The following is a 135,927-nucleotide window of genomic DNA, read 5'->3' on the forward strand; positions in this document are numbered from 1 at the left end:
AACCAACAGTGAGTATTGTCAGTGTGGTCTGGGCTCCGTGTTAACAAACACCGGGCCGTGCGGGCAGCCATCTGCGGGGGCAGGAGGGGGAGCGGGGCCTCTGCCTGGCGGGGCCGGGGCTGGGCCGGGGCCGGGCAGCGGGGCCGGGGCTCACACCCGCCCCCTAGGAAGCCGTTGGCGTCAGAGGCCGCTTGCCTTGGAGAAATGCCGCTTGAGTTTGTGTTTGAGCGCAGCTAGTGCATACCCCAGCAGGGGACAGTGAGGAAAGAACCTGCTTTTCTTTTCCGTGGGCAGCACACCCGTGGGCGTGCGGGCGTGCGGTTCCCGCCGATGGGTTTCTCTGTCGCTTCGGCCGTGGGTGAAGGAAGCCTGCGGACTCGGGGCAGGGGGGCCTGGTGGTCCCACCCTCTGGCCGGTGGGACGGCCGCGGGCCCCGGCCCCGGCCCCGCTCGGCCTGTGTGGGCCTTCTCTCCTCACCCCGCTCGCCCCCAGCCAGCGAGCCACCCGTCCCCGGGCACCGGGACCGACTGCCGGCTCCGCCTGCACCCCTGGCGCTCAGCCCGAGGCCTCCTGCCCCGTGAGAGCGGCAGGAGCGGGCACCGAGGGGCCCTGCTCGGCCACGAGCCGTGTCCGCAGCCGGCGCTCGGCCCGGGGCCTCGGTTGTTTCCCGATGTGGGAGGAGCCAGCTCCGGGGCCAGCACAGAGGCCCGGCCCCGTGCTGACGGACGTGCGTGCTCCGCTGCAGGGCCTCGGGCCGGGAGGGCCACAGGCTCGTCCCCCCCGGGCGCGGGCCCAGCACCCGGATGCGGGGACAGCCCCAGGCACAGATGCCACGGACGCTCCCCCCCGTGCGGTCCGACGGACCCTCTTTCACCAGGGAGGGCCGGAAACTGTAAACCGGGTCACCTGGATTCAAGTGCAGGCCGTGAGGAGTGCAGGGCCCCCTCGCACACTCCCACATGCACAGCCTCGCACGGGCACACACGCATATTCACACACTCACACACCCTCACACATCTACACCCCATGCTCACATACTCGCACACTTGCTCTCACACAGTCATTCACACACACACACATTCACCCACACGTACACACACACACACGTACACCCACACCCCACGCTCACATACTCGCACACTCACTCTCACACACTCATTTACACACACACTCACACATTCACACACGCGTGGTCATTTCAAGCTGCTGACCGGCTCACATGACGAATCACAGTCACTTCGAGGCCTAAATGCGGTCACCACAGCCCTCTGCCCGTAGCCCCTGCAGGCAGGCAGACCAGACGCACTCCGTGCGAAGGGGCCGAGGGGGTCTGCTCCACAAACGCTGGGCCTCCGGCCCTACCCTCGCTGCACCCCGAGGAGCTGCGCGGACCCCGGAGCGGGAGCCTCGCCCCGGTGACGGTGACGGTGACGGGGGCCTGAGGGCTCAGTTGTGACCGTGCAGCGAGGACGGGGCCTGGTGGCAGCAGAGCCGGCCCCTGCAGGGGGGCTCGGGGACCCGGGAGGCCAGGCCTCCGCTGGCTGCCCCTCAAGGGTCTGCAGGGGGCTGGGGTGGGCGCTCAGCGCCGGCCGGCGGGCGGCAGGGGTGTCTGGGAGCCCGGGGCACGCGGAGGCAATGCCGCCCTGGGCTTGAGCTGTGTTCCCAAGGCGGCTCCGGCCAGGCCGCCTGCCCTGAGGGTTACAGATGGCAAACGCCAGCCGGCACCGTGGTTCCTCTCTGAAGAGGAAAATGCCCGTGAGGCCGGGGCGGGGCTCCCCTCCCCCGGGGACGTGCAGGGCCAGCCACTCTGCTCTGCTCTGCGTGGGCGCAGGCGTGTGGGGGCGCCGGGACCCCTCGTGCAGGTGGCCGATGCTGGCGACCTCCCCGTGGCACCATCTGCCTCCGCCCGGAGCCTCTGCCGCTCCCCCTCTGGCTCTGGGGCGCCCTGCTCCCCCGGCAGCCGGGCCCAGAATAGCTGCCGCCCCAGATGGCGCGTTTGGCTGGGGGTCCCTCCGTCTTCCTCTCCTGCCTCGTGGAGCTGCAGCCTGTGGAGCCGCCAGCAGGCTGGGGGCTGTGCCCCAGGGGCTCCGTCCTGCCCCCCGCCTCTGCCCCACCTGGCCTGGCCAGGCCTCCCCCCCACCCCGTTTCATCTGCTCTTTGCCCCTAGTTGCCCCCGCACTCATTCATGTGCGAGGTTCGAGGGGGGCAGCGGTCTCCTGTCTAAGTGACACGAGAAGGGACAAGGGGGCCCGAGGTCCTTGCCAAAATCTCCGGTCACCTGGGCTTGACCGAAACAGGCTCAGCTTTCCCTGCAAGGCAGCAGGAGCCAGAGGCCTCGAGCTGGGCCGGCCGGCTGGCCGGGCAGCGGGGCTTCCCCACGCGGTGCCCACACCCTCCCGCTCGGCTGGCCGTCCTGTTGGCGGGAGCCCCCGCCCCGGGAGGGGGCCGGGGAAGCAGAGGAGACCGTGGCCTGTGAAGCCGAGTGTCTCTCAGCCGAGACGGTTGAGGACCACCTTCAGGCCCGGAGGGACCGTCCCCCTGCAGCCCTGCCGGGCCCCGCCTCGCCTCTCCTGCTGCCCCACTGGCCTCCCTCACTCAGATCGGCCTCCCCGAGGTCGTGGCCGTGGGGACCCGGCCTCCCAGCAGGGTCCCAACTGCAGCCCGGGCGCTGGGACTTCAGCGTGTCCTTTTAGGGGGCGCAGGTCACCCCGAGTGTATGTCTACCGAAGTCTGATCACCCTGTGGACACAGTTTGGGAGTCCGAGCTCGCTCAGTCCCCATCTGCACACACGACCTGTGGGGGTTCGCTTCTCCAGCAACCACTTCCAGTGCCAGTCCTGTTGTGTGTGTGTGTGTGTGTGTGTGTGTGTGTGAGCCTGGCGCTGGGCACGCGCGTGTGCAGGTGGGTGTGCTCGGAGGCCCGGCTGAGTGTGCCCCTGGCCTGTCCCTGGCAGCCGCGTCCCCAGCACCAGGATGCCCGAGGTCTCACCGAATGTTGTTTTGACACCCCGGGACGTGGGTGTGGGGGACGGTCCCCTCACTGTCCACAGGGAACAAGTGACACTGGCGCCCGCCCGCCCCTGAGGATGCAATTGGGACACAGATCCCCTTGTTCTTTGCCCAAACTGGTGTCTTTCGGTCCCGTCCACACGGGCTCTTTGGCCCCTGGGAGTCCGTTGTCGTCTGGGGCCTGTGCAGACCCGCCCCGTCCCGCTGTCCCCCCCGTCCGTCCTGGGAGGGGCTGGCGAGGTCGCCCGCAGCAGTGGTCCTGGCCACCCTGTGTCTGCTCCCCCGGCTGCCCCGGAGTGCTGGGGGCACTGAAACCGGCTGCTGCGACCCGGGTGCCAGGGGTCGGCATGCCGGGGGAGGTCCCGCCGGCGCACACCTGGGGAGCCTGGGGGAGTTGGCCGGGCCTGGGGGCACCCCGAGAATGGCACCATGGGGGGCGTCTGTCACCCGGGTCGGGCAGAGTGGCTCTTGCTGACACTGCAGAGTCCCGCCCCACCTGCCAGGCCGGAGCAGACCCTGCGGGGGTGGGGGTGGGGGGGGGAGGAAACCTTGTTGAGGCCACGCCCTCTCTCGGCCTCGGGACGTGCCTGGAGCTGGGAAGGGCACGTGCTCACGGCCGGCTCGCCTGCGGGGACTGAGGGGCTCCCGTCCCGGCTCTCGGCGTCTCTGCCGCCTCTCTGGGCGCACAGGGAGTGTGGGGGCGTCTCGGCGTGCGTCTGACGTTCAGAATAGCTCCTGGCTCGTGGTTCCTGCCTGTCCTCGGAGAACTTCCAGCAGCGGGGGGAGGCGCCCTCTCGTTTCTGGCGGCGGAAGCCGCCGGCGAGGGGAGGCAGGCCTGCTGCAGGAAGGAGCCTGGGCGTGTGAGCTGTGCTCACGGCCCAAGGACCGAGCTGGGCATCTGTGCCCATGGGCACACGCTATGCACACACACACACACACACACACACACAAACACAGAGACACGGAGCCCAACGAGGTCCTCGTCGGCCCCCCACGGCCCCTGGTGAGCGCCTACAGCCCCAGAGCGGCCAGGTGGGCCTCCCCCTCCCCCACCTGCTTGGAAGGCGCATGCGCTGACCCCAGCCCGAAAGTGCCTGCGGCTGCAAATGGAGCACCGACCGCCAGGATCTGCAGGGCGGGAGGGGGTGTGTGTGTCTGGTGCTCATGCCTTGCAATGCCAGGAGGTGAGAAAGGGGGTCCGTGTGTGCGGGGTCCACTTCACCTGGGGCCCCCTCAGTGGCTGCCCTGTCACCTGAAACGTCCCGGCCACACCCCTTTCCTCCTGTTGACACTGGGGTCACATGGATAGCAGCAGGGACCGTGGGCACCGGGCCACACAGCTGACCCCCCACCCAGGCCTCACCCTGGGCAGGGGGATGCCCCACTGCCTCACTGAGACAGGACCTGAGGTCCTGCTGGGCCGCCCAGGAGGACACCTCCCACACTGGGCACAGCCGGCCGGGCAGCCTGCCTGCCGAGATGCAGAGCTGATGCCGCCCGGGGGCGTGGAGATGAGCCGCTTGGGCCCCAGCGGCTCCGGGTGCTGGTGTCCTGGAAACCCCACGGAGACACGTTCCGCACGGCCACCCTGGGGCCACGCCACTGCCAGTGGCCGGTCCTGGGTCTCATTAGCTTTATTGTTTATTCCTATGGCAACAGCAACAGCCTCCGAAGATGAAACCCGGAACCCGGCGTCCAGGGTGAGGCCTCGCCCAGGCTGTGGGAGTTTTTCATCCCCATGGTTTATCGTTCCCACGTGTCCTCCGGACCCAGGGGGTGACGGGAGGGGGGGGAAGGGTCACGAGATCCCAGACGACCTGACTCAGCCCTTGGTGGATGCTGCCGGGGGCGGGGGGAGGGGGGCAGAGAGACTCTGGTTAGACGGTGAGACGGCCCCTGAGGGCTGACCCTGCACCTGGGAGGCAGAGCCTCGGGGTGTGGCCCTCACCTTCGCCCCGAAACCTCTCATTTCCTGACGGCTGCCAGCCCGCCCCACCGCCCCCTCCCCACAGGGCCCCCGGCGTCCTGGGTTTTGTCCCGGCTCTGCCCACAGTTCACCTCCCGCACCGGTGGCCCGGGCGGCACAGGGCAGCTGTGTCTGTTTTCACCCGTGACCGGACTTCCGCGGCTCCGGCCCCGGAGGTGGCAGCTGTTCCTTTGGCTTCCCCGAGGGACCCGCGGGACCGTCACCGGCGCTTGAAGACGGGCCATCAGTCCCGGAGCCGGAGCGGCCAGCAGCCGGCTGCCCCCAACCCCGGGACCCGGCAGGGCGTCCCCTCGCTGCTGCGGGTCGGCGCCGCGGCCGAGCCAGAATCAGGCCGGACGGAGTCAGGCGCAGGAGGAACAGCCTGCGTCCCCCGGGGAGTTGGAGGAAAGGGCTTTCTTCCGCCTGGCGGCGAGAGGAGAAACGTCATAAATGTCACATTGACGGTCAGTGAACTCCGATGCTTGTCTAAGTGATGTCTGTCAAGACCTGGAGTTTGAAAGTTAATAAAAACCGGCAAAAATAAGCTAATTAAAACGACGGTTCAAAAATGGTGTTTAAGGGTTAGCTGGTAAAACATACAGAAATACGGACAGTTTTATAAGGACCAGAACATTTAAAAAAGGTCCTCCCCTTAGGATGTGTTCATTGTTTTTAGGGGGGGAGGGAGAGAGGGAGAGAGAAGCATCGAGCTGCCGCCTCCTGTGTGCGCCCGGACTGGGGATCGAACCCACGACCTGTGGTGCGCGGGGTGGGGGAGGGGGACAACGCTCCAACCCACTGCGCCACCGGTCAGGGCCGATTTGCCTGAGATTGAAAAGCTGCACCAGTCTGTTCTGGTCGGTGTCGCCCGGTGCCTGCGGGCCTTGGACTCGGTGGCGTCTGTTTACAAAGCCAGCGGTTGCGGGGCTGGGGTCGGAGCTAACGAGGCCGCCCTTGTGCGTGTCTGCGAGTCTGCGTTCCCGTCACGTGGCCGCGGGGCCCCTCCCACCGCGTTTCTGCGGCTGCCCGCGGCTCTGCGCCTTTGCCGTCGCGCTGGTGTGTGGGGGAGGGGGGGTTCTGCTCCGCTCTCTGCTCCCCTCTCCCGGGCCGTCTTGTTCATCGACTCTCTTCCGTCCTCGCCCGATTCCGTTTCCCCACCTCTCGCTCCGGAGGGGCGGGCTCGCGCGTTCTTTGAGGCAGCGCCGCCGTGCGCTCGGGGTCCACGCGGGGAGCGGGGGGCCGCGTCCGAGCCTCAGCGGGTGAGCCCCGGACTCGGGGGCTGGCGCGCCCTCGGCCCCTCCCAACACACGTGCCGTTCGTTTCACTTTTCCCCGTTACCCGGCATTTTAGCTGATTCCGCCCGGGAGGCCTTTGGGTGCTTAATCCTCGGAATCAACACTCAGATTCCTCTTCAGTCCGCGCCGCCGGGGCCTGGCTTTGGTGTCACAGGAAAAGCGCACGAAACCCTGCTCGCTCCCGGTGCCCGCCGCGGCCACCTCCTGGAGATCCGCGAGGGGCGCGGCCCGCGGCTGCTCGCCCACGGCTGTCAGGCCTCGCGGACAGCTGCGGGGTTGCAGGGCGGGGGGCGCCGGGTGGTGGTGAATGCCGGCCACCCAAATGGTTTGGTTGGCCTTGCGGCGTTGGCTGTTACGTCCAGGCCGTTTCGGTTTATGATTTTCCACTAAACAAGCCTCAGACCAGCACGCGGGTCAGCGGGGGGGGGGCGGTGGGGGGGGTCCTCTGCGCTCCCTGGAACGACTCCCAGCCCGGAGCCAGCCCCCCCAACCACCTGACCCCCCGTTTGCACGGCGGCACAGCTTTTGCTCAAGTTCTCTCTTCACGGGAGAGCGGGGGTGGGTGGGGGCGGCCTCGAGGCGGTGGTCCCGCTCGGGTGGGAGACGCTGCTGGGGGTGGGGGGTGGGGGCAGAAGGCCCTCCGTCTGGTGCCTCGGTTTCCCCTTCGGGAGCCTCGCAGGCGGCGGGCAACAGCGGACACGTCCTCTCCGAACAGGATCCGCGCCCCCACGCACCGTCCGGGGCGGGTGTCCGTGTTCCTCACGCCAGGACCAGGCGTGTGCGTGCCCCACCGCGTCCGGCGCTCATGCGGTTTGGGGACAGCACGGGGGGGTGAGGGCTGCGTGTTGTGACCCTGGGGACAGGCCCCCTGCAGACCCCCCTTCAGGAAAGGACAGCGCCTGGGCTGGGGGTGGGGCCGGGACCGGGGGGGGGCGGGGGGGGGGGGTCTGCTCTGCTGCAGGCCTGGGCTTCCGGGGACCTCAGGTCCGGCAGGTCCTGGGGCCCTGGGCGCCCCTGAGGGCCAGTGCCCCCGGGTCAGACCGACAGACCCCACCCCGGGGGGGAGGTCAACGGTGGTCCCCGCGCCGCTGTGCTGCTGTGGCCTCGAGCTGAGACGAAGAAGGTGCTTTCCCAGTCAGTCCCACGTCTGGTGCGTCCCGGGCCTGCTCACGCTCTGCTCGCCCCCGCCCACCCCCCGCCCTCCCCCGAAGGTGCCGGAGCCACCCGGGTCGCAGGCAGGGCTGACATCGCTGCCGCGTGCTTGCTCCCCGGAATGCCTGTCCGTCACGCATCCGTGTTCTAGAAGCTTCCCCATCTGTGTCTCTCCCCGTCTGCCCGCCACGCTCCGCCCACACTCACTCTGGGGTGTACCTGTCCCACCCCCTTGGCTCCCGCAGACGGGAGCTTCCCCACGGCCAGGACCTCACGTGACCCGCGTGGGTCGCGGACACCGGTGCCATCTGCCCAGTAAACGCTCCGCGGTGCTTGCTCCGCTGAGCTGGGTCTGTCCCTCGGACGCCCCGTTCTGACGGGTGGTGGCTGGGCAGGAGGAGGGTGAGACTCCCTCTCACGCGACACCCGGCGGCCAGCCCCGGCTTCCCCGGGAGCCCCAGCCGGGCCGCCCAGAGCCAGGCCCCGTCTGCGAGTCACACCGTCGTTACACCACACGTCCCCGCACCCGCGTGGGGACGGCTGCCCCGCTGCTCACCGACGACGAGGACCTAGAATCTCCCCAAATTTGCTCGTGAATGTCCATGGTAACTGCAGCGTGCCCGGCACTCTGCTCTCGGCCAGCGTGAGGTGCTCACGAGGAGCTCACGTCCCCGTTAAAGATGGACGTCTCCTTCCAGGCCTCCTGGGGGCGGTGGAGGCTCCCGGTGAGTGAGGTGGCATCCGTGCCTCGGGGACGGGTCTGCTCAGTGTGCACATGCATGCGTGCGTGCACGTGAGTGCGTGCACGTGTGTGGTGTGTGATGCACAGGTACAGCCCCCCCCCCCCCCCCCAGCACTAATGACAAGTGACGAGTGCAGTGAACGGCAGCGGCCCCATCGGTTATGGAACAGGGTGGTTGTGGCACCGCCCGTCTCCCGGGAGGCAGAGAGGCGGGCAGACGGCCGGCCAGGTCCGCAGCCCGGCGGCGCGGCACCGCGGGGTCAGGGCTGAGCCCTGGAAGCGGGGGAGGAGGCAGACGCCCGTGGGAGGGAGGGGCTGGACTGTGAGGCGGGGGCACCAGCTCACGGCCCGCGTCTCCAGCTCGACCGAGCGAGCGTGTGGCCAGGGGGGCGACGTGCCCCGGCCTTCTCAGAACGCCCCGTTGTCCCGGGGTCCCAGGCAGCGAGGTATTTATCCTGAGTTTTGAAGGATTCATTGCTCTGTGATGACTGGTCCCGCTGCAGAGGGCCGGGCGAGCCGCAGGCACCACGCCGCCCTTCCCGGGGCTCGTCCCCGAGCGGGCGAGAGTGCAGTGAGCCGTCCGACTACGGCGGTGCATGGCTGCCTCCCAGCAGCGGCCCCTCGTGCACGGGGTCCGGGACCGCAGCAGTGGGGGAAGAGCCTGCCGGGAGGGCCGTGGCCGGCGCATCCAGGGACCAGCTACTCCACAGCAAAGGAGAGCAACTCGGACATGGAGCGGCGGCAGGCGGGGCGTCCGGAACGTGCTCTGGGGAGCGGGGCTGCACCGAGTGGATGGCCGCCACCCCCAGTTAGCGCTCCCCTTCGTTTCTGGGTCACGTGCACGTGTGGGGAGTGGGGTCCGGCCCGTGCACACGGGCCCCTCGGAGTCGGTGAGGTGACGCGGGGTTTGTGGGAGGTGGTAGGCCTTTTCCTTGGACAGTTCAGGTGAGCTGTTTCTGTTTTTTCTCCAATTCATGGGGTCGACGTAAACCTTTGAAAAGATTGCTTCCTAGAAGGTAAAACATTTGACATGATTGTTTATGTGACTGTAAGTTCAGTTTAAAAGCTGATATCGGCCCTGGTGGGTGTGGCTCAGTGGATTGAGCACCAGCCTGAGAACCAATGTGTCCCAGGTTCGATTTCCAGTCAGGGCACAGGCCTGGGTTGTAGGCTGGGTCCCCAGTAGGGGGCGCAGGAGAGGCAACCACACACTGATGTTTCTCTCCCTCTCTCCCTCCCTTCCCCTCTGTCTAAAAATGAATACATTAATAAATAAGTAAACATATGTATTATTAAAAAAATAAAAGCTCCTGGCTGGCGTAGCTCAGTGGATTGACCTCGGGCTGCGAACCAAAGAGTCGCAGGTTCCATTCCCAGCCAGGGTACATTCCTGGGTTGCAGGCCATGACCCCCAGCAACCGCACATTGATGTTTCTCTCTCTCTCCCTCTCTCTCTCTCTCCCTCCCTCTCTTCCCTCTCTAAAAATAAGTAAATAAAATCTTAAAAAAAAGCTGCCATTGAAAAGAATTTCTTTTTATCTTCAGTCACACGGACAGCCCAGAGTCGCTGATAGGAGGGGCGGCCAGCGCGTGGGGCCCGCCGGGCGGATGCTGCTGAGCGCTCGGGGCGCCCGTGGCCAGGCGCGTGGAAGGCCGCCTCAGGCCACAGCGGAGCCCCCGCCTGCGGCGTCTCCGCGAATCCCGGCGCTGCGCCGCTCCCCCGGGCTCCCCTGGGGACCTGCGCTGGGAAAACACCCCGGGGTGGGGGGTGGGGTGGTGCGGGGAGGCCGGAGGAGGCCGCTGTTCCCCGAGCGGGAGTGGGTGGGACCCTCTCCGTTTCGGGGAACGTGGGCTGCGCGGCGCGGCCCCGGGGTCCTGGCAGGAGGCTGAGCGCAGACGCACAGGAAGGAGCTATTTCGGGCGGATCCCCGGCACCCGGGCCAGATGGGACGTGGGGCGAGGAAGGGGGGCGGCGGGGAGGCGGAGCCTGCGGGTCCGGGAGTCTGGGCGCCGCCGGCTCGGGTTTCTGCGGCCGAACCGAGCGCCGCGGCGGACGGAGGGACCCGGTGGCCTGGAGCCGAGGCTCCCCTGCCCGCGGCGGCGGCGGCGGCGGCTTAGCGGCCGCGCGGCCGCACCTGCCGCCCTGGCTGGGGCCTGTCCCAGGTGCGTCCCCAGACCCCGCCCCCGGAGTGTGCGGCCGAGGCTTCAGGAGTTTGGTTTTCCTCCTAACCTCGCGCGGCCGGCCCAGCCTGGCACCTATATTTAACCAGTGTAATGAGATTTCTTTTCCAGTAATTCCTGAAACTGGTAATCTCTAATTGGGTCAGATTCTCTCCCCACAAGCCAGCGGCGCTATTTTTAGCACAAATCCTCCGGCTGAAGCTCCCTGCCGCTCCTCGCGCAGCTGTCAGAGCCGCGCCGCCGAGCGCTCCCCCGGCAGGCACCCCCCTTAGATTCCAGCTCACCTGGCGCGCGCGGGGTGAGCCCCCACTTCCGCCCGAGCCCCCTGCCCCCACCCCGCCTCCTGCCCCGTGGTTCGCACAAACCCACAGGATGCCGGGCAGCATCGGTCCCCTGTGCCCCCAGGGAATAAGCGAGGTCCTGGCGAGCCTGGGGACCGTGTCTTTGTCCCCACTGGGGACCGGCACCCGAGAGTGAGTAAAGCCCGTTGTTTCACGTGGGGTCAGAGAAGCCAGCCCTCGACCTGGTTCAGCCAGGGGGCCCTGCCCCCCCCCCCCCCACCCGCAGGGGGCGAGGCCCTGCCCGGGCTGGCTGCCTCTCCAAGGGCCGAGTGACCCCACCCTTCTCCCTGCTGGGCTGCACGCTCTGGCCGGCAGGGTGCCCCTCCCCCACCCCAGTGTTTCCTAAGGAGGCCCTGGGCCCTGAGCCCCAACGGAAATATAGGGGGCTCTGTCCTGCAGGGCCCGGGGCCGAGCTGGGAAGGGTGCTGGGTGTGCGCCTTCGTGTCCCCGGAGTCCACCCACCCAGCAGGTGGTCACGGGGACCCTGGCCAGGAGAGCCCCCCCCAACCCGTGTCCTTAAACGCCGGGAGAGGGAGTCAGGTCCACGGGGAGGAGAGCAAACACCCGGATGTCTGCCGGCTGCCGCTTCTCGGCCCCTGCTCCCAGCCTCTCTGCCTGGCAGGCCTCTCCCCGGCCGCTCCGGAAGGTTCCGCCCCTGCCCACGCCCGCAGGAGCACTGGACAGGAGGGTGGCCAGTCCTCGCCCACCCCCTACGCCCTCGAGTCTGGAGGGAGTCACCCTTAACTGCACCTTCCCCTGACAGCCCTGGTTTCGGTCACCCTGTCTGGTTGCTTTAACCCGGGCCCCCCAGTCCAGCCGACTCTGGAAATGGCCGCACAGTGTCCTCCGTCCTGAGACGCATCTCGGATGCGGCTCTAGGTCCAGTGGGAGGTGCTCTGTCCCCCCCACTCCCGGGCGGCACTCACCAGGCTCGGGGCCTGGACAGCGGCCCTCAGCCCTGCACCTCCCAGCACCCGGCCTTGCCCTCGAGGACACACCCAGCGAGCACACGGGGCCACCGCACCCTCGTGAGGTCGCCGTCACCCAGGGAAAACCAGGGACGGCGAAAACCTGCCCAGGAGGTGGCTCGGTGGCTGGCCCCCGTGACGGGCAGCACGGTTGGGACGGGGACAGCAGAGTCCCCAGTGAGCGCGACCTCCCGTGCTCAGGCCAGGCCAGAGCCGCTTCTGAACGAGGTGCGTGGCCCCAGCATCCAGGGCCGGGCACGGAGCGGCCCCTCGCAGGGACACCCAAGCACACCCGCCCAGAATCTAATTTCTGCTGAATTTGGCAGAAAAACCGCCACGCGGAGAACACAGGAAGGGAAGGCGCGTGCTCCGGCTTGGGGGGGAGGGGCGTGCGGCCGCGCCAGGGAGACGGCTCTCCCTGAGCCCTGGGCGGCGCGGGGGCCTCCCTCCCGCCGGCCCGAGGCTGGCGTCCCCTCCTCCTGAGGCCACTCGCTGTCCCGCCAGGTGACACAGAGGCCTCCTGGGGCCCCCAGCTCCCTGCAGGAGAGGGGGTGGCCCTGCCCAGCCGGCTCTGCGCCCCTGGTCTGGCACCACGGAGGCCTGACCTCAGGCTCTGACCTCCCTGCAGGCCGCAGCTGCCCGTGGTGGACACGTACCGACCTGAGGCCACTCTTCTTCCTGCCCGCGCCGTGCGGAGCAGCGGTGTGCGGAGGGGCCGAGAAAGGAACCCGGTCCCACTGGCCCTGCTCCGGGGCCCACGGGCACGCCGGCCGCCAGCCCAGTGGACCTTCCCCTGCTCGTCAGCTGCAGCCCCAGTTTCAGCCCCAGGACCCCCTTGCCCTGGGCTCCTGCTGTCTGGGCCCGGCCCCTCTGCCCTGGGAGTGGGGCGCCTTCCCAGCCCGGGGTCCGAGGCTGCGGCCACATGTGGCTGAGTGCGGTCCAGGGCCAGCCGTCCAGGCCCTGGGCCAGGGGACAGACGCAGCTCCTGTTCCCAGAGGCAGTCGGTGCCCTGTCCTCAGTGGGTCCCGTGACCCTCGTAAGTGGCGTCCACGCGTCGAGTTCCTGGGCCTGCACGCCCCAACCACGAGTCCAGCAGGGGAGGCCCGAGGGAGGCAGGGAAGGGGGTGCCTGTGGGCTGTGCAGAGGAGCGTATGCCCAGCACCCCGGGGACAGGAGCGAGCCGAGCCACCCTGCATGGCAACGGGCGTCAGGGGTTCTCCGTTTTGCCGGCTAATCGGGCCTGTCGCGTAGTGACTCGGTGGCCGAGAGTGCTGAGACAAAGTCAGCTCCACGGACGGACGGCGTTCCCTGTTGAACGTCAGCCGCCTCCTCCCCAGCAGCTGTTCCCACCACAGTCCGCCTCGCCCCGGGCAGTGGGGGGCGGGGCTCTGGCTGCCGCGCCGAGAGGCGTGGGCGGGAGCGCTGGCCTGGGAGCCCAGTCTCTGCCGGAGAGGGGGGACCCAGGAGCTCGCCCCACAGACGCCCACAGCAAGCACGCCGTCCGGCCGTGGGTGTCTGCAGGTGCCCAAGATTCCCGGTCAGCTCGGCGCGGGCTCCCGGCGCTCGCACGGGGCCCCTCGTCCTGAGAGAGCCCTGTGAACCAAACCGAGGCACAGAGAGGTTGAGGGGCCCGCCCACAGTCACACAGCAGGGAGGGGCGAGACTTGGGGTCCACACTGGGCTGTGACACGTCCCCCTGCTTTGGCCCGCCCACGACCCGGGGGACGCGTTGGTTGCTCTGCAGCCGGGGCCCTCCGCCGGTGTGGGGCTCAGACACAAAGATCCTCACCCGATGGCAGATAATGAACAGTCAGAGGCGTGCAGGGGCCACGGGGCCAGGGCTGCCGCCGGCACTTGCTGGACTGAGAGGAAAGGGGGCCTGTGGCCACAGGCACGTGACTGAGTGCCCGCCTGCCCCCCCCCCCCAGCAGGACCCACCAGGGCCATGGCCCCCCTCGGTCTGCTCAGCTCCGAGGGGGTGGCGGTCCTGGTGGTCCAGGTAGCCCTTTGCCATTGGTCAGTGTTCACCGTCTGTCACACGGATGCCATTTAGGACAGACCAGGTGCTGGGTACACAGGCCGCTGGGGCCACCTCGACAGAACGCCCAGGCACGTCTGCCCTGACAGTCCCGGAGGCCGGAGGTCCCGGACCCGGGTGGGCGGGGCCGCCCCGACTCAAGGCCCCAGGAAGGGCTGTCCCGGCTGCCTCAGTGTCACTCCCGTCTCCAGTGTCCTCCCTGGACGCCGGTCTGTCTGCCGATGTCCCCTACGTGTAGGGACACAGTCACATTGGAGGGGACCCGCCCTGCTCCAGTGTGGCCCCACCTTAACCCCGTCTGCAGCGACCTTATTTCCAAGCAAGGTCGCCTTCCGAGGTCCTGGGGATGAGGACCTCAGCCTGTGAATTTGGGGGGGCACAGTTCGACCCACGATGCCCGCAGGGGCCCGGGGTGTGCACACGTCACAGTGTCTCAGGTGACGTCCCCGATGCCCCTGCCTGCAGACGCCCTTGGGGCCTCCTACGTTCTACTGGCACCAGGGAGAGGGGACGACCACCTCATAGGGCAAGTCCTCCCCTTGGGCTGGGAGACCCCTTCCCGGGCCGGACCATGGGCTGGCGTGGGGGCACTGAGCTCCCACCAGGCTCTGGCTTGCCCCATCTCTGTGACTCACTCAGCACAAGCCCCCACGGCCTCTGCTTTTCCTCGGGGAGTGGAGGGGACCAGCCTTCTGTCCAGGATGCCAGGAGGGGCAAACGGACGACACGACATTGACCCGTGCGTCTAGGACGGCGCGGGTGGCCCAGGGTGCCAGGCTGTTTGGAAGGCAGGTGCCCGCCCGTCGGTGAGGTCGGGGCGGGCGCGGAGGGAGCTCCTGGTCTGAGGCCCGCCAGCCGCATCCCTCCGCCCCACGCCTCCAGTCTCCCGCGGCGTGACCGAGTTTCGGGTGCTACTCAGCTTCCCTTTTGCGAGACTGTGAGGACGCAAAGTAAAACCCGCGCCTGTGAACCGGAGAGCCCGCCCTTCACACTCGCCGCTGCAGGGGGGAAGCCCGGCAGATGCCGCTGCCATCTGGGGACCGGGTGGGAGGGGGCGTGGTGCCACGTTGTCGGCCGCAACAGGGGGCGGGGCCAGGCGATCGGGCACCGGTTCCGAGGGGGGATGGAGGCAGATGACCAGATGACCGGACGGCCGGGCGGAGTGGTGGGTGCTAGGGAGACGGGGGGCTGGGCGTGGGGAGGCGCGGAGGGACCCGGGGGCCCCTGTGCGCTCGCCGACGAGAGCTGCTGGGGACGGGGCGTGGCGGAAGTCCCGGCCTGGGCCGAGGCTGAGGCGCGGTCTCCACAGCTGTCCAAGCTGACCTGCGACCACGCTGGACGTTTTATGCAAACGGCAACTTCCCGTGGTGTCGCCAACACTGACTGCAGACGGAGGCCAAACACGCCTCCCATTCCGACGGTCGGACCCGCAGAGCAGCTCGTGGCGAGGCGGCCGTCACCTCCAGGGCCCCCTGGGGCCTGGGGCGCCCCTAAGGAGACCGATGCGGGGGCCACCCAGTGAAACCCGGGTGTCGGGAAGCGGAGTGGGGAGCATCTCCCGCGGGGGGCTGGCTTCCTGGGGCCGGGTTCTCGGGACCCCAGGTCCGTCTCTAAGGAGGAGCCTGGGCCTCTGCTGAGGGTCCTCACGCCTCTGCACCCTTCCACCCGCAGCACCACGCTGGGGTCCTGCCCCAGCGGTGGAGCAGCCCGGAGACAACACAGGCGAGTCTCAGGCGCACAGCCCTTCCCTCCCGTGTGAGCGGGTGTGAGTGGGGACCCCCGCGGGGTGAGCACACCGCCCTGCATGGGCTGGGTCTCCAGCAGCCCCTCGGTGCAAGCAGACTGCAGTGCCCTCTCCTTCCGTGCCCTGCCCACCCCGGAACCGGCCACATCGCTGCTTCCTAAACGCTTCGGCTCCAGGACCCTCCCCGCGCCCCCGCCCCCCTCCCGTTGGCCACCCAGGCGGCGCTGTCCCACACCCACGCCCGCTGGGCTCAGCTTCTTGGGACCTCAGGACCTAGCCACGCACCCACGCCCCGCACTGGCTGGCAGGGTTTGGAGGAGCCAGGGCAGGGCTTGTCCTCAGCCCGTCGCGGGGAGGGTCCCGCGTACGGGGGGATGGGGTGGCGAGGAGCACGGGGACCCCTAGGGCCCCCGCCCCGTGTTCTTGGTACTGCTTCTGCGTCTCGGGGGACCCTGGCCTCGGGCGCGGGCAGCGCCTCCGGCTCCGCGGGAGCTGAGGGACCTGGTCACACTGGTGGGAGGGGAGACACATTTGGCAGGATTAACACGCCGCGGGGAAGAGCGCGGGATGTCAGCATTCTTAACATCCCCAGAGACGGCCCCGTGAGCTGCTCTGCGTGCGGATGGGGAAACTGAGGCTCAGAGATGCGAAGCGGGAGACCAAGGTCACGCGGACCGTCCGGCGGTGGGGGACGCGGGTGGCGGGGTGGGGACACGCGTGGGCGGTGCGCGCCCAGCCAGGCGGCTCTGGGCTCGGCTGTCGCAGCGCGGTCGCGGGAGGATCGCGGCGGGGGCGCGGGCGGCACCAGTGCGCAGGCGCGGCGGGCTGGAGGGGACGCGCTCGGGGCGCGCGCGCGGGGCAGCCGGCGCCCCAAATCGGCCCGCCCGCCCCGGCGCCTCGCCGCCCGCCCGCCCGCCCCGGCGCCCCGGCCGGCGAGGGGCGCGCCCGCTGCATGGCGCTGAGATGGCGGGGGCGCCGCGCGGCCGAGGCGGCGGCGGAGGCGGAGGCGGCGGTGCAGGCGGTGGAGGCGGTGCAGGCGGTGCAGCCGAGCCTGGGGGCGCCGAGCGGGCGGCCGAGTCGGGCTGCCGGCGCGGGCTGCGGGCGTGCGACGAGGAGTTCGCGTGCCCCGAGCTGGAGGCGCTGTTCCGCGGCTACACGCTGCGGCTGGAGCAGGCGGCCACGCTGAAGGCGCTGGCCATGCTCAGCCTGCTGGCGGGCGCGCTGGCGCTGGCCGAGCTGCTGGGCGCGCCGGGGCCCGCGCCCGGCCTGGCCAAGGGCTCGCACCCCGTGCACTGCGTGCTCTTCCTGGCGCTGCTCGTGGTCACCAACGTCCGCTCGCTGCAGGTGCCGCAGCTGCAGCAGGTCGGCCAGCTGGCGCTGTTCTTCAGCCTCACCTTCGCGCTGCTCTGCTGCCCCTTCGCGCTCGGCGGCCCCGCCGGGCTCCACGCCGGGACGGCTGCGGGGCCGGCGGCCGCGGACCAGGGCGTCTGGCAGCTCCTCCTGGTCACCTTCGTGTCCTACGCCCTGCTGCCCGTGCGCAGCCTGCTGGCCGTTGGCTTCGGGCTTGTGGTGGCCGCCTCGCACTTGCTGGTCACAGCCACCTTGGTCCCCGCCAAGCGCCCACGTCTCTGGAGGACGGTAAGTGCCGCGGCGCGTTTCCCCTCCAGCCCGGGACACACCCGCCAGGGAGGGACTGGGGACGCTGGGAACCAGGCGCGCATCTACCTATAGGGCAGGTGGGGAACTGAAGCCCGGATCTTTTTTGGGGCGGAGGCGTTCAAGGTCACTCCGAGAGTTGGGGACACAGTGGGGCTGGCACCCTGGGCTGGGCTCTTTTCTGAGTTACAGCCCACAACGCACCCCTGGGTGTGGGACGTGGGGACGTGGGGACGGGAGGCGGGCGTGGAGAGGGCAGGATTGCCCCAAGGTCAGGCAGCTGGTGAGCGGCCAGGCGGGCGGGAGCCGGGTCCGCGGGTCTGGATGCACGGGTCGCGGCAGGAGGGGTGGACACTGGGCGCAGAGCGGTCCAGGCGGACAGGGCTCCTCTCCTGCGTGCGCCTGGGGCGTGCGCGGGCGCGCCAGGTTCTCGGAGTCCCCTCCTGGCACTGAGGCTCCCCCGGGGGGGGGGCGTGGGCGAGGAAGGGGAAGGGACTGTGGCCCCTTCCAATCGCCTGGGCGCCCTTTGGCGGACCCCTCTCGGGTCCAGAAGGACCCAGTTTGCCAAGGTCGCACGGAGCTCTGGTCTCTGCTGCCCCCCGCCTGCTGCTCCGCGGTCCTCCGGGGCTCCGGCCTCGCCTGCAACGCCGAACCTTGTCCCTGTCGCCGTCCGGGCTGGTGGGCGAGGCGGCGGCCAGGCCGCGCAGTCCCTTCCCCCGGGCTCCTCCTTGGCCGCGTGCGGCTCTCGGAGCTCCTCCAGCTTCTCCGTGGGGTACAGCCCCCCTTCTGCGTCTGCCTCGGGCTGCGTTTTGCCCAGAGGGTGGTGGGAACGCGAGGGGTGGGGGAGAGGAGGTGTCGGTGGGGGAGGAGGTGGGGGAAGGGGGTGCGGAGGGGGAGCTGGATGGGTAAGACACCTGGTGGGGGATGGGCACCAGGCAGTGGGGGCTGGGGCCAGGAGGGGGAGGCCCCCACCCCCGCGGTGGTGCCCTGGTCACTCCCCGGACCCACGAGGTCAGAGCAGCCACAGCACCCAGTGGGGAGGCCATTCTGGACCTGGGTTTCAGGGCCGGAGAGGGGGCGGGGCTGCGAGGGCTGGAGGAGCGGGGAGGACCCACAGCGGGGCTGGGGGAGAGGAAGAGGAGTGGGCAGTCGCTGGAGAGAAGGGAACACGGCCAGGGCTGCTGGCCCAGGGGAAGCGGGAGGGGGAAGGGAGGGCGCCAGGGGGTTGGGTGGGTTCGGAAGGAAGCCCCGTCCACAGGCCCCGCCCCCTTGCCTCCTGGGGGTGGCACCTGGCCTTGCTTGACCTTCTGGGAGGAGTCGCTCCGGCAGCTTTCCCTCCACCGCCCTTCTATCTGTAGCGTTCCCCGCCCCCCCCCCCAGCCAGCTCCCTCCCCCCTCGTGGCCCCCCAGCCCCCGACAGCCTCCCTTCCAGGGGCCGATGGGAGGCACAGAGGCTGGGTCGCTGCGGGGGAGGAGGGCCCGTCCCGAGTGTGGCCCCGGGGTGGGGTGCTGTGAAGGGCTTGCGGTCGGCCACCGTTTCCAGGAAAAACCGGCCTGTGCGGCCTCCAGAGCCCCTTTTGGGGAACCGAAGGTCCAAGGGGAGACGGACGGTGTGCCTCCCAGAGGTGGGGAGCCCCCGCGCTCCAGGGGAGGCCAGCCCTGCTCTTGGGGACCAGCCACCCGGGCCCACTGCTCCCCCGGCGCCCTCCCTGGCAGCGCGGGCCTTTCCCTGGCCGAGCTTGGCCCCCCCGACCCCCCAGTGAAGAGCGCCACAGATGCCTGGCTGGCTGGTGGCGAAGACGAGGACCTCGCGTGGGAAAATCTCCTGCCGCTGCTTTAGAGCGCGTCCGGGTCCACGGTGGACGCAGGCGGGGGCGGCAGGGGCCACCCACGGGGGGGGGGGGCGGGCGCGGAGAAACCCGAGGCGAGGGGAGTGGGCGACCGTCCTGAGGCCGGCGAAGAGGGCAGCTCCCACACGGCACCCTGCTTACCGGGCGGGGCCGGGGCTTGTCCCTGCCCCCGCCCCTCCCCACCGCCCGCAGTCCTCACCCTTGGAGAGCAGCCCTCTAGCATCCACACCCACTGGCAGGTGGCCTCTCCCTGCGTCACCCCCCTCACCCCTGCCGACGCCCCGACCTCGGGGCTGCGTGAGTGGAGGAGGCTGGGGAGCCGCAGGCGAGGAGGTGAGGTGCAGGGGAGCCCCTGGGTGTGTGAATACGGGCGCCGATCGGGGGAGACGCTCCCCTTGCCCGCTGGATGCGACCCCGGGGCAGGTCGTGGGCTCCCTCTCCAGGCCAGCGGCTTAGACAGTGCTCACCGGGCAGCAGGCACCCAGGGCCCACCTGGCTGGAGTGGAGGGAAGGTGGGGTGCAGGTGGGCGTGTGGCACGACAAGGTAGGGCTCCCGGCTGACCCGCCGCAGCTCGACTAGCGATTCCCCCCTCGACCACACTGTCCCGCCTCCCCCAGCCCGTGTGCCCCCTCCCTGGTCTGTCCCTCAGCCCCTGGGTCCCACCCCGACCGCAGTGGGGATGCCTGCCCTCCCCCATCCCTGCCCCCTGGGCCACCCGAGGTCTTGCTCTCTGGAAAGGCCAGGGCTGCCCGGCCCAGGATGGACCTTCGGCGTCCGGCTCCCCTGGGCCGCCTGGACCCCTCCCCGCTCCTCCACCCGGCCGTGCCCACCCCGAGGAGACGGCAGCTGAGAGCGCCAGGCAGGGGTCCCCGGGCACCGGGGTGCCGGGCAGGGACGGCACCTGGGAGGGGCCGCTGCTGCCTCGAGGGAGGACCGAGGGCCCACCTGTCGTATGTTCTGCGAGTGCACCACATGAAGCGGGGGCTGGGAGCCGGGACGGCGGTGTGTCTCCGGGGAAGGTGTGCGCCCTGCAGGGAGCGTGCCCCTCAGTGCCCGTGGGCACGGCAGCCCCGCTCCGCACAGGTCAAATACTGACTCTGCAGAACGGGCCTCGTCGTCTCCCCGAGCCGGCTCCCCAGCGCCTCCGGGAACGGCTGGTCTGACGTGTGTCCAAACGCGGCAGATGGCCCGTCGCAGCACGGAGCGCTCCCCTGGGCACGGGGCCCCGGGCCTCCGGCGCGGCCGCCGGCCTGGCCAGCAGCGGCAGGTTCCGGCCCCCCCAGGACTGCCCGGCCCCCGGCTCCAGCCCGTGCGGAGCGTCCAGCTGGGAGATGCGCCGGGTTGGAGGGACTGGGGGTGTCTGCAGCCGCGGGGAAGGTGGCCAGGGCCTCGTGGGGGTGTTCAGGGTCACGGTGGGCACTGTTTCTGGAGGACTTGCGGTCACTCCTGTGTGCCCGTCAGCAGGGGAGGAGAGCGCCCGGCCCTCTGTCCGGCCGGCAGAGGGGTTTGTGCGGCCGTCTGTCTCCAGGAGGCCTGCTTCCTCTCGCGTCCGCCCGAGGTGGGCGGGCCTGTGCCCCACTTGGGCAGGGTCCAGGCCGAGCTGGCTCTGTCCCCCACGCAGCAGGCCGCACACCGAGGGAGGGGTTGGGTGCGTCTGCCGAGCGGGCCCCTGCCCACCGGCCTTGCTCTCTCCCTCCAGCTCGGCGCCAACGCCCTGCTCTTCGTGGGCGTGAACGTGTATGGGGTGTGTGCCCGGGTGCTGGCCCAGCGCTCCCAGCGGAGGGCCTTCCTGCAGGCGCGCACCTGCATCGAGGACCGGCTGCGGCTGGAGGACGAGAACGAGAAGCAGGTGGGTGTGCCCCGCCTCGGCGGTCCCCTGGTCCCCTGGGGCCCTCTGCGTCCAAGGGCCGCCTTTCAGGGTTCCGAGTGCCCAGGGCGCTCTCTGGGCTGCTCTCGCCTGGGGCTCCACAGCAGAGCGTGGGGCAGCAGCGAGACCAGGAGCCGGGTCGCTCACGCCCCAGGCAGTCGCTGGGGGGCCCTGACCTGCGGGGCTGCCTCTGCCGACAGAGGGGCGGCCTGGGGGCTCCGTCGCAGGACAGCTGTGCCCCTGGGCGGCCTGGTCACTTGTCGCTGGCACTCAGGCCCACTCCTGCCACGCTGGCCCCCCCATTTCAGCTGGGTGGTGGGGGGGCGGCGCTCAGGGTGTGACAGGGCTGGGCCACCTCTGGGCGCGCTCCCGGTGGGAGACCAGGGTGCTCAGGTGGCCGTAGCAGGTGTTCTGCAGGGCAGGCCTGCACCTGTGTGGCCACCACTGGCCAGCAGGGTTTGCGGGAGGGGGACCGAGGGACCCGCCCCGAAGTTCGGACACCCAGCGTTGGGCCCCGCATGGGTCCCAGCGGCCAGGCCGTGTTGCTCGGGGACGGGATTCGGCATCTGGGGCCGGGATCACCCTGCGTGTCCCGGGCCCCCCGCGAGGAGGGGGTGTCTGCGGCAGTACCAGGGACGCCCCCTCGGTTCGGTTCGGGAGAGCCCTGCGGTTGAGGGGAGTCACGTGAGGAGGGAGTCCGGGCGCTGTGGCCGCAGACGCTGTGTCTGGATGGGCCTCTTGCCCTGGGCCCTGGTGGCAGACGGGCGCGGCCGCCCTCTGTGTCTCGCGGTGGAAATGCCACAGACGGACGGTGGGGAGTGCTGCCAACCGTCTCGCAGGGCAGCTGCGGGGCCAGGGGCCGGGGGAGGGCGGGCACGGCCTGTCTGTCCACCAGACACCCCACCTCTGGACGGGTCTCTGCTCCCCTTCGAAAAGGCTGCCGTGTGTGTCATCCGTGTCCCCGAGGCTGAGCCCTGGGACGGGGCCTCGGAGCGAGATGCTGGCGTGACCCTCCCCCCGAGTGTCCGGCTGCGGGACAGGGTCCTGGCAGGACAGACGAGCCGTCCCTTCTGGCCGGGCTCCCCCCGGGGGCTCTGGGTCGAAGGGCACCCCAGGGAAACCGTCCCGCATGCAGGCTGTGGAGGCCCGGGAGCCCCTCTCCGTTTGGGGACAGAGTGCCACGGTCGGCTCTCTGAGGTGGGCAGAGGCCGCGGCCCCGACGGGAGGAAAGGGCAGCAGCAGCCGTGAGGGCCTCAGGGAGGGGCAGCCGGGCCGGCCGCAGGCGAAGGCAGGTTAGCCACAGACAACGGGGCGATCAGACGCCAGACCACCTGAAAGCCGCGGCCCACGGACCGACTCCCAGAACGGGGTGGGGTGCCGTGGCCGGCTCTGGACGGAGGGAAGCCTGGAGCATGCTGGGACTCGGGGACTCGGGGGTGTGGGGGGCTGGGGGGGGGCAGAGAGCGAGTGGAGGCGGGCGAGCCCGACTCCCGGGAAACGGTGTCGTTCCGGGAACGACCAGGAGGCGGACCCGCGGGACTGGTGTTCTGGTCACAGCCCGAGTGGAGGCCGGGCCGGGCCACCCGGGGCTTCGTGGCCTTTTCTTCCCTGCGCTGGCCGGTCCAGGGCCGCGAGGACGGCGCTCCCCCGGGTGGTGTGAGCCAGAGCCTGGGGCCGGGCGTCCCTCCCTCGGACGAAGAAGCTCCCCCTCCCTCCTTCCCTGAGAGTTTCCACCACGAGTGGGTTTGCTGAGTGTCTTCTGGCAGCGACTGACGGCCGTGTGAGCGGCCTCGGTGCGCCGTCGGCGTGTCGTAGGACACTGATCGGTATTCCCGTCCAGAGCCAGGGCCTCAGGCGCTGCTGGAAGGCTAGCAGTCCTGCCTCAGGTCCCAGGGGTGGCGTCTGCGTCCTTCGGGGACATCGGTCCGCAGGTTTCTCGTTCCGTCCTCGGGTGACTCTGGCGTGAGGCAGTGCTGGCTTTACAGAATGGATTGGGGTGTGTTCCCTCGTCTGTTTTTTTTTTTAAGATTTTATTTATTTACTTTTAGAGAGGGAAGGGAGGGAGAAAGAGAGAGAGAGAGAGAAACATCCATGTGCGGTTGCTGGGGGCCGTGGCCTGCAACCCAGGCGTGTGCCCTGACTGGGGATCGAACCTGCGATGCTTTGGTTCCCAGCCTGCGCTCAACCCACTGAGCTACGCCAGCCAGGGCTCTCTCGTCTTCTGTGGGAGATTTAATGTGGAGTCGGTGTTGGTTAATTCTTCTTTAAGTGCTTGGTATGTGCGTCCAGTAGAACCGTGTGGCTCTGGAGAGTTCTTCCTTACGAGGTTTTAAATTAAGCGTTCTATTTCTTTAATAGATGCACGGCTACTCAGATATTTTGTTCACAGTGCTTGTTTCACATTGGGGGAATTGTCCTAATTCACGCTTTTAGAGAAATCGGTGTTTCTTCTGAGTTTACGCGTGAAGAGCTGTTACCGCTCCCTCCCTCCGGCCCACGGTGTCTGTGGGGTCCGCGGTACCTGTCACTTCCCTCCCAGTCCCCTGCGTTTGTGTCTCTCTGCCGGGTTTGCCGCAGGGTTGCCACTGAGGGGCCGCCAGAGGGGCGGAACGAGGAGGGGACTCTCCTGCATCCCCGCCGGGCTCTCCCTCCTCGGGAGGACGGCCTCACCGATTCCACCCGGGGTCTGAACTCCTTCCTGTGGGTTTCTTCCCAAAGCCGTGGAAGGGGGCGTGAGAAGCGGGGGAGGAGCGGGCCTCAGACCCCCTGGGCTGGACCACCAGGGCCGGCAGGGCGAGGCCGAGGCTGGGGGAGGAAGCTGTGGCCCCGGGAGGGTGGCAGAGTCCTGGTGGTGCCCCTGCGGAGCGGCCCGGGCCCTGCTCCTGTCCCCTGGGGAAAGAGCGTCAGATCCCCAGGGACCGGGGGAAACCAGAGGGTGAGGCTGGGAGACAAAGCCATGTTGCCGCCAAAGCCGCTCATCTCTGCACGAACAGGGCCCTTTCTGTCCCGGGGACGGGGCCCCTCGGTGGCCCCTCTCAGTGCGGGGCAGGGGCCGAGCGCAGGGCTGGCTGCCTGGGCCCCCTCCTGTGACCGGCAGCCTGGAGCAGCCGGGGCGCACGGGGTGCCGTGAGCGACGGGTGATCTGGAGGTGCCTGCCCCGCGCTCTGGGATCGGGTTCCCTGTGCAGCGACTGTCCGGGCCGGGGATTCCGGGGTCAAGGAGGGGCTGCAGGGCCGGCCCCTGTGCGGCCACGTGTGAGGAGGGCCACGGGCCTGGGCGGGTGCCTTGGGGATGGGCAGAGTGGGCCCCGTGGGGCACACCACACATTTCTCCCGTCCAGGAGCGGCTGCTCATGAGCCTCCTGCCCCGGAACGTTGCCATGGAGATGAAGGAGGACTTCCTGAAGCCCCCTGAGAGGATTTTCCACAAGATTTACATCCAGCGGCACGACAACGTGAGGTGGGGTGTGCCGGCCGGGGACCGTGGGCCTGGGAGCCGATGTGGTGTTGATGCGGGTGGGGGTGATGCAGGTGGGGGCGATGCAGGTGGGGGCGATGCAGGTGGGGGCGATGCAGGTGGCGTTGATGCAGGTGGGGGTGATGCAGGTGGGAGCTGATAGAGATAGAGGTGGTGGAGGTAGAGGTGATGCAGGTGGGGGCGATGCACGTGGGAGCTGATAGAGATAGAGGTGGTGGAGGTAGAGGTGATGCAGGTGGGGGCGACGGAGGAGGTGGGGTGATGGTAGGAGCGATGGCGATGGTGGGGCGTGGCTGAGGTGGTCAGAGGACCCTAGTCTGAGGGCAGGAGAGGCCCATGGGGTCTGGCAGCCCCAGGCGAGCACCTGCTTGGCGGGGAAGCAGGCCCCACGGGGCGGAGTGGTGGCTTCCCCAATGACGCCCGCCGCAGCCGCTGTCCAGACTCAGCACCTCTCCCCTGCGTTGCCGGGAGAGGTGGAGCTCAGTCCCTGGGCCGGGTGTGGGCGTGGCTTCGGGCCGGCAGGGTCCTGCGTCAGGCTCGTCGCTGGGCCTGGTGCAGGGGGGGCCAGGCCCGGGGTGGGCGCTCTGTTCCTCCGTTTGTCTGTCCGTGGCGGCCGTGGGCGGGGCTCGTCGTCCCCGTGTGACAGGTGAGGAACGGCCCTGGAGTGAGCCAGCTTGCCCCCCGCACACGCTCCTGTGTGCCTGCCTGTTTCTAGAGTCCGTTAGAGCATTTTATCCACCGACCGGTGTGCTTCCTTTCCACGTCCTTAGGACGGCTGAGTAGAGCGTGTCGGGAGCAACACCGTACCCGCCTGCCACTCAGGCACGGGGGGGCGGCTCTCCGGGGCGGGTCAGGGGCCAGGCCACCCTGCTCGCTGGGCCCCGGGACACGGACGGACGAGGAGACCTTGCTGGGTCTCTGTCCAGTGCCACAGATGGTGTCCCCCGAGCCCGTGCTTGCTCGTCGAGGGCCCAGCTGTCTCTATGCGCGGCCTGTGCGGCTCACTGCCAGGTGGCCGGGCTCAGCCCCACTGCCCCGCCCCTCGGGGAGGCCCGGAGCTGTCCTCCCAGAGAGGGGCTGCTGGAAGCTGGGGTGGGGGGTGCCCGGTGTGGGGCCAGCATCTGAGCCCAGGCGGGAGGGGCCTCCTGTGGACACTCAGTTCCATTTAACATAACCACACCCAGGGGGTCTGCCTGCATCACCACTCGGCTTTGTGGGGGAGGGGACTGCGGTCCAGTGAGAGTCCCTGGCCGCGAGTGGTGGGGCCGCGGGGACCAGGGTCCGCAGGGCTCTGCATGGCCGCAGCGTCTCCTGCCTCGGGGACCACCGGGAGTCCGCAGCGCCGCCTTCCCGCCTCAGTCTTCTCACCTGCACAATGGGAAGAAGAGAGCTTCGCTCTGCAGCCCGGGCTGAGGGACAAGCGGGGAGGGTGGCCTTGAGGTGGCCTGCCAGGGTGACTGCGGGCGGCGCAGGGCCGTCCTGCCCCGAGGCCGTCCTGCCTGAGGCCAGCGGGCCAGGTGGACAGGCAGTGCCCGTGTCTTGCAGCATCCTCTTCGCGGACATCGTGGGCTTCACGAGCCTGGCCTCGCAGTGCACGGCCCAGGAGCTGGTCAAGCTGCTCAACGAGCTCTTCGGCAAGTTCGACGAGCTGGCCACGGTAAGAGTGGCCCCCGAGCCCCCCCACTCCGGCCCTGGCCCCGGGTCTGGTGTCCCCCCTGCGCTGGCCCACCGCTCGCTGACTCGCTGCCGGGGGGGGGGGGGCGCTGGGTGTGGGGTCTGCAGATGGGGGGAGCACCACCCCCGCCCGGGCCCCTCCAGGGCGGCGGGACCACGGTCGGCTCAGCCCCGGGCTGCGGGCCGGCCGGACCTGCCCTCTGGCCCCCGCAGGGAAGCGGCTGGTCTTCACCCCTCAGCGTGAGGCTAGCGCTGCTCCGGCGTCTGGGGTGCTTTTCACCGCGTCGAGGGCATTTCCTCTCGTTCTCGGTTTGCGGAGTTTCCGCCGGAAACGGATGCTGGCTCTCGTCCAGCACTCAATCGTGTCCACGGTTCGCTGGGGAGGGTTTCCATGGGTGGTCCGCTGACTCGGGGAGCTGCACGAATGTGTGACGTGGGGACGACCTGGCGTCCCGGGATGAGCCGGACGCAGTCCTCTGACGGGCTGCTGGCCTCGATGCGCTGGATTTCAGTTGGAAACTCCCCGTGCACACCCCGGAGGCTGTTCTCCGGGGGCGTTCTCGGGCTGTCGGTGGCGGTGGTCAGGGCGGCGGAGGGGCTGGGGCCCTCCTGCCGCGGTTCCTAGGGGGTTCGTGCGGACCCGGGGCGGTGCCTGCCCTCGCGGGTGCTGGAGTTCGGCGGTGGGTGGGTCCGCCCGGGCCTGGGTCTAACGGGACGGTTTCTGCCTGCAGACCCAGGGTCTTCCAACAGGGCCCGCCAGGCTGTCTTTTCCCTCCTTCCGTGGGGAGCTGCGGGAGCTTCCCTCATTTCCCAGGAACCGGTCCGTCTTTCCTGAGCCGGCACAGCTGTGGGAATAAAGTCGCTCCCAGTGCTCCCCATCCCCCGAGACCCGCCGCCGCCGTGACCACGCCGTCGCTCCGGCTGCTGGGCTTGGGGACGTGTGTCTCCCGCACCTTCCTGGTCGTCCCGGGGACAAGTTTGTCGATGGGATCGATTTTCTTGAGGCCGTTTCCTTTGGTTCCATTGATTTCTCCATTCTGTTCTAATACATTCCTGTCTGGCTTGTTTCATTTTGCTTCTTTTGCTTATTCTGGTCTTGGGTTGCTCTTCTGGTTGTCGTTTCTTACGGCAGAAACGGAGGCCGTCGTTTTGAGATCGTTTTCCCTCTCCGGATATAACGCTCTGCTGCAAACTTCCCCAACACGCTGTGGTAGCAGAACCCCCAAGTCTCCCAGCTGTGCTTTTCCTTTTATTTTTTAAAGATTTCATTTACTTATTTTTAGAGACGGGAAGGGAGAGAGAAAGAGAGAGAGAGAAACATCAATGTGTGGTTGCTGGGGACCTGGCCTGCAACCCAGGCATGTGCCCTGACTGGGAATCGAACCTGTGACCCTTTGGTTCGCAGCCCATGCTCAATCCACTGAGCTCTGCCAGCCGGGCTGTGCTTTTACTTTTATTTGGCTCAAAATACTTCCTAATTTCTCTTTCAATTTTCTTAGACCCATGGGTTATCAAAGGCCTCTGTGTTTTTTACTTCAAATTTAAATCTCCCGTGGTCAGAAAACCTGCTTTTTTTGATTGGAATCCTCTTACATTTATGCGCCGAAGTTCAGTGCGGACCCTCCCCGTCGCTGGGGCGACTGTGAGGGAGCCGCAGGCCAGGATGCCCCGCCCCCTCCCTGACGCTTTTCCTGGGTTCCATCGTGCGTGTGCGGGTCGCCGTGCCGGGGTGCAGGCTCGGGAAGGCACGCCCACACCCTTCCCGGACGCCGCGGCGGTTAGACAAACACGAGGTGTTTGCCTTGGTCTCCAGAGCGGCGGGCGGGGCGTCTGTCCCTTATCTGGTGGCTGCGGACGTGCACAGGTTTCTGACCTTTCCCCCACTTACTGGCCCTGGTTTGGAGCCGTGTTTGCCCGCGTGTTCGGGAAGCCGGTCGCGTCCCTCTGCACCGACGGGGCAGCACCTGTCTGGGGCTCGGTCTCTCTCCACCGCCCGTGGGGGTCGGGCCTGCCTGGACGCCAGCTTTCTTCACGGGAAAGTGGACGAGATGGACACAAAGCACATGTCCGTCTGGCCAGTTCCCAGAGGCCGAGGGGCGGCGAGGAGAGTTCTCCAAGTGCCAGCTGCAGGAATGAGCCCCACCTCGGCTTGGCCTCAGGCGGTGGGCCACCTGGGCCTGCCCCACCCTGCCCCGCCCCTCAGGGTGACGGGCAACAGGAGGCTCCCTGGCCCTGGTCAGGACCCCGCCCTTCAGGGGCTGTTTCCGCGGGAACCTGTCGCTCTGTGGTGCGTCCTCAGCCCCAGGTGGCTGTTGTGCACAGGATGGGGTGCGTGGGACCCAGGACAGTGCGGGTGGTGCACGCACGGGGTGGGGTGGGGGGGCCGCCGCTCGTGTCCCCGGGCAGGCAGGAGGGTGGGCGGCAGCAGAGGCATCTACCAGCACGTCGCTGCCTGTCGCCCAGGGTCAGGGGCGCAGCACGTGGCTGGACGTCTGTTCGCCCTGTGGAGCGGCCCCCAAAGGCCGGTGCCCAGCTGACACCTTTCGTGGCCGCCGCACTGCTGTCCACTGTTCCTGCGTCCCCGCAGTGAGCCCGAGTTTCTGTGACGCCCCCCTGCCCAGCAGGAAAGGGGTGATTGACTGGAAAGTGGGCAGACGCTTGGGAGCCTAAGTGCCCGTCGTCGGTGTGGGGGTCCCTCGTAGACACCCCGCCCCGGCTGCCCGGAGACCGCTTCCTTAGCAGCTGGGCCTGCACGGGGCAACTCCAGCCCCCTGCACCTGCCGCCCCCTCAGGCGCCCCAGGTTCCAGAGCCGACCCGCCTTCCCAGAACTGGTCCACGTGTCGGCCTCTGGACCCCCACCTGCCGTTTCAGAGGTGCCTCAGAAGGGGCTGGGGCACCTTCGGGCTCTCCCTCCCGGGCCAGGGGCCGGCGGACGGGCCAGGCCTGCAGGAGGCTGTCTGCCTCAGAGGAGGGGCGGGGCCCCGGAGCCTGCAGACCACACCTGAGAGGCAGAGCACCAGGCCCGCCCGCCTGCCCACCCACCTGTCCTCCGGCCACCTGGCTGATGCTCCTGGTCACCCCTGCCCTCCTGCCCCTCCTGCCCCCCCTCCCAGCACATCCCTCCCCCAGCCTCCTCCCTCCTCTCTCTGCTGCGTCTGGGAAACAGCTGTTCAGGCTACACAAGCGCTGCCCCCGGAGACCCCCCTGCCCCCGGCGCCAAGTCCGGTACTTATAGGGAAGCTCTTGAACTAAAACGTGACCCCGGTGGAAAGCGTGTTGTTTGGTCTCTGAAGTCTGGAGGCAGACGCTGGGACACTCGAGACTCATAAACCCAGATGATGCAGTTCACCCCCCAGCCTGCTCGGGCCCGCGTGGGGCCAGGCCGGGGGGAGGCACGGCTCTGCTCTCAGCACAGCCTGACCCCCCGGGGGGGTGGGGGTGATTGCGGCTCTGTGTCCGCCGTCCGGGCTGGACCGCCCTGCCGAGTGGGGCTGCTGTGGCAAAGCCTGCACTGGAGCCTGGTGGGCCCCGGTATGTCGGGGTCATCGCCGGCCTGCAGCTCTCCTCCGGGGTGGGGGTTCCCTGGGCTCCGGGAGGGAGGGGTCCCGCAGCTGCCCCTCAGCTGCTCCCCAGGCCTGGTGAAGGCCGCCCGCCTGTGATGACAGGGAGAAGGCGCCCAAGGGGCCGCCCCTCGTGATGGACAGTGACGATGGGACAGGTCGGGGTGGGCACTCCGGATGTGCCGGGAGAGAGCCGGCTGCCGCCCGCTGGCCTGGAGCCTTGGGCGCACGTGGCCTGCAGGGGCCCGGCGCCGGCTGCGCAGGGGGGACACCTGCCCTGGCCATCTGGCCCCAGGCTCCCAGACACTGCCACAGGCCAGGCCAACCGCAGCGCAGCCGTCCCGGGGTGGCGTGAGAGGGAGAGCCACTGTAGCACCTGGTGACTGAGGGGCCACCTGTGGTCACAGGAGACCGGGCGGCAGGCCCCACCCTCCCTGCGGCCGGCTCCCCAAGCTGGGGAGCGCCTTTGGGGTCCAGGAGGAAGTAAACCGGTGGCTGGGCGTCCGAGGCCCCCCCCGATGGCAGAGCATCCACTCACCTGCCCCCCCCGTCCCCCGTCTGCGTGTGCCTGGGGTCCTCGAGCCGAGGGAGGTGCAGGGTGGGGGGGGCAGGTGTTGGGCGGTGGCCTGGGGCACCCCTTGGGACAGCAGTGGGGGTCGAGCCCCTGGGTCCTTCCAGCCGTGTGACCGGCAGAGGGGCACACGTGTGGCTGAGGCGTGTGGGAGGCTGTGGGAGCCGGAGCCGAGCGCTCACCCTGTTCCCCGGGGCGGGGGGGGGCACCCACAGATTCGAGGGCACTGGCGTCAGCTCGTCCGGGTGCCCACGGGGGCAGCTGGAGTGGGCGCTGCAGAACCGGGGGCGGAGCTCCGGCTCCCTGAGGCGGACTGGGGCCTCTAGACAGGCGGGCGGAGCAGGGGCAGACATGGGGGACGGCGGACGGATCGCAGAGGAACGCGGCAAAGGCCACGCTGCTCACCAGCAGTTGTTTTGAGAAATGTCACCGTTTTTCACCCAAGGTGTTACTTTTGTTAACACCTAGCGTGGCTGCTATTGTTGTCTTGGATACGCTTCCGCACGGCTGCGCTGCGAGGACTCTCCCGGCTGTGTCTGCTCAGGGGCAGGTCCCGCCGCTGTGACATTGGGGGGGGGGCGGGGAGAGGGGGGAGCTCCGAGCCGCCAGGCGCTGGGGGAGGGTGGGGCCGAGCAGCCGGGCTAGTGCTTTCCTGGGACAGGGCTCCGGCCACGCCCCAGGGACGGCTGAGCCCACCCCACGCCCCGGGCGGGCGGTGGGAGGCCTCTGACCTTCCCTCGCCGTCCCCAACCCGGCGGCCAGCGGCCAGCGGGGTCCTGAGATTCTTACCGTTGCAAAAGTGTGAGAGTGGGCTTCCTGCGGCACCCCCGGGTGGGGCAGGGGCGAGGTTGGGGTTCCGCCCGGCAGGGGAATCCCAGGGAGAGCTGCCCCCACGGCTGTGGACTTGGGCGTGTGGCCTGCCCTTCTCGGGTGGGTGGGGGAATCTAGTCTGTTCCAGAAGCGTCACACGCGATCCTGGTTGCTGGTCCAGAGGGGCCTGTGCCCGCCCCTCCTGGGGGCGGGGCTGGCTCCCGGCTTGGGCTGGGTCTGCCGCTGAGGGGCGGGCGGAGGGATGCCATGGGGGCTGCCCCGCCTGTGGCGTGTCCCTTGGGGGGGGCGCTGAGGCCCTGGGTGTGGGGTGCGGGCTGTGGCCGCCAGCGCCTGGCCGCGCGGAGGGCGCAGGGCCCGCCCCGGCGCACCCCTAACCGGCCGCCCGCCCGAAGGAGAACCACTGCCGGCGCATCAAGATCCTGGGGGACTGCTACTACTGCGTGTGCGGCCTGACGCAGCCCAAGAGCGACCACGCCCACTGCTGCGTGGAGATGGGCCTGGACATGATCGACACCATCACGTGAGTGCCCCCGGGCGCCCCGCCTGCTCTGCCCTGGGAGGCCCCGCGGGAGTGACCACAGGGCCGCCGCCCACGCCCGGGTCTGCGTTGCAGGTCCGTGGCCGAGGCCACCGAGGTGGACCTGAACATGCGCGTGGGGCTGCACACGGGCCGGGTGCTCTGCGGTGTCCTGGGCCTGCGCAAGTGGCAGTACGACGTGTGGTCCAACGACGTGACCCTGGCCAACGTCATGGAGGCCGCGGGCCTGCCCGGGTACGTCGGGGCCCGAGGGAGGGGCTGGGACCGGGGGCCTGTCCTCCCTGCAGCCGCCAGCTAGGCTCACAGGACGGAAGGGGCTGGAGCGCGGGCCCCAGGAGGCCGGGCGCTGTCCGAGGTGCTGACCCTGGCCCTCGGTCTGCTCCTTTCCCTCCTGGGGCAGGGTCCCCGCCCCCGGGGTGCCTGCCCACCACACTCTCCAGTCACAGCCCCCGGCGCTGGCCTCACGCTCTCCACACTGTGCACGAAGTCGAGGCGTGGCGCTCCGTACAATCACGGAGGACAGGACGGGAGGGGGGCCGGATGGGCCTGTGGCAGCTGCAGGCGCCGGCTGTGGTGTCGAGAGTGACAGACGCCTGCACACCCACATTGTGGGGACTCGGGGAGACCCCCTGGCCCTTGCTGCCTACCTACGCCTTGCCGGACGCTGGGGCCGGGGCCTCCTGGCCTGGGGGCTAGGGGACAGGCTTGTGTCTCTGTCACCTCCCTGCCGCCCCTTCCTCCACCTGCCCTGCTGCAGGCCCCGTGCTCTCTCCCCCTCGGTGCCTCTCGTCCCCGCAGCCATCCTGCAGTCCGTCCCTGCCTGTCCCCAGTGTTCCTCCTGTCAGCTCGCCCTCGGCTGGCCAGGGGCTGCTTGTGCTACCTCCTGCAGGACCTCGCCCCCCCCCCCCCCCCCCCCCCCCGTGGGCCCCAGGGCGGGTCCCGCGCGACTCCACGCTGCCCCCTGTCTGCAGGAAGGTGCACATCACCGAGGCGACGCTGGCGTGCCTGAACGGGGACTACGAGGTGGAGCCCGGCCACGGGCAGGAGAGGAACAGCTTCCTGAAGGCGCACAACATCAAGACCTTCTTCATCGTGCCCTCGCACCGGCGCAAGGTGCTGCCCCGCGGCGCGCCGCCCCTCCAGCCGGCCCGCTCGCAGGGGCGACCCCCGCGTCCTGTCCCTGGCCTTGGCGTGTGTTGTGGGGAGGGGCCAGCACTCTGGGTCACCTCTGAGCCCTGGGACCTCCGTGCAGGGCCGTCCTGTGCCCTCCGGGGCCTTCCCTGCGTCTTGTGCAAAGCAGGTGCGAGGCCCCCGCAGGGGGCCAGGCCTGGGGGAACGCGTGGACGGAGGGTGCAGTGCACAGCAGGGCCGGGGCCAGTCCTACATGGGGCCCCCAAGGTCACCGCGCCCAGGGAGCGTGACGTGGGCAGGATCGGGGGCGACCAAGCCGCTTCCGGGGCTGGGGGAGGGGTAGACGCCCCGCCCGGTGACGGGCACGCTGTGCACACGGAGCGCGAGCTCACGGCGCGTCTGCTGCGCCTGCGCAGATATTTCCGGGGCTGATCCTCTCGGACATAAAGCCGGCGAAGAGGATGAAGTTCAAGACCGTGTGCTACCTGCTGGTGCAGCTCATGCAGTGCCGCAAGATGTTCAAGGCCGAGATCCCCTTCTCCAACGTCATGACCTGCGAGGACGACGACAAGGTAGGGCGGCCGCGCCCCGCGCCGCCTGCGGCCTCCTTGGGGACGCCTCGTGCCGGCCCGCGGGTTTTCACGGCCCGGCACCCCTCGCACTCCCCGGGAAATCACGCTGAGATCCGCGCCGTTGCCCGAATCGGCCCTGGCCGTCCGTGTCCTCTCGTCCCCGCCCTGGGTCTCGGCAGAGTGGCCAGGGCTGCCCCTCCACAGGGGGTGGGCGGGGTGCGTCTCCAGCCGTGGCCTCCCCTGCGGGCTCCCGTCTGGTTGATGGAACTCTGTCTCCAGCGCCGACCCAGGCTCCCTCTGCGGGCGGCCTGGTCTGCGGCCTGGCTGCGGGGCTTTCGGTGCTGGGGTCCGTCAGAGTCCCTGTTGGATCTGCTGGGCTCTGTGGGGGTCGGGGGCAGGGTCCTGGGGGAGAGCTGGGGGTTAAGTTGGGGTGCCCGTGGGGTTCCCAAGCGTCCATTCTACCCACATATGCCTTGCGCCTGTAATCCTGGCCAGCGGCCCCGGTCCCTGCCAGGGGGGCCCCAGATCCTGAAGCAGGACAACGGTGCCAGGCAGCCGGTGTGAGCGCTGGTCCCCCACCACTACCGGGACAGCTGCTGCCCGTGTCCTGGCCACGGCACCCGGGCTTGCCCCCAGCCCCTGCCGCAGGCCCCAGGCCTGCCCCTCTGTCTCCGAATCCTGGGCTGGCCCATGCAGACCCCGGCCCCGCCCCCCGGCAGGTCCTGGCCCTGCCCCCGGGCCCCGCCCCTGAGGCGCTCTGCCTGTGAAGGGGATCTCACCGCCAGGCTCCCAGGCTTTCCAGGGAGAAGGAAGGTCCGCAGACTCCCTCTGGCGGTGCACCACCTCCGGGAACTGCGGTGGCTCTGGCCGTGAGCCGGGTTTGTGGGAACTCGGTCTGGAGGTGCCTTAAGTGCTGTGTGGGCAGCGAGGCTGTCAGCAGGTCGGCCTTCCCCTCCGCCCGGCCCTGGGGCTCACACCACAGGCTGGGCTTACGGTTTCCGGACGCCCCAGGAGTGCACGCGTGTGGGTTGGCAGCACCTGGGCCCCGGCATGTCTGGGCGGGTGTGCCGACCCGGGTGCGGAGCCTTGCCTCTCTTCTCGCCTCTCCCACCTGCGTCTTCTGCCCCGCCCCCCCCCCCCCCCCCCGGGAGCACCTGCTGGTCTCAGGACGCGGGTACATGAAATGTTTGTCAGGCCTGAGGACGAGGCCAGGCTCCGTCCCTCGCTCGTGGAGGCCCAGCTGCCGTGGCGCCGGGCGTGGAAGGGCTCGCACGCTCCAGGGGGCGGCCTCGGTGCCTCTGTCCCCACATCTGTCGGCCAGGCTTGGGCGGGGCTCCGGAGGCCGTCTGGTCTGTCCTGCCCTGCCCGGCAGGTCCGTGTGTCTGTCCCTCAGGCAGCACCACCTGGTCTGGGCTCGTGTGGTTACATGATGTCTGAAACCGGTGGAGTGAGTCCTCCCACTTCTTCCTTTTAAGAAAAACGAGCGATTCTGGTCCCTTTTCCTTTTCGAGTAACGTGTGGAAGAATAAGGGCATTTGAGTATGAAACGGCCCCGCTGGGATCTGACGCGCTGCGTGGAGCCGTCGGATCCGTGGACATGGCGTGTCTGTCTCCCCCGTTCCGCAATCGCCTTCGGCCTCTGCCCCGGCTCTGGGGGCAGCTTCTGCGTGTGTGTTCTGTGGGAGCCGGGCCGAGCGTCCCGTCCTCTCGGTGACGGTGAGCGGCCCCGTGCCTCAGTGCAGGTGCCCGCCAGCGCGGTGCCGGTACGGAGAAACGCCGCGTTCCCCCTCTGGTGTCTTGTCCCGTGTCCGGGGACCTCGTGGGGCCCACTTGTCGGTTCCAGGAGTCCTGTGCTGTTTTGAACATTCCCTGGGATTTTCCGTGGCCGTCACTTCCGTGGACGGGCTAACGTCTGCAGATAGGGACGGTTCTGGTCTTTCTTTCTGACCTTCACTGGCCTTGCGTTCAGCTTCCTTGTCTCACTGCCGTGGCCAGGCTTCGAGCCCCAGGCGAGCGGGAAGTGAGGGCTCAAAGAGGCCTTTCCCCGCTGACGGCTGGTGGCTGCAGGTGACCTTCTCCTGGCTGGGGTGGGGGGGCCCTCCGTTCCTATTTTGCTGACCTGCGAAATCGCACACGGGTGTCGGATTCTGTCAGAAGCTTTCTCTGTGTTGTGACGTCTCTCTCCTTTGTTCAACGTGCTGTTCTGTGGGTGGCACCGGCACCGGCATGCGTGAACAGGCCGGCACCTCCGGGAGCGGGCGTGGCACGTGCCGCTGGTCGCAGACTGCGGGGTTCCGCCGGTGAGGGCCGCGTTAAGGGCTCCCACACCTGCACTCAGGACGGATACGGCCTGTAGGGGTCCTTCCGTCTGGTTAACACGGACGACGGGAAGTGGATCAGGAACGGCTCCCTGGGTGACGGGAGTCCATTCCCCTTCAAATGTTCGGGGGGATTCTCCACGGGAACCCTCTGGGCCTGGAGGTTGCTTCCCCAGGAGGTTAAAATTGTGATTCCTTTCCTTTCCTGACTGTAGGGCTGTTCAGACGCTCTGTCGCGTTGGGTGACGTGCAGGACAGTGGCTTGTGTGTCTGCCGGCAGCGCTGTCCGTGGATGTCCCTCTCACCCCCTCGTGGCTGTGGGGCCCGAGATTACGTGTCCCCTCCCCCACGTTTGTCGGTGTCTTTTGCTTCATCACTTGCTGGGGAGTTACAACTTCACTGACATTTTCAAAGAACCAGCTGTTGTTTCACTGCTCTGTGCTGGGCACTGGCCCCCACTGTGCCCGTGTGGGGTCCTGTCCCCACGGGGTCCCACACGGTTGCCGTGTAACCCCCGTCACCGATGATGCAGTGCCTCACCTGGGTTGTCACCGCCAGCAGGTGGTGCAGCCACGACCGCATCGCAGGCCCCAAACCCGCCCGAGGCCGGCTGGTGCTGGGCGCGGGAGCGGTGGGGGGGCCTCGCACCGAGAGCCCCTCCTTCGGAACTCGGTGACTTGACGGCGGCCCTTTCCTTCCCGACGGCCGCAGCGCCGGGCCCTGAGAACCGCCTCGGAGAAGCTCCGGAACCGCCTGTCCTTCTGCGCCAACGCCGCCCAGGCCGCCCCCGGCACCCGCGTCAACAGGTACATCGGCCGCCTCCTGGAAGCGCGCCAGACGGAGCTGGAGACGGCGGACCTGGGCCTGTTCACCCTCCAGTACAAGCAGGCCGAGCGGGAGCGGAAGGTGGGGGACGGGCGCAGGGGGTCCGGGTGTGGGGGCTCCTCTTCCCGCGGCGGCCGGCCCCTGGGGTCTCAGGGACGGCCGTGCTGACCCCCGGCTCTGCCTGCAGTACCACCAGCTGCAGGACGAGTCCTTCACCAGCGCCGTGGTGCTCGCCCTGGTCCTGGCCGCCCTGTTCGGCCTCGTCTACCTTCTGATAATCCCGCAGTGAGTGCGCGCCCGTGGCGTCGGGCTGGGCGGGGTGGGCGCCCCTGGGAGTGCCTCTCCCTTGGGTCCAGGGAGCCCCCCACGAGCCCCCCAGCCCCTGCATTCAGGGGCAGCACTGACTCTCCGGCTCTCCCCCGACCCTGGAACTGGGCCGTCCAGGCCAATGGCCGGGGTGGGGCTGGTCCCGCTCAGGGGCTAATTTCCAGGCTCGCCACTCCGGGGCACCGAACATCCCCGAGTCCTGGTCCACACGCAGACGCCATTGCCTCGGCTTCCGGGGGAGAAGACTCACAGGGCAGCCGTGGGCGCCTTGGTTTCTGGGTGTGTGGCCCTTCCAGAGGCACTGCAGAGAGAGAGAGAGAGAGTGGCCTCTGAGGAGGAAGAAAAGCCCAGTGATTTTAAGAACATGTGATCGGCCCTGGCTGGTGTGGCTCCGTGTATTGAGCACCAGCCTGTGAACTGAAGGGTCTCCAGTTCGATTCCCAGTTGGGGCACATGCCTGGGTTGAGGGCCAATTCCCCAGTAGGGGGCGAGCATGAGCAGCCTTCACTTTAAAAAAGAAAAGAGCAGGTAATTGTCATGCCTTGCAGCGAGGAAGACCCAGAAAACTCCCATTTTTGCCTACACATTGCGTTTTCCCAGTGGAGCCCCTGGGGCGGAGTACTCTCCCTTTCTCCTCCGAGTTTCCAGGAAGGGCACCGCCCGGTCCCCCTGCCCTGCCCACACTGCCAGCACTCTGCAGCCTGCACCCCGGGGGGCCCCCCCCGGGGCTCAGGCTTGTCCTGGGAGAGCCGCTCCCAGACGAAGCCCGGCCGAGTCCTCGGGGCTGCCCCTCCCTCGCAGACGCCCGGGGGGCACTGTCCTGGACAGGGACCAGCCCGCACCTGTCCCCCGGGCCGCCGCTGCTGCTTCCTGGGGGCAGACTCCCAGGCAGCCCCCGGGTGCAGCTCTCCAGGCCCCGCCCGCAGGACCACCTGTCCTCTGTCCTAGGAGTTTGGCCGTCCTGCTCCTGCTGGTGTTTTGCATCTGCTTCCTGGTGGCCTGTGTCCTGTACCTGCACATCACCCGGGTCCAGGTACGTGTGTGCATGTGTCCTGTGCGTGCTCCTCACCTGGTCCAGGTGTGTGTGTCTGTATCTGCGCCTCACCTGGTCTGGGTGTGTATCTTGTATGTGCGCCTCACCTGGCCCAGGTGTATGTCCTGTATCTGCACCTCAACTGGCCCAGGTGTGTGTCCTGTATGTGCTCCTCACCTGGTCCAGGTGTGTGTGTCTGTATCTGCACCTCACCTGGTCTGGGTGTGTGTCTTGTATGTGCGCCTCACCTGGCCCAGGTGTGTGTGTCTGTATCTGCACCTCACCTGGTCTGGGTGTGTGTCTTGTATGTGCGCCTCACCTGGCCCAGGTGTGTGTGTCTGTATCTGCACCTCAACTGGCCCAGGTGTGTGTCCTGTATGTGCTCCTCACCTGGTCCAGGTGTGTGTGTCTGTATCTGCGCCTCACCTGGTCTGGATGTGTGTCCTGTATGTGCGCCTTACCTGGCCCAGGTGTGTGTGTCTGTATCTGCACCTCACCTGGTCTGGGTGTGTGTCCTGTATGTGCGCCTCACCTGGCCCAGGTGTGTGTGTCTGTATCTGCACCTCACCTGGCCCAGGTGTGTGTCCTGTATGTGCTCCTCACCTGGTCCAGGTGTGTGTGTCTGTATCTGCACCTCACCTGGCCCAGGTGTGTGTCCTGTATGTGCGCCTCACCTGGCCCAGGTGTGTGTGTCTGTATCTGCACCTCACCTGGTCTGGGTGTGTGTCTTGTATGTGCGCCTTACCTGGCCCAGGTGTGTGTGTCTGTATCTGCACCTCACCTGGCCCAGGTGTGTGTCCTGTATGTGCTCCTCACCTGGTCCTGGTGTGTGTGTCCTGTATCTGCGCCTCACCTGGACAGGTACGTTTGTGGTCTCCGCTGGCCCTCTCGGCAGGACAGGTGGGGTCGTGCAGGTGTTGGTCCGCTCTCCGTCCTCCTGGCGGGGAGAAAGCGTTGCTTGGGCAGCGGGAGCTCACTGGGCCTGCCGTGTGCTGGGTGCTGTGTGGAGGCCGAGGTGCAGGGCGGGAGACTGAGGGGAACTGGGCAGATGAGCACAAGGGTCAGTGTTATTCTGGGGTGGAGAGCCCCTTGGGGACGGGGGCTCGAGCGCCGCCTCGTCACGTGTTGGTGCTGCAGACTGCGCGGCCCCCACGGCTTCGCTGGCGTCCGCCGTGGAGCCCAGGCCGACCTCGTCTGAGCCCCGGGGGCACGGGTGGCTGTGGCAGGGCCTCTGTTCCCACACCCCACCCCCCAACTTCACTGCTACTGCCCCGCTGCCCCCAGCCTGTCCGGCAGACCCGGGGCTGTTTCCTGCACGGGCTGGAACCAGCAGCTCCTTGGAAAATTAGGTCTAGTTTTCCTCACGGACACTGGTCTCTGTTCCTAGGTAACCTCTTGCCTCTTTTAATTAAAAAATGCTGTTTACTCAAACCACATTCCAGCTCTTTGACTGTCGTGGGTGGAGCCACAGTCGGTTTGGTGAACCGAGATTTCCCACGAGAAAATTGGACGAGAGCACTGTGTGTGCTCTTACACTTCTGTGCTCAGCTCGGGAGTCCCCCTGGGGCCCGTGCGGAAGGCTGTGGGGTGCGGATGGACAGCAGGGCCGGGCTGGGAGGGGCAGGGGCCACGCTGGCTCACAGGGGGCCGTGCTCACAGGGCTCCCCGGTTCCCGGGACGGGGGTGCGCCGTGGCCTGGGGGTGGCTGGTGAGCTCCTGGGGCGGCCCCCTCTTCGCAGCCAGGCCTGGCGGCCACAGGGACCTTCCAGCTTCAACTTTCCATCACCCCCTGCACCTGCCGGCCGGGGTCCCAAGCCAGGCAGGGGGGAGGAGGGTGGGGGTCCCGCCGTGAGCTTCTCACCCCCTGCAGCACATCTCCCACGAGGCAGAGGCCCTGCCCCGAGCTCCTCGGGCCCCAGTGCCCAGCGCTGTGGCCGTGTGCTTCGCCTGTTTGCTCGATGGGCTCGAACCCAGCTGCCCCGTGGCGTCACTGCAAGAGCATTGGCCACGTTAGGGCTGACCGTCCACGGTGTGGTCTCTGCTCTCGCCTTATTTCCAGTTTCCAGAGTGTGGGTCTGGAAAAAATCTGACTTTTACCCATGGCATTGTTGACTCTTGAAAAGTGCATTTGAAATAAAATATCAAATAGCATAAAAGTTATACAATTTGTATAGTTTGTGTGAAGAAAATGGTGACCCTTACTTGAGCGTGAAGACAGCAGGGAGTGACAACTCTCACCACGTGTGGGGTAGGACTCACCCTAGTGGAGCTGATTTCGGTGCCGAAGTCACAGTGGGGGGGGGGTCGGGGAGGGCGTTGCTCTTTTCAGTGTAAAGACAGGAGGGTTTTCAGCAAGTTTTTCACCTGGGAGATTAAGAGTAAGAAAACGGGCAAACACACGGGGAGGGAGGGGGGTGGCGGCCGAGACCCCGGCAGCACTGAGGGCGCCGCGCGCCCCGCCCCGTGTCTGAACCCACGTTGCGCGGTCAGTGTCTCCCAGGCTGCCTGACCATCCGGATCCGCACGGCGCTGTGCGTGTGCGTCGTCGTCCTGGTCTACGCCGTGGCGCAGGGATGCGTGGTGAGCACGGCGGGATCCCCGCGGGGCTGGGTGCGGGGAGCCGGGCGTTGTTGGGGTGGGGGTGGGGGTGGGGGCCCGTGGAGAGCGGGAGGTTGGACGTGGGGGATCAGACGGGCCGGGGAGCAGGGGGGCCCTTCATCCGGCAGAAGAAACGCACTCTGTTCCTTGCGGAGGGAGACCCCCCCCTCTGCAGTGAGCAGAGGGAGGAGGAGGAGATGGCGGAGGAACAGGGGGGCGGGGAAACAAGGGGGCGGGGAAACGAGGGGGCGGGGAACAGGGGGGCGGAGGAACCAGGGGGCGGGGAAACGAGGGGGCGGGGAAACGAGGGGGCGGAGGAACCAGGGGGCGGGGCGTTGTAAGGCTGTTGGCTCTTGGGCCAGTGGGTTTGCAGGTGCTGCAGGGGGCTTGGGAGGAGGGGCAGCTGCCCTCCTGAGTGGGCCCCTCCCCTGCTCCTCGCCCTCCGTCCCCCTCCAGGTGGGCTGCCTGCCCTGGGCCTGGAGCTCCAGTCCCAACGGGTCCCTGGTGGTCCTGTCGCCCGGAGGCCGGAGCCCAGTGCTGCCTGCGTCGCCCTGCGAGGCGGCGCCCCACGCCCTGCTCTGCGGCCTCGTGGGCACGCTCCCGCTCACCACCTTCCTGCGGGTCTCCTCCCTGCCCAAGCTGGTCCTGCTGGCTGTGCTCAGCGCGTCCCATGTCCTGGTGCTGGAGCTCAGCGGGTGCTCGGAGGCTGCGGGGTAGGCGCGCCACTCCCCCTGGGACAGACCTGCGCAGGGCCGGGATGTCCGGGCCGAGGGCTCCGTGCTCCGGTGGCTGGTTGGGGCCGCTGGCTGGGGCTTTCGTGGTTCGGCCCCAGGTTCGGTCGGGAAGGCCTCCGGGTCCGGGGACACCTGGTTCGGCTTGGGTCAGCCCCAGGGGTTGAGGCAGGGGTCGCACGTGAAGGGCGCCCTCTGGACGTGGCTGGTGTCACGTGAGGAGGCCGCTGACTGGGTCTCCTTCTCGTCTCCCCCAAGGGGCGGCGCCGGCCCCGCACGCAGCTTTGAGCCGGTCCTGGCGATCCTGTTGTTCTCGTGCACGCTGGCCCTGCACGCCCGCCAGGTGGACGTCAAACTGCGGCTGGACTACCTGTGGGCCGCACAGGCAAGACCCGCCCTTCTGCTTCCTGGGGGCGGGGGTGGCAGGTGCAGGGTCCTGGCTGGATACCAGCCAGCTGTGAAGCCTGTGCCATCGGCACGGGCAGTGGGACCAAGACCCCGGGGGGAGACGACACAGCAGGGCTGGAGGGACGGCTTGGGTGACCCCTTCTGAGGGTCTGAGTTTGGTGGTTCTGTGAGTAATGAGTTCCCCATCCCCAAAGGCATTCAAGCAACCACTCGTCTCTTTTCTGCAGACAACTGCCTGGGGCCAGTGGGACCCAAGGGAGGGCTTATGTTGTGGGAAGGGCTCTGTGGACACCTGGTCCCCAGAGGAGGCAGATAGGGGCCCTGGAAATGGGGTGAAGCTCCCCATTGTCTGTCCTTTGAAAGTTCCGGCAGACTGGGTAGTGACTTCCCCAGAAACTCACGCGTCCTGTGGGTGGCCGTCCCCTCAGTCTGTGTCTCTGCGGGCTTGGGGCTGGGACGGGCCCGGCGTGGGCCCTCGGTGTCTCCGTGTTCGGTTCGTGATGAGAGGAGCGTGTGTGCGTGCCGTCGGTGCAAGTGCCCGGCGGACACGGCACGCACAGGCCCCGTTAGAGGTGCCGAGGCAGACGTTGTTCAGGACGCGAGTGACAGCGCAGGGGCCCCTGGGGGGGGGGGGGGAGGGGCTCAGCCCCAGATATGCAGGGAGAGGGGTTCAGCCAGGAGCAGGTGGGGCGGGCAGACGGAAGCTCACGGAGTGGGCACATCGGGTGAGGGGGAGGTCGGGCTGAGCCGCCGTAACGTGTACCTGCTGCGCATGGCCGGTGGTCCGGTGTCCCCGGGAGGGTGGCGGCGGACAGGGGGCCTCTCGGGGGTCTCGTGTGGTCAGACACGAGGGACAGGTCCAGCTGAGCCGGCGGGCAGGCAGGGGTGCCCCCAGGTCAGGCCCCGGCCGGGAAGGGGGCTGCGGGCGTGGCCACGGGGGCACCCAGTGAGCTGGCTGCGCCCCCCACAGGCGGAGGAGGAGAGGGACGACATGGAGCGCGTGAAGCTGGACAACCGGAGGATCCTCTTCAACCTGCTGCCGGCCCACGTGGCCCAGCACTTCCTCATGTCCAACCCCCGCAACATGGTGAGCGTGGCCGCCGCACCCAGGGCCCGGCCCAACAGCCCTCCCGCTCCTCACCTGCTCAGAGTCCGGCCGAGGTGGAGGTCTGGGTCCCCGTGGCCACCCCCAAGGGCGGGAGGGCTGGGCTGTCGGGAGGTGCTGGGGACAGACGAGGTGCCTGGAGTGGTGGCTGCCCTCTGACCCGGGGGAGCGCACAGAGCCCCTCGCCCCGAGAGGGAGGAGGGACAGTGGCTTCCGCAGCTGGTGTGTGGGCTGCTTGGGCCGGTCAGAACTCCCCCGGCTGCACCGCCCAGCGAGGCTCCGGGGCTGCCGGGCTGCAGGGCAAGGTGGATGAACGCGGGTTCGAGAGGAAAGAGGCTTGGCCAGCGTTCTGCTCCCGAGGCACCGGCCCCAGGGGTCAGCCTGGCCGGAGTGGCCTGGAGTAGCTCCCGGGCTCCGTCTCGGGCCGCAGAGGCCTCCCGCTGCCCCCCTCCCCCTGCTCTGCGCTGGCTGTGCGCTGACCCGACCTCTGCCCCCGACCCGACCTCTGCTCCCAGGACCTCTACTACCAGTCATACTCCCAGGTGGGCGTCATGTTCGCGTCCATCCCCAACTTCAACGACTTCTACATCGAGCTGGACGGCAACAACATGGGCGTGGAGTGTCTGCGGCTGCTCAACGAGATCATCGCCGACTTCGACGAGGTGGGGGCGGCCAGCCGGGGCCCTGGCATCGGGGCTGGGCGGGGCCTCCTCCTCCCTGGGCGGGGCCCTGTCTGGGCTGGGCAGGGGGCCCCCCCCCTCCGCAGCTGGGCCCGTGCCCCGGCAGGGACAGGAGGGGGGAGCACGTGTGTCCGTGTCCTTGGGTCCTGACAGGATGGGGTCCAGGGTGGGGTGGGGCTGGCCCTGAGTCTGTCCCTCACGCTGGGGGCTCAGGGGGCGTGGGCTGGAGCGCGGGCTGTTCCGGCGGTGCCCCCGGCTCCTTCTTCTTGGGCCTTCGCAGGAGCCCCTCTCCCTGCGTTTCTTGGCTCAGCCCAGACCTGGCCTGGTGCCCAGAGCGAGGGAGACACAGGGCCCAGCGGTGGCTCCCGCGTCCTGTGGTCACGGCGACCTGTCTAAAATGTAATGTAACGTTGAACAGTTTTTGTTTCCAACAAGCTCATGGACAAGGACTTTTACCGGGACCTGGAGAAGATCAAGACCATCGGTAGCACCTACATGGCTGCGGCAGGGCTGGCGCCCGAGGCTGGGGCCAAGGTGGGTGCACCCCGGGGCCCTGGACAGGCCTCTCCTCTGGGCCTCGGCCTGTCCTCTGCGTGGGGTTAAGGCGGAGGCCAGCAGGCCGCCTCGCCAGCGGCCAGCTCGCTCCAGACACAACCTCCTTTGGCGGGTCAGCACGGGGGGGCCGGCCTCGGGGGTGCCCCACAGTCCTGCCCTTTCCCGCCAGCCCACGCCCACTGAGTGTCTCCCTGCCCCAACGCACAACTGGGCACAGAGTCCTCAGGCTGTCCCTTAAAAAAAAAAAAGCAGAAAGAGGGAGATACGAAAAGAGGAGCAGCGAGTGGACAACGGTGACATGTGGCAGGTGCTCGCCCAGTCACACCAGCGACCACGTTAAACGGGCGTGGCAAGTGCGCCCCCGCAGAGGCAGGCTGCCAGAGCGGCTGCAGAAATACCCAGCCGGGCTTCCCAGGAGAAACGCACTTCACAGGGACACAGAGGCACCTTAGAAACGAAAGGCTGTGGACAGTGCGTGCAGACGCAGGAGCATCGTCAGAGAGAGGACGGTGGAGACACCTCTCCGAGACGTAACGGTCTCGGTGTGTTTGCACTTGGCAGAGAGTCCGACGACAGGAGGCTGGCGGGACAGCAGCGGAGCTGCTGGGAGGAAGAGGTGACCCGCCGCTGCAGCTGGCGGCAGTGGTACTGGGAGGGTCCCGGGGGCGGGGCGTCAGCAGGGAGGCGGGGCGTCAGAAGGGGGAGCGGAGCTAACGAGAGTTTGCTGCAGCGCCAGGGGCGGAGCTTCAACAGGGGGCGGAGCGTCAGCAGGGGGGCGGAGCTAGTGAGTTTGTGCCGGGGGCGGAGCGTCGGCAGGGGGCGGAGCGTCAGCAGGGGGCGGAGCTAGTGAGAGCAGGCGCAAGGTGGCAGGAAGTAAGGGCGACCTACGAAGGTCGGCGGCTTTCCCGCACACCGGGAACGAAAAAGTGGGATTTGAAATAAAAACACTCTTTACCCACGCACAGCCCATAAGTGAGCAGCAGACATAAATCTAAAGTTGCGTGCGAGGGCCCCGGAGGAGGCCTGTGAAACTTGGCGACGAAGGGTCTGCTCCCCGCAGAGGGGGTTCCACGCTGTGGACGCGCGGTGGCGCCCCGGGCTGATCCGCGGGGTCCGGGGGTCCCAGCGGGGACGTCAGCCTGCGGGGCTGGAGTTCGGGAGGAGCCGGAAGACCAGGGACGCTGGGGCTGTCCCCACGACACTGGAGGATGGCCCGGGAGGACAGGAGTGGGGTGGAGGGCCCACCCCACCCGACTCTGGGACTCACAGGAAGCCAGTCAGCGAAGACGGGTGTTGGGGGAGGGGCGGGGAGCCCCGAGCTGGACCCCGTGAGAGCAGTCGAAGGAGCGGATGGAGCCAAGAGAGACTTTCCACCGGCCGGCGCTGGAGCCGCTGGACATCCGTCCATCCGTGCATCCGTCGGTGTCTGTGACCTCAGCACCAGTCTAGCCTTAGCAATGCATCCACACGCAGACTTGGCACTCGTCACACAGATTAGCCCCAGATGGATCCTAGACCGAAATGCAGAACAGAAAACTGGAGCACACTGGGGAGACACCAGACAACCGGGGGGACTCGGGTGGGTGGTGCGGCCCAGGGCACACAATGTGGGCCAGCTGGACCCAGCTGAAAACTCAGAGCTCTGATCTGTGGGAAACACTGTGACGCGGGGACGAGCCGCCGGCCCAGAGAGGCGTCTCCAAGTGGAACCAGTCCCGTGACACAGTTGCGCACACAGTGGTCAAAACCTGTGGAATGCACAGCGCGTAGTAGGGCGATGCCTAGAGTGCACTGCGGCCTGCGGCCGGTGCTGGTGCATCGGAAGTCTCTGGTGAATCGTTGGCAGTAACGAGCGTCACCGTGTCAGGAGTTAATAACAGTGGGGGGGGGGTCTTTGTGCTGTGGCCTCAGTTATCTGCAAATCTGACACTGGTCTAAAAACTGTTAGCTAATTTTTTTTAAAAAAAGCATTAGTTCCCTAAATTTCAGGGCTAGTAAAATATCCTTTAAAAAAGAAAAGTGAGAAATCTTGGCATCTTTAAAACCACGTAGAGTTGTCACTATGTCAGAAAAGAGAGGACACTTCCCCACCAGGGAAGGGTGGCCGGCTCAGTCCCTGGGGGGGGGGGGGGCGCCTACCTGTTTTCCTTGTCTACAGCCTGGTGACAGCGTCGTCCTGGCAGCACCCGGGACACCTGGTGCCCACTCGCAGGGGCTGCCCGCTGGGCTGCAAGGGGCTGGCCTGGGCTGCGCCGGCTTCCGTCTCAGCTTCCTGCCCGTCCAGGGGCCGTTCTGGGTGTCCCTGGGGAGCTGGGAGGTGGGAGTGCAAATCCCTGGCAAAGACCAGCCTGTTGCCCCCAGGAGTGCAGGAACGGGCCGCGGTTGGGGGGCCACCGTGCTGATGTGGGGTCTCTGATCCCCACGCCCAGCAGCCACCCTGCCCTGTGGGGTGGCCCTGCCCCACCCCACTCCTTGTTCCCCCAAACGTGATGCCCGTGTCTGCTCACGTCCAGGCTAAGAAGTCCGTCTCCTCCCACCTCAGCACGCTGGCGGACTTTGCCATCGAGATGTTCGGCGTCTTGGATGAGATCAACCGCCAGTCCTACAACGACTTCGTGCTCCGCGTGGGTACGTGCCCGCGGGCGCCCAGCTGCTGGGCCTGCTCCGGGGGCGTGGCCGGGCCCTGCCCCTGGGAGGGGGCGAGTTGATATGGGAAGGCGACCCCCTGGCCTGTGAAGCCAAGGGGCTTCCGCCCCCTCAGAGCGTCCTGGGATGCTGCGACCCATCCTGGGCCCCGCACCCGAAGCAGCCCTGAGGTCTCACCTGGGGGTGCAGGCAGGGTCCCACCTGGGGGGCACACGGAGCTCCCACAGACGAGGGGTCAGCCTTCTGTGGCCAGAGTCTGCACGGCAGCCAGAGCTGTTCTCGGGGTCAGGATGGCGAGGGTTGGGGTTGGGGTTAGGAGGCGGTGGCCCTGCGTTAGGAAGGGGCACCGCACCAGGCGGTCCCCGGAACCTGCAATCTGGAAGGGGCGGCACGCCCCCCGGCAGCCGCTCTGGGACCCCCGTGGTGCTTGTCTTCCAGGCATCAACGTCGGCCCCGTGGTGGCTGGCGTGATTGGGGCCCGCCGGCCGCAGTACGACATCTGGGGGAACACCGTGAACGTGGCCAGTCGGATGGACAGCACCGGCGTCCCCGGCAGGATCCAGGTCAGCCACCCGGTCCCCGAGGCGCAGGCCCCAGGCCCGTTCAGGGACAAGGGTGTCCTCCTCCCCCCCGCGGGGCAGAGAGCCCGCCCCTCCCGCCTGCGGGCCCAGCCACCGCTCTCCCCCCGCAGGTGACCGAGGAGGTGCAGCGGCTGCTCAGGCAGGGCGCCTACCACTTCCTGTGCCGCGGCAAGGTCAGCGTCAAGGGCAAGGGCGAGATGCTGACCTACTTCCTGGAGGGCAGGACGGACGCCAACGGCTCGTACACCAGGCCCCTGACCTCCAAGCGGAACGTGTGTCCTTACGGGGGAGCCGGCCCCCAGACCAGACTGGCTGCGGGCCACCCCCCGGTGGCCCCCATGCTCGGCCACCCAGTTGGAGGTGGGCCGGGGGCGCGGCAGGGCTCAGGGCTCACGGCCCGGCCCCCTGACCCACCCCCACCCCCAGGAGCAGCTGGGAAGGAGGCCTAGGGGAGCCGTGCTGGCCGCTGGGGGCACAGGGCCCACGCTCGGCGCTTCCATCACTCCAGCAGGACCAGCCCGGTCAGCGGAGCAGGGCTGGGCCGGCCGCCAGGCTGGGGCAGGGGCCAGCCCCACCAGCGCAGACACGGGGCTGCTCCACCCTGTCCTCGTGGCAGGGGCTGGCGGGGGCTGGCTGCCCAGGCCGGGCAGGCGAGTGCAGGGCTGCAGGCTCCCAGGGGAGCAGCCCGGAGTGGCCGGGAATGAGGCCTGGGACCAGGTCCAGAGCCGCTGGGCCCCGGACAGACGGCCTGGGGAGACCGAGGAGCCTGGGCCCGTGGCCCAGGGCGGGGGCTGCTGGCCCCCTTCAAGAATCACTTTTTGCCAAGAGCCAGAGGCCGGTCCCCTGCGGCCACGTCCCTGCCTTGTGACCGGTGTGTCCCGGTCGCGTGGGCTGTCCCCTGGCTCCGTCCTGCTCACCGTGCCGGTGGGTCAGCGTGGCCCTCACTTTCCGGGTGGCCTCTCGGGCTCCTGCGCGTGGACTGGGGTGCGTGGCGTCGCCGACCCTGGAGACAGGTGGCACTCACGGCCCGAGGAGCTTCCTTGTCTGAAGGTGTTTCTGGGGCGGAACCAGCTGCCCGGGATGTGGTCTCAGCCGTAGAACTGGGTCCCCTGCAGCCAGCAGGGCCAGCGATTACTTCCAGGAAGTGGGTGGGTCTGCGGGCGTGGGGCGTGGTCCCCTACTCGGGGAGACAGGCCGTGGCCCCGGAGCTGGGCTGTGCTGTCGCAGACGGAGGGGGGGGGCACTTTGCAGAGGGAGCGGTGGGTGTGGCTGCGCAGTGGGAGGCCCACTCTCCAGGGGGCCCCTGTGACCTTGTGTTCCCGTAGAGGTCGGGGAGGTCAGCAGAGTTGTCAGGGCAGGTCACAGGTGAGTGGACGCAGGGGGTGGGAGGTGAGGATGCCCAACCACTGGCGTTGGGGCAGCGGGGGTCACCCCCCAACCCAGCGAGTGGGGGCAGGGGCCCGGGTGAGAGCCACACACCAGACGCACCAGGAGTCCTGTGAGAGCCTCAGCTGTGCTCGCGCAGGGCGGGGCCCCGGTCCGCAGAGCACCCCCGTGCGCAGAGCTGGGAGACACGGGCAGCTGCTCCGGACCTCGAGGTCCCCGGGAGCCGCCCCTCTGCCACGGGCAAGGCCACTGCTTCCTGGGACTCGGGGTGGGAGGGGCAGCCTCACCTGCGTGGGAGGCACCTCCTTCTGGTTCGTGATGAGACTGTCGTGTTGCCTTATTTATTTTTAATCTCGTACAATATCCACGCACAAACGTCAGGGCCTTTGAGTGGGATCCTCCAACACTCTGTAAATAGTGCGCCGGGGGCTGGGGCCGCCGCCGGCCCCCCAGCACGAGGAGAGCCGCCCAGAGCGTTTCCAGCCCCGCTCAGCCGTGCCCCGCCCTCCGGGGCGGTCCCCTGCCCCCGCATGACCCCGCATGCCCGTGCCCGCCCTCAGCAGAGCAGAGCACGGCCCCGAACTCCCGGCCCCTCGGTGGCATCTGCACAGCAGACCCGGCCGGCTGGGCCCGACCTGTCCGCCAGGCACCTGGTGTCGCCGGAAGCAATAACTAACTCCATCTAAACGCAGAGACCAGTCTGGCCTGAGCAGACGGCTGGCTCAGACAGGCTGCGTGTGTGGGTTGGCCCAGAAGGAGGGCGCTGTGGGGCGACTCCCCAGCCTCCCGGCCGCCCTGCGCACTGGCTCGGGCAGCCCCTCTGTGGGGCTGGCCGTCTGCACCGGGCTTGGGAGCCCCTGCCGGGTGGTCCCCGGGGCTGTCCCTCCGGCCAGGGTGCCCGTCTCCATGGTAAACAGGCTGCTGTGGGCCCCGGGCGTCCCCACCCCCATTCCCGTCCCCTCACAGAACACCGTGCCGTCCTCTCAGCCACCTCGAGGCAGCCTCCTGCTTCTGCTGCCGCTCCGGCAGGATGAGTGGGCCAGCCCAGACTTGGGGGTCTCCCCAGGACCCGTCTCGGTTCCATCTGCACCCCCTCCTTCTGCACCGCAAGTCCCCGCGGCCCCGAGTCACAGGTCCTGCCCGAGACACGCGTGCGTGGCTTACGAGCAGACGGGGCGGACCACAAGGTCGCCATGGCAGCTTTGACCCTGAACACGAGCAGACCAGCGGGTTCCAAGGCAGTGACCCCCAGACACGGACTTCCCCCGTGTCCTACTGGTTCCCACTAAAAAAAAAAAACACCCAGCAAAAGTAAAGAAACAAAGGACTCAACCTTCCTGGAGGCGGTTGGGCTGGAAATAGCGGTTTGGTGTCAGCGAGGAGCAGGCGCCGTGGCTGGAGGCCGAGGGCGTGCAGTGTCCCTGGGCCTGGACCCCCGTTTCTGGGGGTCCCTGCTGGAAGCCTGAGCCAGCAGCCGGTCCCTGTGGCCGCTGGGACCGTTCAGCACTCCAGGTCTTGCAGCCGGTGGGCCGTGAGCGGTGTGGCGTTTTCTCCCGGGGTGTCTCGGGTCTCAGGCGTCCACCCTCACGTGACACAGGCTGTGAGGACAGACCAGGGCTGGGTGCCTGCGGCTGGCACAGTGGGCAGGGGCGCAGTTAGGTCGCCGTGACCTCCGTGGGCCCTGGCACCCCCACACCCTCCAAATCGCACCTGAACCAGGTGGGCTGAGGCCAGTCTCCCAGCTGGACCCAGCCCCACTGAGACCAGGGAGGGCGGGGAGGGGGAGGGACAAGGGCTAAAGACCCCCGGTGGGAGGGCAGGAGGGGCTCCGTGGGGCTCAGCTGGAGGGGAGGCGAGTCTGCCCAGGCTGGGGCGGGAGCTGGGAGCCTGGGTGGGGTGTTCTGTGAGCCGGTGGGCGGAGCCGAGTGTGGATCTGGAGACAGCGTGGGCCCCAGGTGGGCAGGACAGGAGCGGAGGGGGCGGGGCTGGTGCGGCCAGCAGGGCAGCTGGTCGGGCCAGCTCCAGCAGCTGTGACCTGACTTAGATTTCCCCTCCGAAAGTATCGGGGGCCCCGCAGGCACAGCCCTAGACAGCCACCCGCACGGGGGTCCCACTCCCCCCGTGGCAGGGCCCCAGGTGCAGGTGGCGGGCTGGTCCCCACAGCCCACACTGGGCATGCCCCAGGCGTGGCCCCACAGCACCAGGCCCCATGCGGGGAGATGGGGCCGTGTCCCGAGGGCTGAGCCCCGTCCCGCCGTTAACGACGGGTCCCTTAGGATGGAGCACACTCAACCCGGAAACCCCCTCCGTGTCTGGCCCCACTTTCTGTCCTGACCCAAGTCCCAGGGCGCAGTCCTCCCCTGCCCAAGGAAACCCTGTCTGCAAGGCCCGCCGGACAGACATCGGACGCGGCAGGAGGGGGTCCCAGATGCCCCCACATCACACACACCTCTCCAGTCCCCGGAGCCAGCCCCGCGCCTGGTCAGAGCCACCCCGAGTCCTCGTCACCCTGCTGGCCTGGGGTGGGTGGTCAGTGCCCCTTCCCGGGGGCCAGAGGTCGTCTGAGAGCAGGGAGTTCCAGGGGCCGCGAGCCTCTGCCCCTCCCCTGGGCCTGAGCCCTGTGGTCCCCGTGGTCCCGAGGCTCTGGCCGCAGGGGCTTGGCTCCCGATGCAGACTCTCACCGAGAATCGATGCTGACACGGAGGGTGACCTGGACCCGCCCCAGGAGGTGGGTCCGGCCCTCGGGGCTCCCCAGGTGCGTGTGGGCTCCTGTGCAGCCAGACTCGTCTCTTGCCTCCCACCAGCACCCCCCACAGCCCCAGCACGAAGCACACACGTCTCAGGGGACTGTCCCCCCCGTCCCGGGAGCCCCTTGGCCTCTGCCACGCGGCGGGCGCCCCGCTCCCGGCACCGTCCTGCCCAGGGGGGCGGTTTCGCCTTCGTCCCCGTGAAAACCGTGCACACCCAAGCCATTCGCACGCGGGCTGCATGCCGTGACGCCCCCGAGCGTGTGATTTTAGTTTGAGTTTGGGATCGCACAGCATGCACAGCGAAGGGCCGTCTGCTGGCTGGCCGCAGAGCGCCCCCGAGGGGGCGGGCCCTGGGGCCCACGCCTGCCCACCCGCCCGCCCCGTGCACACTGGTCGCACACGCGAGCACACGGAATGTACCCGCCCCTTCGCGGTGGGCCCCGCTCACCCCGCTGCGGTGAGGCCCGTGTCCGCTGCGGGCCGCCCGTCCTCCGTGGGGACAGGGTGCCGTCTGGGTCCCTGTAGGGGGCCGTTCCTCCGCGGCGGCCGCAGAGCGGCGGCTCGGGCGCGGTCCCCCACCGGGACAGCGGCGCGAGGCACGCACACAGACGCCGCCGGAACGCCGGCTCGGTGCCACCTCCTCGCGACAGGTGTACGATCAATACGGGTCTATTTTCACGTCAGCAGAGCACTGTAGAGCACCTTCCAGTCTCCTCCGGGGTTGTCACGCCGAGACGAGTCCTTGAATAACCTGTCCTGTTTTTATTTCAAAAACACGCGAATGGACTGAACTGTTACATGTGAATGTACGTTTCTTAATTGCAACTTTTCTACTGAGTGTTTGCACTATACTTTCTGGAATCTTATTTAACAAAAAGTAAAGGAAGACATTGCTTGACTAAACCCGTGGCCGTGTTGATGCAAGAACCAGTGGGTTTCATTGCAACGTGCTGCCCGTCTGTCTGGCTGACCCACAGGACAGACTCTGATGCCCGCCCCTGCCTCCACCCCACCCCCGCCCCGGGCTCTGCCCTCCCGTGACCACAAAGCCCGTCAAGTGAGTGACGGTGAGGCTGAGGCTGACACCTGTGCCTGAAGGAAAGCGTGGATGGGGACTTACCCAGAGCAGCGTGGTCAGGTGGTGGGGGAAGTGCACATCACAGGGGGGTATGACAGCCGGATCAGGAGTCGGGGTGGTCTTCATCAACAGGCTGAGTGGCCATGCTGGCCCGAACCCGAATCCGCAGGCCAAGGTCAGGCCCAGCAGAGGAGAGGCAGCGGTCGGGGAGGGGTTGACATTGGCCAGGACACAGCTAATGCCTGTCCTTGTGGGGAGCCCGTCCCACCCCTGAACCAGGAGCAGGAGGGACAGGGCTGGAGCAGGGACCAGTGACCCAGAGCTGGTGGCTGGGGGGGGGGGGGGCGAGGCCGTGTGGGCGGGGTGGGGTGGGGGGCACACCCTGGGGGCCCCAAGAGCGTGGTGGAGGCGTGGGCCCCGTCCTGGTTTGTCCCAGCATGACGCGAGGCAGAGACGGAAGCCGCCTGGCGGGGCGTCGCACACCGGCCGGACTCCCGGGAGGACGCCGCCTCGTGGACACGCCGCCGGGCAGGACGGGCGGCGAAGCGTCTGCCACCCTCCCACGGCCACCGTCGTCGGTTTTCCTGCCCCTCTCAGCTCCGAGTTTTGTTTGAAAAGTCAATATACGTATCATTTTAAAAATACACTTTCCCTCTTTATTTTTATCGTCCACACCGTTGCAGAGCCCCGCCCCCTCTGAATAAGCCTGTTGTGTTGAGAACCGGTCGCTGTCCCAGCAGAGGAGACAGCCGACGGTGGAGGACACGGCTCCTGGTGGGGGGCGGGGGGTGAGCTGGCTCAGCAAACACATTCCCCTCCCCCCACCCGGAGCACAGGACTCGGGGACAGCAGCCCCAGGGCCCGTCCCCTCCCGTGGGGGCTGTGGTCGCTGCTTCCACGTTGGGGACCTGGGGGTGGCCCTTCAGGGGGACCAGGTTTGCCGCCCACACTCCTGCCGCTTGGGCACCCCACCACCACCTCTCAGCAACCCCGACCTTGCCCTCCTGTGCCACCCACTGCCCCACCCAGCCTAAGAGTCTGTCTGGGGGCCTCCGTTTCGGGGTGCTGCGTGTCAGGGTGCCCGTTTGGTTCTGCCCCGGCAGCAAGCTCGGCCCCTGTTTCCTGAGAAGCACTGGGCTGCCCCGCCGGCCCGGACGAGGGGGTGTAGACACGAGGCTCCTCTGGGTTTTAGAAGGAAGGAGAACCCCACACGTGTAGGTCACTCGGGGGCCTGAGAACACGCACTAGAGCAGAGCCCAGCTCTGTGCCTGCACCCCCAGAGTGCACCCCCAGAGACACGCGCCTGGGGCCCGGGCCTGGCTGTCAGAGCCGTGTCCTGTGCACCTGAGGCTCCCGGGGGCCTGTTCCTGCTGCGCCACAGTTGGGGGGCGCCAGGGGCGGGCAGGAGGGCCCCTTCCTCCGCCCCCAGGGAACAAACCCAGCGCCGCAGGCCCCAGAGGCCCTCAGGTTGGGAGCCCCAGGATCCCCAGCCTTTGCCAGGCTGGCGGGTCCCTGAGCTCCCTGGTCTTTAACTGCAAAGCATCAGCCAGCGCCTCCCCGCCCCCCTCCCCCCCCCCCCCCCCCCCCCGCCACCCAGCCACGCTGGACTCCGGGAAGCAGGCGGTGGGCAGGGGGGGCACGCCCCGTTGTGGGCGGGGGCCCGGCCAGGACCACACTTGGATCTGAGTACAAGGTCTTTATCAACAGCCCCCCCCCCCCCCCCCGCTGACACCTGAGTGGCATGATGTGGTGGGGGGGCCCTCTGGGGGGCACCTGCAGCAAGTCCCGAGGAGGGCGTGGGGCGTGCAGGTGGATGGACAGACGGACGAGACAGATGAGGCCGAGGCCCCGGCGCCCCCTGGCCCCCGCGCTCAGTCGTCCTCCACGGTGAGCTCGTGCCGGGTGGCCTCCTCGATGCTCCGGAGCAGGCGGGCCTCCCACTGCCTCACGCGCTCGGTCTGTGGGGGCAGCGGGCTCGCTGAGGGGGGGGCCGGCGGGGACAGCGGCGCCTCCTCCGGCTGCCGACCCCCCACCCGTCCTGTCAGCCCCTGGGCACCGCCCGGGCCTCGAGCCACAGGGGCTCGGCCAACAGACCGGCATTGTCCCTGCCCACAAGCCAGGCACTGCCACCCACCCACGACGGAGCCACAGCCACCCAGACGCCGAGGACGGCCTCGGGGACGGTGGGGTCGTGGGGTCGGGACGTGAGGGGCTGGGTCTGGCCAGGGCACGGAGAGGTCGGGAGGGAGGGGCCAGCCGGGGTGCAGTGGAGCTGGGCGGGCGGCTGGCGCAGGCAGCGCCTGCAGACGGGTGTCCGAGTGGCCAGGGGTCATCCGTGTCTGCTGTTGCCCAGAGGCCCCCTCCCCGGAGCTGGGACAGTGCAGGGTGAGGGGGCAGGATGGGCTCCACCAGACCACGGGGCGTGCGCCCAGGCCAAGGGGGACAGGCCTGGAGGAGGAAGGGACAAGGGTGGGGCCACTGGCCGGCCCAGGCCTCCCCTGCAGTTCAGGGTCCTCCCCCCAGAAAGCGTGATATCAGCAGCAAAGCCAGGACAGACAGACAGCAGGACAGACCTCAGAGGCTGCAGAGGGGCCGGCCCAGGATCGTTCCCAGGGCCGTTCCCAGAGCTGATGGGTGGGTGAGGGCACCCAGGGCAGGGGCCTGACTGCCGGCACCTGCCGTCCCCCATCCGGAAGAGAGTGCCTCCTGGGTCATCAGAACTCCAGGGCTGGGTGGGAGGGGCCTGGGCCCCCGAGGGGTCCCGGCTGCCACCCTGCATGAGGGGTGAGCAGCCTCCTCGGCAGCCCCTTCCCAGCAACCCCCTGGCCCAGGAGGCCAGCAGGGCACTGGGGCCTGGGGACCCTCCCACCGACCGACTTTGATGCCGGAACCCTTGGTGCCAGGCAGAGTGGGGAGCAGGGGGTGGCCGCAGGGGTGGGGGGGACAAGGATGGTGAGGGGCTCTCCGGGGCTCCCACGTCATCTGGCCTGTCCCCAGCAGTGTGCTGAGGAGTCTGGGGAGCGAGGGGACGGTGGGGCACATATGTTCACAGAATAAGCAAAGGTCCTCCCCCTGGGGGCAGGGGGACCCCCAGAGAGGGGCCCAGATGTCAGAAAGGCCAGTCAGTCAGTGACCTCCGGCCTGCGACTTCACCATGCCCAGGCCGAGGTCCCTCAGGGAGGGAGGGAGGGACTGTGATCTTGCTCCCCACTGCCACAGGCCACCTCCTGGGGGGACCCGGAGCTCCCAGGGGGGACAGGGACAGGCTGGGGTCAGGGACAGGCTGGGGTCAGGGACAGGCTGGGGCCGGGGCCTACCTACCACGGCCGCCAGCTTCTCCGGGTCCCGGTGCCTCCGCCCGGCGGGGTTCGGGATCCCGGGCAACCGGGTGTTTCCTGTCCAGCTCCCCGGGGCCTCTCTCTGCTTCTCATGTTGCCGTCGCCGCCGTCGCTGCCGCTGGGTGGCCTCGGCCGGGGCGGGTGGCTCTTCCTCAGGGGCCCAGGGGTCCTCCTCTGGCCCCAGCTGCTCGCTGGACCCCTCAGAGGCCCAGATGGTGGAAAGCCGTCTCTTCCGGACGGGGGACGGCAGGTCCCAGGAAGAGTGTGCGGACAGCAGGGACCCCTCAGCGGGGCCCCCTGCCCGGCGGTAGAGGGTGCGGCCCAGGGGGCTCCCGGGCCGGCGCAGGGGGCCCTCCTCAGGGGTGCTGTGCTTCGGCGCCGCCCCCGGGGACGGCCGTCCGGGCGCTGACGGCGGGCCCTCGTCGTCCTCGGAGGAGCTCCACTCGGACACCTGCCCAGACAGAGCACAGAGGTGGCTCCCTGGGGGGCGGGGGGGGCGGCAGGGGGCTAAGCCAAGGGCGGTCACCGAGCCCCGAAGGCAGAGGTGGCAAACACCAGGCCGCAGGCTGAACCCGGCCTCCACCTGGTTCCGCCGCCCGGCACCCCGATTCTCCCCGGTGCAGCGCCGACCTCCTGGCCCTCGGTGGGGCGCGGTCACACGTACACAGCCCGACTACAACTGCGTCCGGCCCTCTGAAGGCAACCGAGAGGCTGATGTGCCCCCCCCCCCCATGAAAATGAGTTTGACGCCCCTGCCCTAAGGAAAGGATTTTTCATAAATGTTTTTGGGGGAAGAAAAGCAGAAACCTCGTGAATGAGATCAGCTTAACCTTTAACCTCAGCCTGAACAGGCGACACCCCGGACACACTGTGCAGGTGTCCGTCTGTCCGTCCGTCTGTCCGTCAGACAGGTCTCGTCGGGCGACCGGGTGCCCTCCCGGGGAGCGGTCCGCATGGGGCCGAGGGGCGGGACCTTCCCTCCTCACGGGAACCGCTCTGAACCGGCCCCCGCAGGCCCCGGGCTGGCTGGGTGCTGGTGCTTGGACACGTCCCCGATGGGGCAGGGGGCGGCACCCCGAGAGCTCACGGGGGTGAGGGGGGGGGCAGGCTGGTGCTGCTTCACAGCCGCAGGGGCCCAGACACCCTGGGGACGCGCCAGCAGGAAGGGCTGCCTCTGTCCGCTGCCCTGCTGACTGTCCGGCGGGCCAGTCGGGGAAAAGCCCAGAGCCAGAGGGAGCCCACATCCCCACCTCACGCCCTATCCTGAGATAAGGGACGGGGCTGGCACACTGGACTCCTGGGAGACTCACAGGTCACTCAGAAAAGAGAGTTAAGAGAACCTCACACCACGTCGCCTACCGAGAAGATGCCAGGGACGTGAGGCCCGAGGGCAGACACACAGGGGCGCGGATGTGTGTGGGGCGGGATCGGGGGGCCGCTCCGAGGGCGCGCCTGAGTGGGCCTCCCGGTGGAGACACACGGCGGGAGCCGTGCCGGGGAGGAGCTGCCTCTGACTAAAAGCTCCTCCGTGAAGCGAAGCGAGGAGGGGCCTTTCACTCGGGAAGGGAAAGGAGGCGGACCCCCGGGTCCGCGGTGGGGGCGGGGGGGGGGGCGGCCCAACGGGGGCTCGCTTCCCGCAGCCCCGCCCCGCCGCTGGGGACGCCCCGGGGACCCCGAACGGTTTCTGGTCTGTGGCGCTGCTTTTAACCACCGCAAGACGAGAGCCCCACGCGTTGGGCAGACTCCCCGGGAAAACCGAGGAAAGAGAAGGACCTGAAAAAGTTCTAGAAGCAGCTCAAAAAGGGTGTTTTCCTACCGGCGGGGCGGGCGGGGCCGGGCGGGGCGTCGCCTGGGGCCTGCTTCTCGCCGGTTCGCGGCCGAAGAAGGAAACGCAGACGCCCCGCGGCTCTGCCCCGGGACTCGGAAGCCCCGGACCCATGGGCGGGGGTGAGGGGGCCGGGGTCCCCCAGCGGGGCCGCTGGGCCGAGGCCCGGGGTGAAAGGTCGGTTCTGGCCTTTCCCTGCGGGCCGTTATCTGGCTCCGCGCCGCCTCTCGCTTCGGACCTGCGCGGCAGGGCGGCGGGGTGGGGGTGGGGGTCTCTGGGCAGCGGGGTCCGGTAGCGGCGCGCGCGGGGCCCCTCGTCCGCCCTGCCCCGTCCCCCCGCGCCCTCGGGGCCCACCTGCGCCCCGGGCTCCATGCCGCTCCCCGCGGCGACGGCCACCTCCCCGCAAGCCTGGTGCAGCGTCCGCGAAACAGGTCCGTGCAGGCGCGCCGCGGCTCACCTGTGCGGGGCTTGCACCTGTCGAGCCCCGTGGCCGCGCAGGCGCAGAAGGCGCAGGGCGGGGCCGCGAGCCCGAGGGTCTGCACCTGGCGGGTCCCCTTTTAACCCGAGTGTGTGTGTCGGGCCTCGGGGAGTCAGGGTGCCCGCGGACCCTCAGCGCGAGCCGCCGTTGTGCGCTCTCTGTGGGCCGCGCAAGGCCGCCGAGGCCCAGAGGTCCCGGCGCGTCCTGAGGGCAGCGCCGGGGCAGGACGGCCGAGCGCAGCGCTGAGTCCCAGCCTCCCTTCCGAGGGAATCAAATTCAAGCCGATTGGGGCCCCGGCAGGGCCTGCGGGAGCCCAGCCGGCCCAGCTCCGTCCCTGCGTGCGGACGGGACCCAGCTGGAGGGATGGGGGGTGGGGGGGGGAGGGGTGCTCCCAGGTGCCCGGCATTAATGAACGAACCGGCTTTCGCTGGTTCCTGAATCGCAGGGCCCTCCCCCCAGGAGCGGGTGGGAGTGGGGGTGGGGCTGGGGCGAGGAGGCGCGGAGGGGCCGCCCTCTGGGAACGCTGCCTCTCGCACATCCTCCCAGGTGACCCCGTTTCGGTGACAGACGGTGGAGCCCAGGGCAGGGCCGGGCCGGGCCTGATCAAGGTCACGTCGTCGTGGAGGGACCCGGAGGACCTAGCTGGGCACCCCGACTGCCTGCCCCCTAGGTTCGCGAGCGCCCCAGTCCTGGCTACTCTCTAGTGGGGGAAGAAGGAATTCAAGACCAGAGCCTGGCCTGGAAGAGGCCGCGTGATGTGGGCCGAGGGGTCTTGTCCGCCGTTCTCTCCTCTCTGGGGGTCCAGCCGCGCTGCAGGCGCTATTGCCCTCCTGGGAGACCTGCATCCCCGGCCGGATTGAGGCTCGGGAGAGAGTGGGGCCCCCAGCACTGTCCTGTCCAGTTAGCAGGGCAGGCCCCGCCTGTGTGCACGTCCCCCCCCCACCCCCAGGGGAGCCTCCCACCCCACTGTCGGGGCTCCCGGCGGCGGGGCCCAGCCCTTCTGACTGCAGGTCTCTGGGGGCCCAAGGCTTGAGGGCGCGTGAGGCTTGTGAAGGGGGGTCCCACCCAGCGGGGTGGGGGTGTCAGGAGTTGACAGCCCCCCTCATTTCCAGCCTCTGCCCGCCGGGGAGGTGGCGTTAGCTTTAAGAGTCCACAGATACCAGTGCACAGAGTGGGGAATGCACATCGATTCAACCTCAGGGTTTGTGCAAGGGCAGGCACGCTCTGCCGCCAGTCGTGTGTGTGCTCACGTGAGTGTGCATGCATGCCCGTGTAGGTGTGTGCCTGCGGGTGCACGCTTACGGGCCAGAGGTCCTGGGTGTTCAATGTCAACAGGCTGTACAGCTGACAGTCTAGTGCGATGTCATTTCAAAAATTGCACACGCACCGCACACACACTGCCACACACGCACCACACATGCACACGCAGACCCTCACGTTCAGAAAGGGACCGAAGGAAATGGTAACACTGGGAATATCTAGATGGTGGGACGATGAACAAATTTTAGCATCACCTAAGTCCATTTCACTCTTTCTAAAAGGAAAGTGCTCACCACGACAAAAAAAAAAAAAAAAAAGCTCAAATAAAAGAACAGATCAAAGCTCCAGAAACAATACAACTAAACGATGAAGAGACAGCCAACCCACCAGATGCACAGTTCAAAACACTGGTGATCAGGGTGCTCACAGAATTGGTTGAGTGTGGTTGAAAAATAGAGGAAAGAGTGAAGGCTATGAAAAGTGAAATAAAGGAAAATGCACAGGGAACCAACAGTGAAGGGAAGGAAACAGGGACTCAAGTCTATGGTTTGGAGCAGAAGAAAGAAACATTCAACCAGAACAGAATGAAGAAACAAGAATTAAAAAATAATGAGGAGAGGCTGAGGAACTTTCAGGACGTCTTTCAACATTCCAACCTCTGAGTCACAGGGTGCCAGGAGGAGAAGAGGAAGAGCAAGAAACTGAAAACTTATCTGAAAGAAGGAGAACTGCCCCAATCTGGCCAAGGAAGTAGACTTCCAGGAAGTCCAGGAAGCTCAGAGAGTCCCAAAGAAGTTGGACCCAAGGAGGAACCCACCAAGGCACATCATAATTACATTAGCCAAGATCAAAAACAAGGAGAGAATCCTAGAAGCAGCAAGAGAAAAGGAGACAGTTACCTACAAAGGAGTTCCCATCAGACTGTCAGCTGATTTCTCAAAAGACACCTTGCAGCAAGAAGGGGCTGGAAAGAAGTATTCCAAGTCATGAAAGGCAAGAACCTACACCCAAGATTGCTCTATCCAGCAAAGCTTTCATTTAGAATGGAAGGGCAGATAAAGTGCTTCTCACATAAGGTCAAGAAGTTAAAGGAGTTCATCATCACCAAGCCTTTATTATAGCAAATGTTAAAGAGACTTATCTAAGAAAAAGACCATCAAAACTATGAACAGTAAAATGACAACGAACTCAAAACTATCGACTGAAACCAGAAACAAACCAGCAAAAACAAACTAACCAAACAACGAGAACAGGGACAGAATCAGAGACACGGAGATCCCGTGGGTGGATTTCAGTGGGGAGGGGGGAGGGAGGAAGGGGGGAAGGTACGGGGAAGAAGAAGCATAACTGGTGGCGTAAAATAGCCGGGGAGAGGTGAAGGACGGTCTGGGAAACAGAGAACTCAGAGAGCTTGCATGTACAACCCACGGCCGTGAACTAAGGGGGGGAATGCTGGAGGGTTGGGGGTGCAGGGCGGAGGGGGGATAAGGGGGGGGATTGGGAAAACTGTAGTAGCGGCATCAGTAAAATGTGCTTAAAAGAGGAAAATGCAAGCACGTGCTCACTGAAGACACTCTCAGGAATGGCCTCGGCAGCCGTGTGGGCAGGGGCCCCGCACTGGGAACCGCCCGGCCGCCCTCGGCCGCAGGCGGGCCCCGGAGCGCTGCGCACTGCAGCGCCGCCCAGCGGCGGTTTCCGGGAGGGCAGTCTGCCCGCTCACCAGCGCGCGGCGACGCTGGGACTCGTTTCGGATCGTCACAGCTAGGGCGGCCTGAGGCGCTGGCGTGTCGTGGGTGAAGACCAAGGACGCTGCTAAACAATAGAAAAAGGAAGTTGCTGTTAGTAAAGAATAATAAAAAAAAAATAGAGCTCTGGCTGGTGTGGCTCAGTGGATTGAGCATGGGCCTGCAAACCAAAGGGTCATTGGTTTGATTCCCAGCCAGGGCACAGGCCTGGGTTGCGGGCCTGGTCCCCAGGAGGGGGCGCACCAGAGGCAACCACACACTGATGTTTCTCTCCCTCCCTCTCCCTCCCTTCTCCTCTGTCTAAAAATGAATAAATAAAATCTTAAAAAAAAAATAGAGCTTCCGGGCACAGCCCGTCATTTTCCAGATGGAGAACCGTGGGCAGCCCAGGGGACACTTTGTCCAAAGTCCCAGAGCCCGTCAGGTGGGGGTTCCCGGACGCCGTCCCGGTGTCCTGTTTTCTCGCAGCGCCGGGCCACCCCAGGCGGTCCTGACCCGGTCCCCCTGACCTCCTGGCACACGGGTGCACTGCTCTGACCGCAGTGACGGAGCTTGTGTTTGCGTTTGTGGACGGAAACGTTGTGAAACCTGTCCTGTGTGTCTACAGTCACATCCGTCTGGCACACGGTGTCACCTGTCCCCCGGCCCTTCCCCGCCGCAGGGGGCGGCCGGCCCTCTGGGGAGAAGGCGGGGGTCTGGGTGCAGGGCTCGGGGGTGGGGAGGCTCCGGGCTCGGCCCCCGGCGGGAGCTGGCCCCACGCCCTACCGGGCGTCGAAGGAGGGAAGTTGGCCACGGCTCTCCGTCTTCCCGAGTGCAGGAGCGGGGGGGGGGGGGGCACCCTGCAGCGCATCCCGTGAGGCTGTCGTGGCCCCGACGCCGGAACCAGACGGAGACACTGCAAGGACGGAAGAGCGCGGCCCAGCCCCTCTCACGAACACACACGCCAAACCCTCCACCAAGCGTTGGCACGTCGAGCCCCACGGCGAATGAGCACACTTCCACGCCCTGACCACGTGGGGCTCACCCCCCCCCCCGCCCCCGGTGCCCCAGGCAGGCTCAGCACTCGAAAGTCAATCAGTCACCGTGCCCATCCTGTGGACAGGTGAGAGAATGTTCCGTGAGTGCATCGACAGATGCGGAAAAAGCATTAAAAAAAATCCAACCTCCATTCACGAGGGAAACTCTCGGACACTAGGGGTCCAGGGGGAGCGCCTCAGGACTCCACGAGGAGCGTCTGCGAGAAGCCACGGCCACCTCGGACCCGACGGCGAGGAGTGCGAAGCTTCCCGCTGAGCTCAGGCGCGAGGCGAGGGCGTCAGGGCTCCGGTCAGCTTTGTGCCGCGAGTCCTCGCCGAGGCCGGGGCGCGACGAGGAGACGGAGGGTGCACAGATGGGGGGGAACGGCCGAGAGCCGAGTTTGCACGCAGGTGCCTCGGGGGTCCGTGTGAGAAGTCGGGGAGAACCCAAGAACGACCTCCGGAACCAGGCTGCCCCTGCAAGGTCGGAGGGTACAAAGCCAACACACAGCGTCAGTCCCTTTTGAGTGTGTGAGCAATGAGTGAGTGGATCTGAAATAAAAAAAACAACAACATGTGACCGTTTACACGAGCACCCCCGCGTGGAAAATGGGGCGGGGGGCGAGTACAGCACAGTGTGCAGGAGGCCCACCCGAGGGAGACTCGTCTCCACGTCGTGGAGGAGCCGAGAGCACGGAGAGGCCGTCCGTGTTCGTGGGCAGGAAGACGCGGGCCGGCCGGGATGCCGGCTCTTCCCAACACGGTCGACAGACATAACTTGACCCCCATCAAAGCCCCAGCAAGGCGTCTTGTCGGTGCTGCCGGCTGCCGGTAGAGTCTCTGTGGGGGCAGAGGACCCAGAAGGGCCCGCACAGGGTCGGTGAGGACCGGGGGTGAAGGGCCGAGGCTGGCTGACTTCCGGGCTCAGCGTGGCTCTGCAGTAAACACCAGAACAGTCTCCAGCGTGGAGCGTGGCACGTAACGAATGGCTCACGAGACAAACAGACCCGGGGGGCGGTTTGGGGAGCCCAGGAAGAGACCCCATAAATATCGTTGACTGACCTTGGATCAAGGAGTAAAGACAGTACAACATAGTCAGGCAGTTTCTTAATAAACGGTGCTGGAACAACCGGACATGCAAAGAACAGAATCTTCAGCCCTGGCTGGTGCGGCTCAGTGGACTGAGTACCAGCATGAGAACCAAAGGGTGGCTGGTTCGATTCCTGGTCAGGGCACATGCCTGGGTTGTGGGCCAGGCCCCCAGTAGGGGGCGTGCGAGAGGCATCCACACATGGATGTTTCTCTCCCCTCTCTTTCTCCCTCCCCCTTTCTCTAAAAAGAAAATCTTTAAAAAAGTTACGTTTAAAAACTCTTCACACGGACCTCCGTAGACGTTGACTCAGAGGGGGCCACAGAACTAAACGGAAGCTGTGAGACGCCGAACTCCTCGCAGACAGACAGGCTGGGAGGGGTCCGGGGCAGCCCTGGGCGTGAGGATGGCGTTCTCAGCGCAGCACCAGCCCCGCGCCCGATTCACAGGCCGGGCTTTGGTGAAACCACACCCTTCGGACCTGGGGAGGAAACTGTAGCCAGAGTGAGGAGACAACCCCGACCAGAGGAGACAGTCGCCAGAGTCACATCTGACTGTTGACCGACACGCCAAAAACCCTTAAAACTCAAAAGCAGGAAAACACACGACCTGGCTGATAAATGGCCAAAAGCCCTGACAGACGCGCCCCCACAGAAGGCGCACAGAGGGCACAGAGCCAAATCCAGACTCGGACCCCGAACGTGGCAGGCGGGGAGCCGAAAGGACTCCCCTGCTTCTGTGGTGGCCGCGCCCCGTGAGGCGGGCTGGATGCCCTGACGAGGGGCCAGCGACTGCAGTGAGGGAGGCTGCCCCCCCTTTATTTTATTTTGTCCTCACCTGAGGACATTGTTTTCATTGCCGTAGGAAACAGGGGCGGGGGAGGGGGAGAGGGAAACATGGATGTGAGAGAAAAGCATTGACTGGTTGCCTCCTGTGTGCACCGGGACCGGGAATCGAACCTGCAGCCTTCTGGCTGTGGGACGGTGCTCCAACCAGCAGAGCCGCGCTGGCCAGGGCTGCGCTCCCCAGTGTAGGTGCCTGTTTCTCCCTCTAATGCAGGAGGCTTCCCCCCCCCCCCCCCGGGGCCAGGTCCTTGCCCCTCACCCCCCGCCCCCGTGCCTGGTGGGCACACCACGGCCGAAGGTGGGTGGGCGGGGGTCCCACTGCCCCGGGCGGGTCCGCTGAGGCTTGACGAGGGACCCTGCTGTTTGGGGGCAGATGGGGCCGTGGACTCCTTCAGGGCCCGGGCTGGCTCACGTGACGGGAGCTGCGTGGCTTCTGCGCTCTGGCGTGACTCCGGCGTGGGGGGCAGGCGGCCTTGGCGCCAGGCGACGTCACCGGCCGTCACCAGGAGCTCGCGGCCGGACACAGTCTTGTTTTCTCCCGGGTTGAAAACAACGCCCCTCGGAGGGGGTTCCCCCGGGTTGCAGCACCCTCTCCCTTTGAAGGTGCGGCTCTGCCCTTGACCCCGGCCTCGTTTTCGAGCGCGGATTGCCCAACTTTCCACTGCCCGGGAGGGAGCAGCCGGCCGTGGAGGCAGGGCTGGAGGCGGTGGGCGAAGGCAGGCCCCCAGGGTCTCAGCCGCTGGGGAGCCCCGCCTGGGCCAGGAGTGTCGGGGACAGCGCAGGACGCGGGGCTCACTGTGCCTGGAGGGCGCTGCGCCCATTTCCCAGGCCAGGACACCGAGGCCCCAGGGCATTGGATCTGGGTGCCGGCCCAGGCGGTCCTGCCGGGACCCACCTCGGGGCTCCCATCCTCAGTGGCCACACTGAAGTGCCCCGTCGGGCGGCCCCAGGGGCTGCCTGGATGTCGTCCTCGGCTTTCCTGAGGGGCGGGGGGCGTCTGCATGTCCTGGGCTCCACGGCGACACAGCCCATGGGACACACGGCCCACGTGTGGCACTTCCTGAAAACCTCCCCACGGCCCCACGGCCCCCGGTGCACCCGACTGCCCCCGAGCTCACAGGCACCGGGGCCCCCACCTCGGACACCGGCGGGCTCAGGGTGGGGAAGGCTGGTGGCTCGGCCCTGCCTCCCGAGGGGGGCCTGGGTGGGGGTCCCCGGCCCCCAGGCGAGTGCTGCCAGTCCGCACAGAGGTCCCCACTGTCCGCACCTGTTGGGGCGCCCGGCTCTGGGACTCCACTGGGTGCTCACGTGGGGGGGGCGTCTGCCAGCCAGCGCCCCGGGCGTGGTGCTGGGCGGGGACAGCTGCAAGCCCCCGGCCCCTGGGGAGGCACAGGCTGCCGCAGGTGTGCGCCGCTCTGCAGCGCGGCCCTGACCCAGCCCGGCCGGCTTCCGGATGCAGAGGGGCCCTCGGCCCACCCGGGGCCACCGGGAGGGCTTCTCAGAGAGGGGGCGTCCAGCGGGTCCCCGAGGGGGGAGCAGGTCAGAGGGGGCTCTGGGCGTCCCCAAGGGGCGGGACACGGTGGAGCCTCAGCCAGGAGCTCACGGGGACACAGCTGGGCAGGAAGCTCCAGGGCCCTGGGCCCTGTAGCCTGAGGCCGCCCCTCTGTCTCCACCCCAGGGTGTCCGACCGCCCACCCGCGGGCCCCTCTGACCTCCTCCGCAGGTCCCAGCCCCGTGGGGACCATCCCCCCCGAATCCCGCCTGGTGGTCCCTCCCTCGCTCCCTCCCGGTGTTCGCCCCAGGCCGCCGTCCCCTGTTAAAGGGTTCGTGACTGGGTTTCTCCCTCTAGAGTTCGGAGGGCGGAGTCAACTCTTGTGGGTGGCAGACCCCCTGCTCTGTGCCGCGTCCAGACAGCGGTCAGTGCCTGGCCTGCGGGGCTCCGGTGTGCAGGGTCTCCGAGCGGGGGTCTGTCCTTCAGGCCTGGGGCCGGGCAATCTCCTGGGGCTCCCTCCTGCCCGCCAGCTCAGCCTCCAGGGGTGGTGGGCTGCTTACACGAGGGCCCAGGGCCCTCTGCCCCCCCCCTCCCCTGGCCCAGTCCTCCAGCGTCTGTGCAGGAAGAGTCCTGGTCACTCCCGAACACGCCTCCGTCTCCCCAGCCCCCTGCCTTCCCCGTGGTGGTCTGCCCCCCTCCACCACACCCCATCGGAGACCGGCCCTGGCTGTGCCTTCTCTGGGAAGCGCCAGGCCTGGCTGGGGCCGGCTTCCTGCTGCTCACCACGTGCCCCGGACCCTCCAGTGACCCTCTTCCCAGAGTTCCCTGGACACCGTGCTGTGAGTGGTCCGGACCCCGCCCCCGCCCCTCGCTCTGTGCCTGCACCTGCTGGGGGCCAGCTGGCCCGTGCGCCTCCGTCTGATGCGGGGAGGGGGGTGCAGGCAGCACCTGGATGTGCACTGTGCAGGGGGGGAGGGCCAGGCCCCTCATCTGACGGGTGGGCGTGGGAGGGGGATGAGGCCAGAGCCCCAGAGGTGAGAGAAGGACAGAGATGGCGGAGTCCAGGGATGGAGCAAAGGACGGACCTGGGTGACCGGGAGACGCGGGTGGGGATGCTGGGGCTGGGCGCTGAGCGGGGGTCCACAGGGCCGGGGCTGGGGGACCACGGTGCGGCTCCAGGGCACGAGACTGCAACTGGGTGGGGGGCTGCCCTGTCCCCCACCTCAGGTGGCCCTGGGAGCCGGATCCCGGGGGCCTGGGTTCAGGATGGCCCCGGAGATGACCACAACCTCAGCCACCTCCTTGAGACTCGGCCTGCCATGGGGCGGCCACTGACCCCACAGGACGGACGGGCGGGTGGCCCTCGCGCCGCCAGGGAGGGTCCCTCCTTCTGCGCGTGGGGTCAGAGAGGCGGGCAGCAGGGCCAGGTTTGGGGCCGTGTGTCTTGCTGCCGTATGAGGCAGGCAATGGAGACACAGGGCCGTCGGCCCTGGACGGGGGTCCCACTGCGTGAGGGGACAAGCGAAACCCGGGGGAGGGAGGCCGAGACCTCCCGGCGTGAGCACGAGCGGTGACGGACGCCAGACACACGGCGGGCAGCCCCGCCGTCGTTCGGGGGCCGGTTCTGGGGGACGAGACCTCTGCACCCAGGAAGTGGGGGGTGGGGCGGGGTCTTGGGGGGCCCAGTCTTCTGGAGCCGCAGCCTCCCAGGGACCCACGCCGCCCGGCGGAAGGCGTCCGTGCACGCCTCGGCCGGCACCGGACTTTGCTCTGGAAAAGCAGTGACGAACATGACCCTGGACTTCCAACTGCATCCCTCTCACGACCTTGTTTTGGTGGCCACGGGGGAGAGGCCGTGACCTGTGGTTGTTGACGAGCCCAGGGCCCGGGCGGCCATGGCCTGGGAGGGAGCTGGGTTCCCCCTGAGACGGACGGTGCAAGCACCTGGTCGCACGGGACTCGGCGTTCACTGGACAGTGCACACCTGGGGGGCCGGGGCGTGGGCGGGCAGGGTGTGGGGGCAGCAGCCTCCGCTGGGTCTCCTCGGTTCGGGCCCCCCACCCGGAGGTGCCGACGTCAGTTTCTCATGTGTTCTTCTTCTTCTTCTTTTTTAAAGATTTTATTTATTTATTTTTAGAGAGGGAAGGGAGGGAGAAAGAGAGAGAGAGAAACATCAATGTGTGGTTGCTGGGGGCCGTGGCCTACAACCAGGGCATGTGCCCTGACTGGGAATCGAACCTGCGACACTTTGGTTTGCAGCCCGCGCTCAATCCACTGAGCTACGCCAGCCGGGGCTACGAGTTCTCCTTGAGTGTTAATACGCCCGCAACAAAAGTGACATGTGCATTCCTATCTCGCGTCACACACACGCCTGGAGGTTCTCCTGGACGTGTGGCGAACCGGGAGACTCCCCTCTGTGGGTCAGGGCGGGGCTGCCTGCTTTCAGGGGCTGGGCCCGTGAGCGGCTGCTGCTCTGGGGGGCGGGGGGCGGGGTGTGGGGGGCGCCCCTCACTGTCTTGGGAAGCACAGTGGCCGTTCCCTCGAAGCCCAGGGGAATATGCAAGAACTGGGAACTTTAACTGACGAGACGGCCTTGCGGTTTGATTCCCGATGAGCCTTCCGTCTGAGCTGCACGGTCAGAGGCAGCCAGGGGCCTGGGTGCCGCCCTGTCCCCGGGCCCCAGGCCCTCTGCTGCCCCGAGGTGCCGTCGCCAAGGTGCTGGGCTGCAGTGAGACCCAGGGGGCCTGGCCCTGGGACGGACAGACCGTCCGTGCCCCGTCCTCCCTCCTGGGAAGGGCTGGGAGACCGAGCTTCCTGCAGAAGGACAGTGCTCCTGGGCTTGGCGGCCGCGGACAGCCAGGCCCGCAGACGCCTGGGTCCTGCCCTGCTCTCTGCTCCCCTGGGCCTCACTTCCCCATTTGAAACCGGGGCGAGGGGGGAGCGTGGGGGGGGTTCCCTGGCTCGCTGGGCTGGGCTCCTCGCACCAGACACCGCGGCCCCCCTCCACCTGGCAGGGAGCTCCTGGTCGGACCTGCACTTGGCCCCAGGTGGGAAGGAACCACAACAGGACACACGCAGTCCGAAACCTGGACGCAGACCCTCCTTCCGCCCACGCTTGGCACAGGGCCTTGAGTGCAGGAGCAAAACAAACTTATTTTGAAAACAGCCCAGAGCATCCAGCACGATGCTCTGCCAATCATTAACCTCCGGGGACAGGTGACCCAGCCGTGCCCTTCATAAGGCGCGCCCGGCGCCCAGCGAGCAGCCAGCTCCCAGTGAGCAGGGATCACCGGATCACCGGCACTTGTCCGCCTTTGCCCAGCGAGCAGCCAGCAGCGAGCACCGGCCCCTGCCCGCCACCTCGCCCGACGATGCCCGCGCTCCCCGCCGCCCGCACCTGGCCGCTCCTCCTGCTGTTGGCCGCCCAGCTCGGCACCGCCGTGGCCGCTCCCCAGCCGTGGCACTGCGCACCCTGCTCCGCCGAGAGGCTCGCGCTCTGCCCGCCCCTGCCCGCCTCCTGCCCCGAGCCCACCCGGCCCGCCGGCTGCGGCTGCTGCCCGGTGTGCGCCCTGCCTCTGGGCGCCGCCTGCGGGGTGGCCACGGCACGCTGCGCCGGCGGACTCAGCTGCCGCGCTCTGCCCGGGGAGCCGCGGCCCCTGTACGCCCTCACCCGTGGCCAGGGCGCCTGCATGCCCGCATCTGACGCCGCCCCGCTCAGCACAGAGGCCACAGGTACCTCGGTCCCTCCACCTGGCCTCCTGCCCTGGGACGGCCGAGAGAGCCTGGGGCTCCACCAGGGCCTGCAGCCAGGGGGGTGCAAGCCACCGGGCCCAGAGCTTGGGGCCGGAGCCTGTAGGGTGCCCCGTCATCGCACGGCCCTGCAGGGGGCTGCCCAGGGGCAGGGAGGGGGACGGGGAGAGAGCCCGGAGCCCGCAGCCCACCCGGTGGTGAGAGTGGGCAGAGGCAGCCGGGGCTGGGAACCCCTCCTGCTGCCCCCCCCGCCGCCCCCTCCAGTGTTTGGAATGTCCTCTGTAATATACGTCCTGCGGAGACAGCCTGTGCTGTCCAGATGTTTACAGAACATAATGTGAGAGTTGGGGCCGCGGCGCCCCAGGCAGCCGTGTTTGATGTGGCTCAGAGCCTGGCCCCCGGGCCCTTCCTGGAGGCGGCCGGGATCCGCTCGCTCCCGGTGGGAAGCAGGAAGTGCCCCTGCCCCCACTCCCCACCTCCAGGCCCCGTGCACGGAGGGGACCGGGGGACTCGGGCTTTCCTGCGGGTTCTGTGCCCAGAGCCGAGGAGACGGGGTCGCCCTCTCCCCGGCCCTTGGAGGCGAGGGCTCCCCAGGCTCCCCGAGGACGGCCAGTCCTGGGGCGTTCCGTCGGGTGCCCATTCCAAACCCCTGAGGTCTGCCAGGTGCCTGCCGACCCTCCCCCTCGTGGGGTGGGGGGAGGCTGAGCGCCTGGGGTAGAAGGGGGCAGCCCCCAGGCAGACCCCTCCCCAGCACCGGCCCAGCACCGGCCCAGGTGGAATTTCACAGACGCTCCCCGGTGAACGGGGAAGCTCAGGCCGGGCCGGGATGCAGCCATGAGGTGCGGGGTCCTCAGGGCTCTCCCCGCCGGTCGCGGTGCACGAGCCGGCCTCTGCCCGGCTGGGACCGAGAGGCACGGGGCACCCTCGCAGGACCGGACCCGAGGCTCTGCGTCTTCCCAGGGCAGACGGGCGTCACTCCCCCCAGGAGCCGTCGGGGGAAGGGAAGCACCCTCAGGGGGCAGGTGCACATGTGGCGGGAGGGCTCACCGCCTCTGCTGTTGCATTTCCAGACGCCGAGGGCCCCGCGGCCCCGGAGACCACGTCGCAGGAGCAGCTGCTGGGCACTTCGCACCGGGCGGCGCCCTCTGGCGGGGACCCGCCCGTGCCCGGGAGGACCCCCAGTGAGCAGGTGAGCGAGAGGGCGCCCAGGGGCGCCGACCTCCAGCAGTGGAGGGTGAGGCGGGGGGCAGTGCCGCCTGGGGACCTGCGGGGCCCGCACGCCCGCCGGCCTCTCCCCGGGACCCGGGGCGGACAGACCCTCCCGGAGACCCAAGGGAAAGGCCGGGCCTTCCCGCTGCGCGTCTCCGCGCGCGTCTCCGAGTCGGGGCAGTGGACCAGACGCCGGCTGTTCTGCAGCCGAGCGCAGGGCTCGCCGCCCCTCCCCCACCGCCCCTCCCCGCCCCTCCCCCGCTCCGTGACCACTTTGAAGCGTAAGGGGCCGCCGCATTTGGCACATTCCGAGTCCTCTGCCGCCGCCGTCGCCGCGGCCCAGCCGCAGAACTTGACCTTCCCAGACGGAAACCGCCCGCCTGGTGGTTCCTCCGGCATCTTTTGATTCCGCCACGTGGGGGCGACCAAGAGCCACAGCTGCGGTGGCTGGGGCCGATCGGGGGGCGGGGGAGCAATCCTCTCCCCAGGGCACACCCAGAAGAGCGAGGGGCTGGGCCACGAACCAGCCGCGCCGGAATCTCACCCGAAGGCGCCGCCCGATGAGGGAAAGTTCACCCTTAACTCAGCCCCAGGCGAACGCCTTCACCCGCACCTGACGGCCCCCGGGCACTCACTACCCGTGGGGGCGCGGGCAGGCACCCTGGTCGGTGGCCAGAAATCTCTGGGGCTGAAGCCTCCGTTCAGAGGGTGCTGCCCTCCCTTCCGCCAGGCGGCTGGGGCCACACTTGCCCCGGGGTGCGGGGTGAGGGGAGAGCGTCGGGAGGCCCTCGGCTCCCGCGGGGGCCTAGGGGTTCTCCGTGCGGGTGGGGGCGCTCGTGTGCCCCGCCACGGGTCCCAACCAGACGCCTCTTCCAGGGCCCGTGCCGGCAGGAGCTGCACAGCGTGCTGGAGAGGCTGGCCCGCGAGCGGCAGGAGGCCAGAGGCGGGCCCTACAAGTTTTACCTGCCCAACTGCAACAGGGACGGGTTCTATCACAGCAAACAGGTGCGTGCCCTTGCCGACCGGCTCCCGCCCCTGCACAGCCACCCTCCCCTGGCACACGGTGCCCACCCCGGGCACGCTCCCCAGAGCCCCACAGCTGGTCCTAGGAAGTGAGGGGCAGCCCTCGGGCTCCAGGAGCCGGCAGCCCCGGCACACCTGGGCAGGTGGGGCTTGCGCAGGCCCCGCGCCCTCTGGATCTGAGCTTCTCACCTACCACCGGGCAGGAGGACACAGCTCTGCTTAGGACATTTAGTGTCTGTTTTGGCTTCTGTTACTTTTTTCTCCCCGTGGAGGGGAAGGGCTCTGTAATCAAACACAAGAGCAGTTCTCGACTCGCCCGGTTACGAACGAGATCGGACAAACCGAGACTGCGTGTGAGGGACCCTTGAGGCCTCAGCGAAGCTCAGGGTGTTACGGGGGAAACCGAGGCGGAGGCCGAGCTCCGTGACAAAGACTCTGTGGCCCCTGCAGCCCCGCCGGGGGGGCTGGGGATCACACCGATTGGCACACAATGTGGAACCCTTAACAACTCACTGGACACTCGACCGTAGTGTCCATTTTACGAGGAGAACCAGCAGGTGTTGGGTTTGCTGCGGCCACGGTCACGGCCAGTGGGTGGGGCCCGCTGTCCCCGCGGTGCTGGGCGGCGGGAGCTCGGAGTCCCCTGCCGCGCCGGCTGCCCTGACCCTGAGTGTCGCCCTCACAGTGCCAGACGTCCCTCGACGGGGAGGCGGGGCTCTGCTGGTGCGTGGACCCCCAGAGCGGCAGGAGGATCCCGGGGTCCCTGGAGGTCAGAGGGGACCCCGGCTGCCAGCAGCATTTCCACTGAGAGCAGAAGCAGCTCAGCCTCATCCTCCACGAGATACTTCAGCGCACAACCTATTTATACTCCAGGAGACACCCACTCGCCCACGTGTTTGTATATATAGGAGCCACGTTCATACTCCACGTACCGCCTGGCCTTCAAAGCTGTGGCTTATTTATTCTCTGTAAGTTTATTTTTCTACACAGGAACTTGTGCTGTATTAATTTATATTCATGAGACACTTCTCGCCACGTCGTGTGTAAATAGTTGTATTTTAGCTCCTTGAAGGTCGTGCTTCTGTTTGTAGCGAACTGGGGAAACTCTTGCTGAGAAAGTGCTGAGTCAGATGGGTGGCCGTGACCTTGTCCAGCCGTGCAGGGCTGTGTGCTGCACCAAAGCCGCTCGGTGCGAGCTGGCGGGGGCGGCTGACCACGTGGTCACAGCGAGATGACGCGCGATGTTGCCGCACCGACAGGTGCATTGGGTACATTGTCAGAGGCGCTTGCACAGCGTAACCAAATAAAGTCCTACTGAAAACATTGCTACTGCCACAGACTTTTTTTTTAAAGACTTTATTTATTTTTAGAGGGAGGGGAAGGAAGGGAGAAAGAGAGGGAAAGAAACATCAACGTGTGGTTGCCTCTTGCACGCCCCCTGCTGGGAACCTGGCCCACAAACCAGGCATGTGCCTTGACTGGGAATGGAACCTGCGACCCTTGGCTTCGCAGGCTGGCACTCAGTCCACTGAGCCACACCAGCCAGGCTGCTGTGGGCTTCTGTGCACCCTCCTTCCTGCACGCAGATCTGCCTCACAGAGGTCACCCCAGGACCCACGGCTTCCCCTGCCCAGCGGCGTCCCTCACCCCCAGGCCAGGTCCCCTGCCACCTCCCGTGGCCCTAACGCGTCCGTTCGCCCAGTCCCTCCCACCTGTGGGTTGGTCAGGGTTCCTCCCGTCTGATGCAAGACAGGGCTCTCCTCGGCCGGCTCCCTCGCCCTCTGCCTGTCCCCTGCTGGGCTGAGGGGCCTCCCCTGGGCGGCCCCCTGCTGGGTGGCCCCCTGAGTGCACAGCTGAGCCCTGAGCCCCCGGCCTCTGTGCTTGGGTTCCCTCCTCCTTAAAGGGCTACCTGCTCACTTTTTCCAACTGAGCCCCTGCCCTGGGCTGTGGGGTGGGGTGGGAGGGACGCTGGAGCCTCTCCGTTCTCACAGCCCCCGCCCCTCCCTGGCCTCCCCCCCCCCTCCGACGGCTGGGCTGCCAGCCTCCCCCTGCCAACCCCCAGGAGCGCCCTGCGAGCTCCGGGTTCCCTGTCAGAGCACCTAAGGGATCGGACACAGCACCCTCAGCACCTGCTGCGCGAGAACGCGCTCCGGCACCCACGGGGACACGATTCACCTTCCCGGACGAGACGTCGAGGACCCAGGGCAACTGTGCCCTGCGCACTTCTGTTCCCCCGAGAATTCGCCCGTGTCACTAGCACCAGGGACACGGAGCGGTGGCTGGGGGTTCCGTTCCTCGGGGCGTCTCAGCCAGAACGTCAGGTGCGCTGCCCCCTGGAGGCCGTGCCTGCCAGGCGCGAGGAGCCTGACCGAGGGAGAAGGCATCTCCCTGGACAGTCGTCACCAGAGACGCCACTTCGGGACGCCCCCGTCCTGGCCACCCTGCGCCGACTGGCAGCCGAGCCCTGGAAGGCGGAGCGGTGGCCCCTGCGTGGCCTCGACCCAGTGCAGGGACAGTGCCTGGGACACGCAGTGGGGGGGGGGGTGACAGGTGCCCCAGGGGAGTGGGGAAGCCCGGAGCGTCCAGCTGGAGGCTCAGGGTGGGCGATGGTGGGGGGAGAGCCCCCAGGAGCCAAGCAGCCACGGCCGTGAGCCCTCGGAGGCCGGTGTGAGGGGGCACGTGGTGCGTGTCCGGGAAGGCAAGTGGGGACTCTGCTCCAGCTCCTGCCCAGGTTCCCACGCCAGCGGGCCGCCCAGGAGGGCCCCCGTGGTCGGCCGGCTCCTGCTCCCCCTGCTGGTCGTCCCCCCTCCTCTGGCCTCACCACTTTGCAGGTGACCCCTCCACCCGCCCCCACCTATAAGGACCCAACTTGGAGACTTTGTTAAGGGTTGGGGGATGGGGTAAACACGTGGGACTCCGTGAAAGGAAGTACGTCCTTCAATGCCCCAAGGTCACAGGGTCAGAGCCCCACCTGGTGCCCTGGGCTCTCCCTCCTCCCCCTGCCTCGTCCCTCCTGCAAGCGGAGACTGCCGGGGGGCGGGGGGGGGGGGCCCCAGTCTGCACCGTGCAGCCCTGTGGGCCTGCGAGGGGTGGCAGATGGGACAGTGGGGACAAACCCGGACTGCAGCGAGGGCCTTGGAGATGCACCTGCTGATGTGCCCTCACCTGTCTGCCTGCCGAGGGGCCGAGGCGCCCACCCCCCCAGAATGTGACCTATTGGAGGCGTCCCCCACCCCCACCCCCAGAATGTGACCTGGCGGAGGCGCCGGCCTGAATTTACTGTGAGGACCCCTGTGACGCCCGGAAGGACGTTGGAGCCGGTCGACAACATGGGGGGGAGAACTTCTTCTCGGTAAAAACTTTATTAACCCATTATAAATACATGGTGACACAAATTTTTCAAAAATACTTTTTTTTTCTGAGAACGACTAAAAAAACAAAGGAAAGCTAATAGGTAGGCAGAATGTCTGGAGACCCCTCTGTCCACAGGAGGGCGCTGTGCGCGCCCCCAGCCCCGCCCAGCACCTCCTGGGCCCTGACCGGCTCTCCTCCGAGGTTCTCAGCAGCACCTTCGGGTCCCGTTCTGTCTGGACCGGGAGCCCACGCCGGTGACAGCTCTCGAGGGCGCTTCTCCGAGGGCCAGGAGGGACGTGGGCGGCTCCGTGCGGCCCTCCGAGTGCGTCAGACGCAGCAGCCGCCAGTGCCCGAGGCTCGGAGCCCAGGAGGACAGACGGGAGGGGGAGGGGCGCACACAGACCCCCCTCTGCCTCCAGGGAGCTCATCCCCAAAAGGGACCTCGGTCTGGACTTTCTGAGTGGGAAACACCCTTTTCTGTCACCCTCTCAGGCCTCGTGCTGCTAGTGGGCACCTCTGAAAATGAAGGGTGGAGCTTGCCATGCCCGGCCCCGTGGGGCCACCAGCAAAGGCGTGTCCTCAGGGGTCTGCTGGACGTACCCACCCCCCCAGGTGCCCCAGGTCCTGAGGACGCCCTTGGTCATTTTTAAGCAACTCGGACGGCTCGGCCCCGTCGTCCCCACTCTTCCCCAAGCAGGGCGGGCCCCCTGGGAACCGGGGGGACGCAGGGCTTTGCTCCAAGTGGGCGCGCCCAGACGTGTGAGGACGCTGAGTGGGGGGCTCCTGTCCCCGAGGGGCGCGGTGCGCGCGGCCGTGGCAGCGGGGACGCTAAGGTGCGAGGCGGGGGCCGGCCATGGCAGCCCACACGGGGTCCAGGCGGCGTGGGGCCTGGCCGAGAGGCACGCGTGTGTGCAAGCGGGTTCAGAGGAAGCAACGAGGAAGACCACACGGTTTCATGGGCTGCTGCAGGGCGGGGGGCCGCGCAAGGTCACCATGTAGAGCCCCAGGCAGGTCGGGCGTCTCTCTCTAAACTTGGATTAAAAAACAAAAACAAAAACTTTGATTCGCCATGAACAGAAACATAAGTCGAGGCTGTGGCCAGCAGCTGACTGTGTCCCGGGCAGTCTTTTGTGCCAACGAGGCGCATCGGGGGCTCCATGCCAGCCGAAACAGATGGAGGAGGAGGTGCTGAGCCCCCTCCCCGGGCAGCCCCACTGGCCCCGGCCCCCACTCCCCCCAGGCGGAGGCCCCGGGCACCCCGAGGCTGGTCACTCTCTCCGGCTTGCAGGGAGAGAAACGTAACTGAAGGTGACATTTTCTTCTGTGTGCTACGTTCGCCTTGGGGAGACGCAAGGAAACACATTGGTCTTTTCCCCACCAGGGGCTCTCTCTCTCGCTTACGGAGACAGAATGGCGAGTGTGATGGCTTCTAGAGGAGGGTCTGAAATTTCACCATTTGTGTTTGATTTAAATAAACTTTACTAACACCCTGCAAACCACAGAGGACCGGGTTGTCCGTGAGGCGTTTTACAGGGAAAACCCACACGTCCCTAATGCAGACACTGCTCGTTAACAGGTCCCTGGGGGTTAAAAACGTTTCCCGGGCAGGGGAGGAACCATCGGGCTCCCAGGGAAAAGCTGAACTCCGAGATCCCCCCCCCCCTCGTGTGTGTGTGTGTGTGTTGTGTGTGACTCGAACTCGGTTCTCCGTGACGACCAGAAGCGTTCTGAGGCAGGTGGGCCCCAGACCCTCCTCCTGCTCTTGTTCAGTTGGGTTGGGGCCCCCTCACCTTCTTGGGGGTCTGCCCTGGTCTGTGTCCTGCCCGCAGCCCCGCCCCCTCCGAGAGGGACAGCCTGGCAGCCGCCCCCGCCCCAGCCACCGGCCCCGCTCACCTGGCCGCGTCACTTGCTCTCCGAGCTGTCACAGTGCACGTCCCCTTTGCCCTTGGTGCTGTAGCCCGGGAGGGGCTGCCCATACTTGTCCACGCACCAGCAGAAGCCGCGCTTCCTGCCTTTGGAGGGGCGGCACTGGGGACCGAGCAGAGGCGGCGGCGTGAGCCCCGCCCAGAGGCTCCCCGCGGGGCCCTGGAGCCTGACACCTGGGGAGGGGTCCGGCCCCCGTGTGCGTTTGTCGGGGGGGGGGGGAGTTGTGTCCCTGGGGTCTCGGGTAGTCACGGGACCTGGGTGCTGAAGGGGGGTGGTGACAGCGTCCCGCCTGCCCTGTGCTCGTCCCGGGGTCTCAGTGTGAGTTTGCTGAGTGGTGACGGACGGGAAGCAGGTGTGACACGGAGGCCGGGGACCCGAGGCCGAGGGGAAGACGGGCCTGTGACAGGGGCCACCGTGTGCTGTCCTGTGGCCGATTCTGCAGACACCGGGACAGCACGGTCCGGCCAGAGAGCGGACACTTGTCATTGTGACCTGAGGAGGGACTCACTGTGGCTTCAAACACCTCCGCCTGCAACGTGCGGCCCCGGCAGGGCCCGGGGGGCGGGTGGGGCGGGGGTCTCAAGGCAGCGGCGCCCTCGGGCCACCCCTCGGGGCCGCCCCAGCACACGCAAGGCCACTCCTGACGCAGCGCTAGGCAGGTGCTGCTGCGCCGGTGTCCCTTCCCGGATGACAGAGGGGGCTCGGCTGCCTGGGGGCAGGGGGAGGCGGGGCTGTGGCGGCTGCCCCTCTGGGGGGGTGGGGGGGGGCCCGCACACACCCACCTGCTTCTTCTTGTAGAAGCCCTTCCGGTCGCAGTTGGGGATGTGTGCCCCCCGGGGGCTCAGCGAGTTCAGGAACTTCAGCTGGCTCAGCGTGTCCTCCATCTCCCGGCGGCAGGGCCCCTGCGGCGGGGGGGGGGGGGGGCGGGGGGGGTGCGCTGGTCACTTGGGGGCTCGGCTGCCTCATCAAGTCCCATCCGCCCCTCGCCCTCCTGGCGGGACCCTCAAGGCGCCCTTCCAGTGTCTGCTGCCGGACTCAGCTGCTGCTGCCGCCGCCCCCACGAGGGTGCTGACATGGCGCCACCTCTGGTGTGGCCCCAGACAAGGCCTGGACCCGGGGACGGAGGCCAGGCGGGCAGAAGGAGGCCCGTCTCCGTGAATGTCGCTCTTCAGCCTGGAGGCCTGCGGCCGACCACCCACTGTTCCCCGCTGTGTCTGACCTGGGCCCCCGCCACCCCGCCCCCCGGGGAAGGGGCACCGTCAGGTCCCCGGCTGGTGAGGGAGGAGCGATGGCAGCGGCCCCCACAGGCTGGACGGGGCGCACCCACGGGCCCCCGGCACTCCCCCCGCCCCCCCCCCGCCCCCGCGAGGACAGAGGCCGGCGCTCACGTGTTCGCTCTCCCGCTCGGACTCGGAGGAGAAGTTCTGGGCGTCCGTGCTCTGGGCCTCGTGGGCGGCCTTGTAGCGCTGGCTGTCTTTGGCCTGCCCCTTCTTGATGGCGTCCATCTTGGAGTGGCCGGGGTGCAGCTTGGGGTCGGGGGCCCGGTGCGGGCCGGGGAGCGCCGGGCTCCCCGCGGCCCCCGCGCCCACGTCCTCCTCCGAGTCGCTGCCGTTTCCTGGGAAGGCGCGGGGGCGGGGGGACACGGTTGGCGGCGGACCTCTCCAGGTCCGAGGGTTACCCCGAGTGACGTCTCGGTGGGAGCACCGCTCAGCAGCCCCAAGCGGGTTCGGGAGAACCCCTCGGCGGAGTGTCACCCGGCACACCAGCCGCAGCGGCAGGGCCTCCCCCGGGGCGCACCGTTCAGAAAGGGTGCGTCTGGGACAAGCTTCGACCCAGTAGGTGCCCGTGCAGCGGGCTGGTGTCCCCGCCTCCACCAGGAGGGGGCGGAGCTGAGCCGGGGCCAGCCGAGCCCGGGGCGGCAGTGCTGGGCGAGTGGGGGAGGGGCGGGCCTGCGGGGGTTGCATTCCGACCCCCGCGCTGGCCCCGGAGCGCCGCCAGGCCAAGGGCTCCCTGTGCACCCTCAGCGCTTGGCAGCCCGTCTGCCCTCGGGAGGCGTGTTTGCTGGTGTTCAAGGTCCCGCCGTCTCGGTCCTCACTCACTGTCCCCCAGGGGTGCTGCTGCGACCCTGCGTCCTGGGGCACCTTCCCGAGGCGGGGGGAGTCCCTGCCCACCACGGGGCGGGAGGGCGGGGACCGGCTCTGCTTCGCTCACACCCCCGAGGGCCACCTCCTGCCGCCCCTCCCCGCGCAGCCTGGCAGCTGGGGGACACCGCGGACGGGCGGCAGCGGGCCGGGTCGGTTTGGGTGTGGGTTGTCCCTTTCCGGGGTGAACTGGGGACGGCGGAGGGACAGGGGCCCAAGGGTGGGGGTCCGTCCGCTCGCCTGGTCCGCACAACCGCCCAGGGAGCGGCCGTGTGGTCACTCCACTCCGACCAGCGGCGACCCCGTGCCCCGGGGGCCCTTTGGTCCTGAACCTGCGTCGTCTGGGGGGCCAGCGCCGGCGGCGGCCGGACTGTCCTCTGCCCTCCCGGGCGCGCGCCCGCCCGGAGGCGGCCCGCCAGCGCCGCGAAGCCCGCCCCCGCCTCTGGTGCCGGGCTCCCGGGAGCAGCGCCGCGCACCCCGGGGCCGCGGGGAGCGCAGGGGGACCGGGACTTCGAGGAGCCCCTCCGCTTTGGGTCTCCGTGTCCCCACCCGGGAAGCGGCCCCACGAGAGGGGACTTGCACCCTCCTCGGGGGCCTGGTGCGGGGGAGGCTCAGCGCCCCCGGAACAAGCTCTTAGCTGGTGGGATTTGGTTTCAATTTCCCTTAATCTTCGTTTCTTTCTCTTCTTCAGAGAACTCCTGGGGACCAGGAGATGCTGCGAATGTGTAAATCAGCACATTTGCATTTCTTTCCCGAGCGCACTGAGCAGTTTCTTGAACCTCCCGGTTCCTTTCTAAGGCCCGAGGATTTAGGGGCGAGGAGGAAATCGCTCCTTTTAAGCAGCAACTTTGACTTTTGTCTGTCACTTAACCTTACCTCCCCCACCCAACACAGGGTTTAGAAGTCACTCTCTCTCTATAGGTTTGTTAGTAAGCCCCGCGCATCCACGCCAGGAATTAACATGCCCACTAACGCCAGTTAAACAGACAATATTTACGGGGGCCTCTCAGACCACTTTCTGACTGTCCGGAGCCGCGCGGGAGCAGCGGGGCGCCCACGGGCCCAGGGGTTGCCCTCGGGGGGGCGGGGGGGGGCACGGACCCCCGGCAGCTGGGGTTTTGTCTTCCTACCAGCCCCGGGAACAGCGGGTTCTCGGGGAGAAACAGGGGCAGCGCCGCCTGGGACGGACCCCCGCCCCCGGAGTGGAAATCCCCTCCCCGGGAGGCGGAGGCTTGCGCGCGCTGCCCGGCTGGAGGCGGGAGGTGGGGACGCGGCTCCCCGGCCTTCAGTTCGGGGGCGCCAGGCACGGCGCTGAGCGAGGCTGGCTGAGCCGGTTGGACATTGGGAGGATCGGCCGGGGACTCCATCAAACCTCTCACCCCAGGGCTCGCCGCGCCGCGGTTCGCCCGCCCCGCGGCCTCCGCCTCCGGCTCCCTTAGCGCGGCGCGTCCCTTCGGCTGCGGAGGGCGGCAACGAACAGCCCTCGGCGTGTCCACCTGCCTTCCTGTCACCCAAGTCCGCGGGCCCACACTGCCCGCCGCCGCCCCGGCTCCTGGCGTCTCCCTGAGGCGCCACACAGGCCGCGGGCAGGGGGTGCGGAAGGGGGGAGGATGGGGATGGTGGCAGCTGGGGTTCGGCCCCCACCCTCCTCCTCGCCTCCGGAGGCCTTGGAGAGCTGCTTCTTTCTGAAGGTCAGGGTGTCCAGCCGCAAACACACTCACACTGGTCCCCACTCGGCTCACGTCGGACACCGGGGGGGGGGGGGGGGGGAGACACTGCTTTGCAAACCCTAAGTCCGTGCAGAGGGGGCTGTCTGTGAACACAGGTGCTACTTCCTACCACGGGCCTGCCCCTCCTCCGCCTCCACAGCCGGCCCCACCGCCTCCCCGCACCCCGACCCCAGATCCTCGCTGTGGACACGCTCGGTCCTAGTGCGCGGGAAGCGAAGCCGCGTTCCGGAGCCCGCAGCAGAGTCCACGCCCACACCCCCGCGCTGCGCGAGCTGCCGGGCCCGGAGTCTCCTCTGTCCAGGGTCCTCCCGTTGCCCACGAGCCTCGGTATCCGCTCCTTCCCTCCCTGCAAAATCTTTGACCCATTTTCGCCGAAAGCGCTTTGCGACTTACAAGCGCTCCGCACCCAGAGAACCGACAGGCCGCGAAGGGTCCCCCCCGCCCCCCAAGAGCGCGCTCGCCTCCTGAGGCTTCAGTCTCTCCACGTCCGACCCTTGGGGCGGGGACGGCAGCGAAATCTTCGCGGCGACGCTGCCCATCCCGGATCTGCGGCCGAGGGCTCCGCCCTCTGGGCGCTGAAGCGACGCGCCTGGCACAGGTGGCTTACCTGGCGCGGGTAGCAAGTAGGCGCTCAGGCGGCCTGCGGCGCTGGCGTTGGTGCAGACTCCGCGGCCGTCCAGCAGCGCCTGCAGCGGGCGCGGCTCGCCGGGCTGCGGGTGGCAGCGGAGGCCGGCTCCGCAGCGCTCGGTGTAGATGCCGCACGGCTGGCCCTCGAGCAGCGCGCAGGTCAGGCAGCAGCCGCAGCCCGGCTCGCGCACCAGCTCGGCGCACTCGGGCGCGGGAGGCGGGGGCGCGCACTGGGCCAAAGCGCGCGCGTCGCAAGGCTCGCAGCGCACCACGGGGCCGGAGCCCACCGAGGCCGCCCGCACCCGCGCCGCGGGCGCCACTCCGAGCAGCGCCAGAGCCGTCAGTGTCGCGGCCAAGACTGCGGGTCGCATCGGCGCCATGGTGCCCACTGCGGGGGTCCGCTGCTCAGCCAGCCGGGGCTCGGGGGGACCGGGCGACTGCGTGCGGCGCGAGGCTGCGGGAGCCGAGCAGGAATCGGAGCAGGAAGCGGAGCGAGCAGGCAGCGGCCCGTCCTGAATGCCACACCACGGGGTTCGCATCTGGGCCGCTCGGGCGCGCCCGCCGCTATATAGAAGCCGAAGTGGTCGAGGACACGCCCCGGAACGGCGCGCCGGGGGTGGGGGGAGACCAGGCAGGCGGCGCTGACGAGGCTCCGGGGTCGTGTATCTCGCCCAGGGCGGGTGGGCGGAGCACGAGGGTGCGCAGCGCGTGGCCTTTCGAGCACTGGCCCCCACGTGCACGCCCGGAGCCCCGCCGCCGCGCGGTCTCCAGGACCCTGGCACTCCCCATCACCCACTGACCTTGGTGCCTCCGGCCCCCTCAGCGCCCCCGCCGGCCCGGGCCAACCTGGAGTCCCCGCCGCCCTTCTCCGTCTTCGTCCCCAGGGCAGGGCGCCGCAGCGACCCTCTGTAGGGGACGCTGACCTGCGCCAATTCTCGCCCGTGTGCGCTTCGCAAAGTTTCCAAAACTCAAGACCCCCTGGAGTCAGGGGTTCGCGGGGCGGTTTTGAACAGGCGGCCGAGGACTCGGAGTTTTCGGAGCACCCGCCGGGCCACCTGCTCGCCCCCCTACCCCCCAATCTGGCGCTACACATGCGCGTCTGCAGGTGCGCAGGTAGCTTTGCCGACCCAGGGTCGCTTCTCAGAGAGGCGAAGGCCCCCCCCCCCCCCCGGCCGTTTAGGACCAGTTTCCAGTGGGCAGCGCGGGCCCGCGTGCAACGGCTCCCGAGCGGGGCTTGCCAAAGGTTTGACCTGCTTTAGGTATGCTCCCTGACGGCCCTTCACACGGAGCTTGTCTCCACAGCGAGAGGATAATAAAACAGCAAAGCGGGCGCTGCCGAAGGGTCCTTATAACCAAGTGTCCGCGACACTGGGGATTTGCGCTCACGTTTCCCCCGACCACTCAGTATCCCTGCGCCGAGGTCCGGTTCCCCACTGCGCGCGTCCGAACGCTGCGCCAGGGCGCAAGTCCCCCCCCCGCGGGGTTCGCCCCCGAGGTGGGGCGCATCCAAGCCCCCCTGCTCCGCGCAGGGCTTTTCGGTCTTGTCCGCGCGCCCCTGCTCCGGGGGGCCGACAGAGGACGCTCGTGGTCCAGGATCGAACTGGGAATTACGGATCAGGCCCCCGACCCCGTGGGACAACGGGGGACGGACCTGCCCGCACGCGGTGGAAATGGGACTGTTGTCCGAGGTGGTGCACGGGTGTCTCGTAGGAGTCTCTTGCAGTTCGCGGCAGAAACTGCAGACCAGGGTCCCCTCGCGTCCCCCCTCCGCCCCGCGAGCCCACTAGCGGCCGTGGGTGCAGCTGAGGGGCAGCTCATCACCGCCTCTCCTCTGTGCGTGCGCGCATGCTCCGCCCCTTAGACTCCAAGACCAGTGTGCTCAGAGCAGACACATAAACAATGCGTAAAACTGTAGTAATAGCCGAGGCTCCACAGAGAATAGGGGAGCGGAGACGGAGACGGAGGGGCTGTGCCCCGCGCACAGAGGGCAGCCCAACCCTCCCGGGGAGCCCCGGCGCCGGGCCAGGCGCCCCTGTCCACCCGGGGCGTGCCACGGGCGTCCTGGCCGCGCCCCTGTGCTCTTACCCTCCGCCTAGCTGGGTGCTACCCGCTTTGACAGCCAGGAACAGGGTCTCCGATTTCGTTGGGAAATTAAAGGAAACAAGAAGTGCCCAGGGTCACATTTATCCCTGAAATAACCTCAGAGACTTGACTCTGGAATCAGAGCCTCCGCTTCTGTTCAGGGCGGGGTTGCACACGGGCCGGGCCGGTCGCCGGTCGGTGCGGCCCCTTCTCCCGGAGTGGCCATCGGAGCAGGGGGCAGGGGAACCGGGAGGAAGGTTATCGAAGTCCTCCGCTGGGTCCCGCTTCCCAGCCCCCAGTCGGGGCCTCGCGGTGCGCGGCGAGGCGCGAGGCGCGCTCCAGTCCCTAGGCGGCGCCCACGAGCCAGGCCCTGCCCGACCGCGGAGACGCGGGAACCTGCGGGGTTACACGGTGACGCTCAGGGATAGTCCCCGGCTGCGTGTTGTATCCGACGGTCACCGCCTGTTCTGGGGAAACCCTGCAGCAGCGGGGGGGCGCTGGGCAGGGCTGTGGGCAGAATGGTTGCTCTTCAACATGTAGTCACTGTCTTGGACAGAACTGCCGGGAGAGAGCCAGGCGAGGTCGTGACTGCGGGGGGACTCGGGTGGGATAAACTCAGCTCCGTGAGAGGCTGGTTGTCGGGCAGAGTCCTGATTCACCGGCGTCCGTGGGCGGGTGTTCACGCGGGCTGGAGTGGGAAGGGTGTCTTCTCCCCTGTGGAACACCCTCGGTGCACACCTGCTTGGTCACACTCCGTGACACACACAGAGTGAGTGCCCCTCGCCCAGCGCGGTGGGGGGGGCGGAGTCTCACGAGCGCTGCCCCCCCCCCCCCCCCCCCCCCGCCCCTGAAGGAACACGGGAGGGAGCTGCCCCCTCCCCCGCCGCTGCGGAGACCGCCAGCTTCTCCTAAAACGCATGTTCACTGACAACATCCCAAATCTCCCCCTTGCGGGAAGCCCCCAGTCTGCAGGGCGCGAGCTGAAGACAGTCGCTGACACCCGGCGTCTCATAACATAAAACCGGGCCCGGTGCCAAGGAACCCGGAAGTCCACTGTGCTGAGACAGATCACACCCCAGTAGGAAAATCTTAAAAACGGTTTGTCTCAGCTTCTTCAGTGACGGAGCTCAGTCGGACATCGAACAGCACAAACGGAAGTCTTGTTATTTAATATTATTTCACCAAAAAAAAACCACCACCACCACCACCCTGCCCTCCCTGTTAAGTGATGATTTGAATATTCATCCTCTTCAAAGAGCTTTTGTCTTCGGGGAAAATAACAGCCAAACCCAGCACCGCCCCAACTTCGTGATTATTTTGCTTCAGGTCTGAATCCTGGGCCCCCCCTGACCCCCGTCCCTCCACCAGAGCCTCCCTCCCCGGAGGGGCTGCCCCAACACGGGTGCCCGGCGGCCTCTGGGGAGCCTCGAGGCGGGGCAGGCGTGTGGCTGCGTGCAAGTTGCGCAGGAAGCCTGGTGGTCTCCCCGGACCCCAGGGTCCGCCCGCCACGGGCCTGGGAGAAGCTGCCGGGTCCCAGTCACTCCCCTGGGCTGCGGAGGCTGCCCCGGGTTCTGCGGAGGTGCGAGGCCTCCCGCCCACCTCCTTGCAGGTGGCAGAACTGCCTCCTCCCAGCGTGACAGTTGTCCCCTCCCTGGGCCACAGGGACCCCGGGGGCCAGCAGCTTCGGCCGCTCTCCCTGTCCAGACCGCAGGGCACCTGACGTTTCCCCGCCTGCGGAGTCAGCGGGTCACACCTGCCTCACGCTCGGCCCAGCCATCTCCGCTCCCCTTCCCACCCCTGCCCCCCCAGAAAACAGGGGGGGGCTGTGTCCAGGGTGGGCATCAGTGGTGCAGCCCCTTCCCCCCGCCCCCCCCCCCAGAGGCCACAGCCCAGGAGAGGGCAGGTCCTGAAAACCAAGTCGGAGCCTGTGTCTACTCTTCCCTACTCTGCTGAGACCACCCCCCGTTGTGGTCTGAGGAATCCCAGGCCTCAGCGCTCGGGGCCTTCCGTTCCTGAGGTTCAGGGTCAAGGTCCGTCCCAGGACAGCAGCCTGGGCACAGGCAGGGTCCCCTGGAGTCGGGGACGCAGCCAGCAGAGCCTGGTCTGCAGCGTCCCCACGGCTTCTGGTTTTGTCCAGTGTGAGAGGCACCTGTGCTCTGGTGTGCCCCCGAGGGCCCGCTGCCCCATCAGGGCGAGCACCCACCTGCAGGCCCACCCTGGGTGACTGTGAGCGGGGTCACGGGGAACAGGGGTGTCCTCAGGAAAGGGCAGCTCGCCGCAGCGGCCCCGCCCCGCAGGCCCCTCCACGGCACAGGCTGCCACACTCACCCGGGGTTCTGCGTCGCCTGCAACATGGAGGTCAGAACCCCTGGCAGACCCCGCACCCCCCGGCCTCCAGGGGCTCTGGGACCCCTTGGGCCGCGCCCACAGGCCTTTGCTCTGTCATTGGGGGGTCTCTAGGGCACGGAGACCCCCCAGAACATGCAGCTCCAGCTCCAGGATCAGGACTTCCACCCGGGCTGTGGGGCCAGGAGCACAGCTCTGGGAAGGTGTGTCTTTCTCCCCATGTCCTCGTGTCTGCCGGCCGGTCCTGCTGTCTGTCGGACCCGCCGCTGAGCCCTGCCGGTGCACCTCCCGTTTCAGACGCTGTGTCCTCAGCCCCCTCTCCTTACCGCTTCTGCCCTTTATTCACATTCCCCGTGTGACGTCTCTCGGAGAGAGGTCTCTGTCGAGGTTTTATTTAGCGCTTGAACACAGTTCCCTCTCGTTCTTTGGACACATGATGGTAGCTCCTTTGAAGCCTTCGGTAGGAAGTCTCACGGTGAGGGCCCCTGTATTTCCTGCTCCGCGGCGGCCAGCGGGCAGCCAGCAGACGCAGACCGGTGTTTCGGGCTCCTCGCCGCGGCCGCAGACGGCACCTCCTCTGCCGCGAGAGCGGCCGGGGCCCCGCGTCGAGTTGCGTGTCCCAGCACGGCACAGACGGACGACATCTTCTCGGTTACTCCTCCTCCTTTTTTAGCTAAAATAGTCTTACCTTCATCGGGCACATGTCTGTGGGAAAAGAGAGGTACGTTGTTGATTTTTTTCTCCTTCGTGTTTTAATTTTCAAAACACTGAGCTGGCTTTCCAGCAGGAGTGTCCTGCACGGAAGCCGCACCGTTTGGGGCCCCGGGAGGGGTGCCCACTCTCCAGGTCGTGGAAGGTTTCGAACCCGCGCGGGGAGAGGAGGGCTGAGCCGCACAGGCCTGGCTCAGGCCTGGACACAGAGCAGACGGGAAGCCACGAACCAACACAACTCGATGTTGGACGGCGGCCGAGCACAAACACACACACACAAAAAAATCATCTCCGCCATGTGGAAAAGAACCAGTTACAAAATGTATCAACGATGATACTTCATTGATGATAGCAAGAACCACACTGACATGGCTAAAAAAAAAACCCACTAAAAATAAACCGGCCGAGTTCCTATGAAGAAACTTAAAAAAAACCACACTGAGTTTCCATGCCCCGCAGACATTGTTGTGTCTTCACACGGACTTACAAATTTAGCGCGATCCTAATAAAACACTCGCGGCGCACGGAAAGAAACTCACGTGACAAGTGGTCCCAGACTCATGTGCAGCGGCAAGAACAGCCCCAGATGTGCTGCATGGAAGCGTGCCCTGGCCTGGGGCCGACGCGAAGACACACTGTAAAGCCACTATAATGGGAACAGTGCGGCAGACACGCTGGGACAAACAGCGCCAACAATGGGATAAATAAAGTCCCCGAGCAAACAGCGCCCGGGGCACATGTGGTCCGGAGCACCGGTGGCCCAACGACCGGGTTTTCCACGGAGGACACTGAGCCGCGCTGGCACAGGCCAGGGACACTCAGCTCATTTGTCGTAACGGAAGGAAGTGCAGACGGACCCATCGCTACACTGTGACCCCAGGGGCCTCGCGGGCCTGGAAGGTGGTTGCACAGAAGAACCCTGTGTCTGCGACCTTCCCGCGAGGGGGCAGGTGTGCATTCACCTACAGGCCCCCGGAGGCAGGCTTCAGGAACGGGGCTCCGTCACGGCGAAGTGCTGCTCCCGGCTAGGAGGCCCAGAGCCACGCGGCAGCCAGTGCTGGCCTGCCGCAGACACGCCCGGGTCCCGGACACGCACACGTCCCCCCGGACAGGGCAGGTGTGACCTTCTAGGCCAGCGTCCAGTAGCACGAGCGGTCACGCCAAAGACACGCGGACACTTAGCCCTCGGCAACGGGCTCGACCCCAGAGCAAGAGAGATTGCTTTTTGGTTTGTTTTATTTTTTTAAATGTAGGAGCATGGTGAAGATAGAACACTCAGAGAAGACCCAAGAACTCGGTCCTCTCCGGTCCAGGGCTCATGGGTGACTCGACGGAACACCGTGGGCGGGAACCGGGCGAGATCTGCTGAAGGGAAAATGCTCGCCTTTTGCCAGGGGACCCCCCCCTCCTGGGGCGTGTCCTGGAAGACGTGTCCCGTGTCTGAAACCGCACAGGACACCCGTGCCCGCTGTCAACACGGCACCGAGGGTCTCCGAGATGTGAGACTTCACTCACGTTCGTAGGCACTTAATCTCTCTCCTTCTCCTCTGCCCAAAAGGAGGTGACCGCCCCGGCCGGAGTGGCTCCGTGGGCTGGGCGTCACTCTGCAAAGCAGAAGGTCGCAGGCTCGACTCCCCGGTGGGGCACAGGCCTGGGGTGCGGGTGTGATTCCCGGTCGGGGTGTGTTCGAGCGGCCACCTGCTACCCAGCCACGCCCGTGCGCTGTGGTGCCACCTCTCCGTCCACCCCGCAGAGGGGCACCCCGCTGAGAGGCCTGGTCCGAGAGGGGCCTGGGCAGCTCTGACCAGACGACCCTCGGACACACAGGGGGCCTGGCCCGGCCGGGACTCTCCAGGGTGCAGGGACTCAGCAGTGTGGGTGTGGCCCCCTGCCCCCCACGAGACGCAGCGAGGAGAGGACAGTGCCTCGGGGGCCAGAGCTCCTTTCCTGCTTTGCCCTGCTCGCTGTCCGGACTCGAGTGCTCTGTACTGGTCCCCGTCGCGGTGACCTGTGGCTCTGACTTTCCGCTCTGAGCCGCAGCGAGCGTCACCCTCGGGCTCCGGCCCCAGCAGGTGCTCGGGCCTCCTGGCTCCCCCCTCCCCCGCACCCCCACCACTGCTGCCAGGAAAGGGATGCTCTGTGAGAACCCGGGCTGGCTGTCGCTCCCGGCTCGGCGCTGCTGCTCAGGGCGGGGGGGTGGGGGGGGATCCAAGCTCCTCCCAGGGCCAGGGAGCCCCTGCGGGGGCTCCGAGTGCACCCAGCCTCCTCCGCCCAGCGTGGCCCTGGGAGTCAGGGCCCGGCTCCACAGCACAGGGTCTCGTGGGGACGGAGGACATCCGGAGGACGCCAGAGCCAGCCCCTTCCGATGCTTGAGTCCCCCCAAGTTGTCCGGCTGAGCCGCCCGCAACACTTCGCAGGGCCCGCCGGGCTGCAGGGCACCCCGCACGCTCGGGGAGGGGTGTGCACCACGCCCGTGTGGTGCCAGCCGGCGGCCCTGGCTGACAGCTGACGTTCTCCTACAAGAGTCGAGGAGTCTTCCACGAATGCGTTTGTGCCTGGGCTGAAGGCCACCGCCTCACTCCCCCCACGCCTGAGGTTGCCGTGGCCAAGAGAGCAGCCCCCTTAAAAAGCTGTCTCCACGCTGGCTCCCATCGTGAGGGACCAAGGCGCCCCCACACTGGGGTCCCGATGCCGCCTCGGCCGAGAAAACGCCCTTTATCCGAGGGAGGTGGTGTGTCGGGTGGAGGTGCACACAGTCTCCCTAACCCTACGGCCCATCCACGGCGGCCTGGCCCCGCCCTCGGGGGCTCAGCGTGGCCACAGCCTCTCCGGGCAGACCCCCTGAGCCAAGGCTTCTGGTACCAGTGATCGGAGGACCTGCTCCAGAGAGCAGTCGGTGAAGGGGTCGGGAAGGGGTGGCGTGAGGAAAGGGGGCGCCAGGTTCGGGGGAGACCCAGGCACAGGGGACCCCCCGGGGACCCGGGCGGAGGGTCACGCTCCATTGGCAGAGTGTCCCACCCTCGGGACACTCTGGGCCCTCATTCTCCTGCTGGAGGGGGACACCGGTGGGACCACCCCAGGGTGGGCCTTAGCTTGCAGGCAAGCCCCTCCTCAGTTGTGGGAGGGGGTGCCCAGTCCAGCAGCCCGAGGGCGCCCGTGGAAGACAGCTCAGGTGGCACTGGAAGGGCCCCCGTCCGTGGGAGCGGGGGCGGCGCTCAGTGCTGCAGAAGGGATCTGAGATCACTGGAGGCGTTTTTAGAGAGAGGGGAAGGGAGGGAGAAAAAAGAGAGAGAAACATCCGTGTGTGGCTGCCTCTTGTGCGCCCCCTCCTGGGGACCTGACCCACAACCCAGGCATGTGCCTTGACTGGGGATCGAACCAGCGACCCTTTGGTTTGCAGGCTGGTGCTCAATCCACTGAGCCACACAGCCAACCAAGAGTTATTCTTGACTCTACATTTTCAGCCAAAAACAAAACATGTAAATCAGGGGATTTCCTTACAGAATTTGGAATTAGAAAAGTGGGATTTCTGTCCTCTGTTCATTGCAGTGTGCCAGGAGCCAGCCCTCACCCCTCCTTCCCCAGCCCGGGCGTGTCCGGACACCTGTCCAGGTGCTCTGTGTGGGCGGCCCCGCCCTCCTGCCCTCGGGCCCTGGAGTCTTGCTGGGTCATGGAATTGCTGCCACTCATCTAGAAAGCAGCGATGAGGTCACGGTTGCTCAGGGCAGCTCAGGCCGGCGAGCCTCCGGGCTCCACAGCTGCCTGAGCAGGTGCAGCTGCCGGTCCCCATGCGGCCCTCGGGCGACAGCGAGGGGAACCCCTTCCCGAGTCCCCAGGAGTGCGCAAGGGGGCTGTGGGGGAGGGGAGAGCAGGGGAGGGCACCCACGCAGGACGGGGGTGGCGGCTTTTTTCTGTTCGATGGGAACCGAGTGTTGGGGGGGCCGAGCCGGGGAGCCCTGCCCCCCTCGCCCCCCGCCCCAGACGGTCCCCATGCCTGGACGTCCCTCTGCTCCCATCCAGGTCCCTGGTCCCCTCGCTTCCTTCCTCCCCGGAACCTCTCTGTGCCACCGCCCGACCCGGTGCAGCCTGCCCACGCGGTCTGTGTGTGGGACAGGGGCTCCCCTGGACGCCGAGCGGGGGGGGGGCGTGTGCACGTGGCCCCCAGGCACGCAGGGGCCAGCCTGCAGGAGGGGAGCCCCCCGTCCCGCCTGCTCACTGGACGGGGAGGACACTGAGGCCCGTCACTGCCCAGCGTGGGGGAGGGCTGCCGGCCCCCCCAGGGGCTCCCTCAGGAGTGTGTGTGTGTGCACACGCGTGTGTCCCAGGAGTCAGGCTGCAGGACCAGGGGTGCCGGGGTATGTCAGGAAAGGCCACCTGCTTCCCCGGCAGAGAGGGGACATGGTCAGAGCCTGTTCTTGGGCAAGGTCAGTCCCAGTGGCCCTGACCCGTCACGGGCCCAGTGCGGCTGGTGGCTGTTACCCGCTGACCTCCCTGTGATGGGCTGGCCCCTGGAGCCCATGGCTATGTAAGGGGGTGTCAGACGGGGACCCTGTGGGGCAGGTCGTGAGGGCCGACCCTGGGGAGGAGCGGGCCGGGTCACCTTGTGCAAAGGCCATTCCCAGCCTGTCCCCAGGGCACCCGCGTGAGCAGACCCTGGGCCGCCGACCCCTGCTGTGGCCCGAGACCCCAGGCAGGCAGGAGACAGACAGACCGATGGGGTTTCGTGCTCGCTGCTTCGGGGTGCGCTGGGGCGACTCCCTGGGCGGGCAGCACCAGCCACGTTCCAGGGAACATGGAGCCGGACTCCCCCCGCCTGACTGGGCAGCGGCCCCCTCCCCGGGGACCCGGGGCAGGAGGTGGTCAGGAACCCCGTCAGCCCCGGTGTCAAGGAATGCGTCTCGGCGGGCTGCAGGCACTTCCTGCCGCTTGTGTCACGGGGTTGAGACATCGCCGGGAGGGGACGGGGATGGAGAAACCTCTCGGCATTTCTGGCGCACCAGCGCTTTTTCCATTCAGAAGAACTCCTTCCACTGCCTCATTGTTCTCAGAATAAACGTTTATGGAAAGATGCTGTTAGAGGAAACGGGGTTTGGCAATCATTCCCAATCCGCTGCTCTCTCCCTGGTCCCGGGGGAGCGCAGGCTGGGCCCGCCGGAGGGCTCTCGGGGCCGGTCAGCATCTGTTCGCTGTGGCCCGCGTTTCCGCAGGGCCTCGGCCTGGGCTGACGGCTGACGGCTGGTTGGTGTCGGGAGTGCCAGGGTCTGTGCAGGGGGGCAGAGTTAAGTCCCGGTCCTCTTCCTTCCCTCCCGGGGTGTTCCAGTCCTCACTGTGACGGAGGGGCTGCTCTTGAGGGGGCCCCGGGCTGGCGGGGGCACGGCCACGGGCCGGACACACCGGGGGTTCGCTCATCCGATCAGGGGAGACTCACATACATCCACACCGGGACACTGATTCCCGAAACCTGAAGTCACAAAGGACGTACCTTAAAACCGGCGAGAGAACACGACACCCGAATCGCAGCAGACCTAGAGCGAAGACGGAAAGTGTCAGCGGGGACACAGGGGGGCACTCGGTGACGGTGACGGTCGGCGGCCCGGAAGGGACAGCAGTGCGGGTGTGGGAGGGCCGCCCTGCCCACGGGGGGACGTGGCCGCACGCACAGTGCCCCCCGCCCAGAGTCCACGTCCCCTCCAGCACTCAGGAGAAGCGTGCGGTTGCTCGGTTGCAGAGAAGCTAACAAAGTGGAAAGGACACACGACGACGAGTTATCCCACCGGAATGACACGAGGTGAGGGGCCTGCCCCCGGTCACGGAAGTCTCCGAACGCTCCAGCACCGGGCACACGGCTGAGCAGTCCCTGGGCGGTTCAGAGAGGAAACGCAAAGGAAGCAAGTTGAAAAAATATATGGAGCTGAGCGAAAACGAAATTTAGTAAGTAGAAACTTGCGGACGCCGCCACGCCAGTGCTGGGGACTGTATTTGTGTCGCTAAGCAAACACATTACAAATAGGAAAGCCTTCAAGCTAATCACTTAAACCCTCAAGTGAACCTCGAAACTTCAAAAGGAGATAAAAATAAACCCAGAGGAGGCGGATGGAGGGAGTAATAGAGAACAGCAGAAATTAGTGAAACTGAAAACAGCAAATAGAGAAAATTAAGGAAAGGAAGAGATGGTTTGCCAAAACATCAGTAAAATCGGCAAACATCTGGCCGTCTGGGCGAAGACCAGCCGAAAGTGGCACACGCCGGGGACGGCCGGGGGCTGGGACTGCGAGTCCGCAGACTCCCGCGGGGGGGCAGAGGGGGCCGCGAGGCCGAGCCACCCTTCACGGGGGGACCTGGCAGCGGAGGGGGCCGACCCGGCTCCCCCAGAACACGAGCTCCCGCGGCTCCCTGGGCAGCGCCGGCCACGGGAAGAGCCCCCTAATCAGAGCGATGGCACCTGTGTTACTCCAGCCGCCACCCGTCTCTGGGTCCAGACGGTGTCTCTGGACCGTTCCACCGAACGTTTAAATAAGAACCAAGACTCATTTTTCACGACCGGCTCCAGAAGGAAGGCCGGCAGGGAGGCCTCCTGGTCCTCGTTGGGAAGCCGATGTTGCCTGGTTCTCGGAGCCCAAGACGGGACGGTGCGCACCCCCGCGAGCACACCAGGGACTGGCCTCCCCCGTGACCGGAAAGGCCAACGTCCTGTGTCACACTCTGGTAATGGAGCCGGGGGACGCGAGGGGGGGGTGCACACCGGGACTGCTGGGGGGGGCTGTCGTGGGTGCGAGAGGCTGGGTCACCGTCCGGATACACTGCACACGTGTACAGAGCAGACAAAGTGTCGCACCGCACAGCCCACTGCTAACGAGGGCCCATCCACCGACGCAACCAAGGCCTTGGCCGGACCTGACCCCGGGTGACAGTCACCCAGCAGGCCAGGTGAGGAAGGATCGTCACGTCCACGGCAAGAACATCTCCAGGGGCGTCAAACCCATTTCCCCTGGGGGGGGGGGCACGTCAGCCTCGAGGGTGCCTCCAAAGGCCGGATGTAACTTTAGGGCTGAGTCAGTGTAGCTACTCCCTAACAGTTCAGGGAGAGCTCAGTGCCGCTACCCGGGTAGAAACCAAGTGCCGGGCGGATAAGCCAGGTGGAGGCCGGATTCGCCCCTGCCTTGTGCTCGCCACCTGTGCGCCACAAGGAGCCACAGCCCACCTTACCCTCCGTGGGGGGAGGCCGAATTCCTTCCACCTATTATGCTTGAGTCTCCCCCACATTCCGAGGTTGAAAGCCCAACCTCAGGTCAAAGCACTTGGAGGCGGGGCCTTGGGAGGTCAATGGGTCACGGGGGTGGGGCCTCCATGAGTGAGATCCGGGTCCTTCCAGGAGGCCCCCCAGCCAGCCCTCCCGTGCTCAGCGCTTTCGGAAGACCCTCCCCCAACCCGGAAGGCGCCTCCCCAGGCCCCCCCCCAGGCCAGGCAGACTGCTGGGCCTGGGGCCTCCGGAGGAGCCGGGGGAAGTACATCGTTTCTGCCCTCGGTGGGCCGCCTTGTCCCCGCGCTCCGTCACAGCAGCCACACTCGCTGGGCCCCCGCCCCTCCCCCAGGTCAAGCTCGAGGCCAGGGCACCCCCTCCCCCGTGCACTCCCACCTGCCTCAGTGCAGGCGCCCAGTGGTGGGAGAAGGCGAGAAAAGACCCCTCGGCGCCCCTCCCGGAGGGGGCAGACGGCGCTCACTCCGCGGAATCGCCCTCGGAATCCACGGCAGGGGCCCGGAATTCGCGAGTGCGTGCGCCCGCCGGCCGCCCCCAAGGGCAAACCCACAAAACTCAGTTGAACTGTCATGAGCTTCCCCGAACGCGGGGGGGGGGGGGGGGGGCGGGACATTGCCACCGGGTCTGCGATGCCCGCCCCCAGACCTCCGTGGGGTGCGGCCCAGAGGGATCCGGGTCTCTCCCTCGTTGCGGGGCGACCCAGCTGCTCTGACATTTGTTCCCATGGAAAGGCTGTCACGTCCCCGATAAACCGCCGTGCCGACACCGTCGGCATCGGTGCCCCGCGTGTTTCTGTGTGTGTGTGGACCCTCCCCTCCCCCCTGCCGGTCCGCGTGAGGTCCGCCGGCCCATCTCAGGGGACACTTGGAATTGGGGTGTAAATCCCCCCAGACTTCTCCCTTTGGCTGATGCGGAAGCGCGCTGACCTTAACAAGTTTAGCATGTCATGGCTTACAAAGACGAAAACCCCGATCTTTAACATTTTTCTGGTGCCATGAACCGAAGTCCACAGATGACCCAGATTTTCCCCAGTTTTCCCCTAATATTCCTCTCCTGCCCCAGGATCCCGCTCAGGACGCCACGTGACACTCGGCCGCCTGGTCCCCGCGGCTCCTGTGGGGGCGACAGTCTCCCTGAGCCCCGAGTCCGCGCGGGTTTCGGGGCGCGTTTCTGTGACCCTAGATCGCTGTGTTGCACTGTGTTCCGGCACCCTGGGTCAAACCATCTGCCAAGCACACTTTTAAAAAATAAATTTAAGAGCTAATTTCTCTCCTCGTTAGAAAATTAAGGACTTTTTTCTTCTAAGTTAAACTCTGATAAACGCGTGAAGAACTGGAAGTCACTGCGAGTTCAGTGTCCGCGTGGGACACAAGTTCCTCCCCCACGCGCATTGCAGGCGCCGCCCCTCTTCGCGCCCTGCGCCCCGCCCGGTTTCTCGTTGCTAGGATACAGCGTATCAACGACCCCTGGTCCAGCCTTTGGGAGGGGGCTGGCTGCCTGGCCCGGATCTCGTCCCCCGCGGACTCCCGGCCACTCTCGGGCTCCCACCCGAAAGGGAGGCTCCCCCCTCTGGGCAGGGTGGGCTCCCCTGTGGGACGTTCTCGGGCCAGATGCCCCCTTTCCTCGTGGGACTCCCTCTGCCGTGGCCGGTGGCTACCGGTCTGGCGAACCGGTCTAGGCCTGTCTGGTGCCGGGACCATTGCGGGTTTCTTTGCGTGGAGGGGGCTGTCCTCCCGGAGCCCCCGGGGAGGGGACCCCCACGTAGGGGTGCCGGTCACCCAAGGCCAGCCACCGGAGTGCTGACTGTCCATCTCCCACTGTCCGTCTCCCACCGCCCGCGCCCCAGGCCCCGAGAGGCCCGCCGCGGGTGTCCCGAGGGCCGGCTGCCCGGGCAGACTTGGCCGTGGCCCCCGGATCCCCGCGGCCCCACCTCCTCCGCCGGCTTTGATGTGGGTTTTGGCGCCGGCAGCCCGTGCCCAGACGAAGGGGACAGGGTGAGTCAGAGGCCGCGGGGGAATTTGCGCTCTGGCCTGACGTGGGGCAAACGAGCGTCTCATGTGGAAAACATTCCGCCGGCGTCTCCATTTGCTCCTCCGGCAGCACTCGGAGCGGCCGCAGCGCGGCTTGGCTCGGAAGCGCGTTTCCACGCCGGAGAAGGAGCGCCCCGTGTGGCGCGTGTCCCGTCCGTGTGGCCCCCGGACGACGTGGGGCCTGGGGAGTCACTTGGTGCGCGACGACGGCCGTGCCCAGTGGTGACGGCGGGGAGACCTGCTGGCCCCCGTCCGCGTGTCCAGCCGCCGAACCCTCGTGCCCCACGAGGCCGGTGCCGGGGCGGGTCCTGCCCACGAGCAGGACTTCTTTCTCCCCGACTCCACCAAAGGTCACTTCTGCCCAAGGGTCACATGGCCGTCACTTCCAGGAGGCACTCCCCACCCCCGCGCGCCCCCGGCCACACGCAGGGGGCCTGGCTCTCCGGGCCTGTGGGGTCTGGGCCAGGCCTGCTGGTGGGTGTGCCCCCGGGACGTGTGGCTCCTGCCGGGCTCAGCCACAGCCAGCGGGCTGTCCCCGGGAGAAGTCTCAGCGTGTTCACGCGCCTGTGGGCCGTGGGGTGTGCCGGGCCGGCGTGCTGGGCCGTGTCCCCAGCTTGGGCGGGCCGGGACGTGGGCTTTGAGACCGGGACCCGCAGGTGCCCCTCCCGTCGCGTCGTGTCGGGGGTCCGTGATGCGGCCGAGACCGGGACACGGCGAGGTTGGCTGCGTCCCCGGCCAAGGGTGGGCCCAGGGGTGTCCACGCGGGAAGTTACCGGCACCCCCGTTCCGGCCTCTGGTCCCTGACCGCTGAGTCCACGCCGGGAGGACAGAGACGCTTCTAGCGGTTTGTTAGGGTCGCAGCACAGTTACAACCGCGGCAGGAGCCGCTCAGCGTTTGCGGGAGGCGCTGGGAGGCCCCGCCCCTTCCATCGAGCCCGGCCCCCCGCGCTGGGCGTGGCCAGCCGACCTGAGGACGGTCACCACTGTCCAGTCTGGTGCCGGGCCGGCTCCCGTGGGCATCCGCGGGAGCCCCTCACACGGGCTTCCAAACCGGAGCCGAGCTTGGGAACGCGTAGCGGCCCAGCTGCTCTCACCGCCCTGCACCCTCCCGGCGGTCTGTCCTGCTCGTTGGTCCCGGCGGGTGTTTTCGCCGGAGCCGTTCGGAGAGCGCCAGGTCCTCGTGGTTCTGACCCGCCCGTCCCCGTCAGCCCCGGGTGCGCGCGGTGCTCCCAGGTGCTTACCTGCCCCCCTCGACCTTCCCTGGCGGAGTGTGTGTCAGCTCGGCTGCCCGGTTTGCAATGGGGGCGGTTTGGTTTCTCACTGATGAGCGCAAAGAGTTCTCCATGGGCTGAGAAAGTGCCTTTCATTAAATATGTGGTTTTTAAAAATTTTAAAAAAGACTTTATTTATGTTTAGACAGGGGAGGGGAAGGAGAAAGAGAGGGAGAGAAACGTCCAGGTGTGGTTGCCTCTCGAGCGCCCCCTCCTGGGGACCTGGCCCGCACCCCAGGCCTGTGCCCTGACGGGGAACTGAACCCACGACCCTTTGGCTCACAGGCCGGTGCTCAGTCCACTGCGCCACAGCAGCCGGGGCTGTGACCCCCCCCCCCCCCCCCCCACGATTCCCTTCTGGCCTGCGGCTTGGAGGGCGAGCAGAAAACGACATTCGGCGGAACCCGGGCACTGAGCTGTCGGCCGCCCGGTTTTCCTGACCGTGGCCGAGGCCCGGGACCGTCTGGCTTCATCGTCCGTGTGCGTCCGTGCCTGTGTCACACGCGTCACCTGGTTCCACGCGGGTCCCTCCACCCCCCACTTGTCACCACCGAGCTGCCCGCACGCCACCTCCGCAGCCACACGCCCCCTGCTGGGCGTTCCTGGTCGCTCGCTCTCGGGCTCATCGGCCAGTTTTCGTCACCCCTTCCGTCCCCTCGACCACGCCGCCTGTGCCTGCCCCGCACCCCAAGTCCCACGCGCACGGCTCTGCCCCCACAGGGATGTAACCGGCCAGCCGCCGTTCCTCTCGCCGGCCGCCCTGCCTTCCCTGGGACTCTGAAGGGCTGGGGGCACACCGCGGGCATGCCCTGTCCGCCTCCCTGGGCTCGGGGGTGTTTTCTGAGACGCGCCCTTGTCGGGACCTGGACGCCACGGTGCGGCGGTGTCTCCGCCTGCCCGTCCGCCCCGACGAACTGCCTCATTGTCTGTGTGGCTCCGTCCACTGAGCCGCCCCAGCCAGCAGGAAGTCTTTTACAGACCCCAGGTTCAAGGTCTTCCCCAGACACGATGTCCTTATCAACCTCGTCCCCGAGCCTGTGGCTCTTCCAGCCTTTAAACTGTTTAGCTCCTTTGATCCTCTCCTTTTTTGAAGCTCATTTGAAAGAAGAGCTGACGTCTCTAACGTTGGTCACGTCCAGTTTCCCACTTACTGCATGAATGGTGCTTTCGGTGTTGCATCTAGGAACTCTGTGCCCAGCCTAAGACCAGACGGATCTCCCGCCTTTCCTTCTGGAGGGATCCCAGCCCTGGGTTTGCGCCGGGTGGCTGAGGGCGAGTCACGGCACTGAGTCACCTGCCTCCCCCGGGCATGGGGGCGGGCTGGGCAGGGGCGGTCCAGGGGACGGTGGCACGCAGCGCTTCTGTGCTGTGAGAAGGTTTGGGGGGCGTTTAAATGACTGGTAACACAGCAGCAGCCACACTGAAACTCCTTTCAGAAAAGGGTAACTTCAGAGCAGACCCACGGGCGAAATCACAGCGTGTGTTTGTGTTTTCAGAGCCGGATCCCTTGCGTCTGCCGACTCCACAGGCAGGTGCACGGCTCCCTCCCTCGTCGCTCCCCCAGGTGCAGCTGAGGGGGAGGAGCAGCCCCCACAGGTGGGAACCTGGCTGCAAACGCCCGGTGGGGGGGAGGGGTCCCCAGAGCCTTCTTTCCGGGACCGAAGCCGATGCCCCAGCTTCTGAGCCCTGCTGGCCCTGACCCTCCCGCGGCCGCCCGCCCGTGTGTGTGCGTGCATGCATGTGTGCGTGCGTGCGTGCGAGGCACCACGGGATCCAACACCCAGATGTTGTCAGGGCAGCGAAATAAAAGTCTGATCATGTCTGCAGTGAGTGACACTCTGGCTTGTGGGGACGTGACGGCAGAGAGCCACCCCGTCCGCTTCTCGGCCGGGCCCTCAGCTCTGTTTACACTCGGCGACGCCTCTGCTCGCCTCGCCTGCCTGGCTCCGCTCAGAAGGGGGGCGGGGGGGTGGGGGGGCGGCAGCATGAACCCGCACAGCAGGGCTCCCCCCCTGCCCCCCCGACTCTCCTCCTCCGTCCACGGAGCCGGACGCCAGGCTCCTCGCCAGCCTTTGGACAGTACTGATGTGACACAGGCAGTGGGGGTGTTCCCGGCCGCCCGTGGGGAGTCATCCTGGGCAACCCTGACTGCAGGGGTCAGATCCCCGAACTCGAGCCCCCTGCCCTGCGCGGGGCGAGCAGGAGGACGCAGAGCCGGGACCCCCGGGGCCTGGAATCCAGTGGACAGGCAGACTCAAAACCGTTGATTTTTTTTTTCCAGCTGCCGTTCTGCTTCTGGGTGGCAGGAACACTCTCCGTCGGATGGAAACCAGTTCCAGGCCCTCCTGTTCCACTGTCTTCTCGTGCATCAGACCACAGTCAAACACCTTCGAACCTGCCCCCGACACCCTCCCCACGAGGCAGCCGCGCCGGCTGGTTTTAACGGTCCCCTCCGTGTGTGACCGGGCTGTTTCGGGACAGTTATGGGATCATCATTTTCTAGATTCACCCTCTAATGACAAACAATGAACAATGAACAAAACACATTTTGTTCATCAAATTCAGCAGAATATTTAAGGTGTCAGCTACCAAGTGCTTTCACTAGTCCAAGCAACCTCGACACCTCTGGTACCTGGTCCCCCTCCCCTGGGGCATTTCAAACACACGTCGGAAGTGGGGGACCAGGCGGGCAGGTGACCCGCTGCGGTTTCAGCCGCGGGCTGCCGGGGCCCAGCTGACATGGGGCGGTCAGGTCCGGCTGCCGGGACCCTGAGCCCAGAGATCTACTCGGGAGGACAGAGCTGGGGGTGGGGGAGCCCCCCGACCGCGGACCCAGCGGCACGTTCTGGGGGGCAGCACTGACAACGGCTGGAGTTGCCCCCAGGTGGGGACGACGACATGCAGACTGACTTCTGTCCGGCTTCATCGTTGTTTTCTCCGTCCCACAGACGCTGCACCCGCGGTGCCTACCCCAGGGGTCGGGGGTCGCTTGGCGGAACGGTGCAGACCACCAGCCCCTCCGTCGGATCCCGGTTTGCTGAGAGTCGGGGTCACAGGAGACCGGGCAGGGCCCCCTGTCCTCCCCCCGGTGCTGGGCAAGCGGCGGCCTGCGGCTCTGGGCCGAGGGGCTTCCCAGAGGACAGCTCGTTACCTTCTCACGAGGAACCGGGGAGCAGGGGTCGTCCCCCGTCACCTTCCTTCCAGCCGTGACCCTGACTCGCCCCTGCAGACGGAACCTGGATGGCGTGGCCGGGGAGCCACGTGTGTCGCCCCCAGCAGGAGGACACGGGCCTCCCGGGGACACCAGCCACGTTGCCTGGGGACTGTCCTGCCCCCCCCCCCCATCCGAGACACTCAGAGGAGGGTGTGGTTTTCGGGGACACCTGGCGGGGAACAGAAGAGGCCTGCAGACGCCCGGACCTGGGCTGCCCGACGCTGTGGGGCCATGCACGGTGTCAGCAACGCTCGGGCTCTGGCGAGCGGCACGGCCGGCTGCCCGCAGTCCCGGCTGCCCCAGGGCGCGGTGCGTGCCGTGGTTTAATCTGCAACGCTGCCTCCTGCTTGAGGCCAGAGCAGCCGCCACGCCCGGCGCCCAGGTGCCAGGCCGTGACTCAGCCTCTCCCCGGGCCCCCCGCCCCTGACAGGTGGAGCGGCAGCGTCACCCGGGACCAGGCGAGGGCGGCGGCTCCCCGACACGCCCGGCAGGCGGGCAGGTCCCTGAGCCCCCACGTACATCGGGGAGGCTGTGGACAGGATTGTGTGGGGTGGGGGGGCGGGCCCCCCGGGGAACCGCTGAGGGGGCGTGCGTGGGGGTCTCCTTCCCCGTCCGGCGGCGGGTTCTCGAAGCCGCAGGCGTCTGCACCCCTGGGCCTGGATTCCCTGCGTCCCACGCCCTCTGCCGTGGCTGCTTCCTGGGAAACCAGGAAGACCGTCCAGTGGGATGAATGAACGGATCAGTAACTTCCTTCTCCAATGTGCCGTCTGGGAAACCCAGGATGGAACGTGGCCCCCTGGACGAGCTTGGCAGGTTGCGGGCCGTGTAATTTGTAACCACTTCTGCTGGAGGCTGGCGTGCGATACGCATCTGTGGATGCTTTCAGGAGCGCTGAGTCACCGGCTCGCTCGCCCCGGGGGAGCAAAACCTAAAAATAGCGAACATTCCTCCGGCGAGGATTCCTGACACGGAGCACGAGCCGGTCTGGCCTCGGCATCGGGGGTTGCCCGGCTTTGCCGCGAGGGAACTTTTCGGTCCCGAGTCCCCAGGGACTCCCTTGGCCTCTGTCGGCAGGCTCACCCCTGCGGCCCGGGGGACGGCCACGCACAGGCCCACGTCCCCACGGCGCCTGGCTGCCACCGGCCCACCCCCGACCGCCCGGCCTGTGGGGCAGGCTGGGGTCGCCGTCCAGCACCCCCCGCCCCCGTCCGCTGGCTGGTGCTCCGGGGTTCACGTGCAGCAGTGCCTCTGCTGCTCCCGAAAGGAGAGCCTCCGTCTGGGCTGGGATTTAAGCATGAAAACACCCTTGGAGTGCTTGTAACAACACGTCCACACACGGACGTCCAGCCTCTCTCCCCTCTTCCGCCACACCTGGCCGGGCGAGTGACCACAGGCACCGTGTCCCAGGGCGCCGCCCTCCCAAAGAGCGAACCCTCGCAGTGCGGGGGCGGCGCGGGGGGCCTGGCCTGGCGCTCGGCCCCTCACCCGTGCTCAGTGGAGGAGTTTCGGCTTCGTAAAGCCCACAGTAAGAGGTGGCCGCACCTGTGGTCCCCGAGAGCCCAACGATAGCCCGGGGAGGCGGCCTGCCCGCGGGGAGGGTGGGCGGGAGTGAGTGCTCAGGCCAGAGACCAGTGGCCGCACGGTGCCCACGTGCGGGCTGCCCTCGGGTCACTCCTCGGACCTCGAGCCTTCGTCTGCTCCGAGCCCAGCTCCCTGACCCGGGTCACCCGACACTCAGTCCCCCCAGGCAGGGCTGTTAGGAGTCTCAGCGGGGAAAACCACCCAGAGGCCCCAGGAAAACGGACCAGTTCTCTGGTTCCCGTTGTGAGCACCCTCTCTGCGTGACCTGCGGGCGGGCGGCTGCGGGGCCGGGATCCTCGTGCTCTCGGCGGCGGCACAGCCGGGACGGGTCACGACCAGGCGCTCGTCCGTGTGACCGGCAGCTGTCCCTCTCCCCTCCGGACAGAACGGGCCCCTCCCGTAACGGCAGACTCTGGGCCCGACAGACGTCTCCCCCCGCCTCCTGTGGGCCGGAGTGGCTGAGCCAGCCTGCGGGGCAACGGGTGCCTCAGAAACACCCGGACCTGCCGCCGCCTTCGAGTCAGCACCAGAGGATGCTCCCCGGCCGCGCGCGGGCCCTCGGCTTCCTCTGGGGGCTGCGGCCGCTTCCCCAGGCTCCCTCCGGGGGGGGGGGGGCCTCCCCTGCTCCCCTGCTCCCCTGATGCTGAGCAACGCTGAGGTGACGTTCCAGCAGCCGTGTGGGGGCCGCGGACCACGGGGCCTGGGGCGGGAGAGCGTGGGCCGAGTGAGGCCCCGAGGGTCTGATCTGACCTCGGGGGCGGCCTCGGCTGTGGTCTCCGTCGTCCGGACGGCACGCATCTCTCTGGCTTCTAGGCTGCCCCCCCCCCGCCCCCCGCCCCCGCCTCGCGTTCCAGGGGCACCTGGTCCCCCCTGGAGCGGGGTTGCACGGTCCAGACAGCAGGGGCTGTGCCTTTGGCGGGGGAGAGTGTACGGCCCTGCCTGAGCCTTGTGCACCAGGCAGGCAGGGGACACCCGCAGCACAGAGGTCGCGCTCACGCGGCATGGGGGCAGGCGCTCATGCCCGGAGCCGGGTCCTCCTCCTCGGAGGGGCAGAGGGTCTCCCGGCTCAGGAGCCCCGACTCCTGCCTCTTCACCTGTCCGTCCAAGCCAGGTCCCCCGGGGGCTCTGCCCCAGCCACTCGTCAAAGGGCTTCGAGGTGAACTAGCGGTTTGGGATCGTGCGGCGAGTCCCCAGGGTCAGTCCACACCAGCCGGCCCTCCCTCTGGGCATCTCCCGGCCCCGTTTCCACGGCCGACTCCAGATGAGCTTGCAGTGACATTTCACCCTCGGTCACAGTGCTGGCTGCCGACAGTCGGTGGAGATGGCGTGTCTCCGAGCGTCCTTGAGAACGCACCCACGACAGCGTCGCCCAGGGAATGGGGACCGAGAACCGCCCGCCTGCCGGACCCAGGGAGTCATAGGAACGTCTGCCCCCGAGTCCAGCGCCGTCCGCGGTTGCTGCTCGTGGACGGGTGGTGGGGCGGGGGGGACGCTGGAGTCACAGGTTTTCCGAACATGTGGCGAAGCTGCAGAAGGAGATGAGGCGCAGGCGAGTTCTGGCTTTGAGGGAGGACGTCTTCAGCTCCTCCCCTGCGCTCTGTGCCGCGGTCGCTCTGTCTCTCTCTCCTCTTGTTGCGGAGTTTTCCGTACTAACTGTTTCTGTCGCCTCACATCTCAGTATGCCTTCGCCCGGTGCAACCTGACCTTTGCCCCTAACGTGCCGCTGAAAATGTCCCCGTTTCCAGGGCCTGTCTGAGAGGGAACCCCCCCCCCACCCTGCCCGTGTCTGTGGAAGTCTCCGGAACAGGATCCGTGGGAAGAGATGCAGGTCAGCCAGGACGGGGGTCAGGTTCGGGTGGAGACCTGGGGGGAGGTGGCCAGGCACAGGAAGGGGCTCCCAGTCTCTGGGACAAGTTCAAGGTGGATCCCTGGAGCAGCTGGGAGGTGCGGGATGTGAAGAGCGGCCGGGAAAGAACAGACCTGGGGAGAGGGCCTGCCCAGAGGCCAGAGCAGACGGGGGAGGGGCGGGAGGAAGGGCACCAGGGCGGCGAAAGGGCGCAGGCCGAGGAGGGGTCTCTGTGCTGGGCAAGGTGCGGGAAGGTGCGTGCCGGCAGCTGTGCGGGCACGTGAGGCATGAGCACCTCATGGATGACGGACGTGACACACCGAGTTCCTGCGTGTTGCAGGATTTGGGGCACACGTTCCGACAGTCTCCTCTGCCCGAGTCCTGCACCGGGGCTCGTCCGACGTGGTTGGAAGCACGTGAGCCACACAGTTCCCACGGCGACTGCCAGGCACGGGATGTGAACCAGGAGGTGCATTCTTGTGTTGCCAGGGCAACAGCGACTCACCATACATTTCCCGTGGTTTACGAGTGGAAACTAGAAGTTTCCAGCCTGTGACCTGAACCGCCCCGGAGAAGAGCAGTCTCCGGAGGCCGCGGACGCCCCCACTGTGCGAGCCTGGCCGGGGGTTCGCTGTCGTGCGGGAGTTGGGCAGGCTCACCTGTGAGTCAGCCCCGCTGACGCTCGGTGGGGGCGGACAGCCGACCGCTGCGGGGGTTTTGCTACAATAAAGCGAGTGAGTGAGCACGGGAGATCGCTTCCATCTGTGAGAAGTTCCTCCAGGAATTCTGGCGGCCTGGGAGAGCCAGGACAGCCTAGGGACGGAACTCTTGAGATTTGGGGCAAAGACACTTAGCGGGGGGGGGGGGGTGAAGGGAGCTTCCTTGCCTCAGAGCGCACCCCGAACTCATTTCCCACGGTGAGACGTGCGGGGAGGTCGGGGCCCCTGCTGGTGCCGGCCTCCCGAGAAGGAGCGAGCCGCCGGGGCTGGCGCGGCCGCGGTGACGGGGCGACCACGGACACGGGTGGATCGGAGACGCCCACGGCGCTGCCACGCTGCAGGAGATTCAAGGACTGGCCCACATTTCATACCTGGAGATGATCACGGAGAGCCAGCCGCCCGCCTCCCAGACGGCCCGGGAGGCACCGGGATGGTGTCTGTGTGTTACCACCCACCCGGAAGCACATCAGCCCCGACGCAGCAAGAGCCACGCACACTTTCAAAGCAAGTTTGACTCCACGTGTATGTTTGTGTGTGGAACCTCTGGACTCTGAGAAGCGAGAAACGGAAACACCCAGGAAAACACTGTGGCGTCAAGTTTCTTCGGACCCAAGGGCAGATCGCGAGCAAGCGGAAAGTCGAAGGAGAAACACTAAATCATTACTGACGCTAAACACTCGTTACGAATCACACCGGAACATCGCTTTATGCGTTAGTAAAACCCACCACAACAGAACAGCAGCTCGAGGCCCCCTGCTTGCTGTGGTCTCCCCGAGATGCGCGCCAGGCACTCTCGGGGCGGGACGGGGCGGTGGCGCTGGGCACAGAGTCCGGCAATGTGTCCGCCACAGCCCACGCTCGCCTGGAGAGACGCCGGAGCGGCGGTCGGGTGGCAGGGCCCGGAGATTTCCTGAGGTCACACGGAGGCCATTCCGTCCTCCCTGGGAAGCTGAGAGGAGGACGCGGTGGCAGGAGGCTGGGTCCCAGCCTGGCGCTGTGTCCCCGTCCGTCGTCTGTCGGAGCAGGTGCGGCCGACCCGGAGGGTGCAAGCGCCGGAGGAGGCTTGGCCGGACTCTCTGGCTCGGGAGCACGCGTCTGCCCTCACCGGAACATTCCGAGTAACAATAACCCAACGGGCCCCTCTGCCGGCAGAGGGTAGGGGCGTTTGAAAGTAAATCTCATTAGCACGGCACATTTCCTCCCTTTGACTCCACATCGTCATGGAAACTTTGTGTCTTATTTTTGTGTTTGAAAACCACCCACAGGCTATTTTTCCAGTGGACTACAAATTGCGTTAGAAACTAATTTGTCCCTAGTGAAAACCGCAGCGCAGAAGCGCGCTCCTAGGTTCTAGATTCTGGGAAAGTGCCTGGCTGTGTGGACACCGTGGCCCAGGCTGGGGCCAGACGCGGCTCCCACGGCGACGGACAAACGCAGGCCGGGGCTGGGACCACCACCGAGGCTGTGGGCCCTCTCTCCCACGTCTCTTCCACGAGGGCCCCTGTGGCAGTTACCAGGGGTCCTAGCATTCCTGGGGACGGAGCACCCACCATGGCCCCAGTTCAGAGGTTCGCAGTGCGTTCTGTTCTTTAGGGGCAGGAGTGCGGAGCTGTGGAGTCGCAGGTCTGGGGCCCCGAGGGGCCGTTTTGGGTCTGGATGACCTTGGGTGGTTCCAGCGTTTGGATCCTCACCCCCGCTCTGGCCACACCATCAGCTGCCGCAGAACGGGATGGAGGCCGCGCGGCCCTGGCCGGGCGCCAGCTCTGCGGGACGCGCCAGGAGAGACGGTGACCCCGCAGGGGGGCGCTGAGACCTGCAGGGCTGGAGCCAGCTCTCCCATGTCACAGACTGGAGGGTGACAGAGGTCCCCTGGGACACTGTCTCTTCGTTCTGGTGCGGTGGGCTTCCCGCCCCCGAGTGTGATGCACTGTGAACCTCTGCAGTCCCCTCACTCACGGAACGCCGGCGAGGACCTCCCGGCCGGCCCCCCCACGGTGCGGGGGGTGCAGGCAAGCGGGCAGCATCGTGTCTCCTCTGCAAGTGAGACACCGTCGCCCCCGCCCCCCCACTTGCGTCCGTCCGTCTGCCGACGGGAAGGGCACGCAGACCCGCCCCTGGGCCGCCCGCACGCGCAGGCGCAGTCAGAGCTGGACGCCTGCACCCACGTGACGCGTAGCACAAGGAACCTAGTCAGCGCCTCCGCTGCTCACAGAACAGAGCATGCGCCAACACACCCCGGGGGCCTGCAAAGGCCTCGCCCCCTCGCCTCTGTCTGGCAGGAGCCCCTGCCTGAGTGGGGGGCGTTCGCAGCCTCTCCCACGTGATACTCTCCTCGTCCGAGCTTGTGAAGACCCGCCTTCGCTGTGCGCGCTTTTGTACCGGCGGACTGGTGGCTGGTGGCGTGCGTGCGTCTCCTCCAACAAGACAACGTCCCTCCCCCGCTCATCGTCGCCTGCCCGCCCCACCACGTCCTTTTCCTGACCCGTTTACTTTCCCCTCTAGTTACTTTCCCCTCTAGTTTTCCCTCTTTCCGCGCGGAGCCCTGCCTTTCCAAGGCATCCACTCGCAGCGACGCGGCGCTGTTCCCTCCGCCCGCCGAGGCCCTTGCGTAGCGCCGCCCCACCCCGGTCCCCGGGCGCCGCCTGCGCGCCGACGTTTTCCTCTGCAGAAGGTTTTCTTCTGCGCCACGTTCACGGAACAGCAGCACCGCAGAAGTGACTGCCGCCCACGCGCGCTCCGTGTTGCTCCGTGCCCGGGCGCCCAGAGGAAGGTGCGGGCGGCCGGAAGTTTGTCCGGTGGGGGAGGGGAGGGACGAGTGGTGAAGGCGTCCCGGGCTCCATCCTTAGAAGAACTCAGCACCTTCTTTTGGCCAAAGCAGCTCCCGCACGCTGCCCCCTTGCCGCCCAGAATAACGTGTTGTTGCGCCCGTTCCTAACGGCTGTAACCCAAACGCTTGTTTTGCACAGACTGGGAACACTCGTGTGGTGTTCCCCCAACCACAGGGCCGGGTGGTCTCCTTTAGAATCAGCCTGGTGTTCCCCCCAGGGGTGGGGTGGGGGGACCCCACCTTTCTCTTATGTTCTTGGCCCTGGTTTGCTGACATTCTGTTAGGACATGGTCATCCGAGCCCCAAACCACTTCGATCTGTAGTTTTCCTTTTCCACACACCTAATTTGTATTGTATTTGCACTACCACCCTAAGCTTGTCTTGGGAGTTCCCCTCATTCTTCAGTTCTCTGGAAAGGTTTGTGTAAGATTGTAATTTCACGCCCCCTGGGTTTCTCTGACATGACTCACTGCACACGTGCCCGTGTTGCTGTGCCGTGCCCCGAGAGCGTCTTATATGCTGTTCTAATCGCTGTGAGGGCCGGGGGCACCTGGAGGCGTCTGTGTCGCCACGGTGAGCTTTAGGAAGCTGTGTTTCGGCAGGGAATTGTCCAGTCTCTTCATTTGCAAGTTACTAGCAGGCTCCTGCTGGTCCCGGCCGAGGACAGAGGCCCTGGCTCCCTGCCCGCCGGGACCCCAGCCCAGCGTGACCACGACCTGGGAGCCTCCGCATCCAGCCCTGCAGGCCTGGGCTCCCTCTTAAACCCGGAGACAACCCGGCAGCCAGGGCACTGACCGGAGGGGCCCGTCACAAACCGCCTGGTCGGTGGCTGCTTTGTCTCCCGAGACCAAAATTGGGGGGCTGTGTGAGGACGCTGCCGAGAGCTGGAATCAGCCCGTGGGCCCTTGCACAGGCAGCGGTTAGACCGGCTGGAGCAGTCACACCCCGGGGTCCTGCCACACCTTCACCGCGGGCACCTAACAGTCACCCATCTGGGTCTCGGATCAGGGACTCTTGGAGGGTCTCTGGACATCTGGCACCACCCTGCCCACCCCTCCTCCCACACCTGCTGCCCAGTGGACTCTGCCCTGCTGCCCAGCTCCCCCTGCACTGGCCGTGGTGACCCTGGTGGTTTCCCCTGTGGACTGTGACTGGAATAAACATGGACATACCCCTGGCTGGCGTAGCTCAGTGGGTTGACCTCGAGCTGCAAACCAAAGCATCGCAGGTTCGATTCCCAGTCAGGGCACATGCCTGGGTTGCAGGCCACAGCCCCCAGCAACCGCACATGGATGTTTCTCTCTCTCTTTCTCCCTCCCTTCCCTCTCTAAGAAATAAATAAAATCTTTAAAAAACTGCATCTTTCTAAAAAAAAAAACCCACAGACACACGCGCACATGTCTCGATCATAATCGCCCCTGGAACACAGACGAAGATGCTGAAGCTACACTTCCCAAGTGAAGACAAGCAGGAAGGTGAGAAGGAGTCTTCCACGTAAAGCTTCCGAGACTCCGGGGAAGAGACCAGCAGGCACTGGTGGAGGCGCCGCTTGGAGCCAGTTGTCCTGAATCGATGACGCTTTCAAACCCAGGCGTGTGTCTCCCGCAGCGACGGAATTCCTCCTGGCGCTGCGTTTCCTGGCCCCCGGACTCCGTGTGTTTTATGCGAAAAGGCGGAGCACGCATGCCGAGCACGGCACACTGGCCATCGCCGTGGCAGCCCGCGAGGGTTACCGTTCCGCTCTGTTGCCGGTTTTCTGCAGAGGCGCCTGAAATCTCAGGCAGGACGCGGAGTTGAATGTAGCCGTTTTCCCGCCTCTCGGCAACGGGGACCCACCCCGAAATGAGCAGGAACCCAAGCCAGAGCGCCCCCTGCCATCTCCGTGCAGCCGTGCCTCACGACGGCGCATCTCGGCGGAGAAGGTTCAGCTGCTCACCTTGCCCCCGTCCGGAAAGCCAAGCCCGTTTGTGCTGCGGCATCGGCCGAGCATCCCAAAGCCAAGGCCGGCTCCCGGTCCAGAGGCAGCAGGAACGCAAACCCGCGCAGCGGTGTGCGCCTTCCCTGGGCCTGGGGGTAAACCCGCTTTTCCCTGCGTCCCGGCAGGTGTCGCTGAGCCGATCGGCGGTGCCGAGAGTGACCAGGTCTCTGGGGAGCGGATGACTGAGGGTCCCGTGCCTCCAGCACCACTCGTGACCCGGGAGGACACAGGCACGTTTGGCGTCGGCCTGCCTGAAGGGCTATTTTTAGACGAGCGTTTGCAACACAGTTGCTCGGGTGCGAGCTGTGTTGAGACGAGTGCCCGGCCTGCCGTGCAGCTCCGTGCGGGAAGATTTATTGGAGGGCTCCTCCGGGATGTGTGAGCCAGAGATGGGGCTCCTTGCGAAAGAGCAGAGCGCGCCATAAATCAGACAGCTCATCGGCACCAGCGGGACGGTCAGGTCCCGAGTGTTTCCACAGCGATCACGTCCGAGGTTCTGCTCCAAGCTGACTCAGCGCTGGCAGCACCGGGCGGGAGGAGGAGGAAGGTGGCAGCCAAGGGGGCGGCTGGTCACAGAGCAGGACGGGGTGTGGACGGGCAGTGGAACAGCGTTCCCAGGATGCGGGCCCAGCTGCCCTGCCCCCACCTGGGGCAGGAGGGGCCTGCAGAGACGGGGGAGGTGCCGGAGGGGGAAGGTGGCAGGGCGGGCAGGTGTGGCTCAGCGGGTCACACACGACCTCAGGCCACCGGCCGTCACGAGCACCTGGGACACTTTCTAGTGAGAACCAGGGAGTGAGGACAGCGTTAACTGTGCAGCCCTAGACAAGGAGCAGAGAGGAAGGACACGGGGCTGAGACGGCGGGGACGGCAGGCGCGGCCGGCCCTGCGTGGGCCTGGACACAGTGGAACGCCGTGCGTGATTCACCGCCTGCACCTGCACGCGCCCCGGCGGCACCCCGCCCCTCCCGCGGCCCCCCCCCCACAGCCCCCCCCAGCGGGACCCTCTTCCCTTCCCGCGGGGAGCTGTTCTCTCGGCTGCTGAGGCCGGGGTCACGTGGCAGTTCTGGAACTTCCCACAGAGGGGGCTCTCCCGGGGGAAGCATTCCGTGTCCGGCCTCTTCCGCCCGGCATTCCGGCGGGGAGCTCCGTGCAGGTCACGGGTGGCCGGGGCTCGAGCACTCTGGTTCCGAGCCGGGCTCCTCCGGCCAGGTCCTGCGGAGACGCGGGCCCGCAGCGAGGAAGATGAAGGCTGGAGACCGCTGCCTCGGGCCGGAGCGCTGTCCCCTACTTCAGGATGCTGGTTTTTCTCCTGGCCTTGGGTGTTTCGGGCCTACGGTTGCGTGGAATGCATGCTGGGAGCTGTCAGACGCCCCGCAGGGCCTCTCCTGACCAGCACCGGTTGTCTGCCTGACCCAGGCGAGGAACGTGGGGGCTCAGCACGCCGCGCCGGTGCAGGTGCAGAGCGGGAGCTGCGGGCTGAGGTGCTCTTGCGCATGCGCCCCGGCCGGGACACGCCCCCACATGGACACGCCCCACGTGGACACGCCCCCACACTCACAGCCCCGCCCCGCCACAGGCCTTTCTTGCAAACCTAGCCAGCATCCTTCTTTGGCTCCTAGTCTAACTTCCAGCTGCCTGGGAATTTGGGTTTTTCTCATCAAGCTGCTCCGGAACCTAAGTGTAACGAAAACAACAACAAGAGGAAACAACAGCATGAAGCCCAGGCCTCGCCCGCGTTTCCCTCGGCACCAAGGCGTCAGCCCCAGGGGGCTCTGAGGTCCCCGGGCTCCCGCCCCTGGGTGAGCCGGGCAGCCGGCCACAGGGCGCCAGTGGTGTCTTTGGCACTCTCTGAGGCTCTCAAGAGCGACTGCTGTCCAATCCCCCGTGCAGATCTGGGGCAGCCGGGGGAGCCAGCCACTTGGGCTGATAGCAGGGCCGCTGGAGAGGGGAACTGGGTCATGTTGTGCAAGCTCCTGAAGATGGGGCCCAGATGCTTGGCGGTGGCCTGAGGTCAAGTCCGAGCTGCACCCGTGGAGCAACAGCGGCCGGAGTCACGCTTCCCGGCAGCCCGGGCCCGAGGGCTGTGTGGCCAGAGGCCCGAGAGGAGGACACCCGGGGCCAGCCTCTCTCCGGGACGGGGCACCGGGCTCGGTGGCCGGGACACTGGGGCGGGATTTCTCCCTGTGTGGTTTCTTAGGAGCAAACTCAACCTTGAACTTCCCTGTCTTTACACAGAAGGCTGATGCCTTCCAGAACAAAGTGACGGCAGCGTCCACGATGGCACCTGGGAGCCCCCCGCCCCTCCCCTACCCCTCCCGGGGGGATGGGGCTGCAGGAGCAACTGCCTGTGAGGAGGGGTAATCGGTGTTACGCGTCACTTTTCATAAGAACGTTCGTGTCACTTAGAGTTTGACAATGTTTCCACCGTTCCTCAGAGCGCAAAGGGAGGTGGTTTGGGCTCCCATGGTGATCAGGATCCCGGAGGGCCGGCCCCTCGGCCTCCCACCCCTGCAGGGGGTCTCTGCAGGGGGGCAGGGCTGGGGGCTCGGGTGCCACTTGGGGCAGAGCCAGCAGCGCCTCCTGCTGCAGTCAGAGCAGCGCCCAGTGTGCATGTGTGTGCGCATGTCCACGTGCATGTGTGCGCCCATATGTATGTGTGCACACGTGTGCATGCCCACGTGCATGTGTGTGGGTGTGAGACTTTAGCTCCTGTCCCCGGGGTGTCACGGCTGCATGTGGATGCCGTCTGCCCAGGGCGAGGAATCGGGCCGAGAACGTGGCTGTCAGAGGCGTCTCTGTGACGTCGCCAGGGACCTCGCCCAGAGCTGCCACGGGGTGCAGCAGACATGCGTGGGCTCTGACCATGAGGAAGTGGGTCCCAGCCCCGTCTCAGCCACGTGAGCCACGTGACCTGGGCAAACCCGCCGGCCCTCTGCAGCCTCCTCCTGAGCACCTGGGAATCTGAGGCAAGTCAACTCGGCCTCTGCCTCGGCCCCCTCCCCCACCCGAGTTGGGTACGATGACGGCGCTGCCCCCCACGCTCTCGGGAACGCTGAGCGAGGGACGACGTGGGACAAGCCCACCCCAGTGAGCCGTGCGGAGCCAGGCCCGGGGGTGTCAGCCCCCCAGACTCCGGACCAGAAGCGAGGCGATGCCCTCCAACCCAGGACGTGAGCCCCCCCAGAGGCCACACCGGCGGCAGCAGCTGCTGCCCTCCACTCGGAGACGGGGACACGGGACACTCTCGCTCCCTCGCCTGTCCTCCTGGCTCGGAGGAGCTCCGGGCCACACTGACCATCTCCATCTCCAGCTAGCGCACCCCGCTGAGAACACGTGGTTCTAATACCTGGTCACGTGGGGTGGAGGGCCGTGCACTCCTTCCAAATCCAAGACCAGAGAGAAAGACTTAGAAACAAACCATCTTTTTCCTTTTTTTCCTGAAGACCATGGACATTTAAAGGCCCTAAAAAATAGACCCGAGCAGCAGGGCTAGTGGCTGACTTCCTCTTTAGAAAACTACATCATTTTGAAATGACCGTGACGTTAAACTGTTCGGTATTGGAACAGACTGAACCAATTATGACGATTATTCTATAAGTGCCTATTTTAAGACTCGGCTGTAACCAGGCGGCTGCAGGGTCCCCTGGTTGGAGAGCACTGTTGAACTCGGTGCCTGCTTTCTTCTCCGGACGAGAGGAAGGGAGAGTGACGTTTCCGTGAGGGCCGGGAGCGGGCGCCCTGGGAGGGAGAGGTCAGAGGTCGGCCTCGTCCAAAACCGTGCAGTGGATGGCTGCACTTCCCGGAACGCTTCCCCGAGCCCGTGCCCTTCCCGCTGCACCCCGGGGTCACAGCGCGCCCCCATCGGTTGGGCGGACGTGTCGTGGTGGCTGTCTGGCCCTGGCGCGTGGCCAGCAGAGGAGGGGGCTGTTCCGTTTTCATCCCCGATCCTCCCCTTTTCACTTGTTTACGTTTCTCGTGTCCTTTCGTACTTGTTATCGCTTTACTTACAAATGCTACTTAATGTCAGTAAGCCCTTCCCCGAGGGCACTGGGTCCTAAGACGGAGTCCCGCGATGCGATTACTCCAGGCTCTGGGAGCAAAGGCAGAAGCTGCCACTCAGCGGAGGTCACTGAGCTTCTGGGGCCTTGACACCGGGGCCTTGCTGGCCCCGGAGAGTTGAGCCAAGGTTTAGGTTCCCAGGGTCAGCCCCTTCCCAGGGTTTAGCCAAGTCCCGGCACCGCAAACAGCTTGCCGGGGGTTGGGGGGGCACCTTTCCGGTGCAGAACCCACCCCCTACTCTGCAGGCTCTCACACTCAGGGCCACCCCCCGCCCTGCCCTGAGCACCCGGGACAGGGACTGGACAACGAGGGGCTGCCCCTGCACCCCCGGCCGCTGATGTGGTCCCGACTGGCCGACCCAGGCCCGCTTGCTCCGCTGGGCCCCTCGCACCCTGCGGACATGACGGGGACGGCTCGTTTCCCTACGATCCACGAGGTCTCCTCCTTGCCCCCCCCCCGTCCCCCCTCGCTCCCTCCACCTCCTGACCGACCCTGGTGCCTCCTGGGGTGGGAGCCCCGCTGGGCGGGGCCGTGCCTCCTGCCTCTGGGGGCCCGCGAGTGTCAACTGCGTCCTTCAAACAGCTGTGTCCCTCCATGCCTGCGTGTCCCTCCCCCCGGGCAGCACAAGCCCTGGACACAGGTAAGTGCCCCCGGCCGCCAGCTCCTGCCCCTCCTCGGCCGGCCAGGGCCAGGGTCAGGCCCGAGGGGGGGCTTGGCAGGTAACGTCTGAGTGGCCACGCCAGGGTCTCTGCTGGCCCGCCCGCCCGCCAGGTCCTCGTGGGCAGAGGACGCAGCTCACACACCGCCAGGCCCTGCTCTTGGCGTAAGTCCACTCACGTCGACGCCGAATGCTGCGTGCTGGACAGATGGATGGACGGACGGATGAGTGAGTGAGTGAGTGAGTGAGGTGCACGGCTGTGGGCTCGGGAAGGCAGAGAGCGGCGGTCTCACCTGGGGACGGGACCTTTCCCCGGTTTGACTACAGGGGTGCCCGGTCTCGGAGGCCCCTCAGGGTGTGTGGGCACCCGGGCACGGGCCTCAAGTTGTCCTCACCGCCGAGAAGGGAGAGCCCGGCTCTCCTGTGGGCGGACCTCGGCCCCGGCCGGTTCTCGGGCACAGGGATGAAGCCCCCACGGCCGCCGGGCCGCGGCAGCCGGACCCCTGCACACAGTCGTCCAACGCTCTCGGCCGCAGTGAGCACACGAGTGTGGAACAGGCCCCCGGTCCGTTCCACGTGCGACATCCGAGGGCCTTGTGTTTTCCCTGGAGACTGTGCCCCCGGCCGAATGCGGGCGTCCAGGCGGCACAGGTGCGTGCGGGTCCTTTGTTTTCCTCCTGACGAGCGGAGAAGCCACAGGTGCTAACTGAGGGGAAACGGCACGTTCGCTTGCTCGGCGCGCAGACGGCTCTTTGGAGGGTCGCTGCGGGTCCGTCATTGCCGTTACTGCGCGTCCGCCGCCTTTCCCGCCGCTCCCTCCGCTGGACACAGGAGACGCCGCCCTTTCCTCGGCTGCGTCTCCGAGTTCCTGTTAGTTCTGTTCGCAGATCCACGTGCATCCGCCCCGATTTCCTTTTCAATCGTTGTCTCTCGTGGGCTCGTCTGTAGCAGCGCCGGGTGGACGACCCGGGTCCGCGCCCGCTGTATCCGCCCACGGGCCCCCGGCCCGAGCCCCCCCCCCCCCCCCCCCCCCCCCCGCGCGCAGCCGCTGGGCGGTCCGGGCGCGAACACCGAGGGCGGCTCAGCGCGGGCCTCTCCGTCCAGCCCCAGGTTTCCCTGTGGTTGCGGTTCCGTCCCGAGGCCGGGGAGTCTCGCGTGCTCGGGCAGCGCGAGGAACAAGGACCGGGAGATAAACGCGGCGTGTTCCCGGGGGCCCGGGGGCCGACCCTCCCCTTGCCTTGGTACTTTTCTCACTTTTATTCGAACACATGGGTCCCTCACTCATTTTCTTGGTTCCGAGCCTCTGTCCACCCTGCCCTTAAGCGTCCAGGCGTCACGGACCGGGTCATCCGGCCCTGGGCCCCCTCTCGCAGTCCCTGCGCGCAGGGAACCGAGGGCCGCCGGGCAGAGAACGCGCATGCGCATGCCCGCGGCCTGCTCGCGAGGCGGGGGCGCTCCGGGGGAGGGGGTGGCCACGCCCCCACCCGTCTGGCTCTGCGGGACCCCGACTCCGGCCGGAGCAGGGGCGGTGAGTATTGCAGGTTCGTTCGGACGACACGCGCAGGCTGCTTTTGTCTGAATGGCCCTGTCCGGTGACAAACGCCGAACTGACAGCACAAACGCCCACAACAGACGTGCGTCCCGAGCAGAACTCCCGGGGCCGGATGCGCCCGGACACAGGGAGCCGCTCGCGTCCTCGGGAGGCCGGGGCGGAGGACAGCGCGACAAGGGCGTGTGCTGCGGTTTCTGCGGAAGGGACGGGTGGGGTGGCGGGGTGAGCAGGGGGCCGGGGTGGCCCGGGGTGAGCCGGGCAGGTGGGCAGTGGCCCTGGGCGTGAGGCCCGCGGAGCAGGGGGCCGGGGTGTGGGCTGCGTGTTGGTGGGTCTGTGCGTGAGAAGCTTGCACCCAGCGGAGCGGTTTGCTGTCTCAAGGAACCCGCCGTCCTGGCCGGGCCCCGCCCTCCCTCCAGGGTCCGCAGGCCCCGGGGTGTCAACGCCTCAGAAACTCGGACAGCACAAGGCCTGGTCGGCGCAGTATCTGAGCTGCTGAGCGCGCTGCCAACAGTGAGGCCCGAGGCCGGACTGACCGCGAGGGCAGTGGCCCTGACCCCTCGGCCCCGCCGGCGACTCCAGCCGACGTTGCGTTGGTGCTGGTTCAGAGAGCACTGGTTCCCACAGGGTCTCGGTGGGCCCACGAGAGGGCACACGCCTGCTTTGTCCCCCCCCCCCAGCCCCCGCTGCTGCATGAAGAGCCACCTCCCCACCTCTTGGCCACCCGCCGTGTAAACCTTGTCTGACCGGTAACTGTGGGATTTGATAGCTACGCACCGAGCCAAAAGTTCCATTTTAGCATCTTGTCACATGAAATTTACTCGGCACTGACCTAATCGCTGGCAGCCCCAAGCTGTGCCTGGACAGCACACGCCCCTTGGGCTCCCGCAGCGTTACCCCTGAACACCAGCACTGAGCCCTTCCCAGTGAGCCCTGCTGCGGGCTGGCCCCTCAAGGGGGCCCCTGGGTGCTCCTGGTAGGGCCCCGTCCACAGCAGATGAAACCTGACATCAGCCCCGGCTGGTGGGGCTCAGTGGACTGAGTGCGGGCCTGAGAACCAAAGGGTCACCGGTTCGATTCCCAGTCAGGGCGCAGGCCCGGGTCGTGGGCCAGGTCCCCAGTAGGGGGCGCTCGAGAGACAACCACACATGGATGTTTCTCTGCCTCTCTTTCTCCCTCCCGTCCCCTTTCTCTAAAGATAAATAAATAAAATCTTTTAAAAACCACTGAAACCAGTAAATATTTACTCGTTCATACACTTCTCCTCCGCAGTGGCCTGGCGACTGCCTGCCCGGCGACAACGCCAGCAGCAGAGACAGAGGCTGGCCCTCGGCTGGGCCCTCGGCGTGCTCTGGGGGGGGGGGGCCCAGCACGCAGAGAACGGGCGTTGGGGGCCACTGGCGTCCGGCCTGTTTGCACGAACGTGCTGACCTCAACGACCAGGGTCACTTGGTCCCCCCCCCCCCCGCGCCCCCCCCATTCCTACCCCCCCCCCCCCCCCCCGCACAGGTCTCCCTCCGCACAGTGTCCTCCGCCCGCCCCGCCCCGCCCCGCCCGGCACAGGGAGCCGCTCATTCCGGGTTCCCGTCCGCCCACGTGAGGCTGCCCAGCCCGCGGGTTCCGGCACCCAGGGCCCCTCCTCGGAAAACCCAGCGTGACCCCCAGGCGGCCCCGCTCTGCCGTCCCCGTGCGGTGCTGGCCGGGAACAAGCCGCCGCAGGCTCTCTCCAGGGCGCGCTTGCTGGGCCTCAGCGCCGCCGCCGCTCCCCCGGACCACGCTCCGCGGGCGGTGCGCCAGGGGCCCCCTCCGCGGTGGTCTCCCCAGGGGAGCGCCGGATGAAGACCACCAGGGGGAGGGTCAGCCAGGCCCCGGGAGGGGGTCTCTGCACGCAGACCCGGCCTTCGTTCCACGGAGAAGGTCCCGCGGGGCCACAGGGCCTCCCGGCCCAGCTCGGAGGTGAACGGGCCGCGGGGGCGGGCACGCCGGCCGGCCCCTCGCTTCTCCCTGGAGACGCGTGTTATTTGTGTCGTCGTTTGGCCGAGGGAAGCCAGGAGCCCATAAAACCAAGGTCTCTTTCCTTTATCTAAAACGAGTCAGAGCCCTGCTGTCATTTCATGTGAGTAATGGACTTGGAGCGCTGGGGACTGGACTTCCCGCCAGAACCGTAAATCGTTGATAGAAAACAATGGCTTCGGGTTTTTTTTTTATTTTATTACTTTAAAAACTGAACTAACATCCGGGCCATTTAACTGTGAACAGAAAACAGAAATGAGCTGGAAGGGCTGGAGTCTGTTTCAGAGAAACATCTATGTTTTCAAGCGTCGGTCCCAAACTGCTCTCCGAGCCGGAGGAGGCTGGTGGCAGGGCAGCGCCTCCCTGTTTACACTGGGAGCCGGTCCTCCCCCTGCCCCCGGCCCCCCACGCCTGGCCAGACCCCCAAGACGCGTTATGAGCACAAGCCCGGATTTCACCCAGCTCCGTAGGACCCCCGGGAGCAAGGGCTTCATGCAGACTCCCAGTCGCGTCCCCTCCGCCCCGCCGCCCCCTGAGGTCGGTCCCACGGCTTCCTCCGGACCGCGAAAGCCCTCGGATACCAGTCCCGAGTCCCGGTGCGGCCCCCCTGGCGACAGAGGCTCTCGGCCCCTGCGGGCCGAGACGTCATCCCCTCGTATCTGTTCCCGGGGAGCAGCCCTGACGCGGATGGAGCCCCCGCCGCGGGAGGGAGCCTGCCGGCCCACGGGAGAAGGGGCTGCCGCCGCGCCCCCCTCTGGCCTCCACTCCTCCCGCTGAGAAACCAGCCCCCGGGTCTCCTGGCCTCTCCTCGCCGCGCTTCCTGGTGTCTCGTCATTCCCCGGGGCCTTCGGTCGGCACCGGTCGTCACCGGTCGTGCTCGGATGCGCCCAGACGCGGGTTTCCCTTCTCTCCTCCTGCAGGAGGTTCACGGAAATTCCGGAACGTCTGTGGACGGTTCCCACAGGTGCGGGGGTGCTGGTCACTTGCTTCTTCCGTGTCCCGTTTCGGCCGTTCTCTGATTCTCCCATGAGCTCCGGCCGATCCCTTACCAGGCCTCCCGTGTTCCTGACTTTGGTTGTTGAGGTTTTAACTGAAGCCACGGGTAATAGTTTCTTTTCTGAAGGTGCCCTGGCCCATGTTAACAGTTTCGTCTCACTGAGTTTGAATTCTGTTGCTTTTCCCCTGGAACATAACAAACAAACATCGTAAAACTGTATCTGAGTCTCCGCTGGCCTTTGCTGATCTGTGTTCGGTGCCTATGGTTTCGCTTGAGTGTTGTTCTCACTCTCGTATCTCCTTGTGGTCAGGGTGATTGGGTGTTTTATTTTGAAAATTTTATTTAAAAACACACACTTTAAAGTGAAGCCTAAAAACGTGCAATATTCCTCCAGAAAACATGTGCCTTCTCCAGGCTCTTGGCCGTGCTGCAGGGTCGCCTCGGTTCAGCTGCGGGACTTGAGATCGGTCACAGGGTTTAAAGCCAGTTCAGTCACTGCGTGCACCCCTACGTCGCGCCCCGTGTCCACAGGCCCAGGGGGACACAGCTCCCCCTGGGGAGGGCGGAGCCGGAACCTTCAGCACCCCGATCACCCGGAACCGATCCCGAGGCCCGCGTTCCAAAGCGAACACAGGAAGAAGTCACGTGATGTTCCCTGCGGGTACAGGTGCGCTGACTCAGGAGAAAGGGCGGCCGGTGGAGGCCTCAGGTGTCAGGTGCCGCGCGCAGGGGCCAGGCGGGCGCCCAGCTGCGGCCCTGCACCTGCCGGGGGAGTGACTCGCCTGCCTCGCTGCTGGGGCCAGGGGGCATTCCAGCGCACGGCGAGAGGAGTCTGAGCAGGTCGCAGCCTCGCGCAGGAGGCGGCGTTGGGGCGCGCCCGTTCTCAGCAGCTCGGCTTTAGCTTCTCGCCCAGAAAGAAACTTCCCGCATGTGCTCCCGCCCCGCCCCCCCAATGCCAGCGTGCACTCCGCTTCCTCGTTTCGACAACCGAGGGCGCCGGGCAAGTTCCAGCGAGGACGGCCGGAGCCCGGGAGGGTGCCAGCCACGCCCGCACCTCTGCAGCGCACACTCGCGTCTGGGGGTGGGGGCGTCTTGTGTGCACCACGAGGTTTCTTTTGTTTTAAAATCGGTTACTGTGTTCTTTCCACGGCCATTTAACCCCCTGATTCCTCCCTCCCACCAGCAACCCCCACACCGTTGTCCGTGTCCACGAACCCTTCCCCTTGTGCTCGATGCCTCCACCCCTCGCCTCCTGGCCTCGCCACAGAGCTGTCGTCCTGCTCTCGCTGTGAGTCCTCAAGCCTGTTGGAAGCCGGAGAAGCTCAGAGAGCATTCCAGGGGAAATTGTCAACACTCTTACCGGGAAGAGGACCGGGACTGGGTATCACGTCAGTGGTCAGCCCGTGGGTCTGGCCTGGCCCCCGGTTTTTAGGAACGCTTGCAGACTGTACGAGGGTTTCTGGTGATCACTGATGGATCTCCGGCGTGGGGAAGGGGGGGTCGCCGGCAGTTCCGGGCTGGGTCACTCCACCTGCCCCACCACAGCAAACCGAAGATGATTCTGGAAACCAGATCAACAAAGGAATGTCCTTCAGCACAGATTGGACATCGCGGCTGAGGGGAGGAGGACAGGGCTCTGCTCGGTGACCCGCGGAGCGTGTGGCGGTGTGGAGCGTGTGGCTGTGCACAGCACATGGCGGTGTGGAGCGTGTGGCCTGTCTCACCCCGATGCGGTTCCTGCCGGAGCCGGCCGGAGTCTTGGGAGTCGCACATCCACTTCCCTAATTGACGAGGCGGAGTCCTGTAGATCGCTGGCTTTGGGTCAAAAACAACCCAGGAGGAGCACGCACACCTCCCTTGCCCCAGAGCAACCTGACTGCATCTGATTCACTGACTAGTTTGCATTGACTTCTTGCCGTGAATATCTTGACATAAATGTTCCTCACATCACCGCGAACCTGCTCAGAGGTTTTAATGACTTCGCTTGCCCTTGGCTGCAGACGCCACGCGGCCATCCGAGCATGCTCTGTAACACCGAGTTCGCCCCATAGTTTTCGCTACAGTTTGTTTTACAGGGGTCGTCCCTGGGAATACAGCATCGCTGCCGGTTCGGATTGTGATTCGGGACACACTCGAGAAACACAAAGGGCCGATTATATTGGTATTTGGAAGACATGTGAGGCGTGTTATCAAATTAAGGTCTAGAAAGCATCAATAATGAGAACACCTGTGGGTCCTGCCCCATTTCTCCTGACCCCTGGCGTCTGGCCATGAGGGCTCTACTCCCTCCTGGGACCCCCGAGTCAGAGCGAGATGGTGAGGGTGGGCCGGCCGCCCTCTGCTCCCCTCTCCATCGTGTGGGCAGGGCCCGGCACCCAGCTGAGGCTCAAGGAGGATGCACAAGGCTGACCAGGTGTGGGAGGTGGGCCTGGCTGGCTCCCCGCCTTGCCCCTTTCCACTGCCCCCGCCCCCCAAGGGCCCCGAGCTCCTACTCAGGAAGCGAGGTGGGGAGTCAGCGCCCCACTTCTGGGGGAAGGTGTCCGCAGAACCACAGGGGCTGAACGGCCGCCCTCTCCCACCAATGAGGAGATAAAGGGAATGCTAAAAAACACTCAAAAAACGTAGAGGGCAGGAAAAGAACAGAGCAGAAAATAGATAACAAAGAACAAAAACAGGAACTCAAGCCCAAGTATATAACCCATTAAATGTGTAGGTCACGATCACTGATTAAAATCCAGAGAGTCGATAAAAGCAGACACAGAATCAAAGACGTGGAGAAAAGCGTGCCGTGTGAACTCCACACACGGAAACCGCAGCGCCCACGGGGTTGGCGGGTGCTGTTCCGGGGTCCGGGCGGCCCTTACTTGGTGCACAGCGCTGGGCCTGAGAGGTGGCGAAGGGTCCGAACCACGTGCCGTAGGTTTGCTTCTCGCAACAGGGCCAGTGGGAGGTGAATGCCAGCAAGACACCGGGAAGTCCCCAGATCATCACACATCGAGTAGATGATGTCGGTGAAAGGAGGGAGTCACAATGAAAACTGGGACATGTTTTGTGAAATGAGCACAAGTGAACCAGGACGGCAGACCACGCCTCACAGCCCCCTCAAGGGAAACCCGGGGCTTGGAATGGCTCGGTGTGCAAGAAGGAGGTGGAGCGTGCACGGCGTGACCTCCCATCGCGACAGTTTATGTCGTGTCGTCCCTGACAAGTGTCCTGGCTGAGCAGCCCGCCGGCGGCGGCACGGCGAGAACAGAGGCACCGTTTCTGCCGGCACACTGTGTTATGCAAGAGCGTCGTTAAAAAGTGCTGAGGGCTGGAGAGTGCTGCCAGCTCAGGGATGAAAGGAACTGCAAGACAGGCTGTTTCCTATCTACTGGCATTGTGACACGTTAGCTCGTGTCTTGAGTGAGTGGCGAGAGCACGGCTCTGCTTACATAAGAGCCGCTCGGCTGAGTGTTGAACGTGGGCCTGCGTCCCGGTGTCCTTCCCTGAATGTGAGTTCCATGAGCGAAGAGACACACGGGAATTAACTCCTAACATTCCAGCTCGACAACGCTTGGGTTGGGTCAGAGACAGGGACCCACGTCCATCCACGGACTCTCCAGTAACTTCCCGTGGAAGCCCGAGGGTCAGAAGCAAGACCGTGAGAACGAGCTCAGCGCCCTCCAGAAGCGGATGAACTTGCTCAGAGGAGGTGAACGTCCCGGCCCCTCACTTCCAACTCGCCGTGAACTGTGCCTGAACTCGTCCCCTGCGCCCTCTGTGTGGGCTGCCCGTGAGGAGCCAGGGGTCAGCGAGCCAGACGCTCTGTCCCAGCGGGTCCTGGGCACCTTCCCGTCGGCCGGGAGCGCGGACAGCTGGGTTCCATCACGGTCTCACGGGGCCTCACCTGACCCGACACGGGAGGGGTGTAAACCGCTGCACACAAAGATCCCCCCCCCCCCCGTGTTTGTAGACCAGGGGGCCAGTTCTCGGCGATGCCCCGGCCCTACGTTTCCCCTTTCCTGACGGCGATTCACTGGCCTCAGCGTGGCCCACAGGCCCCGGTGGCACAGCCTTGGCCGGCCCCTCGGCTGCTGTCCCCTGGACAAGATGTTCAAGATGTTCGCACGCAAGTTCCTGAGCCGCCTTCTCTCTGGGGGCCTGCCCACCAGAGCCTCCCGGTCCAGTGTCATTGCATCTTCTCTCGGCGGGACACCTGGGCAGGTGTCTCTGATGGATGGAGCCGGGGTCTCTCCCTTTCTGTCTGCTGGGCGGGAGCGTGGGGGTGCTGCCGGCTGGCTCGGGGGACCGTGCAGGTGCAGCGGGACAGAAGCTGGCGAGGAGAAGGGAGTTGATGAGATCCTCTAGATCCAGGGGTGACATGCCTGGGGGCCCGTGGCCGGTGGGAGGCGGGTCCCGTGACCTACCCCAGACCACGGTTCTGTTCTGTCCGTTCATGAATTTTGCCCTTTCGACCCCACACACCAGCCCAGTCACGTTGCACGTTCTCTGTGTCGGCCGGTCCTCCTCCATCTGAATTACGTCACTGAGCGCCACACCCTCCAGGGCCACCCTCGATGCCGCACACGGCGATCGTCCACTTTCCTGCGGCCGAGCAGGACCCCTTTGTACGGGTGCACCCCCTCTCCCGTACCCGCTCGCCCACGGGCCGGCCCTTGGGCTGCCTCCACCCCTTGGTAGAGAGATGACGCTCTCACAGCCGAGGGGCCAGTCGAGGCTGTGCCACCAGACAACAGTAAGTGACGCGGCCCAGGACGCAGCCTGTGAGACTTCGAGGGCAAGGGCAGCGCTGCCCACCAGAGCCCGACAGGTCACGTTAGCACCGAGTGGGGGAGAGGCGGCCTCCGGCTCGCACCCACGGGACGAAAATGAGAGTCGAGAGCCGGGCTGAGGTCGTGTCCTCGACCCGCTCCTCACCCACGTGTCAGGGGTCCGACGGGCGCGCCGACTGCCAGGCCCACCCCCTCGAGTCTTCCACTGGAAGCGAAGGTGATTCCGAGAAGGAAATGAAGACAAGAAGCGGAGCCACGAGAAGCCTGGGGTGGGCTCCCGTGGGCCCCGTGTGGAGCCCGAGCCCCCCCATCCTCCAATACCCGATCCCCACGGGTTTGCCGCTTTTATTCCCAGGTCACCCCCAGAAGCTGCCCCCGCCTGAGAAGAGCTGCATGTGTCATTACCTCCCCCTTCACCCCAAACGTCCCTCTCTTCTCTTACACGCCTGGACCTGCGGCCCCGCCCCTCTGTACAGCAGCCGAGTTAACGTGCTTCCCCTCCGCAGCTTCCCTGCGCCTGGGTGCTCTGCTCTCCCGGGACTTCCCGCCGCCCCCCTCCCCGCCCCCCTCCACGCTGGCTCACCGTCCAGACCCATGACAGACGGAAGAACAGGTGACAGACAGAGGACAGGTGGACGGATGGTGGAGGGATGTGTCGGCTGGAAACAACTTAAAGAGAGCAGGGATGCATTTATTTTTCTTTTCTCGCCCTCTCGTGGCCCTTGTGACACCGACAGGAGCTCGGGGGTGGCAGGCTGGGAGGCCGTGGGACAGGGGAGGGAGGCCCTGGCGAGGGGCGGCCGTGACTGTGGTGGAGGGCGCGACGGAGCTGCCGGGCAGGGGCAGCGCGCCGGCGCAGGTCCCAGGCGAGTCCGCACGGGTGCGCAGCGCGCCTCTCGGCTCAGGTGGGTGACGCGGCGGCACCACAGAGCGTGGCCCCGGGGCAGGCATACACGCCTCCTGCTTCCAGAGCATCTGCTTCTGCGTATTTAATGATTAACACTCCACCGTAATTGGCCTAATCAAGACGGGGCACGTCCCACGTGGGGCGCCCGAGCCCAAGACCGCAGAGCAGCCGCCGCCCGCCAGCTGGCGCGGACGCGATGATGACGCCCTCCCCACCGCCCCCCCCACGCCCCTCTTGACACATGAGGTCCGGGATCCCGACGCCTCGATTTGTCGGGCGCAGACGCCGCTCCTCCACCCCTTGGAAAGTATTTTAATCCGTTCCATCGCTGGAATCCGGAGGACGCCCGCCGGAAAGTCGGACGCTCGCTGGAGACGCGGGGGGGCGACACCGCGCAGCGGGGCGGGGGCGCTGTGCGCACTGCCCAACGCGTTGTCCTCTCGGCGCGCGGGCCACGCGGGAGGGACCTGCGCGCAGCTGTTGCGGGGGAGGGATCCCGCCGTCACTCAGGACCTGTGGGCGGGAACGCGAGCGGCGAAGGCGGCGGGGCTCGGCGGGTCAGAACGAAAAAAGATCCGAAGCCCAAACGCGAGCCTTTGAAGAGGTTTCAGACGCTTCCTCGCCGGAGTGACTTACAGCCCGGCGCTTCCGCGGGGCGGCGTGTGGGCTCGGGCCCGTCCCGGGGTGGGGGTTGGGGGTTGGGGAGGAGACATGACCTCTGACACGTGGGTGGGTAGCGCCCCCCTTGGAACGGACACTGAATCCCGGGCGATCCGTCCTGCGCTCCTGAACCGCACCGGCGCGCTCCCATCTCCCGACGCCCGCAGACGGGCTTCTCGAAGCGGGCGCGTCCTGACCTCGCACGGCCGCTCCTCTGCTTCCCCGTTTAAGAGAAAGACGTGCGTTTGGCGGGCTCCACGTTCATTATTCATAACAAGCGCACAGGCCGCAGCCTCGGCTTCCGGAGAGCGCAGGACCCCGCCTGCGTTTCCGGCGAGGCCGCGGCGCCGCCTCTCCGCCCGCCCTGGGGGTGGGGCCTCTCGGGTTAGACCGTGCAGGGGGCCGTCCGGGTCTCCCCGAGCATCGCCGCCTGCACGGAGCCCGGGGAGCTGGGAAGCAGCGAAAACACTTCGCGTGGGGAACGCGGAGGCCGAGCAAACGCACGGGAAAGATGACCCCAGGGCTGGGTCTCCGTGCGCTGAGCGCACGATGCCACGGACAAGACGGCGTCTCCGGCATGGACCAGGGTCCCGCTCAGCCCTCCGTGGGATCGGGGTCCTGCCGGACGCAGCCGAGTCACCCGAGTCTGGTGGCCACGGCCCAGGTGTCTCTGCGATCCGCCGACGGGAGCCCGCTCCTCGGGCGCACTCTGCCGGGGGCAGCACCCCACCCACCCGGGGGAGCACCGGCCTTCGCACGAGGGAGCTCGGGGTCCCGGGTGCCTCCATGCCGCTTCTGCAAGTGCAGGGGGAGCCGCCGACTCCGGCTGCGAGCCGCGAATGCCGCGGTCTGGGCGGCGGACCGCACCTCACCGCGTGTTCCTACAGCGTCGACACGTCCCGCCCCCCCCGCCCCCCGCCCCGGGTGGCGGCACAGCCAGACACCCCCAGAGGCCTGGCTGCTGTCACAGAGCAGGAGACAGACCCCCTCTGCGGTGGGTGTCTGTGTCCAGGCCACGCTTCCCCAGGGGCCCTGAGGGCAGCTCGCCCTGTGGCCCCCCCGGCCTGGGGCGGGGCCGGCGGCGAAGGTCGAAGGGCACCAAGTCTGCGGAGCTGCTCAGAGAGGCTGAGCACCCTCCTCCTGTTTCTGTGCAGCCCCCCGGCCCCACCCCCACCCTGCTCTCACGGGTCTGCCTCCGGTGTCCCGGGACAGACCGGGCAGTGAGCGTGGCCAGTGCAGTGAGTGGACGCGACACCGTCAGACGCCCGTCTTCCTGCCCGGTGAGCGGCGTGCTCACCACCAGCGGCATTTAAAGGCACCAGGTCCGGCTCAGGGACGGTCTGCAGGGCCCCGGGCGGCAGGGGCGGAGGGCCCGGGAGGCCCACGGGCTGTCCCCTGGGCGGGGGCGAGTCCCTCAGCCCCATGGGCCTTGCCGCCCTCGGTTTGCCCGGGAAACGGTGGTGGAGACTCATCGGGCCGCAGGGGCCCGAGAAAGGGCACGTGCACTCAGAGAACGGCCAGACCTCGGACTGGACGGAGGACGGACGGACGGACGGACGGACGGCCCGTGAGGTCTGAAAGGCAGTGCTGGACTCTGCACGGTGTGTGGTCCTGGTGACGCCGGGCCACCCCCGGGTCCCGTCTCCTCGCCCCCCGTCCCAGGGTCCCAGGGCCGAGGCGCCCCGCGAGCCGGGAGTCGGCGCGGGGAGTTCTTGGAACTGCGTTTCCAGGTCCCCTCTGCTTGCTGGTTGGTCGTGTTAAAAACAAGCCATTCTTTTTCTTGTAAATCCAAGTTCATTTGTGTTTCGGAGTAAATCCAACCCATCTGGTCCTTATTTATTTACACTTACTGTAACTCATCAAAGCCCTCTGTAACAAGCTAATGTCCTAAAAGTCTTCGTTAGCAGATTTAAAAAAAAAAAAAAAAAGAGCTTTCATCTTGTGTTCCAGAACATTTTGCTCTGCTCCGAGAAAAGCCTCTAGGTTTGGAAAAACGTGGCCTTCCACTCGCGGTCTGAAACGGCACTAGCTCTGTCCATGAGGCTCAGAGAAGCTACACCGAGTGGCACTTGGGTGACTTCAACCAGGTCCCCCCAACACTGGGCCCAGTCCGGCCCCCCAGCCCCCTCAGGATCACGGGTGGGGAAGACGGTTTGTGGGAGGGGGGAGGTAAAGAGAAAGCAGGTGCTGTGTCTGCTCTCATCCAAGCATCTCTTAACAGGTGAAGCAAATAGTATCCGTCAGGAACTGTTCAGTGCATGTGAGCATTTACAACGACGGGGGTCACCGTGTCACGATATAAAGAGCATCCCCTCAATTGCTGGGCCCTTCTCTGTGCCTGTGGGTGTGTGTGTGTCTGCGTGAGTTTGGGGGCAGCGCACAACAGAGAGTTGAGGAATGCGTGTGCTGATGCGTAGAGAAGAAACCAGCGATAGAACAAACGCAGGGAATTGTCCGTGAAGACGTGCGGGTGTGCCTCGAACTACTTGTTAACTGCACTGAAAATCTGGGATTACGTCAAGGCGACCAGGGGAAAGCACACTGTTTAAAGCGAGACAAAGGCAGGAGTGGGCTTTCCCGCCGTTTGCTCTGAATCTCTCCCCCGCACAGTTGTCTGGGTCGCAGGAAATTCCGTGCCTGATGCGAAATTCAGACTTCCCCCAGGAATTTAAAAAAATAATGCATTTCAAAAATAGCGTATTTGATAGAAAGATGTATTGTTGAGTCAACAAAATCTGAGCGGACTTTCTTTTAGGGCAACAATGACATAAAATACATTTCAGACTACGTATTTTTGTTCAGTCCCCACCCCCCACCTGCGTCTTCTCTGCCAGGACCCAGCCTGCAGGGCCGTGCTCCAGGTGAGGGCTCAGGTGCGGAGAGAACGCCCTCCCCACCCCGTAGCCCCCCCGCCCCGGTCAGCACGCAGCCCATGACCTCACGGGCCTGGCCGCCAGGTGAGCGGCCGTCTCAGCTGCCCGGCGTGCTGCGGCCTCCTGGTTCCCTCGTGAGGACCACGGAGTTTTGGGGAACCTCCGTGGGAGTTCGGGGAGGGGCGCCGACACCGGAGAGAGGGCGGACAGGCTGCCCTGCGATCGCCACCTGGGCAGTCGGAGGAAAAGGGGGCCCTGTGGGGGCAGCTTTCCCAAACACAGCTCTACCCACACCCAGCCAGGCCCGTCCCTGGCGCGCCGTCTGTGGCCGGTTTTATGCTGGAACCTCAGAGTCGCGTGGCCACCACGGGGACCTCATGGCCTGGGAACACCAAGCCCACGGCAGCTGCTCTCATCCCTTTACAGGAAACCCTGTCCGCCTTCACTGGCCGGGCTGCTGGGGCCTCTCCTACTGGGCGAGGTTTCTGTGTGCTGTTCTCACTGGGGACTCGATGTCGGCACGAAAAACGAACAAATAAAAAACGTGCAGCTTCGCCCCAGCTGCAGTTCCAGCTCGTGTTTAACAAGCCTGAACCTTGGGAGGCAGCGCCACTCCCCCAGTGACCCCAGACTTGCCGCCAGTTCTGGAAAAACGGTCCGTGTCGCCCTTGGGATGGCGCAGCTTCACATGTCCAGACGGTGGGGGGCAGCCTTCGGGCTCAGGACGCTCAGGGCACAGAGCTGGCCTCCCCAATGCCACGGTGCTCGGACCCCAGCCAGGTGCACGGGCAGAGGAAGCGCCTGAGGGCCCAGACAGGTCGGAGGGCGGCGCAGGTTGGCGGGAGGGCGGCAGCAACACCGGGCTTTGGTTTCTTCAGCGTTTTCTTCTGGGAAGGTCAAAGCAGGCTGAAGAATCCCAAGACGTCCAAACAAATCCAGAGAATAAAGCAACCAGCAGAACCCGGGGGTTGGGGGCAGGGTTCCGCCCGGAGAGCGGGTGTGGGAGCCCAGGCGCAGCCCCGGAGACGGACAGCCCGCCACGCTGGCACGGGAAGAAACACACAATCAGGACACGCCGGTAACAGTCTCGGAGACTGACTCGAGAATCCAAAACGTCCTCGCCGGGAAGCTGAGGGCCCGAGGGTTCCGAGGGCGGATCCCACCAAACCTGTAAGGAGGCCCACGGGGGTCCCTCCCGAACCGCGCCCCCCCCACCCGACACTGTGCTGTGCAGCGCGCTGGGAAGGCGCTCAGAGAGCAGATCTTAAATAAGACACCCTCACCACAGAAAAGAAGCGACAAAACGACGTGAGGCGATGGGGCTGCTCGGGAGCCCTGTGGGGGCGATCCCAGGTGGGGTCACGTCATTACATTGTACGTCACATTGTTACATTGTATGCGGTGTGCTCACACGGGCCGCCTGTAATCCCACATGGGGTCACATCAGTTACATGGTACGTCACGTTGTTACATTGTACGTGGTGCGCCCACACGGGGCCACCTGTAATCCCACCTGGTGTCATGTTGTCACATTGTACGTCACATAGTTACATTGTACGTCACATAGTTACATTGTACGTGGTGCGCCCACATGGGGGCCGCCTGTCAATCACAGCCCCACCAGCTCGAGCCGACAGCCATGGTGCTGCCCGTCTCCTCACGGAAACTTTAGACACGGTTCTTTAAACCGGTGGTGAGAGCTGTCTCCCCCAGAAAAGCCCCCCAGGCCCCGACTTTGGGTCTGAGCCAGTGCCCGGTTGACGTGGGAAGGCCTCCGAGGTTTCTTCTGCTGTGTCTTTTCTTGTCCTGGAGGGTTACCAGAACTTGTACGCCAGGGAGGGAAAGAAAATAACGATGCTCCACATTTATCGAGAGTTTCAGTGCTCTGTACTGCTCACAGTGGTTTAGTTTTATCGGCTGATGTAACTGCCACAAAACCCCGAAGTCGGGCACTCCTGTTCTCACCTTCTGTACAGGACACAGGGGTACAGAGATGCTACCGCATTCTGCCGTGGACAACCCACACGTTTTTTCCCAGATGTTTGAGGGAAAAGTAGGGTGTGCGTTAGACACGGGCAGTACTGGTGCCGTGTCTATATAAGTGTTTTTTAGTCTTTTCTTTATGCTTATGTGTCAAAATCCTAGAAAGCAATAACGAGACCCACGTGTAAAGTAATATCCTGGAATACGATAATCGGTTTTGTTTATAAATATAAATAAATAAAACATTGACTTAAAAAAGTAAGACAAAAGAGGTGTTTCCTGAAAGTTTGGGCCAAAAACATGGGTGTGCATTATACACAGCAAAATACGGCAGGTCCTTTGCGTGACCGTAACCCCTTGGACAGCCTGAACGTGGCAGTGGCCGCCAGCCCCTCATCCCGGCACCGACCGCCTCCCGCCTCCGGCTGGGAGACCGAGGCCTGCGGTCCAAGCCGCCCAGTCCGGGCGTCCCGCCGTGACCCCCTGCCCGACCGAGGCAGGACCCCCGCTGTGGGGGCCCGTGGCCGGGACCTGCAGAAGCAGGGAGTCCAGGCCAGCGCCCACTCCCTTTCACCCGCCTCGGGGCGCCCTGCCCGAGGAGCGTCTCGAGTCGCCTGATCAGGCACCACACGCGTGTGGGAATGCCCCTGGCGGAGGTCGCACGGCTGGACGAGTTGTGTCTGACGCACTCGCCCCCTTTCCCAGCACCGTGCGGCCCGGACACGGGGCTCCCCCGTCCCCCACCCCCAGGCTCTCTCCCGCCTCTTCAGTGGGAGCCCCCCCACCCGGCCTGACCCCCGCGCCCGCCCCAGCAGGCCTCTGCTCTGCCTTCCGTCACCACACGCCAGTTGGGCCTCTGCTCCCGTCTCGGGAGTGGAGTCGGACGGCGACACACGTTCCTGGTGGCGTCTGTGGGGGAGTCACAGCGCCGACGCCCCCAAGCCCACTCCGTGCCGCTATTAGCTGAGCCTAATGCGATAGACTCTACCCAGAAGTCCCAATCCCCTCTCACTGTGCGACCTAACTGTCACTCACGTTCTACTTATGTATCTTGTAGATCCAACAATATGTTGTCATCTTCCCTTGACGCAATTGTGTGTCTTTCAAGGGAGCTGGGAGATGAAAGGGGAGGAAGCGTGTGCTCTGGAGTCCGTCACGTTACTGCCGGGTGGCTTTCCACGAAACGGAGTGGCCGGGGGCACTATTCCTGGGCTCCCACAGGGCTGGGTTTCTGCCCACACGTAGGAGGCTTCTCTGCATTTGAAATGCCTCCTCCTTCCAGGAACTCGGGCAGCTTTCACCCAGACAATAGGCTGAACACTTTAAGATGCTCCGTCCAGACTGTCACTTGGATTGAGTCTAATCAGACCAGACAGCTAATCCTGTTCTGGCCACAGCCCGTGAGCGGAGGCCCCCGGAATGAACGCCAGGTGCCTGGGGCACGGTGAGCGGCTCCTTGCGTGTGAGTTTGGTGGGACGAAAGCCTCGTGTCCTGGGTGGTCTGCTGACCACACTGACAACCCCTGCGAGGGACGGCAGGTCGGAAACTCGGGATGACCCTTTCTCACGGGGATTCCTCCGGGGGGGGTGGCCCGCCTCACTGTCCGGCTGGAGACCAGAGCAGGGAGGGCAGCTCCCATGGTGCCCCCCCACCCCCCGGCCTGCTCTTGGCCTCGCGGGCTCTGCCAGCCCACCTGTGTCCTTGGGCTTCTCATGGGTGTGCACCCCCCCTGCCAGCCGTGTCTCCGGAGAAGCCCGGGACGGGCAGCACGGCCATGGGACGCCGCCCCCCCCGCAGGACCGAGGCGAGGTGTCCGTCGGGGGAGCGTGCCCAGCTCCGGTCTCGCTGTCCCCCTGCGGTGAGCTTCTCTGTGCCCGAGTCCGGCCCCAGGCCCCAGGCACCCGCGGGCCAGTGGCTGGTGGTGCTGCTTTGTGTCCCTGAGTGTCCCCGGGAGGACTCGACTCCCCCACCATTTCCGAGTGCACACGGGGGTCGTTTCAAGGGCGGCTCATTGGTCGTTGCTGCTGTTGTTTCCCTTCTGCTGCCCGGTCGTCTGTCTGTCTGTCTGTCTGTCTGTGTTTTGCATGTTTTCTTACGGGTCGAGCCCGTCTCACACCCCTCAGGGGGCTCCCCTCCCCGGAGCACCTGTTCTCTCTCTCCCGGGGGACCTGCCGCCCATGCCGTGGGACGCCCCTGGCGCTGGTTCCCCCTCCCTCCCAACGAGCCGTGCCTCCCGTCCGCACCCGCCCATTAGCCCCTTTTCCTCCGCATTTTCCCCGGCGCCAACCCCGGGGCCGGCGTGCTGCAGCGTCTGCCCCGGGCACCGGGCGCTCAGCCGCTGAGTCCGGGCGATTCGGGGTGCAGAGCGGCCTGGGGTCCTCGCTCCTCCGTGGAGCAGAACCGGGCGGGGAAGGGGTGACGGACCATGTGCCCACACGGACACGGAAACACGTCTCGGCCTGGTGGCGGGGTGTCCGGTGGGCCCGAGCCTGGCCCCAGGTCGCGCTGTCCCCAGTCCGGGGAAACTGAGGAGCAAACACCTTCCCGCAGGTGAGACGGACCCAGCAAATGTCAGAGCAGCTAACACGGAGTGAGGAGCAGGCTCCTGTGCAGCGTGGCCGTGGAGGGAGGGACGGGGACCCCCATTTCCCACAAGAGCACAGGGCCTGGCCCCGGCCACCGCCCCATTCCCCCGGGGTGATGCCGGGGACCTCTGCTCCCCAGCTGCCCTGTCCCAGCCGCCCCTCCCGCCCCCGGGGCAGCGGAGGCCATTAGCCCACAGTGCAGCCGGAAACAAATTGTTCCCGACGGTGCTGGGAATGCTGGGATGGGTCTAAAAATAGGCAGGCATAATGAGTTGAATTGTTTTTAAAAGTTTCTCTTTGTGAAACATAACACACTCTGGTTTGGGTTTGTCTGGCTGGTACGGGCTCTGCCGGAACTGCTTAGGTGGCTCTGTCTTAAATATTTACAGCACGTGACCTGCGTTGGCCCCGGGGGACGTCCGTGGGTGATGGCAGGGCCCCGGGACTCCGTCACCAGACTCCTTCCCCCGAGCGGAGCCTGGGTGGGGCGGAAGGAAAGGCGGGAGAAGGCCCGTGTCTGTGGACGGTGCCCCCCCCTCACAGCCCGGGGACCCTCGCTGGGCCCCACCCGCCCTGCCCCAGCCCAGCAGGGGCGAGAGCGCAGCTGACCCCGCACAGGGTGGGGCGCGGGGTGCCGACCCCCGTGCCGTCAAAGGTTTGAGTACAGTCCTGACCCCCCCAGGTCTCCGTCACCGGCAACTCGAAGAGCTGACCGTTATGTGTGTCGTCTGTGCCGGAGGCCGCCTTTCCACAGGGAAGCGGCCGGAGAAGAGAACAGGGCGTCGGGAAAACCGTGAGGAAGAGAAAACAGGTTCACCGCTGTGTGTTCACGGATGCCGTGAGCTCATGGCGTCCGCGTCTGAGGCGCGTCGTCCGCCAGCACCTGCGTCGTCGCCCTCGTCTCTCAGGCTGCGGGACGCGGTGGGCGTGGTGACAGCAGCGGCACCGGACGTGTGACCGGCGAGAGGCCCCGACGTGTGGGAAGGAGCTCCTGCTCACTCACAGGGGCGAGGGTCTGCGGTGCCCACCTGGCGGATCCACGGTGCCCTGGGGCAGACGCACGGCCGCCTGGCGGCGGCGAGAGGGCCTCCGGAAGGTTTCCCGCATGTGGCAGAGTTTCTCTCCGAAGAGCGATGTCAACACCCCTGCACCAAGAGGAGCCAGAGTCTGTTTGCAGCACAAACACGCTTTCTAAAAATAGGAACGCAGGTCGGCGGGCTGCGGCACTGGCCACTCGGACAGTGAGTTGCCCGCTGCGACGCTTCCTCGCCGAGCCGGCCCGACGGCTACTGAGCCGCCAGGGCTCCCCCATATGCCTCCCCAGGGTGCTCGGGCCTCGGGTTGACCAGCCTGGTAGGACCTCCTCTGAGCGGTTCTGCCCACGGCAGGGGTCAGACGTTTAGCTCGAGCACAAAGCTGAGTAGCATTCCTTCCTCTCAGGGAGCAGTTTGGGGGCTGGGGTGCTGGTCGGGGGAAGGCAAGGGCGGTGACTGGCCTTGCCATGCGGGGCCCCGGGGTCCTTGGGAACCACCCCGAGGCCGCCCTCTGCAGGCAGTGATGATGGGTGGGTGATCCTGGTGGCCTGTTTATTTTTATTTTATTTATTTTATTTTAATTGTTGTTGCAGTACAGTTTTCTATCTTTTACTCCCATCCCAACCCACCGTGGTGGCCTGTTACTGTGCCCCTTCCCCGTCCCCACTGGAGTCCCCGGGTCTCCTGGCACAGCCACCGCTGTTGGGCGGCCTGCCTCCCCCACCCCCTTCAGGGGTGCACCTGGGCGTCCGGCTCCCGCCTCGCGCCCTGAGCCCACCCCACCCCGGGAGTGAACCTCTCCCTCCGTCCCCGAGTCGCCCACTGCGCCCTCCTCGGCAGTCCCACCGCCGCCGTCGAGGAAAAAGCTCTCCTGACCTTAATTTCAGGAATACAGAATGTTCCAAGTGCAACTTCAGTTGTTCCGAGGATTTCTGCATTTCACAATCCCTGACCAGAGTGAGGTTGTTTTCGCATATTTCTCCCCGACGCGATCCCAGAGGGAGCAAGACAGCAAACCGCCCCAAACGCTCATCCTCCACGAGAAGGAAAAAAAACAGCGAAGAACTGGAAAACATCGTGTACCAAAGCTCTGCCAAAGCGCAGGGGACACTACGCGAGAGATGGAGAGCGGGTGTTACTGTGTTTGCGGGTCGGCCGTGTTTCCGTACATTCCGATCCCAGAGTCCCGGCCGCTGCAGACACACCGGGAGGCTGCCACTCGCTGCGTCTCACGGGACACAGCCACCGGCACACACCCCGAACGTCCCCGTCCCTGGGGCTCTGCCTGAGGGACCGGGGTCCACGCTGCCTCCTCCGAGCCAGAGCAACCTGCAGACCGGAAAACGTCCTGGCTCCGATCACGGGCCTTGAGTGGATGCCTGCCCCGTGCCCCTGGGGCCGTCTGGGAGGACAGGATGGGCCAGGCTGGCCGCCGCCCCCAGAGTCTTCACCTCCAGCTGACAGGTTCCAGGGCGGCAGCCAGACGGCTCCTGGGGGTCAGGACGGGCCGTCCCCGTGGGGCGAGGCTGGGAGAACCTGCTGGGTTTGTTCGCAGCGGCCGCCACTCTGCCCGTCCCCACAGCCGCTGCGTCTGCGGGCATGAGGCCGTGACGGAGCGCAGGGAAGAGGCCCCAGGGCCCCGTCCGCGCTGAGATCCGGAGAGTTTTCCGGAACTCGAACTCCTCAGGTGATTGCCCGCCAAGCTTTGGCTAATGGCCATGGCTCTGAGAAAACTGAACCCGACAATTTTGTTGGGTTTCTGTCGCTTCCAGGGCAGAGCACAGTTCCGAGTTCTTCACGCCTGTCTCTGGGGTGCCGACACGCGTGTGTTCTGACACTGGCCGGCGAGAACCCTGCCCGATGTCAGACTTCCAAACGAATGTTTGACCCACTGACCCACTGGTTTGGCCCCAGAGGCCGATTTTCAGATGCCACGATCTCTCCACGCCCCCCCCCCCCAAACCCGGAGCTCTGAATAAGCCTCAGCCTGAATCTGTAGGCAGGTGTCCTCCTGAAACGCCAGCGTTGTCTCTGCACGTGAGAGTTCTGCAGCACCGACCTTGCGTTCCTACGAACAGTGAGATGCAGAACACAGACGCCGTGGTCTGAGGGCAGGCCGACCCTTCCTCGCCGGGAAACCGGCAACAGACCTGTGACACCGTGTCGGGCACGCCCCCTCCCCCGCCTCCCGTCCGGCCTCTGCCGGGCTGGGGCTGAGGGCGGCTGGGGAACAGCCGGCCTTTCCCCGGAGTCACCGGGGACGGAGCAGGTCCCCGCAGAGGGGGCAGCTGCCTCCCTCGGGGTCCCCTCCCAGCGAGGCTGGGTTGGGCTGCACGCCTGCACGGCCCCGGACCCCAGCAGCCCTGGGGCGGCAGGTTGGGGGGTGTTACAAGAGGTGGGGAGGTGGGGGTGCTGCAGAGCTCCCTGGGGAGGCCGCAGGACCTGGCACCCCAGGAAACGCGGAAGGGCCAGTCAGGCGCCGGCAGCCGGAATCCCCCCCCATCAACGCTGGGACGGGAGAGGCGGTCCTCCCGCCGTGGCCAGATGGCGCCCAGGACGGCGGTGGCCCTGTCTTAAGCATCTTCTTCCCCTCCGCCTCGCGCCCTCATCTGGGGTTCTCGAGAGGCCGAGCTGCCCAGGGGTCTTCTCTCGGGGAGCCGCGCTGCGCGGGGCAGGGGCTGGGGCGTGGGCAGCCAAGGTGCCCTTGGCGAGGAGAGACCTTGCAGACCAGTCCCCGCAGGGTGTTCTGGGGGCGGCCCCTCCCAGCGCGGGCCAGAGAGGGCGCTGCAGGCAACACAGCCTGCCCATCTCGGAGCCGGGGCTGAGGGGGGCCCACCGCACCCCACTGTGGGGACGCCACCGGCTCACTCTGCCAGCCGCTGAGGACGCTTGGCAGGCCGGGACGAGCTCACGGTGGCAGAGTCCACCTCGGGCC

General features: G+C 66.7%; 3 protein-coding genes and 1 long non-coding RNA gene across 5 annotated transcripts; 2 read left to right on the plus strand and 2 right to left on the minus strand.

Moving 5' to 3' along the window:
- Window positions 1–16,399: 16,399 nt before the first annotated feature.
- On the plus strand, window positions 16,400–49,642 carry LOC114490247 (adenylate cyclase type 1). Of its 2 annotated transcripts, none has more exons than XR_004899554.1 (20): window positions 16,400–17,074; window positions 20,643–20,792; window positions 24,151–24,269; window positions 25,833–25,944; window positions 31,317–31,444; window positions 31,538–31,696; window positions 32,434–32,575; window positions 33,010–33,165; window positions 36,195–36,389; window positions 36,496–36,593; window positions 37,584–37,668; window positions 40,159–40,248; window positions 40,723–40,979; window positions 41,256–41,382; window positions 42,376–42,492; window positions 43,026–43,172; window positions 43,609–43,724; window positions 46,259–46,373; window positions 46,830–46,954; window positions 47,083–47,219. XR_004899554.1 is itself a non-coding variant. In XM_028504202.2 (20 exons), the coding sequence occupies exons 1-20, from the start codon at window positions 16,400–16,402 to the stop codon at window positions 47,419–47,421; spliced, it is 3,435 nt and encodes a 1,144-aa protein (XP_028360003.1). In that variant the 3' UTR covers window positions 47,422–49,642. The 2 variants fall into 2 exon arrangements, 1 of the variants encoding a protein (XP_028360003.1); XM_028504202.2 differs by having other exon boundaries at window positions 43,626–43,724; window positions 47,083–49,642.
- Window positions 49,248–70,044, minus strand: LOC118497013. The gene is made up of 3 exons (XR_004899555.1): window positions 69,959–70,044; window positions 68,146–68,147; window positions 49,248–49,260 (listed from the first exon to the last, which is right to left on the minus strand). It is a non-coding gene; the product is annotated as an uncharacterized LOC118497013 (long non-coding RNA).
- IGFBP1 (insulin like growth factor binding protein 1) lies at window positions 68,545–72,392 on the plus strand. Its single transcript, XM_036010366.1, has 4 exons — window positions 68,545–69,007; window positions 70,096–70,259; window positions 71,111–71,239; window positions 71,943–72,392. The coding sequence occupies exons 1-4, from the start codon at window positions 68,647–68,649 to the stop codon at window positions 72,063–72,065; spliced, it is 777 nt and encodes a 258-aa protein (XP_035866259.1). The 5' UTR covers window positions 68,545–68,646; the 3' UTR covers window positions 72,066–72,392.
- A 2,676-nt stretch (window positions 72,393–75,068) lies between these two features.
- On the minus strand, window positions 75,069–81,698 carry IGFBP3 (insulin like growth factor binding protein 3). Its single transcript, XM_036010365.1, has 5 exons — window positions 81,016–81,698; window positions 77,926–78,152; window positions 77,320–77,439; window positions 76,505–76,639; window positions 75,069–75,775 (listed from the first exon to the last, which is right to left on the minus strand). Exons 1-4 carry the CDS (start codon window positions 81,572–81,574, stop codon window positions 76,514–76,516), a joined length of 1,032 nt encoding a protein of 343 aa, XP_035866258.1. The 5' UTR covers window positions 81,575–81,698; the 3' UTR covers window positions 75,069–75,775; window positions 76,505–76,513.
- Window positions 81,699–135,927: the final 54,229 nt, after the last annotated feature.

The sequence above is a fragment of the Phyllostomus discolor genome, chromosome 10 (assembly GCF_004126475.2).
Source record: "Phyllostomus discolor isolate MPI-MPIP mPhyDis1 chromosome 10, mPhyDis1.pri.v3, whole genome shotgun sequence".
NCBI lineage: Eukaryota > Metazoa > Chordata > Mammalia > Chiroptera > Phyllostomidae > Phyllostomus > Phyllostomus discolor.

Coding starts and splice junctions, on each gene's coding strand:
- IGFBP3 (XM_036010365.1), bottom strand. CDS start 81,574: ATGCGAACCCCGTGGTGTGGCATTCAGGACGGGCCGCTGCCTGCTCGC. Junction 78,153..81,015: donor CTACTTGCTACCCGCGCCAG/GTAAGCCACCTG, acceptor GCGCCTTCCCAG/GAAACGGCAGCGACTCGGAG. Junction 77,440..77,925: donor CCGAGCGGGAGAGCGAACAC/GTGAGCGCCGGC, acceptor CCCCCGCCGCAG/GGGCCCTGCCGCCGGGAGAT.
- LOC114490247 (XM_028504202.2), top strand. CDS start 16,400: ATGGCGGGGGCGCCGCGCGGCCGAGGCGGCGGCGGAGGCGGAGGCGGC. Junction 20,793..24,150: donor AGGACGAGAACGAGAAGCAG/GTGGGTGTGCCC, acceptor TCTCCCGTCCAG/GAGCGGCTGCTCATGAGCCT. Junction 37,669..40,158: donor TGCACATCACCCGGGTCCAG/GTACGTGTGTGC, acceptor TTGCGCGGTCAG/TGTCTCCCAGGCTGCCTGAC.
- IGFBP1 (XM_036010366.1), top strand. CDS start 68,647: ATGCCCGCGCTCCCCGCCGCCCGCACCTGGCCGCTCCTCCTGCTGTTG. Junction 69,008..70,095: donor GCTCAGCACAGAGGCCACAG/GTACCTCGGTCC, acceptor TTGCATTTCCAG/ACGCCGAGGGCCCCGCGGCC. Junction 71,240..71,942: donor GGTTCTATCACAGCAAACAG/GTGCGTGCCCTT, acceptor TCGCCCTCACAG/TGCCAGACGTCCCTCGACGG.